Raw genomic sequence first — 121,896 nt, 5'->3', positions numbered from 1 at the left:
GCGGGGGCCACTTTATACGCACAGTCTTATATTTTCTCTCTGAACCATAATCCGAAGTTTCTCAACCGAAGCTTTTTAAGGCATTTTGTTTGATACCGAATACTACAAGGACACTATTTTAACCAACCTTTCTTTGAGCCGATAATTCAGTCTTCCAAGAGATAGCGCTAGTAGCAAAAGTCAAGTTTTTTCATAATTTGTGTGAGGTGGCGTTAATCGTAGAGAATAGTTTCATTTTACTTTATTTTTAGATATTTTAAAAATTATAATAATTATTAAAAACATCTTAATTATTCTTTATATTTTCTAAATTATCTTATCTTCGAATTTTTGTCAATTTTCATGTATGGATTTTGTCTAGCTTTTCTAGTTCTTAAAAATTTCTTTAAAGTGTTGGGATGAAAATAAAATATAAAATTGAGGTAGAATTATAATTTATAATTTGCTTGACTGTAGTTATCGGTGCATTGTAAAACGTTTTAATGTACAATATACATTGCATTTCATTCATGAGTGATTATCAAAGAGGTCTAAGGAGGCAATTATTTATAGAAAGCACCAATATTCATGAAACATATACATTCCAAGGCAAAATAATGTAAAATTTGCGGAGTTTTGAATTAAAATAGTTTTCAGAGCTTTGTATCAGATCTCATCATTATGGCTATATAACAATATACAATACAAAAATATATATAATACTTACTGATTGTAAATTACCTAATCGATTACATTCAAGGTGTGCGTACATTATTCATATAAAATACGTAAAAACATTTAAAAAAATTCAATTATATATAAAAAAAAAAAATACAGTACATACCAAAAAATGCATAAAACTCCTGTTATGGAAGAAAGTTATACAATTAAATTTCCTTATTTTATTGATATGTGACAGTTATACATAAAACGTAACTTAAAATAAGCGCGATTATACATACTGATAATAGTAACTTAATTTCTAATGTGATGTCTTTTGAGACTAGTCCGTATAATTATATTCATTTGTCAAAGCTGCTCAGAAAAGTTAAATAGATTTTTTTATTATTTAACAGACAATAAAAGAGTGTTACTTAACGCTATCCTTAACTTAGATATTTTAGCGTTTAGATAATTATATTTTTTAAGAATCTCCAACAACGATAGAAACTTATGATTTGTCAAATATGAAACATTAATGTTTTTTTAATTAATTCTCGAGTTCAAAGCGATGTCGTCTCGAGTTGAGTAGGTCCTTGTCGAGGATTGGCTTTTTGTCAACGAACCGCCGCGAACTTGTATGTATCTGTAACCAGAAACTACTTATATTGTTACCAGTAATGATGGATGAAACATTAACTCGGTCAAGAGTCAGTTATAAGAGAATTAATCTAAGTAAGTAATAGCAGTTCCTACAAAATTAGTGCTTAGTTGTTAATAAGAACAACGGAAAGTTGAAGATCGAAGAAGCCAATGGAAATCCGCAAAAAGCCGCCGAACCCCAAAAAAAAAAGACAAAGCTTTATCCAACAAAATCATTATCCAACAATTGCTACAAAATCCCAGGGTTAATAAACGTTCTACTTAATGGCAGTTTAGTTTCTTCTTTAAAGCTCCAAATTGAATTTCTGTATACCTTCATATTGTTTTCTTTCAATCATTTTGCTGATATCGAATGTCCTTGAAAACTTCTTTTTGATCACGCTTTAAGATAAAGCTATGTATATGTAATCTGATAGTCTAGACGTGAGTCTATCAGAAATCATAAGCATTTTATAACAACCGTTACTTTTCTGTCGATTCGTTAAAAGGCTTTCATCATATATCTGTGTCAACGGTTTCATATTCAAAGGACACTTTCTTTTATTACTCTATAATTTTTATTAAATAATGAGATCAATTTCATTAAAATTAATATCTTTTGTGAGTTGTTACAGTTTTGTGATTGTATTTTTATACAATTATTTATCTTTTTATATTTCGACGATGTTGTTGTTTTGTTAGAAGTTTGTTGTGTTCATTCCTTTATTGCTGTCAGAGTCAGCGCAATATGTTTTGATGGTTTCCAGACTGTCTCTCTGTTTGCAATTCTGAAGGTTTGTTTGAATTCTTTGCGTGTTCACCATACTGCCCATCGTCCCATTTTTGTGTCGAATCCCGTCTTTTATCCTATATAACATGAAAGTTTATGAATACTAACCCTTATTCTCTATTGTGTTTTGTAATTCAGATAGTAAATAATTATTTAACTAAACATTTACCACCAAATATAATGACATTGACAAACCTCACACTAACCTTTTCTTCATGAGTCTGAAGATTTTTCGTTTACATACAAATATAATGAATATTATGAGACCAATGAGTACGTTATAGGCATCAGTGAACCTCCAAAATTCATCTGCTTTCGGATACAAGGCGCTAATGACCTCCAGTAGCCAGTTCACTCCCATCACAACGAACAGTTTGGCGTATAAGAATAACCTGGAGAAATAGTAAAGGCTGTGGACATTGGTTATACTTGGTAAGATAAAACAAATTTAAGATCACAATACCTAAAAATTATGTTTTATTTAGGTTATTTTGGTACTATGCCCAATAAATAATCAGCGATTCCTGTGGAATGCTATAGAAAATTTTGTAGGTCATACCTCTGTCTCTCAGTATTCTGACGGTCGTGTGTTGCGCTTTCCCTCGACTTGAGAACTGATGTCTGTTTCTTGATTTGTGTTATTTTGACGGCGGTTAGTATGAAGAAAATCAAGTTCGCAAACCATAAGATGACCATGGGACCGTACAGGTAGATGAGTTTGCTGTAGCCTGGAAATATGTCGCAATTGATATTAATTATTGTACACATAATAATATTATTTTAAAGAACTTGATCTGATGAAAATAAACCATATATACTTTTTTTAAGATCTTGACGAAATCCAATAAAAGATGAATCGAATCAATAAAAGAAGCAACAGATTGGTATGAGATTAACTAAGATATTGACAAATAAAAATGTTTCGATAAATTCCAAATAAAGAAAGAAAATAATAAAAAAAAAAAATACAAAGAATACAGATTTCAAAATCCCAATATTAGATTGCTAGAGTTTTAAATGATAAAAAATTATGGCTTACCAAACAAGAAGCACCCTTGTCTCCTAATTAAAGGTAAAAGTATGTGGGGTTGCAAATCAGAGAACTCCAACGCCACCAAGATGACGGTCAATGCGGTAGGAATACCGAACGCGTATATAGAATAGGCACAGAACTTCGCCCTGACTGACAGTTTCTCCATAGTCATGCCTCGTTTGCCACTGGAAGATATTATTTGTTGAATCAAATTACCAGTTTTGGGTTCGAAATGTGTTATTTGAGAATTTGCACGTGTTGTAAGCAAACATTTTTGTTCCTACGATATTTTGGCTAGATCGTCGTTTATTGAGGATATTTACTATTGTTAGATTATATTTACCTGAAGGTCCACCAAATATCGAAGCACATGACGTTAAGCCAAAAAAAGGCAGATTCCAGCGCAAAGTATATGATGATCGCTGAAATATAAAAACAAACCGTTGAAAAATTATGTAATTCGAAATTAAGAAATGTTTTTGGGAGAATTAATTTGACTATTGTTATAAGACTGTTTTATTTCAATACTAAATAGTATGCTTAAGCTTCTTTTTATAAGAGAGAGGGAGTGAAAGAGAGAGAGAGAATTGTCATAAAACTCTTGTCATATAAGTGTGAAGCGAGACGAAATTATGTAAGGAATTGTTGCAATAATTCTGTCGGAGTACAAATAGGGAACGAAAGAGATAAAAGTATAAAAAAATATTTGTGAAACGATTTCAAAAGAGATGTTTCGTCATAAATGCTATGGTTCTGGGAATATGTCTTATTAGCGAGTTAAGAATTAGCGTACTACCATAAATTGTTCCTAATTTTTCTTAGAATACTGCCAAATGTTGTCATAATAAAAAATTTCAAAGTAGTCCGGTTCTTTATTGAATTGACTCAAAACGTGTGCTCTAACTTATGATTAATGATATAATTTCCTTGGAAATCTATTCGATGGCATGGTAAGAACACTACTCAACGTTCTGAGAGCAAAAATATGAGTACCGCTGTTTATTACTTATAATATTTAATACATATAATTAGTGAGAAAAATGCGCTTGTGGGAAATATTAAGGTAAGAAACAATTAGTTTCGAAATAGGTTCAAGTATTTGTATTTGGTATTTATTGTAGATTTATTCACTATGATCAATTATTATTCAACTCTCTACTATAAAAATAAGAAAAAACGTAATAATACGAATTAATATGTATGGCTGAATCTTTATAAAGTTTCTTCTTCACTTAGAAGTAAAAAAAATATTGATTAAGATCAAGAAAATCTTAAGGATTTCATCACTGTTGCGATATGATGGTTATTTATCTATATATTTATTTAGAATGATAACTTTCCTGGCAAGATATAGGGCACGATAGCTTAGTTGGTAACGCAACTGGAAACTGAAATTTCAGAGATAACAAGTTCGAATTCTGCTTGTGACAATAAATTTTTAGTTCTATGTTGTTAATAGAACGAAATATTACTACATCTTATGCGAAGACTATTTATTTGCTTTCTAACTATTCATCCAGTTATAAAATTTACAAATGCAATATCTGTAAGATTAATCGTAAGTTTATTGATTCCGCGATCTGATTCATCAGAAACGAAATAATTGACTGTGTAAATGTATCCATGATTTAAAACAATACCAATAAAAAAAAAAAATCAATTAATAATGTAACCTCACTTTTACAATACTCATGATAGACTTTAGATATTTAAAATAAATTCATGGTGATAATAAAATTACTCAAATATTCAATATTTCCTGTTCCAAAAAATTGTTTTGAGGAAATGTCTTTTGTCAAACGTAATCTAAAAGTGTTTGGTATATTTATTACACGTGGACACGAATAGTGATGGTTTGAATAAGTTGTATGAAGCGTATTTCTTCACTGATTTCGTGTTTTCGTTTTTGTTTAAACCATCTATGATTTTTTCATTAAATTTCTCAGGATTTTTGAAATTATTATCAATCTTAATAAAACAACTAGTTGATATGAAAGGTAGTAGCAATGGGAGGAAATTTGCAGACTTCATCGATGCCTTAAATACACATATTCTGTACTTATAACTGACATCCTTAAAGCGTTTATTATAAACCAGAGATGTCAAAGTGTAATAACAGTTAGTACGTTGAAGCCGTGACAGAGTTTGTATTAGGTATCAACATGTTAAACGTATTAGGAGATAAATAATAGCTTTAAAGTACATAATGGTGTAATTAGTAATCTGCTCTCAGTACTGATTGTTATGTGCTGAGTCATAAGATTTAATGTAGATGGTATGGTCGTCAAGCTAGTCACATTTATACACACATATATATATATATATATATATATATATATATATGTGTGTGTGTGTGTGAAAATGTCATAAGTTTTAAAACTTTTTGAATAAATTTCTTAAACGTATAGAGATTTTTCTTTGATGTGATTGTTTGTTTACATTTTTTATCGTTTTTCGTTGGCACTATTTGAAGTAAATAAATATAACATTTGATTTTTTTATTATTATCTTTTGGTCTTGTCATTCGTTACTTTCTGTTCATAGACTATATAACAAATAAGCGAACAAATATGAACCCAAAGGAGGGGTTATTCGACATGATCATACTAATTTGTTACAGAACATCTAAGGGAAGCGTAAATCACCATTCATTTATTATAAGAAAAATATTCGACTTATAAATTTTATTAAATAAATATTATAACGTTAACCAGTTAATAAATAAAACTATTTTTAAAAGATATAAAGTAGAAGTAAATATAAAGATAGTATAATTATTTTTTTATTTTAATTTTAAATTAAGTTATTATATATTCTTTTTTTAAACGCTAAAAAAACTGTTACTTAGAGATGACTCGTATAAAACAAATAGTTACAGTTATTTAGTAATTACGTCATTATTTTAGGAAAAATATGCTCATTATTTTTGTACGTAGTTTAAATGGGACATTTGATGTAAGCAAATATTTAATCTTAATGGAGATTTATAATACAAATTTTGTTAGAAACTTCTTCATTTTTATATACTTTCATGTTTTCAAAGAGTTTAGAATGGAAATATAAATTTTAATCAATATACGTCTATGTTTTGAATTGATTAACTTAATTACTTTTTATCAAAAACAAATACGTAATAGTATATTTCAGTATCAACTCTTAGCAGCGTATTAAAAAAACGATATTTTTAAAACATATTTATTTATTTGATCATATATAGAGCTGTATGTCATATAATAATAGATTTTATATAATGAGCAAAAATAGTTGTAAAGGAAAATTAAAGAGAGCGTGTGTTCCGTAATATATAACATTAAATATATAATCGATTATGCTGTATTTTATATATTTAGTTTAAGAATAACACGGGATAATACGTTTTATGTTTTGCATAGAAAAACGCAAAGTTTAATATATTTTCAAATATATAATATTGTGGGAGCACGTTTGAGACATTTAATAGAAAGTTGGAGGGATGCATTTTAATTATTTTGAAGGCTTAGAATCTAAAAATATATTCATTATCAAAGACAACCACACGTTGAAGTTACGGACATTTAAAATTGTTACACTAAAACAAACCGAGAAAAACAAGCGGAACCACCGGCGAGAGTATGTAGTGACTTGTAAATACTTTATTAATTTTGCATAGAACTTTCAAATAGATGATATCGTCATGCATTTTTGGTTTTACTGGATATCAATTTAGGCGTTGATAAGGAATCCATTTGCCAACAAGCTCAATGAAGGCCAGAAGGCCACATGTTGACGAAAATAATACAAAAATATTCACATCCTGTTATGTTATGATAATGTTCAAAAACTTGAGACAAAGTATGTTCGTCTCTTGTACAAATATATAAGATTGTTAAATTATTTGTCATACAAATATACCGTTATTGTATTAATCTGCTATTTATACTGTTATTAATGTTCTTGTATGAGGTATCTATATATATATTATTTTAATTATGTTAATATTGGTTTGAAAAATAATTATTGTGAACGAACGAAAGTATAGAGGTTTTGCATGGAAACGTTATTTTTTTTATATTTAAATAAATGTCAAATTTAACTTGTATTAATTTGGTTTTGTGACTTCTTACATAAAAATTATTAATACGCTGTCGATTTATTTATTAAGTTTCGTGTAATCAAATCTTTTAGATTTAGATTTTGGACGGAAATAGATCCTATACACTTCATTTCCAAATTAGTCACTAAATTCTAAAATAATATTTAGCCTGTACGAAAAATAACTATAAATCTTCATATATAAAAGCAAGTCTTGTTAGTTACGCTACTTTTAACTCAAGAACAGCTGTACGGGTTTGGCTAACAATTGGTGGAGAGATAGCTTAGAACAAGGGAAAGGACATAGGATACTTTTCATCCGATTGAAAAAAAAAAATAAGTTGATAAATTCAAAATCTTCCTATCTAGTGTCTTTAACGAGTGTCTTATTCTGAAAGTAATGCTGACGAAGTGGCGGGCAAAAACTAGTAAATAATAGATATACTCACTGAAGGCAATACAGCAGTCCGTGCTGATATTGTCTATGACAAGTAATATCTGCATCGCGGCGAGGAAAGCGAAACCGACGAACAAACATAGCAAGTAAGCCATTAGGACCCTGCCGTGGAGATTGCGGAGTTCCGGCAGCCAGCCGTACACCGCCACGGTGGCGAGAATGAACACGCATGATATAATCATACCTAGAACACAGAAATATAGAACTCTTAATGAAAACTAAACTAAGCTTATCGGATACGCGTTTTCTGTAGCTTTAAATGTGCCTTATCCATTTTCGTCTGCCATGTTCATTGTTACGATTGTCGCACAGGAACCGACACGTCGGGATAACGTAGATATGAAGTCAAAAAGACGCGTAGTATCCGAAAAACTTGGTTCCATTTAAATGTGTATAATCGAAATTCTTAGATAACATTACACTTAATGCAAACTGTTGTAACTTCTGAAGCTATGTAGAATAATTTACTAATATTAATGTTTATGACATATGTTTGTAAGTTCAGTATTGTTTCTGTATTGTGTCTACGATATGAATACTTTTTTTTTAATCCATTCTTTTTTTAAAATATAATTTTCATTGAAAACGTCAATGGTCTATAATCAGATCGTAGAAGTGAAAATCTATATATATCGCAATTTATTTTCATAATTACGTCCAAATAAATGCGCACATATCATTGTGAATTGTATTTAAGTTAAATCGGCTCGAATTCAAGTCTTATTAAGCAATAAATAAACTTACAAGTAGAGCTCAACACGTAATGGTTAGACTCTTTCTCTGTGGCGAAGCAAATTAGGGCGTCGAAGCTTTCCGTGACAGCCCCATCTTCATTCTCACTTATAAATGTATCCACACAGTATTTATCCGGTTCGTATAACATAAATGGAGGTATTGTGCTTGGGACGTTCACGTACAATTTGCCGTCCTGAAGAAGATGTTTTTATGTGATAAAATTAAAAATTACCATATGATTAGGATCGACGAACACAAAAAAGTTTGTATACATATTGATAACCTTAATGAGTTCGTCAAAAAAGAGTTTGTATATTTGGAATTAGTCTAATATACAGATAGAGTAAGTATGACTCCCGCAAAAAGATTTTTAGGTATAAAATTATCGTATTTTAAGAAAAAATATATATCACGATGCTAATACAGACATATGTCACTAATTTATATACCGTCTCTATCTAGCCGTGTTTTTTTATATGTACATTTGCGCGAATGAAGCCGTAGCCTATAAAAAAATATATGTACATTAATCTGTTCGGGTCTATTAACAGGAAATAGCTTTATCATACCTTTGTGTCTATATAATACGCACTTTTATATAATCATCTATACAATTTATATATACTTGACTCATATGGATTTGATAATAAATTTAAAATACTTAACTACTTGAATAAGTTTATGACACATTGTCTTTTTACACGACTTCCCAATATGAACTATTTAATTCGGTTACTTTGTACGGATATAGTCCTGTTCCTGTGTCTTATGTTGCTATTTAGGATACAAAAAATGCATTTTATAAAGCTATTTAAGAACATCATAAAATGCCTTACTTAATATTCTACACGACGTCGCGTTTTAAATAATTTATTTTAGTTTTACAATGAAAACTGATGTCACTGTTACCTCAAATGATTTCTTATAAAATAAAAACAAACGCATTTTTATTGGAAGAAGCGGTTTATCGTGTACTTGTTTGTGTTAAAATTTGTCATAATATTGGATAGAGGACGCTTAGTCACGTAAAATGTTTTGTTTTGAAGTAAATAATTTTTTGCGTTCCCTCTTTTTTATAAACTTACTACATACAACATCACTTGGAACAACGCTTGTTAAACGCAACATTTTAAGTAAGGAACTACTGGTAAAAAAAAATATTTATATCGATTATTTTGATAAAATCATTGATAAAAAGGCTTTCCAATCCATATTATTAGACAAAATTCAATTGATATTTATATAAATAGACATCACCTAACCATTTGTAAAATAAATAATTAAATTACTAACTAATTTCATGCAAGAAGGTTATGTACAAATGCCGTGATTACTAAAACCTCATTTACATAGAAACTTATTCTGGTCTTAGTAGTGAGTTGTTTTTGATTTAGGCAAAAAACTTAATATTTCTCCTTTTAATATTTTTTATGTATAATAAATGGTTTATATATATTTTATTTTATGATAAAATAACAAAGATAAAACTCCATGATTTTCAATCATAGTTTTAATTAGAGAGACTATTGTATTATACTGGGTAATGGGTAACTTTCGATTATTTTTTGGATACGTGATGATTGATTTTTTGACATGTATTGTGCACTGATTTTGTCTACAGTTATTTTCAATTCAGTACACATATTTGATTGGAAAATAAGGCTTTTTTGGTGCTATGATAGCGTTCTCCATAGCTGATGATGATATCAAAGTCAATAGACCTACAGACAAGTGAATGAAAAGATATTCATACTTAAGGCAGCATGATGAATTTTGTTTGAATAAAGTACAATTTTGTCGGTGTCACAATTTGGGAACAAATTTTCTAATATCCGTCATTTAAAGTTATCTACAAAAGATAGGTGAAAATATATTTTTGCATTCTATTATCGCTTTGCTGATAAAGTTAGCGGTAAATAATTACCAATTACACAATTTATCTAGTTCACGGCTACATCGGAAGCATATGAAATAACACTACATCTGGCTTACTAACTGTCTAGTTAAATTTGAACCACTTATCCATATGGTGTCTATACATCTAGTTGTAATGGAAGGGTCTGCTTATATGGTAAGTGAAATTTTGTATTGCATATTAAGGTAAGTAAATTTATTCTTTAGACGAAGTTATTGAAAAAAGTAAAATAATAGTTCATTAGAAACAAAGTAGATTGAAATAGATTAAGGACTTAAATAAATAGAAACCGTATAGCAAATACGTATATATAGGTATATATACTTGTTTGTACACTGCAACCTAGTATTTTTTTTCATTGGTACTGCCTTTTCTTAGAGGCAAAATCACTACGACTTATGATGATTTTTTTTATTTTTTTTCTTTACTTTACATTAAGGTTTCTACAAAGGTTCATTCTTTGGCCGAAACCAATCAAGAACTTCGTTGTCAATACAAACTAAACAGTTAGTTGGACTTGTAAAGTAGCTTGAAGAAAAATAAATATTTTTTATAGAAGAAGCTTCCACTTTGTGTCATACTTTCTAAATATTATAGCGATTTTATTCTAGATTTCTTCATTTGATTCATGTAAGATGTTTCTTCATAGTATTAGAGATATGTTATCTTTAAAGATCTCAAAAAAGCTTCATTAGGACGAATACAAAACAAATCAAAAATATTTCCACTAATTAATAATACCTGTTTTCGAACTACGTGAAGAGGTAAGTGCTATATAAAAAGCAAAACTGAAGGATTTACGATAAAAAGAATTGAATTATACAAGTTAACATAAAACTGCGCAAGTTTTTTTTTAATTTTTTTTATATGCCCCGTCTCGCAAACGGTTTTACCGAGTTAAGACTTTTTTATTCAATTTACTCAATTGTATATTTCAAGTAGACATTTTTTGTGTGCATGTAATTATCGTTTAGAAACATCATTGTTAGTACTTAATATATACGAAAATAAAAATATTGTGGTCATAAAATTATTCGATAACCAAATAATATCACCAACTTACTTTGGTCAGGTGTATGTCTGTGAACACTTGTTTAATTTCAACCCGGATTTCATCAGATGCGCACCTCGGTTTCGAGAAGTTAAAGTGGAAATATTCCGTGATTTTAATATTTTGTAAATTAGCGTAGTTATCGTACACAGGTGGTTCGAAGGCTCTACTCGTCGCGACGCACTCTTTCAATCTCATGTCATATCCGTATCCGAACGGGCAGCACTTTAACAGGCATCTCTTCTTATTGCATATACAACCTCTAATTGAATTTCCTCTTTTGAAGTATTCATTTTTCGTGTATTTAAAATCATTATGAACAATATCACCGTTTCGTAGAAGTGTCCCATTCGTTATATCAATTGATACATCACACACTTCACAAACACTTATTGATACAAATAGAAATAATATTATCAGTTTTAGCATTGTTGTTTTTTTAATCTGTGCCCTCGTATTTAATATTCCAGTTCAAATGCCGAACGCTATACAACTGTGACGGTTTCCAAATGAATTGTTACAGTAAATAAAAACTACAGAGATATTTGTACACATTACTCAAACAGGGAATTCCTTGTTAAGGCTGTTAAGGTATAAAAATATTAATTCAATCTGTTTCGATTCTATATAATCAAATCGTTGTAATGTGTGGTCGTTATGTCGCGATTTGTTGGTAATTAAAATGTGCTTAGCCCTAATAAGTTATTAAGTAATTAGATCGTTCCATTTTGGGAGTTTCGTAGAGACAACAAAGTTAAGTGATTAAGATGTGATATGAAGTCACATTATATTAATTAAAATATAAATAAAAATCTACTGTTAGGTTTGTTTGATGGATCAGTCGAGACGTGTTATTTAAAACTGGTTTGTCGGGGTTTACCGATGCTGAGACATTTGTGTTTACGACAAATTAATAAAATAAACACAAAAAAAAAAACATCCTAAATTCTTATACAAACTTTCAAAGACATTCAAATAACTCTATTCGGGCTGTAGCGAAGTTATCTAAATATAAATCACATTAATAAGGCAGACATAATATTATTAAGAGATGTAGCACTTAAACTTCTTATTGTCTTATTTTAAAATTCACAAGTCATTCAATTTATTATCACTGATCAAACACCATGAAACAGTGGGAAACCGAATGGCACCAGCAATATAATCTATTATCTAGTTATGTTAAACTATGTACTAGACACTATAAGTACGGAGTATTATTTTTTTCATTAAAATGCTGATCTAGCTCACTCCTCGCTTGATTCTAATATACGTCTTTTTATCTTGACATCTGATACACAACTGGCGTGGTGTGGACCGTGGTCCGTGCGTTGAAAGTTGGCAAATTTATTATTTTGGAGTTCCCTAAACGCGGGACCGGTTGAGGCTGATTGTTCTTACGTCAATATATTCATATATTTACGTTTACGGTAATAAAAAAAAATTAAGTACCTTATAGTAAAATGTAATTATAACAACAATAAATATGACTTATCTTCACGAGTTCATCGTTTTATTTGTACAGAACCTTAAGTATATTAACTAGTAGTTATTTTTTGATGGCCATAGTTAATTGATTGCAGTGACATAACGGATCGTCAAAGAGGCTTTTAATGGCTAAGGAGGGTTTATCGCTTGGTTTATTCCTAACTTTATTATTTCTAAGTGGTATCTATGTTAACACTATGATTTTGTGTTAATAAAATTTAGACTTAATTTTTTTACTAAATAATTTATATATCTATATGTAAAGAATATGTTCAAAATTTCAATGAAAACAAATATATATGTATATAAATGTACATACACATATATATGAAGATAAAAAAATCACACTACACAGGCTAGAACAGTCGTTAATCATTGATCGTTCCCAGCTTGGTAGAGAGTGGTAAAGCTTGGCTGTGGTCCCGTTAATGCAGCTCGAACTACAACACTTTCACAGAAGACCGGCGTGAAGCAGTCTTCAATGGCTGCGTTTTGTCCGATGAGTGAGGGCCGGTTGCCCTTTTCCTTTTCCCACAGTTTCCTACCCTCTCCCTTTTCCCTTCCGCGATCAAGGTCGGCGACGCATCCGCTTCATCTGCTCGTTTTTGCTGCCTTTGATATTTAAAAAAACTTAGCGTCTCTGACTGCTTTTCTATGTATCATGTTAGATTATCGTTTCGAAAGTAAATTTTCCTTCTTTTTCCTCCTTAAATAGGTCTTGAAGTTGCATAAGTGATATAAATTTTACTTACCAGTGAGATATAGGGATTAAAGAGATAGCTAAGTTACTCAATTATGTATGTATTCCTGTTGACAGACTAACGTGGAACTTAGCAACAGGTACAAGCAAATATATATGTAGCCTTTATTTTTCTAATGAGGTTTTAATTTTAGGTCTTTTTTAAGTCGAAATTATAAACATGAATAAGGTTTTTCTAATAGAAATTTAAAATGTTCTTACAATAAGTCAGCATTCCGATAAATAATTTAACCGTTTACAATACAAAGTATATAATAAATCAATATTTTTTTCTTAAAAATTATTACTTATACATTTTGTAACATTTGTCCGCTTATTTAAATCTATAACAAAGATTTAATTAAGTATAAACAGTTATTATTAAGTTACTTTAAAATGTATATATTACTTTCATTTCCTATTCTGGTTTGTGGTCAACTTTTACTTCATTACAAGGGTACCTGGTTTATATGACTAAATATATTTTTATGTTATTTCTGTTTTATATACATATAAGATTATAATGAGATCTAAGATTCTCTCGAGTATTCATTCAAATGAATTTGATATTTTTCGTATTTTATTATTTAAAAAAATCACATACTCCCGAGGTTTTGGTTACTTGCGGCCAGACGAGATGTGAATCTCACAGTAGTTTTAAAATAATATAATGAGCGTAGTATAAACCGAAAAATAATAGTTTCGTTTGAATATATGGTTACGTAGTTTTATTCATACAAATGATTTAATTGTCATTAATTTTTATGTATAGAACTAAGCTATAACACGGCAGGGAACATTCAGCGAACTGGTCTTTATATACGTTTTCATTTAGTAATAATATTTCCGTTATAATAGTACGTGTTATGATAAATTAATTTTATTATAAATTAACTTACGCCTTAGGAATGATAGATATTAAAAGAACAATGGCTTGAATTCTTCTACAAAATAATTATAAGGAAAAACGGACAGATATTCTAAATAAAGACATAGTTAAAGATATTTTTACTCGAACTATTTTTAAAACGTTATTAATGAATCTCTGTTCTGTCTGAAATACTTCTTTTTCAAGATAGGATATCGTAATTTTTTGGTAGGGACAGAATTTTTGCAGGTCGTTTTACAACTTACATATACATATATGAAAAATTTGAACTCAGCTTTCATTTACATATTCGTAAATTATTTATAATATTATTTATATTATTAACTTTCCATACAATTCTATATTAAACATAAACTAGTAATTTGACATTTTAATCCAATTCAGATACCGGTTCACCTTGAAAGGTACGTATTTATTCCTTCGATGCAAACATTGATTGACCAATGGGTATTTCCTTGTTCGGACGTGTGTCTGTTTGTCACACAATATTTGAATAGTTCATGAGTTTTTAAATACAGCATTTCGATGCAATTGTCCACAATATTGGCTAAACTTTCATTAGTACTCAGTAGGTATATATATGATAAATTCTGTAAAGAATGTGTTTTTTTTTTTCTCTTAATAGTCAGAATCGTAAGTTATTTTCGATTTTAATGTTATTGAATAAATATTATTTTTTAACTTATTGCATATTGAAATAAATAAATAATTAACTTATCCATACTAATTGTTTTAGAACGAATAACACGTCTATATATCTCTGGTTAATTTATATTAAAAGATAATTTGAATAACAGATACATTATGTTTCCAGGTACCCCGTTTAATCGATTCCAGAAATCGATTTAATTAATTCACTCAATTTATTATATATCTAAATATATTAAGTGTAGAGGAAAAAACATTAAAGTCCAATAAAATATTAATTTGTAAGTTTTTGTTATAGTTACGAAGTCTCTCGAAAACTACATATCGTCTGCCCGTGATCACCCGTGGTTACTGAAAAGTAACCGAAACGTCGGGAGTAAGTCGTTTTAACAAAAAATAAAACACGCGTAGTATATCCGAAAAATATTAGTTTCGTTTAAATTACTACATTTTTCTTTATTATAGAGACATTCCTATCATTTCTCGACTTTATCCTATTTATCTAATCATAGTATCTCTATATAAAATCATTTTATTAATATGTTCCACATATAAATAACAAAATCAAACCTAGAACTCGATTTTGACGTATGTTCTGTGTTTTTTGTTTAAACATCCTTTTCAGTAAATATGGCAATTGAAAAAGGATACGTTTTGTAGACAAGAGTGTCCCAAAATCACCACATAAACACTTATCGGTTAAGGAAACACATAGATTTAGGGTACTCATGAACGGGCGAATCGTAAAAAAAAGTTACCCTGAATTAAGCATAAACTCTAGTGACACCTCCAAGTGTTTCGGATATTACGCATCTTTTTTATTATATTACATCTATATAATCCCAACGTCTTAGTCCCTTTACAGCAACAGTGAGCACGGGCCCGGGTTAGGTATAAAGCAAATTCTCTTATTACATAACATTGGCAAAATAAATAAAAAGTATTCAAAGACGATAAATAAATAGTTTTCCATATTATATGGATGAAGACAGATTGATTGAACGAATGAGTGATACGTGGAATATCATCTCTCATATATATTATTCAAATAAATTGAATTGGGAAATATTTGTTATGCATTAAGCATTGATTTGCCTATATCCTATTTCCATTTTCACCCGTATTTTTTCTAAAACGGCACATATGTTCAAAATAATTACAGATGTTTTATAAAATTTATAGTAGAACTAAATAGAATATCTTTTTTATAACTAAGAATAACAAAGGTGTAAAATTCCCACTAAATTGCTGAGTAATTGGGAACATCCTGTAGTTATGCGTAGAATGGCGTGCTGTTTGTTGTTATATAAATAAAAGTGGCGTTTCATTGAAAAGCACGATTTTAATGGTAATTATAAAACAACTTGAACATACATAAAATATATACAAAAATATATTCTCTCTCTCTCTCTCTCTCTCTCTCTCTCTCTCTCTCTCTCCGTGGCATTTATTATTCCCATCTGATGGTGGGGTCTGCCTTTCTGGTCTTCTCTTCCACTTCGCTCTGTCGGACGCAATATTTTAATATACAAACAATACATGAATTAAATTAAAAGTAAAGTCTATACTTAGAAGGTGAGAAATCGTCACAGTACTTTCTTGATACTCTAGTTCCGATGAAACAGAGATATTCAAGTCGAGTCTGATCATTGAATAAAAACATCACCATTTGATTGTATCATTACGAAGTGTTTGGACATTACGACGTGTCTGTGTGTCCAAACACTGACAATTTGAAATCTCGAGAGGATTTTGTTTAATTTATTACTTTTTGGGGAATTATTTACATCAATATACATACATCGGACGCATTTTATCATTTCCATTACATTGCAAAACTCTTTATGATGACAGAACAAAAGTATAAATTTTTTCAACTTTTTCAGTTGACTCCAGAAACATTATGGAAGCTCCTATTTCTGTGATCTTTATATTTTTACTGTCATCATCTTTCTTGGTTGTGACGTGACACATCCCAACATCTGGTGAAAATTTCCGTGCACTCCACATGTATTGCCACAAATGAGTGTATCTGTTTATTCATGAATATATGAATGAAAAACTAAAAACTGTCTGTTTGACGTTATGAACTCATGATAATGACAGTGAATCCCCGTAGACTTTATGTACGTCAAACGTCAATTAGGAACACTGTATGTAATAACAGCAATTTTGGATGTGTTTTGTAAATTATAATTGTAATTCAGTCCAGTCATTGTTTGCATTAATATCAATTAAATAGAAATTGAAAGTGGGAGTACAGTAATCTAATAAATACTGCTTCGTCAATTAAACATTATAAAAAAAAAATTTGGTATTAAATTCAAAAATATTATATTTATCAGCTGAAAGTAGATATTAATTAAAGTATTTTAAACAACCTCTAATGATAGATTACTCTGTTATACATTATCTGAATCCTTATCACGAATTTTCTTTAAAAGTGTAACTCCTTTCTTCTGCTCTTATTCCATGTTCAGGGTCAGTTAATTTTGTCTATCTTCCATACAGCCCGTTCTGCTCTTTCATTCCATACTGTCATATCTCTTCCTCTCATATTCACTTTGACAAACTTGAAAAATAATTTCAAAGTGGTACAGCCTAGCTGTGGCCAAGTTACTGCATCTCGAACATAGGCTTGTTCGACCGGGGAAGTACCTCTCACAGAAGATCGCCATTAAGTAGGCTTTAATGGCTGCGTTTCACCCGATGAGTGAGAGAGCCGGTTGCCTCTTCCCAGCCTTTCTTTCTCTCTCCCCCTTTCCCAAATAAGGGTGGCAACCCATCCGCAAATTATGTTGCGAATGTCTATGAGTGACGGTATTACCTTCATCAGGGAGGCCGTCTGCTCGTTTGCCCCCTTTGTCATAATAAATTATAATTTACAAACATATGTATTTTCTCGATATTTTAGTTAAACTACATATCTCCACATACATTTTTTCTATGCTATGGCTTCACACTGGAATTGTGATAATTTTACCAATATCATTATTTTTATTTAATGAACGAATTATAATATAATTCTGGGTACTGTGTGAAGAATACACGCAGTTTGTCTAATGGAATAATGTCGATTTTTTAAAGACTCACATTATAAAGAGACACGTTTTGCATCATTGTTGTTGTCAAACCGGTAATATCACTTTATTAGTTAGGTCTTACATGTAAGCTATTTTACTATTTTTAAAAACTACATACTCCCGATGTTTCGGTTAATTTGCAGTAACCGTGATCACGGGCAGACGAGATGAGTATGTCTATCAATTGGTCTTGTTATTTAAAAAAAAAAACAAAGCGCAGTAGTCCTAAGAATATTAGTTTAATTTAAATGAATACTCGTGAAAGTCTTAGATCTCTTATATGTTTTACGGGTTGGTAACTCAAAATTTCTATCTAAATATGTATAATGTTTAGCTCCACTCAAATAAAATTACAGCGTATACCCTGTGGTTATATTTGAGTACCATAACATATTGTTATGTATAAATTATAATGCATATCACATATATTGTATGTCTGCAAGAGGCACTTAGTGGCATCTGTATACAAAGCACAAAACTAATATTAGCTGCTTACACTTACGTAGTTACACACAGTGTAACTAAGAGCTAAAACTTCAACAATTTTGCAAAAGATGGCGTTGTATTTAATAAAGTGTTGGACAAAAACTTTGTACTGTTTGAAAATAGGTACACCGTTCACTATAATAAAAATAAAATTATTGCAAAATAAAACATCTATATCCTTATTTTATTGGTTGAAGTTTTCCCGGAAAGGTGGAAACTTTACCGTTTAATATATATCTACATAAACCCCATATAAGTAACGGTAACTGAACTTTATTCATCTTATTCAAAATGTTCATATTTGCAGTAATAATGCGCATGAGATTTTTTTTTTAACTTTAAACTTTTTATTTTGATTTTGATATTTCTTTTGTAATTTATACGCCAAATATATATCCCTCAAATGCATAACACCTTTGAAACAACTCTGCAAAATAATATTGCATTAACAAAAAACGTGTTATGGGTCAGATGTGATTAATTTTTTTTAAGTGCGGAAATTTTATAGTAGCTACAAAGGTTATTTTTTTTTTAATTTAAATTGTTCCATGTTCATTTATATTGTACCTGTAACAGTAATTCGATTAAAGATTTTCTTGTATTTTAAGAGCTAAAATACTTGCATGGCTATTATTAATGTTCTATTGACTGAATTATATATATAAAAAAATTATTTCAACTAAATATGTAGAATTAAAGACAAGTTTACACAGCAGTTATTGATTTTAGACTAAAATTACTATCTGGAATATGTCATGACAAATATCAAACAACGAATAACTGTTCAACTAAAAGCAAAAAGTACATCAAAATCAACATTGTCAACATAAAACGAGTTGTGTTCGTAAACCTTCATAGTCCGTAATAACACGACATTGAAAGACTCCATAAATACTATAACTATTTCCAGACAGCCTCTATGGTAGTTGTAATTTACTGATGCAAATATTAACACGTTCATGTACGAAACAATTGCTTACTAAATACTTTAATATTGACACTGTTTTCGTTGGTTGAGTGATAAGTAAGCTAAGGATACATCTCCGTGGGACGAGACAGGTTTAGATATATTCAGTTTAGGTAAGGCTGGATTAAATTTGGTAAAATTGAAATCAATTAACTAAAATATTCATAATATTGTGTTTAAAATATGCTGTTTTCCTTGTCTTAACTAAATGCAAAATTATATTTAGCACGAATATCCAGGGTCAATAACCACTAGAAATTTGAACATTGGATAATGAATTGTGTTAGAAACAGTGTAACGCTGGTCAAACTATATTTAAATATGAAGAAAATTAGTGAAAATTATATTATTATAGTAATAAAGAATACAAATAAAGCGATGTCATCGTGGTTATTGAAAAACGGGTAAACGTGATGCTGCGGTGAGTCAGTAAGAATATGGCTTCGACGAAGGTGGAAAATTAGGATAACGAGAGATTCTTATATATATATATATATATATATATATATATATATATATATATATATATATATATATATATGGTTTATTTATTACATGCTCATAATATCCTAACTGCTATGGGTTTTGATTAATAAAAATTAAGGATTTAAAACATTGAGCAGATATGCTTGGATGATAGATTTGTTCTATCAAGGAATAAATTTATATAAATAAGAACATACAACATTATGATAACTATATTATTAACATTTAAAATTAATATTAGTGAATAAAAATTTTAAAATGATAAATTATGTTCAAACGTTAGATATGAAGTGATATCGACTTGACGTAAACCATAAAGTACGTTATATTTATATGATGAAGAAATGTTACAATACTCTCAAAAGAAATATATTCAAAGAAGCTTTATATTGGCAATGTTATTAACTAGAATGCCTAGATTAATATTCGTATATCATCGTAGTTGTAAAGTGCTTCATAGAAACACTGGAATACATTTCACTATTATAATTTTCCTTGATACGATCAAATAATACATACCTTGTATAGTTTTTTAATGTCATACTTTATTGTATTGAGCTTCTAAGTTTTAAGACGGTAAAAATTTATAAATAATAACTAATAATGATCATAGGTACCTTAGCTACAATTCTGATGCGTGTGACGTATTTTTTTAAAACACATTTTTATTATTTTTTAGGTTATATCTATACATTTTTTCTCAAAAATTATGAGAATAGAACTTGTTTGATATAATTTGTAACACGAAGATATATTGTATAAAAAGTTGTTTCAATATTCATATACTTAAGTTTCCATTTAAAAGCATACTATCTTCTAAATAGCTCGCGATACAACAAAATATTTTAAGGTAATTTTCTTTAAAGTAACTCCTTAATACGGCCTGATGCTTTACTGCCTTCATATCTTTATTTTTGCTAGCATTTAATTGTTTATGAGATTATTTGTTTTTTTTTTTTTTTGTTGATAACTACCAAGTATATTTTTGCTATATGACGATTTTATAAAAAATTATATTATTATATGTTAGTATAAAAAATTTTACTAAATGTACTATCGTATTAAACAATAGAAATATTAGTGAGGATATAGATTGATAATTTTTCGTAGTTTAAATAAATATATGAGAATTAAGAAGAGATCGACATTCAAAAAGCTAATGATTGACTTTGACTTTGACTTTGATTGACACTGACAGAGCTATTTTCGCATATAAAAAATTTAAGTGGATTTATAATAAACGCAAAGAAAGAAAAGGTTCATTTAAAAACTTTAGCTATGGCGTCTATTGCAAATTGTAAAATTAAGTTTAAAATTTGCCATGTACAATAAGGTTTCCAGTAGAACATGAAAATTTATTATTTGAAAAATATACAATATGACAAATGTTTGTATATATATCTAGTTTATGTAGATAATGTATTTAATTGTAGGTAAATAAATTAAGATCCAATTGAACCAATTTAAATAATAGCTAAAAGCTTTTATAAAACTATTATATCGCGATGCATTATTCAAATCTGCGTAATTAAATAGATAATACAAGTTTATGATCTCATCTGTGACGTTTGTGTGTCACGAACAACACTGATACATTGTTTTTCCCGTGGTTTGGGAAATCGCAAAGTATTAATAATATTCTAAATGACGTAGATCGATAGATTTTAAAACTGTTTGTTGATATGAATATAAGTGTATGCTTATAAGGGACCAAGGACAGAAACCTGTGGAACACCGCTGGACATTTGTTCTCTTCAAGAACTGTCTCGCACTGGGAATGCGATCCGGCGACCAGCGACGTAGTCCATCACTGACTTCTGCAGATAGAGAGGCATTGCATGGTATCGCAAGGCCTCCCCGATGCTTTTCAATGGCAGGGTAATATGATGCTTGCCAAAGTCCACTTTGGTGGCACCAGCAATCTTTGCAAATGTACAACTCCTCTCCATAGAGCCCACTTCACTGACTGAGCTGAATCCACAATCAAGCCGAGGTCTTGTGAAGCGCCCACAATCGTTGTGGACAACTCCCCTGCGGACAAGTCCGCCACCGCGCCCGAAGACGCCACTATAGCTTTTGGGGTTTTAAGTTTGAAACAATCCATAAAATTCCCACGAATAGTAGGCAACTAAACGACCACCAGGACAGAGGTCATGTATCCTGGCTCCCCTAACTACTCTGTGAGGACGGGAGGTATCACAAGGGCAGCCTGTAAGAAGAGCGTTGAACCATCTCCACACGCAGAGCGTACCGTTAGTCCAGGACTGGAACCGGGATTTCTGGTGTTTTGTTATGTGAGTTTACTCTCCATGCGGCCCATCGGTAAAGGGAAGGCCTCTTGGCGGCGGTGAAGCCTGTCCGGGGTAGTGTTAGTACACACCGAACCAGCCATTTGTCCCATTCATTGCAGCTCTCTTAAAAAAAGAGCGCAAGGAGGAACGTCAACCCCACCCACCGCCTGCGGATATTAGCCGCCGAGGAAAGATTTATTTTTTAAAACGCATCAAGGCTATAATACAAACATATTCACGATCCACAACTAGTATGTTATAAATATTTTATCGAAGTGTACCGAAGAGTTGCGGAAAATGTTCGCTATTAACTAACTATTTATGTGTATTGGATGTAGGTGAAGGGCAATTATATCGAAGACGATGATTATGTTTTTATTTTAAGAAAGCTTGCAAGTGGATTCTGTATGTTTGTATCGTCTCACCCAATACGTGGCGTATAGTGTTTGTCATTCATTAATTTTATCACATAATGTCAGTTATTGAATGGGAAACGGGAAACGTTTCGTATGTAGTGTGTATGCAGACTTATAGTAAGCATACTGATCCAGTGTACAAGAATAATTGCTTTATGATCGGTTTTTTAATTATTTGATGAATTCCGCAACTAATGTTGAATAAATTCGTTAAAGAAGTTTATTATCTGTAATATTTCCTATGGATTTTGTTGTTTTAATTCAATCTATACTATTATCAATGAATGTTTCACAAATTTTCTTAGTAAAAAATATATTTTCGTCAAGGTTAAAGAGCTTTTTATGTATCACTACGGAAAAGCGTTTTATTTTTTCAATACGTAAACACAGCACATTCTAAATTTATATGTATTAGGATATACATTAAAATGTAATAAACGACTCCATAACTCAGATAATAATAATATGATTTTATGGTGCTATAAAAATAGCCCACAATTAATTCCTCTTTCATTGTCCAAGTTCAAATAGTCATATTAGTTCCTAGTTTTTTCGTTTCTAGATATTTTTAAATGTTATAATATTTACGTGGGCTATTGAATGAGAAAAGTTCGTGTGTAGAGTGACTGTGATTAAGACGTGGACTTTGGACTAAGTATTGTGAAGTCACGAGTAATTTATAAATCATAAGGCGGTCATTTTTATACTAAAATTTCTTTAATTCAACTCCTTTACCTTAATAAGTTATAAATTTTATAGAAATACCTTTACAATATTCATTAGCGCACCCATTAATGAATATTTATAATTAGAAATATGGCAAAACGTGGTAAACGACGTAAAAAAAATAGTGTTTTCTGAAATCTGGGTTAAAGTGACCGTTTCACATTAACAGAAATTGAACCGGTGTCTTGAGACGATGTCTTAAAAGAAAATAATTATGAAAATAGCTGATACAGGGGTGATGATAAGGAAAAATTTGGAGTGATAGTATAGAAAAACGTTGGCTCCAAATGAAGTGAGGTCAAAGTTGAAGCGAGTTCAGATAATAGATGGAAGGAGAATAGCAGTTTTTAACAATGATGTAGAATGATGTATGTCTTGAAGTTGTATACTTAAAAGAATATTCCTTAGAAATATAAGTTGGACAAGAGATTGTCAAGTTTACCTTTTACATTTAATAGTGTTATGTGGCTAGGCCCAACGAATTTTTGAAAATGAAAAAACTTTTTAATTTTAAAAATTCATATACAATATTTACAAACATTTGATATAAATGAAATTTTAAATTTTCATGTTGGTAATAACATTTTCTATTCCTTTAAATTTAGTTGCAATGCAAAGATGACCATGTTTAAGTTAAAATCCTATGTATAAATAATTTTTGTAATTTCAGTGTCTTCAACGTTCTCATATTGTTATATATTTTAACTTCATGGGATGTGATTGTTTAAATATCGACTTAGTGGTATTTAATTTGCGCCATATATTTTAAGACCAGAAATATTCTTTGATTTGCAATGATTTTGAGGGCTATCGATAATTTTATTTAAATCGACGTATAAGATATACTTCGTTGCAATTCCTCACTATTGCATGACATATATGTATTACATTTAAATATTCAAAAAAGAATAGAATCCAAGGTTGAACTATTAATAAAATAAATTGTGACGTAAGTAGATACAGAAAGATTTTATCAGTTCTCAGAAAGTGTTTGTAAGAAAAATATTTGTTCTTCGAATAATGAATAAATTTACAATTTATATTCAATCAATACTAGGATATAATTTAAACTATCACTTATATGTCATGTTTTACGAAACACATCGAAATAGGACGCACAAAAATTTAATGTTTCGGAGGAGAAACAAGAATTTCGGCGAACGTAAGCAAATTAAACTGACAGATCAGTAGTGGGAAATAGTACAGGGTATTTGTAGTTGCCGGTGTAAGTATAACTCGGACTATGGAGACGCCATTTGGTACAGTAATAGTGGTAAACATTATAAATGTTAGTTGTCTATGTTGATAGGAAAGAATTGCACCAACTATTAAGTATTCAGGCATTTCATAGGCACTATCAGTTCATTGTAATTTACTGTATTTTTAAATTCTATTAAAAAATTCAAAAAGATACAAAATAATGCTTGATTACAATGTATGCACGAGCTCTGTAACCAGACTACTACTACTGTAATGTGTATGTGGGCTAAAATGTTTGATGTGTAAAAAAAAAAATTTATTTATAACGCTAATGCATGAAAAATATAATGAAGAGAGCGCGGTTTGACTAGTGTCAAGACACTTAAAGGTTTTTAATAGTGTTCAGAATTGGTTTTAAAATAATTATATCCCAATTAAATTATATATATGTACTTCCACTCTCATATATATTCTTTTATACATATTTTTTCTTGTTTTTTATTATTATTAACGTGACAGAGACTACGAACGATGTGGAAAATCAGGAATTTATCAAAAACTTTAATAGTCTGATGGGGCTCCTTATTTGATGTTTATAAGTATTTAACATAAAATCTTAATAATTCTGTGTCTTTGGGATAAAAGTTTTTTTATGTAATTTGCTACAACACGTGCTGACATTGTCCTTATATATATTTTCAATGTCATACAAAGATTGCTCCCACCACCGATTTATCTCATCCTGTTTTGAAATTTTTTTTATCGGTCTCAATGTCATACAGATTCTGAAATGCATATTCTATTAACAAATATATATATTTACTATTAAATATAGCACGTAGAATTACTCAAAGAGTGCAGGTACTAATAATCGGGTATTTTAATTTGGTATCCATTTTCGGTCTCAATTCCTTTTGAATTTGTTAAAGCCTTAAGTAACAAACGGGTTTTGCGTTCGCGTTCGTTCTTATTGTGTAATGTGATACACGAATTACGATAGTATAACTGTTACTATAAGTAGATATGAAAGTTTAGATATTATTTAAAATGTACATTTTTAATGGACATTGAAAATTATTTAACATTCAAGTGATAATGGTCATTAAACTAAAAAAAATTACGTTACTAACCTCTTGAATGAACCATTCTCCGTTGTCTTCAAGATAAACATCTCCATCGCAAGGTATCCCATATAACAGAAATATGCCAGGAGTGTGAACAACGTCTATCGTTTTCTTGTAGTTGTTCATAAAAAATACGTTCAAGCCTTTCGTCTGTACAATATCGTCATGGTCGATACATTTTCTTCCTTCTTGAGAACGGTGGTACACTTTCCCGGGAGGGCAACACTTTCTGAAACATCGTCTTCCCTGACACAAACATCCGTATATCTTCTCTGCACCAGTATCGTTTCTGCTATAAATATATCCAGGAGAAAATTTTTCGCCATCACTTATGATAATACCATCTTCCAAACTTTTTGCTAACGTCAGGTCGATCGTATTTTTTTCGTCACACAGCTGTCCATTCACGCTAAAAACTAATAAAATTTCTATAAATAACAGCCGCATTATAATATCACAAGAAACAAACGTCAAAAGTTTGGCGCCAACGTGTTTTTTTTTTAATTCGCGTTCAACGCGTTCGCCGAAGACGCGAGGTTGTACTGCCGCCGGCCGACTGAGTTAACTAGCGACCGGTCTCTTGTTTATATCTATATACAGCTGACGCGCCATTGATATCAATTCTAAAACCGAAATTAACTACAGCTTTTTATTAAATACCTAGAACAACGATCAAACGATATGATATTTTCCTTTGTTCTTTTAAAAGTAATGATTATTACTGATATCCATTTTTTTTTTGTTAATAGAAAAGTATTTTTTTATTACATCAGTTAATTTTCTGATAAAAATAACAAGCAAAGAAGAAAAACTCCTCGTTCTTTGATTAGCTTGAAATTTTATTCTATACTACAAGCAGGAGAAATAGCTATTTAATGTTCATTCAACAAAATTATTTTAAAAAATACGGTTAATATATGTTCTAGACCTGATTCAGAGATATTTAAGGAGTAATTATTTCAATAATGTTAACCTAAACACAGTTAGTAGAATAATGAAATCAATCATTTTTTTTTGTGTTACAAGCCATCTGTGAGTCATGATTATTTAAGTGACGGAGGCATGCTCTAAGTATTCACTCGCGGGCTCTGACCTTCAGTTTTGTAGACTTTCCTGTGGTTTTATAACATTTATGCACTAAATATTTATGTCCTAAATTTACAATGAGGTAAACAATGTAAAATATTGTCGATCAAGTTGGAATAATAAATTTCTGTTTAAATAAAATTAAGGATAAAATAATATTGATTACTCCTTTTCCAACTTCAATAGTTGCGGAATAATGATTAAAGGATTTTGTTGGCACACATTTTAAAATAAAATCATTATTTTTTTGTGACAATTTATTTGATTAATCAGTTGATATATTTATAAAAAAATATGGATTTATATTAATCGCCTTCTGATTCGTCGGCAATATGCTTGTAAATGATTTATATTATTCTGATAATTTACTGATATATATATACTTATACAAAACTGTAAAATTTTAAGCCACTAGTTTTCGCTCGCGACTTCATTCGACAGACCTTCGGAATTGAGCTCAGTGACAAATGTATAATAGCTAAAAACATAAAAAATAGATATGATGACAAACCAACAGCGACATCTAGTATAGTCTAGATATATATAGTCTAGATATATATAGTCTAGACATATATAGTCTAGATATATATAGTCTAGATATATATAGTCTAGATATTCTGTTTACGTGACTTCTTCATTCAAAATTTAAACTTACGCCGCGATGTCAGGCAACTCTAGCCTCTACCTTATTCTGATGTTAAAGCTACATTACTGTAAAGTTTGATACAAATCCTTTATGTAGATTTTGTGTGAAATAGTACCAAATATCCGTACAGCCATACATCCTCAGAAAATTTAACATTTCTAATATTGTTAAGATAAAACCAATTAGTTTAAAAGGAATACTTTATACATAAAACTTTTGCCTTTTAAAATATTTAAGCCAAGGTCTGATGCCTACTTGTAATTAAAAAAAAAAGCTTCTTTCTGTGTAATCTATATCTTACGACATTTGAAGTGTTAATACACAGTCGACTTATCACTAATGTTTAAGTCCTAAATCGCAATATAATAAATGGGATGTTTAAACCACTTTAGTTAAAAGTCAAAGGCACAAAAACATTCAGGTGTGTACTTTTATAAATGTAATTTGATTAACAAAATGGGTTCAATTAATCTTTCTGTATACACGTATTTTTTTTTTTTTTGGTTAAACGTTAAATATTATCTGAAGAATTCGAACGTAATGTCCTTTGGGAAATTTCGGTATTGGTTTTCATTTCGGTTTAGGGAATACATTCAGCCATTGACGCCCTCTTAAATTAGTTGGTTAAATACAATTAATGGAATTACAACACGCTTACAATTTCATCAGCGAAACTACACATGAATACATATAGCAGGATTTATAGAGATACTTTGATGAAAGAGAAACGCCGAATACGATTTGCTAGTTCATATTAAGAAGGGGAAGTAAAACAAAGTAATTTTTTAAATTATAAATTTAATACTGTTAAAATTCAACAATACAAAACATTAGAAAAAAGACTATACATTCCATAGAACATTAACGGATCGTAAAGCTATTGATAAGAAAGAGTTCGATCACAAATAAATAAGCGCACATCCTCTTTAAGTACGAAATGTGAAATGCAAAAATATACGACATGAAATCTTATTTATATAGGATTAATTACGTCATAAAAGCGTTTCAGTGCCCGGTGTGAAGAATGTCATGAAAGTTGCTCTTAAAATTACCCTAGAAACTAATATTATTTAAAACAATATGGCCATGTTCAATATGATAGAGAAAATGATTACTTAATAAAGACGAACCCCTAATATATATTAAATAGAAGAACTATAGTCTTATTTTTCACACAAGCATAACACTAAGAGATCTTTCACAGTCCGATGTCTAAATTTCTACAGCATCCGGAAAAACATGATCCAAGTAACCTTGGTCGAAACTTTGTACGTTCTTTGGTCTATTCACTTTCACAGTCACAGGTGTTTCTGTATTTTCCGCGCTTCTGTTAAATCTTGATGCTATTTCTTTCACTTTCCCCGGCTTTGGCATCGAGTCGTCTTCAGCATTGACTTGTACTTTATGCTCAACCTGCAAGTCTTCAAATGAAAATTCCTTTTCATTTTCATGAATTCCCTGCTTTTGTACATCTATGTCTTTTATTTTTCTTCTATTCGAAGTTCTTTTAACGTCTATCTTGATCATATCAACATCTTTTTCATAATTTTTTCTTATATTACTCCTTCCGGAACTCCTTTCAAACATTCGTCCCTTATTAATATAACTAATAGGTGTGTTGTTTCTACTTGAACTATATTGTGCGTTGAACACATCTTTGTTTCCATTTCTAATCATTCCAAATTGGGGATCAATAGAATATTTTACATCTTTGTTACTATTGCTTACAAAGCTTCTATCATTGTTACGTTTACTTCTATTTGATTTTCTTATTTTATGATCATTTTTAAATGTGGAAAATCTATTGTCTATGAATTTATTGTAATTAATATCATTAATATTTTGCTGTTCAGAAGCGTGCTTTCTTTGGTGAGTTAGAGGCTTTGATAGCGATAAGTACTTAGGCGGTTCCCCGTGCTTATTTATAGTTAAGTCGTATTGTATATGCGGTTCGAGTATCGCATAAACGTTTTCTTTGGCTTCTCGTTCCAACGACGTCAACGCTGCCTGCGATTTGAAATGAATTAAAAATGAAAATAACGATTTACGGTAACTTTGTTATTAATTTAATTTGATACAATAATTCCGTCTAACCGATGGAATTAATTAATTAAAACTATCGCATTGACATGCAAATTCCAATGAATTGTCAGCACGCATAATAAAAGTGATGGTGTCGTCAAAGTTAATCCTTAAAATGGGAGTCTCGTGTCGCATGCACTTAATATAATTAAAAGTGAATTATGAAAAGCTCACGGTAATGTCATGATGATTTATTTTATACCGTTTATGTAGGTACTGTTATTGTTGTATCGATTAGTAAATGTTAGTTTAGGTAACCATACAATGTAATTTTGTGTAGTAGTCAAACGTTAATCAAAAAATACGTTTGATTGTTTCAATAACTATGTTTTATCGTCACTCCTGTGAGATAAATATTATTGGTTTAAAAATTTAAACTTCAATGTTAATCAAGAGTGTTATTACTTTCTACGACATTTAATTCAACGTTTAAAAACTATAATTCGTGAATGAGACTTTTCTTATTACATAAAATACTGTTTGCTAAAATAAACAAACTGAACATTCATCAAATAACATTCTTATCATCGGTTAATTTTTATCTCTTGATAAATAAATTACATTTTGCTAACCGACACCGACGTCAACGTTTAGCACCTAAGTTCAGATTAGTATTCACACTTGAGTTTTCACTTAGACATTAGTATTAAGGACATTAAACTTGTTTAAATGTTAAATGTATTATTCATTTAAGGATTCACATTCCAAGCCTATCACCATGAAATAATTAGTCATAACCAACTACAGCTAAGAATTAGTAAAAATAATATACGAACAATTATAGAACTAAGTATATATCTATATTAGAGGGTGCAAGCGCAATGATATACCGCGGCCTGGATTGGAGCAGGAGAAGGTACGGGGGGTTTTTGTCATTGGGAGTCAGACACTCCCTCTTGCCCCACCCAGGGCAAGAGGAGTCATTTGATGATTTTCCCCTTTAAATAAATAAAATAGGGTATATATATAAATTCGTCCGTCACCTAACATAACAAAACCTAACCTCTACCAAGTTAGTAGTGCATCACACCTGTGCATTCACACGGTGGTGGGGGGTTGCAGCACCACCGCTGCCCGGCGGACCTGCAACGCGCCAGGGGAGTACCGGCCCCCCGCGCCGGGCGCTCCCGCTGGCACCCGGTCCCGGGGAGGGGGAGCGCGAGGAGGGTCGCGGGGGGAGTACACAGCATCAGCTGGCAGGACGGTCTTCTCGCTAGGGGATATGAAGACGATCATTTGAAAGAGCTAATAGCATAGTATGCTTGTATGTTCACGTATTACATCTCTATCAAAGAGTACGATAAAATATTTCATGTCTGTGTTCGAAAAGAAAAATGCTATAATAAAACATTTTTTATTTTACGTATTAATATTTGGTACGTTCTCATTTTTGTCAATTAAGTCAGTTGGTGATTTTATAAGACTGTTCAACACCAGATTTTTTGTATTTAAAATTCTTAAATTATTTTGGGAATTAGCTTCACCTAATAATGATTCCTCTTTTATTTATATCATAGGATATGAAGAATGTTTTTCATTAAACATTCATACCTGAATAGATAATTTACATAATATTATATTATGTCTAACAGTGAAAAGATTTCTAACGACAAAATTTAACTCACCTATCTAAGTCATCAGTCTTATATTCGACGCTCTCTGAAATAAAAGATCTCTATTAGTATCATAACAAAAAAATCTGTTAATGACGCTTCGGTAGTTCCTCTTCAAGAAACAAAGCTCTCTATATATAATAAAAATTTTTGAATGAATGTGATTATTTTGCATAGTTCATCAAACTTTCTATCATCACAATCATGAGATAATGCCACAAAAATCAACGCTAATCGAATTTCCATCGATTATTGTACCTTATGGGATCAAAAAATGCATTGAGTTATCTTAGTTTCTCTTTTATTTATTTGTTATATTACAGGATGAAAATCCTAGACGACCTTTCATGAGCAAAAACAAGATCACACCTCCAAGGATTATTTGGTAAATAAAAAATTATCACGGCCATAATACAATACATTTGCTGTACCTCTTCTCCGACGGCAGCGAATCAGCAGACACAGCACCAGCACAAGTAGGGCAGCAACGAGCAGCGCTGCCGCGATCAGCGGAGCCACGTGCGCTGTCTCTGTTAGCGAAAAATTATCTGCGTGAAGAGAGGTGGTGTCAGACATGTTGGTTATTTAAATGTAATATTTTTTCTGCTCTCCATTTTCCTGAAGCACTGCTGGATGGCCGATCCTAAGCGATAGGCCGCTTGTTGTAACTCACAATAAACAGCTACTTATTATTATTAATACTTTCAACTTGATGCAATAAGTGATATTATTTAATTAAAATATTGAAGTTACGTAAATATTTCGTTTTAAGTTTATTGGTAAATAATTTTAACCAGAGTGAATGTGCTATATTGTAACGAATACTTACACGGCCTATCAGAAATACACGATATACAAAAGACGCGAGAACCGAGCGTAGGTTAATTTTTAATTCTCCCTTATATTAAGAGTTGATAAAGTTTTATATAATCTAATGAATATCATTTACTGCAATCGTAACAATTTTTTCTCCAGGAATATAGATTTTTATGGTCCATACGGAATTTCTCACCGTGTACAGTAAGCGACACAGAGTGTGAGGAGAATCCTCTTTCGTTTTCAACATGCAGCACGTAAACTCTTGCGTCCGCTGCACCAGTGCCGCTGACCAAGAGAGTGTAGCGATAGCAGCCGTCCACATCACTGGGTTCCAGGGCTTTGTAACGACCTATGGGACATAAAAACTGTTCCAGTAAAACGAGGTATAACAATCTTTGTTAGGATATCAATAAAGAGAGTCACAAAGATCGCATCTGTAATATATATTCTACAAGAGATATTTTAAACTGGTTGAAGGGTGTGAAAAGAACAAGCAGTTTGGTATTGAGAAACGAATATATCCTTTTAGGAAATGTCTCCAGGAATTAAATTTGTTGGAATAATTATAATATGGTATTTTGTACATAGGCACCAGTTACATAATATATAAATGAAACTAATATATATATATATATATATATATTTTTCGGATAGCTACTCGTAGTTTATTATTTTAAAAATTTCATAATCCCGACGTTTCTGTTACTTTGCAGCAAACATGATCACGGGCAGACGAGATGAGATTTTTACTTCTCCATATTCAGTTAGATTTGTGTTACTCACCAACATGAGATGGCACGTCCAGTCTGAGACTCCCCCACAGCCAGGCGGCTCTCCTCGGTGGAGGGTCCGCACACACAGCAGCCTGAACACGAGCTTCGCCCCCCGACCACGCGTGCGATACACCTGTCTCAGCGCCAACTGGCGGTCCAAGCACGTTCAATGTGATCGCCTCCGATTGGTGACTCCTGGAAGTAATGTTTCTATTTATTTTAATTTACGCCAAAAAAATATTCACATTAATAATAACTAATAATTTTTGCAAAATTTCAAGCAAACTTCATCTGTAACAACTAAGATAAAGTGAATTGAGATATGAATTTCAGTCTCAAGGCATGGTAGTTTGACAAAATTTTTGATACCCATCTCTTTAGCTGTCTCAAATAGTAACGTATACAAATATTGTAGGAGAATGTCTGTCAAAATATAATATACCTTTCTTCGAGTCCAATATGGTTGGTCGCTATACACGTGTACCTTCCATGCTGCGTGTAAGACACGTTGTGGAGTAACAGCTGTGGTGTCGATGATATCGGATATCCATCATCAAGATGACCGCTCATGGATGACAGGTTTGGACTGGAATAGCAGAAACCTCTCGAATAATATGTCTTATTATAAAGCCTTGAAATTTCCATAAAGTAATCGACTTAAAGCAGACAGGCTATCATTATATATAGATTTATTTATCTATTCTGTATGACAATAATAATTTAATATATTATTTTTCATGTTTATTTTTAGTAAGTCTTGTATTGTAAAAGTTTCAATACAATTACTTAGAAAAAAATGCGTATATAATTGTAAAGTATGTTGGTTTTTGAAAGGTTATTAATATATGTTCATCTTACTTATGATACCACTGGTAGGAGGGTGGCGGGTTGCCTTCAGCCTTACACTCCAGGGTTACTTCTGAGAACAGGTTGGCTTCCACGACCGTGTCTGGTCCTATCCAGGTGACTCGAGGAGAAACTAAAAAATACAAACAATTTATCCATTGATTGAAACTAAGAACTAAAAATAACTAGTTGGTATTATTTAAAGTGTATTTTTATTTCTATACGGTAACAACTAGGACTATTTGAATTTTAGGTTCTACATATAAATATAATTACTATTCACGGATTTGTGATTATATATCGGTATTTTTATAATTTATAATCCTTCTAGCAATGGTCTAGAATAGTTAATGGCACAAGTAAAGATATTAAGCAAAAAAAAAAAAGGATTTCAAATTTCAATGACAAATTAAAACAAGTTTTGTCTTATTGTTATAATATTAAAAAATTAAATTTATTTACTAACTCACATTTCACATCGATTTCTATTTTGACGGAATCCGAAGTACCCAAAGAGTTTCTCGCTTGACATCCGTAGATACCTAGAAATTTACATCGATAAGATAATTTTTATTCCGATCAAGATAACACACATTTGATGTGAAAAATGTCGAATCACCAGAATCGTTTCTGGATACCGGTGCCCTTATCAACTTGTGGCCGTTCGTTGCTATGACCTGTCCGTCCTTAGTCCACCACACATAAGGGCTAGGATTGCCGTCGGCTCTGCATTCAAGAGTTAGAGCACTTGAACCCTCCTCTAGACTCGTGAGAGAACTCGAGTCAGCTCCAACGATTGATACTTCGGGGACAACTGGGAAAAATAAAATTTGAAAGATTATGATCGTTAAAAACTCACTTAGTGACTTAATATTTGTTAATAGCTTCAAAAATAATTGGATTTTTAGTATTGGTAATATATATGAAGAAAATTTACAAATGACAAATAATACTTTCGCGACGCACTGCCGACGTTTCAGTTACTTTATAGCAACCGTGATCACCGTGATGAAAATATTAGTTTCATGAAAATTTACAAGTTATCGCTAGTTAATGTATATAGAATCTTACAAGTAACGTCCAACATGGTGTAAGAGTCTCTATAATACGGGGAAGGGTATGATGGATGGTGCGCCCGACAAGCCAGCTGTCTGCCGTGAGCTGATCGTGTCGCCCCAAGCTCCAGAACAGATCTTGCAGCCCACACCCTGGGCCTCTCCACCTCCGAGGAGTTGGTTTGACTCCAAGCTGTTAGGCGTTCCTTCTCTAAAGAATTGCAAGAATTTTATTACTTGAATTATTTTTTGACTATTCACATTACATATGTATATACTATAGTCATTAAGGATCCCAATAATAAATACATAGAATTTGTAGAGCATATTAAATAATTAGTTTTATTTAATACAAAATTCCATGAATACTTTTATAAATGTTTGGAACAAAATCCCTGTTATTTAAAAAACTATTTTATTACTGAATGCAACTCAAATATGAAATATTCGATTTTGAAGTCGACGTTAAAACTTTTAAGTTCCATCCCGTCTCTTCCGTGAACACTTGTATAAAACACTTGAATGGTTGATCTTAAAATAAAATGTTACTCAATATTACTGAATTGCACTCGAAAGTTATTTAAATGGACTAATTTAAATATTCACAACTAGTACAATCTTAGAAATTTTTGTGTGTGTTTTATTTTTATTTTCATAATATATACTTTGTATATTTAGCGAGAATCGCTTAAATAACAAACATCCTTTCAGTTTAATAAAGGTTACATTAACGACAGACGCATGATGTATTAATGGTGACATAGTCGCGGTAAAGTAATAAATTATACGAAGCATTCGAAAATACAAATATTTAAGTTGATAAATAAACACAGACGAATTGTATTTAAATATGCTACAGAAATATTGCTTGTTTGTTTAAAAAACAATACGAATATTTTGTCTGCAACGGCGTTTCATGAAAAGTTTTGAATAAAGAATTATAAATTGAATGATGTCGTTATTAAAATATTTTCAACTCACCCAAATACCATTCTATATAAGCGGGTGGGTTGCCGTATCTGGCTTCGCAAACGACAGTTGCCCGACCCCCGGCAGGGACTGTGATGTTCTGTCCAGGCATGATATGAGAGCTATTATACAGGATCCTTGGAGTCTGTGGGGGCACCCTGACTGCAAGCGCCGCTGGTGGACTCGATAAAGCATCCTGGAACGTTATTAATTAATTTCAGACTAATACTTCGTCCTTAATGCATATAGATTTTTGCCTAAGGTTTTATTTACTAGCAAATTATATTCAATAAAATAATGTTTAAACTGAATCTATCTAAAGCAACATTATTTTACGGTCCACTTGAATTGATCGTATATCTCTGCGCTCGTAACAATTGTTTTTAAACTTTATCTACTGTGCACTTTCACTAAATGATTGTGTCACACACTGGTTTTAACTTTTATTTATTATAAAGCCAACAAACCTGCACATCATAGTTGCTGGCTGTAACCTGACACTGCCATTGTCCATCGTCCAGCTGCAAAGTCGCCGCTCTCACCCACAGTGAGCAGTCACCCCCCATAGGACTGTTCTCATTCGCCCATTCATACTTTCCACGATAGATGCCCACAGGCTGAAAGCAGAGTACAATCGTTACTTAAAAGCTCATTGTTTTCATGTTTTTTCATTGTTTCACTTTAATAATTATTATGACTACTTTCATTAATTATTTATTTTAATGTTTGATGCTATAACAAAAACGTTCGCTCGCACTATGTACAAAATATTCCAAGCGAATTTTTCGCCATCCCTCCTAATCGATTACGTTTGTCAGCAGAGGACACTCGATGGGAACGGCAAAGGAAATGTATGTTCTTTAATGCGGAAGAATTTCTTTGAATTGTGAGGTATTCAATAGAAATATTTTGTTATTTCTTTTGTATGGGACACTATCAAATAACTATCTACCCGCGTGAAGACCATCGTCTGACATGAACGATCATTTTAAACATACACCTAACGAGTTCACATATATTTATTTGAACTTATTATAAGTTGTTTCCTATTATTATAATACCTAACATCATATCATAACAACAAATTTCATTTATAATTTTAATCTCGCTTAAACGTAATGGCTTACAGAGCTTGTTAATACTGTAACTATATTTAAATTTGTCATTTATATGGACATTAGCTTATAGTTATAATTTATTGTATTATATCACTAGTATGGAAAAATTATAATGATAGTCACAGTATTCTCGTGCATTGACATATGACTGGAGTGTATTTATCAGTTAGAATAATTAAATACATATGCGGAAAGTAAAAATAAAGTCCTAAGTGTATATCAATGACGTTTGCAATAACACGAGAAGGCTATTATACTTTCGTATACGAGAAATATAAAAGAATTCGAGATATATAAAAAAGCATATTCATGGTTAAATTCCAAAGTGTACAGGAATCCCATTAAAAAGAATAAGTAGCACGGTGTTCTAATAATAGCACATAAAGACATTTGAATGAGGACCACAATGAATGGAATAGAAAATATTGTATAGCAGGAAGCCAGTCTACCCGGGTCACATGTTCGTTCCACAACTCTCAAAAGGTGTTGACAATACAGTACATTATGCAGGGCATAATGGGCTTTAAATAGGATTAGAAATCAATGGTAAGTATTTTAACGGTCCATAATTATAGGGTAAAAAATATAGCTTCCGATTACAGGATATTATTTAAATGAATATCTTTTCTCGCATATTATATTGTAAAAACAGAGACAATTTAGACTGCGTCGTTTTACGTGCTACATCAGCTATTTGTGGCATTGCTGGATTACAGTAATAGTCTGAAGTATGGAATCGACTGAACGCGTGCATGGCGGTAAAATGTTGTGATTTACAAACATAGCCATGGTGTAACGAACTTCAATGTACCAAATTAGCTGAGCCAATCACTGTTTCTGAATACTCCCGATAAATACACTAAGTACCGTTTACGGATGGAAATATAACAAAAATTTTACTCGTATATAGATTCATACGTCCGTTTTATAATAAATATAACTATAGTTATCAATTAATATATTGGTACTAGTGTATGCAGGAGACAATTACTTCTTAGTATGCAACAATGTAATGGATTTAATGCATTTTTTCTTACAAACATTTTTTATAGAGACTTTAATTTTTTTTTTATAATAAAACACTATTTGGAGATGAGGCATTGTCTTGTTGCCGTTGTCTGACAAACAGAATGCTTATCAAACGCGACTCGAATCTTCCTGTTGTTTCCTAATTAGCCGCTATCGCTACATTTTTTTGTTATTTCAAACAACAATGGGGAAATCAAAACAATATTTGAAATTGTAAAGATAATTTATTTAGATTCTAAATTAAATTAAGTCATGTATTGTGGTCGGGAACGTGAAATTAATTTGTTTAATTTTTTCTGTGCCTTTGTTATACGAACTTGATGGTTTTGTAAAACGAAAAAAAAAAAATAACATTTAAAAATAGAAAGAATATACTATATTGTAAAGATTTCCGTTCTGAAATAAGAACATAAATCGTGCGTATATTTTTAACCCATAGTGTATGGTGTATTGTAGTACAAAAAGCAGTTTTAGTTATAACGTATAAAGTCTCGCGGGACACATTTTTATTCAGAATGTAATATCGGTTTGTTTTCGGCATGTAACAGTAGATTAACGGGAGAACAATAGCCACATCCTGTAGGCGAGCCATGTTCTGTGAACCGTTTCACTTGGGTTTCATTGCCCACTTCTTGTTTCCTATAATAATTGCTTTTATGATTTTCATCGGCATGATGTCTTTTAAAAATGCCGTTGAATAAAGGTAAAATAATACGCTGACAAAATGAAAAAAGTTTCTAACACTGAACAACTTTTTGATATTGTTCTGTTGGAACTCTGTTTTTTGGCGACTTTTCATTCGTATACTTTTATTATTGAAGTAATTCTTTGTTTTAATAAATTACCGATGAAAATTTATTCAAGGCATATTTCACTTCATGTTTGAAGAGTGTTGAAAGTTTCACATAAAATTATAATATGGTGGAGTTAACTGAACTTATTTGAAGAGTGACGCGTACTTGGTAATTCTTTGGAAACTTTCATTTCATCGCTCATACCATTCCGAGCCATTACCTACATAGTATTTATGTTGCAAGATGTTTCAAAATACATTATGCTAAACAACTGATGTCATTTGTGAATATCTTTGTTGGATTTAGACCGAGACCACCTTTCCCTCTAAAAGAAATACGAAAAAAAAAGATAATATTTCTTTTTAGTAACTAGAGTACATCCGCAGTTTTGTTAGCCAATTTGCATCTATTAGCCTAAATGATACATATATCACCGGAGAGCTGTTTCACGGATTTTCATGGAACTTAAAGTAATTACCTAACGTATATGTCATGATAATTGCCACTTTAAAAGTCATATAATATACTGCATTTTTTTTACGTAGATGAAGTATTGAAAATCAAGTTTCTTTTAACATTCAAGTGTACAGTGTACTTACTTTCAATGCATATATATATATACCTGTTTTAACGTGTCTATACGGGATTGCTTGTTTTCAACTTCTGTCAATCCCATACGTGTATACATCCTTAGACATTTGTAAACATTATTTTCGTCTGTCCAATCTGGATGATGATCATGTAGAGTGCATTTAAATTTCCATTATTCATACAAATGCAGTCTGACAATCCAATATTCAACATCAGTCCATAACAAAACAGCACTATAATAATTCTGTCTGTTACCTAATTTAGAATTTGAGCGATTCTTTTCTGCACTTCGTAATATTTTTGAGCATTTTGCTAATAATAATAAAAATCCGGCAGTAATATAACGGAAGACGAAGTAAGAGAATAGAAATTAGATATTTTTAATGTGTGTTTTGATAAAACTGAGAGCTTTCCGATGATTTTATTTATATTTAATTTATGTAGAGATGTTTGATAGTCACATATCTTTTACGAAACGATTTAAAAATTGCCTTTTATATATTTTCCTTCAACGTTTTCCTAACAGGTATAATATAATTGTATGTAATCAGCACCTGTTACATATTTACTCTACACATCCGTTTATACTGTGGCTCTATATAAATCATTTTGCATATAAATGATAATCTCTTAAGAGTGACCATGTTGACATTGGGGATGAAGACGATGTTTTATCATATCGTTGAAGACTTACGTATTTTAAATATTCAAACGAATATTATATAAGTATTATAGATCGATTTAGTCTAATCCCAAGCTTAAAACGTTCATTAGACTAGTTTAATAACGGATATTACGTCGTTTATAAAGTTGGAGATTAATAAAAACATGTGGCATAAATCCCGGCTTCCATCTCAAATGGGGTGCAAAAATTTCAATATCGAAATTGAAGACGTGGAAAGATATTTCCATTCCTATCATTTAAAGTATATGTTTTGATAGAATACTATTTACAATAACGTTTGTTGATAGTAACGTGATTGTTGATATATCGATATGATCAATGCTGAGACAAAATTGCATATATATATATATATATATGCAATTTTGTCTCCTGGTTTATGAATAAATATATTAGAAATGAATTGAAAAGTCGGGTTGACATCAAAATATGAATATACGGGGGTTAAATTTGAAATATAGTTTTATTTAAATATTTGCCTGCGTTTAATTCAGTACTTGGCAATTTAGGAGATTTGTATTACGCTTGGAAACACATATATCAGTATGGAGCATGATATCGGTCCATATAGTTATTATGGTGTTCCTACATCTATGGCACACAATAGTGGGATAGGCCGAACGCCTATTCCTCGTGAATTCACAATAACCAGTCAATGGTTTACGGTACAAGGACTTGAAGTTTGAACTCCCAAGTGATCAAATATGCAACTGCATGTTAAAGTTACTCCGCTACTGGACCCGGTAACTGTTTATTATAAATCGTGACGTTAGAATAACCAAGTTAATAATATAGATGTATTGAATCATATACAATTTCGGCATGTCTCATTTTTATTCTGATTTGATTGTCGACAAACACAAATTGCTTTATCGGAAACAGAAACTTTGATTGGTTAAATTTTCTCTCTGTATTGTCTACTCAGCTTCCGCGTTCAATATGATAAAAATGAGACCATACTTGTGTTTTTTTGACGCGAGGGTGAAAGTGGATTGGTAAAGTTTGTTATAGAATTACTTTAGGAACATAATAACATTTCGTTACAATATAACATCGACGTTTGTTGTATTTGGTCTGTTCAGCATTTTCTTAACAGTAAAACAAATAAATATAAAAAATTCCGTTAAAATTAATCAACGAAATTAAATTTCTGTCACGGTTCGTCATATCGAAACTAAATGGCAATGAATGCTCCCGTATAATCCGCTCACCGTGTTCATCAAAAGCACCTTCGAATGCGTGTTTTATCTCTATAGACATTTAGTTCCTTAGCACAATCGATGAAATGCAATCCATTGAAATGATTCCCGTCCTGAACGTCTCGGTATAAAGCGCTCCCTATTCATACATCACAAAGAGCCTTTGAATCGATCATCAAGTTGTATATTAATGTTGTAAAGACGCTATCATATAACATCGATTAACGCTCACGAGTGCTCGATTCATTCGGATGTAAAAGACGTATTTATTTTGTTTAATTACATCAGATGTCTGACATGTGGCTGATGAAAATTAGGATTTAGGAATTAATTACTTCGCTTCTAACAAATTCACCCCTTATGTTATGTCGAAATCAAAGTCAAATCTGTATTTAATCTTTGTTATTCCTGTTTATTTGACTGGAAACTATAAATGGGCTGAGAATTTTAGTGTTCGTACTTATTATATGATATGTTTGTATTATTTTTCGTACTAGTGAGGTGACAAAACACAAAATTTGTAAATGTTGCTTTAGTTTCAACGTCAAACTCTTTTTATACAAGGATTTTTATGAATCTCAACTTAGTGTTTCGAACTTTCGGCAGTGTAAAACCAGCTTTATTGCACTAATACTAAGTAAAAAGATCTTTTATTCTGTTCCGATGAAAGTATACTCAGCTTTGAGGACTTAGGGCGCAAATGCAGCTTTTGTTATGGCACGATTCATATTTCTATGCATTCGGAGCGAGATTATTACATCGATCCATTTATTTTTATTCAATAGCAGTTCTTAGAATGGATGTATGGGGTCGAATAAAACGCGTGTCATGGAATTGTGTTTTTAAATCTCTATATCATACTGACTTCTACTTTAAAACTCACTAACATATTTATGCCGCGCAGATAATATGTTGTATTATATAAAAATAAAGTATTATAATATTATTGTTGATTAAAGCGGTCGCGATTGTCTCAATGACTTTATGAAGATTATTTTTCGAGAGACAAAAGTAATGAGTGAATAAAATTGTGAATCTATTTCAAAGTTTCAAGTATCCTAACCTATTTGACATGAAGACACGTGAGAGCGTCTTAATTAGTTACTTCATGGTTAGTACGGAATCTGATATTACAAGAGACGTCGATGGAGCTATATTGAATTTAGATGTTCTTGGAAAGTGCATGTATTTTCGGCTATAACACGGCCTTTGATTACCTTATAACTAATTATCTATATATATACATGTATATATATATATATACATTTAGACATTGATGTTATTTTATGAGCTTGTCATTGGTTTTATATCTCACATACATATATTTACATAGATTTATTTATTTATTTATTGGGCCACATACAGATTATATTAGAATTTATTTAAAATACTTTTTATTAAGAAAAAAAATATAAATCTACCAAAGATATTGATAGTGATATGAATATCGAAGAGTAACAACATATGTATCAATGAATAAAATGTATGTCGGAATAGAATTAACATTTTTTAAATCATAATAAGCATGAGGAAGTTGCGTTCAGACCTCACAAGTTGTCCTGAGAAGTCACCTTTGTTGCTAGTTACTAATTCGTCATTCGTGACTTAACATATTAATATTCCGGCCTCGCTGACGACGCGTTGCCATAGTCTGATACATCGATACCGTAGTTTTGAACGACAAAAGATTACCTAAATTCATTCTAACAGCCTTTTTCATTTGATTACTCACTGATTTTACTTAACAGCTTTGACTTCACTATAATCTGAGTATATTTTCTACGTTAAATATTTTTAAGTAGTATTGGCCATTACACAAACTAACTAAGATATATGATTTGTAGTAAATAGTAATGTATCTACGTAGTTTTAATGTAGCATAAAATGTAAAAGCAGACAGTATTGTACATTTTCTTACATATTAGCACATAGATTGAGTAAGGCCATAACAAATAATCGGTAAACGTGAAATTAAGACTTTATTTGGCTGAAAATTTTAACTACACTCTCAAGAGTAATAGATGTCTTTATAAACCTGTTTGCTTTGGCTCAGACAAGTCAACTTTGGTCATTATTTATTGCAAATCGTGTTCAATTCGCAACATTCGCATGATTATTATTGCGTCATATTGCGATGCGTTTGCGATGGTCACGACGGGCTCTGGCAAAAGTCACGATCATACATGACGGGAAATGAAAGACATGTATAATTAACGTATATATAGGACGTATGTATAATTTCAGGTACTTTGTTAATCAAATATAAGTCATAGAGTATTCAACATTTATAACTTATTATATTCTGAATTTAAAATAATATTTTTAATTAGATATTCCTTGAAGCGTTAGGCATATTAAGTGATTTCAATCGCTAAAAATTCTGTAAATGAATAAGTAATTACATAAATTTCTTCAACTGTTTTTCCAAATAATGTACGATAGGTACAAAATAACATTAAAAACGACTCAAAAGTTTCAACACAAAGACTTTCTGATTGTTAATATAACTTTTCTTACTAATATCACTTAAATTGTTAATATAAGCGTTTTTCTAAATTCAATAAGAATATTTTTATTAACCTCTATCAAAAAACAAAGTGAGGCAGTTTGTTAAGGGCACTTTTAAGGAGTATTTTTATAAAAGGCTAAGAACAAAATTAATATTTAAAACTGAATATAATCACGAAACACTTTTCCTTCTGAAAAAATTAAATTATTGATGACTCTTCCGTTTGTATATTTAAAGAGAACTTGGAGTAACTTCACGTATTTTATAAAAGGCACAAAAAATATTCGAGCTTTGAGTGTGTTAAATAAAATATTTCGGTTCGAAATAAAATTTCACAGGTCTTAACGTCCTCAAGTCGATTTATTAGAAAGGTGACTTAATTATGTTAATCTACGTAATAGTATTTCACAGATAAAGAATAAAAAGCAATACATGTATTTTGAACTGCTTCTTCACTACACAGATTATAATTTGATGTATTTGTTTAGGTACATAGAAACTTTTTTATATAATTCTTTTATGACTTAGCATTATTTTGTTGTGCCATCGGTCATTTGATCGATATCTCCATTAACCAACGTCATGTAGTGGCTACAAAAAATTAATTTTAAATAATTATACGAAGCCTGTAAGTCACCTTCGAAGATCTATTATAAACGTTCTTTATAAGGCGGGAATTAAAAAAAAAACGAAAATGAATAAAAAATTAAATTTGTTATATTTTTCACATTTAAAAACCAAAAGTAGGTAGACATGGTAGGAATATATAAATTGAAATATCTTGCTTTACATTACTTAGAGTTTATTATAGTTATCGGCTATAGCCTGCTTTCGATAGCAAAATGTTGATTTGGGATTACAGATTTGTATCCACAACGCTATGAATTCCCCGAACTATATAAAACGTTTCTAGTAAAGAAATGAAAAAGAAATTTTATTCACCTATTCAAAGTAGCTTCTATCACGTAGACGTATGTATTGATAAAACAAACATTTCCATTTGAGAAGGCAGGTGATTATGTAGAAATATATCTTATACGTAATCTAAATATATCATAATATGATCAATATAGAACTAGAATTTTAATATAATAGTGACATTTTACTTATAATAGATATACGTAATTCATATGATATTTAGAAATATATCCAAAATAGATTTATTCGGGACCAGAAACGACGATAGAGATATCAAGGACAATTTATAAAAACATCATGTGATTAAGAATCGTTCAATAAAAGGTAGTCGTAAATAAATTATTTATTTATCTACAAATTCCACAGTCACAAATAAGTATTCTCGCCTTCAATGTCATAAAACTTTAATATTGTAACGGAAATGCAATCTAAGTAAATAAAACCTCTTTGTCACATTCTACGCTTCAGACGTCTCCCTAATAATACACGGTCATGCTTTCTTCATACAGTCTAGAAAATAGTGCCCTGATAGCTGATCTTAATACGTTACAGTAAGTGTGAATGTCTTATTTAAACACTTCGTCTTTTAAGTGTTTCAAATTCTTTTTTGTATGTTTCATGCAAATCATAATTTGTAAAATTAATACCTACCCAATATTTAAATGCGTTTGTATTGGTATTTTTCATTACGTTCACGAAAATAAAAGAATGATTCGACTGTAATGTTAATAATTACAAAAAATTTGTGAGCAAAGAAATGTTTAATCAAATCTTAAATCTCGTATTCCAGATTCAAATGTAAACCGAACCTTACCGGTAAGAATGGCGGGTGTAATTTTCTGTCATATCTCGTACAGATAAAAAATTTAAAAGTAAAAGATAAAAGCAAGCTGTAACAGCGTCACGCGGTGTACGACGCGCGAGGCCCGAAATGTCACATTGCAATATAGTGTTATATTTATGGCGAGCACACGACCGAAGTTCAAAAAAATGTGACTGTAAAGAAATCAATAAACGCTATGATATGGGCTTTAATTAATTATCGTAAAGTCGGAATGTTTGTAAATTTATCTGTATATGCATATATGATCGTAATTTAAATTATCAGATCTGTGAATAGACAAATTCCGTGACCAATATCAATATTATTTCATTATTATTATTAAAAATGTTAGATAATTATGTATGTGAATATCTTTTAACGTAAATATGTGACCCGCCAACGCTCATGTCATGGACCTAACGTTCTGCTCACGGAACACGACCGCGAGGCATGACCGAAGCTGAACCGTTGTTTGTCGCTGAACGATATTGGAACCGACACACGGTAATGAGTACAGGCGTAGGCTCGGTTTCATAGAGATTATAGAAAAACATATAAATATCATAAAACCCAAAGCGATTCATATCAAATGTTATACGGAACCTGACGGGCTTGTGGGGGTCGATTAAGTGAAGAAGCTTTTACTCGCTCGTGACTAGATGTTGATGTGCCGCAAAATAAATTACATTTTTCATTCTTATTGGTTAAATAAATAATGTCTTTTATTTGGAATGAAAATAATACTTCTGTTGAATCTTCACACATATCTCTTACAAACTTCCAGTTCCATCCATACCATACACTTAATTTTTCAACTGCTATTTGGAAAGTAAGTGTACATTAGGCCATTAAAAAGTCAGAGAAATATTTAGCAACGATCACGCAATATGAATAAATCTATGGTTGTCTCACGTACATATGTGCTCATACGGAAAGTGAAAGCAGCTCGGATTACTATAACCGATCACGATCTATGAAAATAATTATAAATACGAAACTATATATTTAATGTTTCTTTTGTTGTTACAAACGAATAAGAAGCTTAGAATTAATAATATTCTCCGTCACATATTGTTGACGTTCAACGAAAACACGAATATAACACCATTGTCGTATGACAAAGACAATCCTATTAAAACAGAAAGTATCATAGACAATGTTTGATATTTTAAATGAAAATAGTCAACGTGTTAACAGAGCGACGAACATTATGACAACAGGAAACCTAAAAGAGAATGTTAATGTAAGCGTACATACATTTTTGATTATCATAGATTCATGACATAAAACATACATTTGTAGATTCCGTGTAAATAATTACGGGTTAGTATTAGTACGGGTTTAAAGCTGTCTATGAATATTATCTGTTTTGGTCGGATCCACGCCCATCTGACACTGTCAAAAGCTACACTTACATGTACCTATATACTATTCTTTTTTGTGTTACAGAATACTTTTTAACGAAAAGATTCTTCAAAAATTTTCTATGCGAATTCAATACATAATATTGCAACACTTTATTATTAAAAATTGCTTTAGGTGCGACTTAGGCGGTAAATTGAATATTATATTGTTGAGAAGCTATGTATTTTAATGTTGCTATATAATTTGTTTTTGGGTTTAGAAAACAAACTTTCTATGCATAAAAAATATTCCAAATGCTCCGCCTGAATTAGGATTAGCTTCAGGTCTAAGCGATATACTTAAATATTAATTTCGCTGTTAAATATAAGGAATCCGTTCTTCGTGACAGTCTCAATCAATCAATCGGTTCAATCGATAAACAAGTTCATACATCTCACTAGAGAATTTAGTAAATTTGACCTTAGAAATATACACAGAGAACAATATAATATTGGGCATATAGATAAACTGCTAAGTAAAACCTTTTTTTTTTAATAAACTTGAATTGTACACGATGTATTCATTTAGAACAGACGTTTCTAAAGAACAAAACAATGTTTGATCACAAACAAAAGTTTGTGTGCAGTATTTAAACTTGTCATGCACATGCTCTGTTTGTACTGAATAGTTTAAAAGCTCCATACTTCTCGCTAGCAACTTCAATTACAATGTTTATACTATCTGTTAATTATGACAACTGCAGAAATGTTTATATCTGACAACTTTGCAGTCCGATAAAGGAGTCCGTTGTACGTACACCGATCCCACCTTAATATTACTTTAACAAAACGTTCCGACTTATGTTAGTTGAATTTTGGAATTGTTCGAGCGTCTGTAATTTGGCCCTTTGACCCCCTTCAATATTCCCGTATTATTATATTTGGAAAGGTATGGATTAAGAAATTGGGTGTATGTTAATTTGATAACTTAGATGATGTTTAACATTTACCTTTTCTTATGTAATTTTAAACGTTAAATATATATATATATGTGTATGTATCCGATATTATAAGTAAATGACCAGCCGTAAGGCAACTAACTTTTTAACCAACTTCATCGAAGCCAACGGAAAAGTTATATTGTTATAGTCTTCCTTTTATCGGTACGTTACTAATTTAAATAATTAAAATGGCAGACTTTAACCGTATTAATAAGAGTTAGGAAATTTATAATTCTTCAATTTAACCCGTCGAGCGCGGCAAACGAAAAGAGGTTTTAACGCTATTTGGCGTATGTACAGGTTGTACCCAACAAATTGTCCATTGGTTTGGTGATATCAATCTTGTGTTAAGCCTATCATCGTGTCAGTATGAAGTTTGGTATAAAAAAAATACATGCGAAAGATACATCCATACAAAAAAATCACCCTCAACACTTTTCCTATATATAAATATATATAGAATTATTTTTACTTGCTGGTTATGACAATTGTAACAACTACACAACAAGCTAGACATATTTATTGTTTAACGACCTTTCATTAGACATGATACTACCGTTCAACCTAAGTGGCACCTTGTATTACTTCAGTGAATAGCACTGTTTGTGAATAACTGATGACAGACAGTATGTAACGTGCAATCATCGATCCGAGTGATTTTACAAGATATAATATTTACAAGTCAAGCACAAAAAAGAACTGCTAACACATGGAAATTCAAATCTGATTTGTATCTGTCAGTTGGTATGTTTATTTGTTAGGCCACCTGCACGTTTCTTCAGTTTCCGGATTCGGCGTGTAAATAAATATCATGAATAGTTTGTAATCATTCTTTTTATTACTAATTAGCTTGTTCCTGTTGCTTCTCGCACTATAAGTTTTAATGTAGAGTTTTTTCTCTGTAGCCTTATAGTTAACCTTATACTTACAGTTACATATATGTTCTCAATTACACGCTAACTCCAATTTGAGAGCTCTAATTTCCTTCACCCGAGTTGACGTATGTTAAGTTTAGTTTTTTATTAGTTTCAATTGTTGTTCTAAGTTATGTAAAAATTATAACATTATATCACTATTGATAAAACGAATATTAGACCAGACGCTCCATTTTATTATAAAACTCACTATAATTATTTTCCTTTAATTAAACTACTGTTTTGGAAACAACATAAATATTAATAACACTAACATTTGTTGATTCTTTGTCTTATTTATAAGAGTATATATTTATATATGTATGTATAATCTATATATATATGAAAGAAACAGGGACTGATCTCTAAAGTACTGAAAGTACTGAACAAAAAAAATGTTTTCTTTCTTCTGTTTGATTGTTCTCACTCTTATAGTTGAAATTCTAGTTTGATAGATTTATTGTGAAGTGCTAAGATAGAAGTCGCAGGATATAACTAGTATATAAGTATAACCATAAGTTTAAGGAAAAATAACCTATTTAAATTCATTTTAATATATCAATAAATAATGAGTTGCAAACCTAACCACAATCGATTATTGCGAAGCGTACTTCCTAAAGAAAAAAAATCTATTCAGTGTTCTGTTAAACCTATTTGTTGTGTATATTTTTTTTATAACATATGTTGTAAATAGGAAATTACAAAAAAAATAAAAACTAGTTCTTCAAAATATTGAATTTCCGGGCCTAATTTATTCTATATGGTTATGACATAGTCGTAATATGCAAGTTTGGCAGGTAATAAACCTCGATAAAAGTTTCCTTTAGAGAATTTCAAAGTAACATTCTAAAGACTTTGAAGGTAAGCCGTGACAGTATGCGGTAGACAGGTTCCTGTGCCTCATCGACTGAATCACGAATAGTCGTGACCAGAGTACCGAGAGCTATGACTCCTAGCCTTTGTTTCACCGACACCTTGCAAAATAAATATTACGTCATGGGAAAGTAGATAATAGCGTGAGGGAATTGGTGCAATTTCTTATATTTATAAATAAAATCTCTCGAAGTAACAAAAACAACCGAATCTAGCCAGATGCTTTTGTTTTCAGAACATTCAATTTCATACATCGTTTGCGATGAAAGTTTTATAGTATATTTTTTATATATATATAAAAGTAGCAAAAGCAATTCGTATTTATCTAGAGAGACTATTCCTTAATGTCAAAGTTTTGACAGGTTTCAATCTGTTGTAAATCCAGTAACATAAAAACAACCTACGATACTTCATGCACACAGAATGGGCCTCACTTCAATGATTCTTTAAACGTACTCGCTCGTCTTGGCTTTTAATTGGTTTATTATCTGTATAATATAATTATTTCCCTCCTTCCACATTTTTTATTCCGCATCCCGTCTAGACGGGAGATGAATATAATTTGGAGTCAAAATGTTTATTGGTAACGAGAATGTTCAATGTTGTTTTCAGCTCTTCGCACGTTGCATTATAAATGGATTATAATTTTGCACAATTTCATGCTTTGTTAAATCATATTCTACTTGTTTAAAATTATTCACGCATTCCACCTAATTTATGAATAAGTTAATACTAGTTCGTGTTCTCATTTTGTATTTATTGAAATTATAATATATAGAGTTATTTATAACCGCTGTCCGTTTGAACATTTTTTATATTTTGATTTCGTTTTAATTTTTAAACATATATTTTTTTATGACATCGTTACTGTTTGTAAGTGATTTTATAATTTGAGAACTTCGACGAATCTGAACTACCATAACGAGTGTTATTAAAAATAAATGTCCGTCTGCATCCTGCCCTTGAGAATCTTAACTTGGATACAAAATATTTAGTTTGTTATACGATATTTATTGTATCTGAGCACATTGTTTGGAAATTTCTATGGATTCTCATTTAATAAAATAACGTTATAAATTAATGATAAATTTATTAAGTCTCCTGTACTGTTTTAAACAAAACTCAAGTAGTTGTAAATAACGTACAGATGAATTACAAAATAAACAAAATCCCTGTAAACAATTCCGTGTTGTTATAACAGAATAAATTCACCCTACAAAGCATCTTTCCGCATCTGGTGGGGAGATATTGAATTTATTGTCCGGATATCGTGCAACCGGAATTCAATGGCGGTTGAGATAATATATTAGCTTTTTAATGTATTTATCTTAATATAGTTGTTGTTTTATGCGCATGAAAGGGTAATGGTACGGATATTATATTACCTTTATAAATCTAATCGTTCGTGAGGCACGTTAGACTTATTTTATTGTGAAACATTTGTATGTTCCTCGCTAGGTGTTTCGTTTGTTAACACATTTTCACTATGATATATATAGATTAACGTATTTAATGATTAAAATTTATTTCGCGAGAAAAACGGTATTAATATTATTATTTTGTATGTCGACTGTGTTAGTAATAATTATATTGTAGACATGAATCAGTCCCAACAGAACCAAGTATAAAACGTGACTAAAGTTACTTAAGATTCCGATCTTGCTTTGACTGCGATTGTTCATACTAAATAGAGCCCGGCTCCATGATAACCGACGGTTAAGCGTTTAGTTTTATCTGTATGCTAAATGAGTTCTGTATCACGGAAGAGTTTGGAATTAACTTTCAAATGTTCTATCTAGTGAGTTATACCGTGTTTGTAATGTTTTAAGGTTTTGAAATTTCTATTGTGATGAAACTAAACGCTTGCACCGTTCGTCTTCGACTTAAATGTATCTCTTAAACATGCTTTAGTAAAACAGTTAGATTTTTATTCTTTTCTATATTAAGACAAGGAGTCTTATAATATGTATTTCATTCATTTGTTTTAAATACAGTTATACCTTTAAATTGTGTGTTCATAGAGCGATCAAATATATTATTTTGTTCAAATAATTCGCAATTTCAACGTTATAATAATAAGAAATAAAGGTATAGAGAGGATTTACTGAGGACTTGATAAATGTGATATAACACGCGCTCCCGGGAAATGTTTCATCTCAGAGTCTCTTCACACCTTTTTTGGTATTAGCAGAATTAAGCGTTCTTTGTTAACTTTGTTTTATATAGAATTAACACTTGCTGTCGGTTAAGTACGTCCCGGCACCTTTTAATGGTTACTAATACTCTTTTTATGTAACTTATGTACATTAAAACACAATTAGGTCGCCTATATAATTTGGTTACATGGATTTCCTTTATCGTATATATATTAGAATGGAATTATATGTAAGAAACGTTTTTTGTTTATTCACATACAGCGCTATTCGGTACGTATTTCGGTGCTGCAAAATCATAGACGTGACTAACTTAAGCTTTGCCATTATATAAGATTCAGCTTCAGTGCTATACAGATGTTCTTCTCGGAATGCAAGTGGCTGCAAATAGTTGACTTGATTATATTTGTTACTCAATACACGTGAACCGTATAAAGGTTACTTTACAATGAACATATTAGATTTCGTTGATGGAAAAATTTTATACATTCCTATAAAAATAATGATATATATTTATATAGTTTATTTGTGTTTTTTGAAAGCCGTCACAGTTTTCAAACGAATCGTCTTTGTAGACTTTGTAGACTTGTCATTTAAATTTGTGATTTTATTTGAAGAATACAGAATGTTTGATTGTGCGTTACACAATAATGTTTTAAAATTTACCTGTAGTTGTTCCAATTAATCTCTGGCATTCATTATGCTTGTTTGTTACCTCTCTTTGTAATGGGTGAACACGCAATTTAGTACTGAAATAGTACTAAGTGTTCTATCATTAAATTACACGGACTTTTCCTTTTGCTGTTATTTTAAACGAATGAATTTCTCAGAAAAAATTACTCTTAATGACTTTTATGGTTGAAATTTTATATTAATTGAACTAATTTGCTGAAAACAAAAAATATTTATATTAATTTAAATATTACTTTTTAATATATTATTATTTTATTGTACTGTTTTGTTTTTAATGACGTACAAAGCATGATATATACAAGTATTGGTTACAAGATTTGGAAATAAAGTTACTTTTAAGGAACATAGTTCGATAATTGAGTAAAATTTATAATTTTCTCCTATAATAGTTAACTGGAGAAACTAAGAGGTAGCTGGTCATAATGATATTGCAAGTGTGCGCTGTGAAGTATGGTAAAATATTTAAGGGTTGTCAAAGTACCGAAAATTTTGCACAAATACTTTGTTTTCTCTAGACAAAGACTTGGAGTAATATACCTTAAATGTTATATGTATCTCATTAATTACATACCAATATATTAGAAGTCGCGTTTAAATATTATATAAGTTATTTATTGTAAGCCACTAGTCGTGACAAATTAAAAGGTGTCAGGAAAGCAAAACTCTCAGCGGCCGGATATTATACATATAATGAAAGGAACCATTTATAATGTGGAACAAAAATATCGATTTCTATATAAGTTACACGTGGCAGCCCTACTCGTGGTCTGCCACAAACCACAGCCCTGTGGTCTATTTGTTCTCATGTGTCGCTGTTAAGTCCATATCAGCTGATTTGATTGCTGGTGATTTCTGAATATTAATTCAAATAATAACAATAACAGCCTACCTTTAGATGATTGCTTGATTACCCTATTTAATTGCCTCATTTAGGCAATAGATGATAAAAAAAAAAATCTTAAACATTCGTCGTACTTAAAGTTCTAGGTATCTTAATTGGCGTTGTCTCTATATAGTTCTAGTAGAATCTTATGTTAGGTAGATAACCTGCATATCGCGCTGAAAGTATTCGTTAAATGGTAGACTGAAGGTAGGCTTCCATTTTTGATCAGCGCATTCCGAATCTTACAATCTTTATTTGATGCTCCTCGATTCATACAAACATATGTTAATCGTCAAAGAAAATTTTTCGACATTAACAAAATACACGTAAAAATGTTTTTCTAAAGTTGCTTCATGATGGAACAAGTCAATGAAACAAAACAATAATTAATTATAATAAATTATTTCTCGTTTCTTTCACATGCAAATATCAGTTACACTGACCGCTCATTATAAGTTATTATAATATTTTATTTGCAAGTTTTCCTTTATTGAATTATTAATAATTCCAAGCGTTTCTAGCTGTCTTTTGTCTGTTCGAGATTCTATTTTGGTTCAGTTACCTTTGCTCACAATAAAATCCTTTAGTAATAATCAATGCTAATACAAGAATGCTTTAAATAAAATTCAAATTTAGAATTCCGTTAAATACATCGTTATGATTGGATAACATGAGGATGGAATGGGATATATTGTGTTATTTTTCTTGAACATACACCCAAGTGCTTTAACACGGATAAAACTTTCCTTTAAATACAAGCACTTCGAATGTTAATTAAAATTTAAATGAGGAAACAAATTGAAAAGCAATCCAAGTTCCCTCCGTGTAGGTTTTTTATATTTAATTCCATTCGTATTCAGAGGCGGTTGGTGACATTATGATTTTGTCATCATCGTGTTGTTAAGTGCTAATGGTTGAAACAATAAAGGTCGCTGTTTACTCTCTACAGAAAGTAAGGCGTGTATCTAGTGTATCACGTTATTTCGCTTTGTCATATGTTATTTTAGATATGGTGATTGATTAGAAATAAGGAGTATGTGATAAATGTATGTGTGGAAGTTACACTGAATGTAAAACAGAACAAAATTAGTTTTTTTCATTGCTTTGTTTACAGTGGTCATTAAGAAAAACATCGCGTATTTTTTTAAGCTATTTAATGATTTTTATCTATTTATTTATTTCTAAACCCGATATATATTTAAACTAAATATATCCCTATATAGTTATTTACTGTAGTCTCCTTTAATTTATGGCAAACACAAAATTCTTACGTGTCATTAACTAAAAAAAAATAATTGAATGTCAGAAATTAAAAAAACGGGACCACGTTATAAATATAATTGTTAAAACTCGAATGAAAAACGGCGATCATGCAAAATGCTGTTTAATTAAAGTTTGCTCTCTCGAGTCTTACTCTATTAACTCGGCTGTAACTTAATTATTAGTGAAAAGTAATTAATAAGGTTTTATTGTGACTTAACGCTCGCTGTTTAAATACAGAGTATTGGAATATAGAAAGTATTTGTTGTATTGAGTTCTGATTGAAAATTAATACGTGTTACATTACGGTTTCATGAGATTTGTCTGTGTGTGTGTGTATGTGTGTGTGTGTGTGTTTGTACACACTGACACACGATTCATGGCATATAAAAGTAGCTTAGTCACATGAATTAAAAATTTTAAATCTCGCTTCATAAATAATTTCCGTTAAACCGCCGTCACAAAAGACATTACAATATCTGCGTACGTCAAATATTTTTTAATTTCATACGCAAGGATCACATATAGCCGTATAACGTGAATATGACTTTAATATTCACATATTTTATCTGTCCCCAGCGTGAGGGAGAACGTTAAGCCTCACAGCGATTATCAGTGGAAAATTATGAAAATTTATTAAGCTTTTGTATCAATTGTCGCATAAAACGAACATAATTATCATTTTTCGATAATTAATTTGTTTTAAATGATTTTCATGTTTTTAATTATCCATGTGAATTTGAACATGTGACGTTTGAAAATTCAATTCAACATACGATGTATAATCAGTACGAATAGATATGATTGTTGTGTATAAGTATTACTCTCTCATTTTTTATGCTTCATATTTGGTAGCATTTTACCTTATTATCCTTCTGCCAGGAGCAGACACCCTTCTTGTCTGATATCCGGCATGTAAGCAATGCGTCTTCACCCGGATTCACCTCCGTGTACGTTGGCAATTCGACGAAACGTTGAACGGCGTCTGTAACAATGTATCCATTTAAACTTTCTACCGATTAATTCTTATCGCGATATCTTTAATGTCCTCGAATATGTGTCAATTTGCAATTTCTTTCTTCACGTATTTTACAATACGGTTTCATAATTTTACCGTTATAAAATTAAATCCTCTTAAAATCCTTTTAGCGGTTTTTTTTTATTGTTGATGCAAGAATTTTACCATTATTTTTATGTATTTAATTTTTGGTTTCTTTTTTTTTTTAAAAGAAAAAATCAAATTTTATTTAAACGTATTCAAACATATATTTAGGCATTGTTCGTTTATTAAATATAAATTATTACAAAGTTGATAAATGTATATTGTATCTATTGATATAAATATTAAAATTAATTTCCTTACAGAATTTACACAACCCGAGGAATAAAGTTGAGTCTACATAAATTCATTAAAAAGTTTTAATACAAATAACTTCTATACACTTCTAGACGATCAACAAATATGTACATACAGTGAGAAAAGTGGCTACGTTCAATTAATGTTTTGTACTACAAATATAACATATAAAGAGTAAATGAAACAGACGTTGACAAAAATAGAAAAAACGATTTGTTATAAACGTGTTGCTAAAATAATTTAACTAGAACAAAAAGTCAGTTGACAATGACATTCTGAAACAATGAAAAGTTCTGGAAGCTGCACTTGAAACAGGCTAACAATAAATTCAATATTTGTTCATTCTTCAGGCTTTAACTTGGCAAGATTTAGTCGAGACTTACAGTTCAAAGTTATGGCTACTTAAACTATCTTTGTAACAATTTACCTAAAGAGAAACGAACTCGCAAAACTGATTCCTTTATGTAACTTTTGTGCAGGAACTACAACCAATAAACTTTACATACATACCTATTATGATACCTTATATTTCTGTCAGGTTCAAAATTTTTAAAACTCATTTCATACATCTAACTTACTGATTGAATCTCATCCGTAATATTATCCGTCGCTTATAAATAGCGTTACCGGCGAGAAACCTGAGATGAAGGTGAATAAAAAAATATTCTATAATGAATTATGAAATAAAATATTATAAAATGACATTTTTATTTACGGAATAATAACATATTATAATCTGCAAATAAATCACAGATTATATATAATGGGATATATTTATTCCATTTTTGAATTTAAATCAAAAAGCAACGGATTGCTAGTGAGGCGCCGTGACATCACGACAGCGTAACGTGTCACGCCTTTTAAGCAGCAATCATTGTATGTTTTACCATTCAGATTTTCGATACATTTCGACCCTGGGATAAATCACTTTTTGTCGACAGCCTCTGTAAATATTTGGGTTGCTGTTACAGTTTAAATATTTTATAAATCAATTTTGTAATTATGACTTACTTTGTTGGCTGTGAATATTATTTTTTTTAATTTAAATGTTAAAGTCCGTGACCGTTATTTTGGAATTCACGTATTATTGTTACAATTGAGAAATATTATCTGTATTTCTTGAATATTTGTGCACTATTTGAAAATATTTGTCTGAGTCCTCGCCATATTGCGTTTAGAATACATAAGTTGCACTTTGTGAAGTTATTTCTAGAAATAGTTTTAAAAATTTAATTTCAAAATGTTTCATTATATTGAATCGATAAATAAATTAAGAGTTTCATTTCATTATTATCGGTCTTGTGACTACTTTCATTCAACATCGAGAGAGTAATTAATGAAGTATCGAAAAGATTTTGATTGATATAAATTAATGTGCTACTGTAAATTAACGCATTCAATTAGTGTACAAGGTGAATGTATACAGATTTTGGGAGCTCGTTTGGGGTAGGTCTGGCGCTTAAACACAAAAGCTAGATTGATGTAAGTTTACCGAACCGATACAAGTCTACGATGGATTATTCTAGAAGTTTAACTAGTATAGCTTATGTGGGAAGGGCTAGATTTGGTCCATTGTATTTATCATAAAATATTAACTTCGATGACTTGATCAATACGAACCGACAGTCACTATTAACTATGAATATTCGGTAACTAAACACGATAATAACACAATATTGCACTGCAAGCAGAATTAATTTTGCGTTTATGTAAACATTTAGTGTATTGAATAATGATTTACGAATACATATTATATATACATGTTAAATATAAATATTTCACTTGGTAAAACTGTTTTGACATTAATAATTAGATGCACTAGAATATTTTGTTTTATTTCAAATAGCTTAGTGATATCAGATTTTATATCGGCTAATACAATTTTATAAATAAAGTTGGTCCTTAATATATTTTTTTAAACTCTTAGAAGATGAACTGTTTAAACTGAGTTCAATATAATATTAAAATTTTCGAATTCCAATACCATATTCATGATAAAAATCCGTTTAAAATACACTCATCCAAAGCTATAGTTAATATCAATAAAATAATGTCGACACGATACAATACCAGGATTAAAAAAGAAATTTTTGAACTTGCTATCAGCGAGTTTCAGCTGGTGATACACATTAGACTAATTACAAAAAATATAGCAAAGACTAAGTGTTTATATTCTAGAGAGAACAGCTTGCAACCGTATCTGATTAGCGGGCCGAGACTGAACCGTGGGGCGTAAAGATTTTAATGAGATATGTTAAAACATGAAACACCGGCACGTTTCTAAAAATCATGATAACTTTATATAGTTATACAAAAGAATATTTTATTAGAAAAAAAGTATAAACGACTCGTTCATGTATTATGCTGTATCAAAACGGTTCGTCGTTGAATGAAAATTGCCGTCATTGTGTCATTTTCCTACGCCACACGCGTTTTCTATTGAAGAATTCACACGTAATAAAATATGAAATATAATTCTGCATGATGAATATACGATCAATAACCTAAGACTATATAATGATCGGAAAAGATTTTAGTTATCGTGGGAACTGAAAGGAAACCAATACATCGCTGCATAAAAAAAGACTTTCAAACTCTTAAATAACTTCGACGTAAGTTGCATCGATGCATATTCCTATTTATTTAAATTACATGGTCGGTAGATATAGCTTGGGGAGACCGGTGAAGTGGAACCACATGGAATAGCATAGTTAAGTGTTGTGCTTGTCATTTTGCAACGTTTTAAAATTTCTTCTCTCAACCAAAAAAAAGAAGATAAAACAACACATTTGAGGTTTACAGCATCAAGTTCTCAATCATCTCACGCTATTTTAAACACAGAATGAATACGCATTGCAATTGTTTTTCATGATACTTCTTAAAAACATGACAGTCGCAAACGTAATGCCGTCAATGTTCCTTCAAACAGAATATAATATAAAGCACGGTAATAATGAAATCGAGTTTCCCATACAACTAAATATTCCCATTCGATGTTATTTATTCTGTTTGCAATCACGGCGTCACATGTGGGTCGGTAACTTTACTGTTACTCATATATTGTGTATGCAAATTTCTATTTGTGATTTTCTGTTCGCCAGAGTTACGGCTTAATATGGACCGCGTTTTGTACTTACGAGTATTATCCCATAATTATTATGAATGTACTGATTAAAGCAGTGTTTATTCGGACGGAAGTTATGATCTTAATTCGTTATTTAATTAATACGATATTTAAATCTCATTAAACATGATATTGGAGGACTAAAAAAATTATATGTTTAATAATCACTCATAAAGTCGTTGAAATGATTTGGAGGCTTCTATTACAAGTATTTTTTTAATGCCAAAATAAGTTTTAATCTATTGAAGCAGAATTTTAGGGAGCACGGCAAGTGTCGGAGACATTTCAATCACAGCTTCCTCTTATTTAGCGAGCGCCTGACGTGAATAATGGGATTTAGAGCTGTAATGAAACAGTAGTGGACTGAAGCGAATGTTCACTCTTTGTTGTTTAGGTGTAGCCAACTTTTAGATCATTGTTTTTAACATTTGAACAACAAAAATGTGATGCCACTCTACAAACTACAGGAATGGACCAGCTAAACAGTCGAACATACTTTTTCTGAGTCTATATTCGCTTAAGTCTAGAAAGGTCCGGTTAGTTTGTTTTCACAACCGCAATGAGTGTCTCCAATTGTGGTACAATATCCATTATTCATCAGAAATAACGCTACTATTTATAATTCCTTCTTTGTGTAGTGGCTGGATGATAAACTCTACTCGACGCTTGAATGTTGATGTGCTTCATTCAATACGACACAGATCTCGTGCTTTTCAACCTGTCCAGTATACACATTTCAAGTGAATAAAATTGCTTTGTCATTCACGCAAAAGCAGATCGGTTATCGATGGATACAGGCACAGCATCACCTTTAATTTTTTATTGTCAAATTTCGAGCTCGCAGAGTCGCGTTCTTTGTTGCGGACGTCAAAATCGCTATGACAGGAAACAAAAACGAAATATTTTATACTGAACATTCTCTAAACACATATCGAATGCTTCGAGATACTTCTGTAGGTGTTATAACATATGGAACTTATTCGTATTTGTTAATAAAGGTTTATTTTAAGCTATCCATTTCGTTGTGGATGTCAAAAAATATTAAAAACAAACAAGTGTTAATCGATTCGGTGAACAAATACGAGATCCCAGATTGAAATACATTTGAATTTATCGTTTTAACCAAACGCCACATTACTTCAGGTCAAAGTCGAGTTCGGAACGTCAAAACTCATATTATGTCATGACCTAATATTACAAAATTATGTAAGCCTGGCTATACCTCGTGATATGACTTCCAATAAAATATTTTGTGCTAGGTTTGCCCACGTATTTATTAGGACGGTGTTTTGATTAATAAGTAATAACAAATAATATTTTATTTTAATGGTTTACATGTAGCCTGTATTGTTTTTTACAGTACAAATGAACATTTTTTTTATTTTTTTTTTAAGGGTTAGCTCAATAATAAAAAACAAAAGATATAAATTTGTTTTAGTATCATATTACATACATTTTTTAATATGCGACTAGCGAACGCAACTATGATGTAACTCTATGCTCAGAACTTAGACAGATAGGGGAACATTAGTTACTTTTATAAATTTTAGACGAGCTTATCAAGGAAAGTTGGTTTCACAAAGTTCCTATTCCATTCTAATATATGTTTATTAAAATTTTTACTTTCTAATAATATAAACGAGACTGTTTTTGCGTGTACATTTCATATTATTAAACTGCAAAAAAAATCTCTCCCAATAGTTTCATATACATATAGATTTTTTCCAACATATCAGTATTATGGAGATGTTTGTATTCCAAGAACGTGATGCGATGCAAAGCCGTGGATACAAATAAATCCCTTCTTTATCGAGTATATTAGATGTGAAAATTTCAGTATTTTGAAGGTAAATATAAAATTCTAATAGAACGTATAAACTGAACGGGAAAGTGCATAAGTGGATAATATAACTCCAAAGAGAATTTTCGTTAATTATATTTAATGTAAACAGCGAAAACCTCAGTCATTCCTCTTGTACCTTAATTCATTACGGACACAAAAAGTTAATTACGAACAAAGTTCCCGTTTCGATTAGAAGTTGAATCCCAGCGGATCTCAGTATTACTTATCGGAGGCGACTTAAACAATGAGAAATAGCTAATAGATTGTATAGTCATGATTATATTAAGTAGTTGTTAGTACAAAGGAATCCTGTTTCTGGTCGCTTTACTCGGTTCAAATTTTAATTATACAATCCGGTTTCGGGATATATATTCCTAATAGGATTGTAATAAACCGTCATATAAATTAACTCTCCATGTTTTTTGTAATACATGTATTACGAGAAATAAACATAATTAGTATCGAGGAACGGTTTCTTTGCTTAATTTGTTTTTTTACTTAAAATTTGCCTTCTTAGCCATTTCTTTTGTAGCCTGGTTATTTATTTAAACCGGAGCTGCGCATCTTAATTAAAAATCTCCATGCCACATTGAATATAAACTACTTTTAAATGTTCCCAACTATATTATTATGATAGTTCTAAACTAGGTTCGACATTTCTTGAGTGAAATTCTACTAAAAATCTTTTTTGATTTTCATTTTCATTTTTTGTATGACTGACATATATTGTCCAAACTTCATGATAAGCCAGCTCTCAAGACACTTACTAGTCTAAACACGTCGACAGCACGTCGGCCTTCCCCAGGGTTTCGAGGCTAGCCTGTGTCAGTAACTATAGTGATGAAATAATAAATAAAAATAGCATAGACATATCATACAACAAGGAATAATTAAGTAGAGATTTTTTTACCATTAAACAATTAAATTTTTTTCACCCAATATTTTACTCTCACAAATACATTCGTCCGATACAAATCGACATAAGAAATGAAGTGATTGAGATGTACTCATATAAAGTTAGTAATCTCATGAAATTCAGATATTGATTTATTACAGAAAGTATTTGTAATAGGATTATATTGAAAAATGGTCCGAATAACGTAGATTTTTCAAGAAGCGTACTCAAATCATAGCAACGTTGTTTACCTCATTTCTTATTCAATTACCTCGGGTATAATCTATCTCTAGGGATGCTCCCTTCGAACAAATAAGTAAATTGCAATCCATATTTCCCTTTATGAATATCCTTCTGGGTTTTCTTTGAGAATACTTTAGGGTTTCGATTGTATGATCTTTTGTCTTTCGATAGTGAAACGGAAAGCAATTTTTCTTTATTATATCAATGATACTTTTAATATAATGACTAATTTTTTTCGATGTTCATTATTTTCACCAGACATTAGTAATTGCAGATATTGATTAGTTAATATGTATGATATTTTGTTACAACGCATCAAGTTTCCATCGTATTTCAAGCCGGAAATGAACAAGTATATTGTAACCAGAAATTCGTAATTGATTTGGCATTCATTCAGGTTAAGTTCGCAAACAAAGAGCCACTTTTCATTTAACCTTTATCTTGTTTTCTATGACTACAAGTTGAGAGGAATTATTGGCGCTGGAATTACTTTAAATGCGAACTAAGAAGTAATATCGTTACATTTTTCATTAATGCTATCAACGAATATTTTGAAATTAATATAAGTCCAATTTTTCTTATGAGTTTTCTATTGTAAATTTAATATTAACTAAAATAATAAAAGAGAACAGAATTGCCGACTCTATTATTATTGTGCTATAACTATTTTTCCTGACCTTGTTCAATAAATGTTGAAAGAGAAATCTGTGTAATACGCAGACCTGTTTTTATCCAATAAAACTGTGTTTTGAAAAATAACGATGAAATAGATGCAAGAAAAATGATGCAATCCGTCTTCAAGATCACACTACCGTGCTTTGTTAATAAGTTGATTCCTATTATTCTTAAAATAGTATAATAAATATATTTTTATTAAGAATTTTTATTCTATTTATAACTCGAGTATTTTCTAGATCACTAGCATTAGGCAACGAACTGGCGGGAGAAGTTGATAGAAAAACTGTTACAGCCAACGAACATAATAATGGCTAAAGTTATAAAATGCATTTGTACAGATATAAATTAATTCTGTTGAACAAATTCTTAATAAGCTCTTTGTTTTAAAATTAAACCCGTTTTAGCGGCCATTATTATAAATGTTAATCATTTTTCTCTTAATTAAAATACGAATTATAATCAAAGATAGAAATATAATGTTTTTAATACATTCGGTTTTTATAAATTGGTTACATTATTAAATCTGCATCGCGGTCAATGGAAAACGAGATGAAAATGCAGATTTACAAAATATTTTATTCAAAGCAATGAAATATTTTATATAGCCGTAAATTGATGTGAACTATCTGATGCAACGCTTTTCAAATCTTCGCTATAAACTAAGTTAGCCTCCACGTTTTTCATTTTCTCCGTACAACGATTGTTAAATTTAACTTCTTGTATGATAATATAATTAAATGATTTTCGTCATTATTAAATTAATTGTTATTGCGTTGATTTAAGAAAGAGTATTTTAATGGCCGCAATCAGAGGAACGCTGCATTTCGTACAAAAGCATCCAATAATTTGAACGGACATCAATCATCAGACTGAAAGGCTGGTTTTAATTGTTTGGGAAAAGGTCGTTAAAAAAAATACTCCGTCACATCTTATAAGTTTTATTTTGTTGTCTTAAAAATACTATCTTATAACTGCAAAATACTATAGTTGTTTTATTTATAATATAATTAAAATTGATATTAACATTAACTATTCATTTAATTTAACTGTTATTTATATATAACATGTTACAGAGAGTTTACATTACATTTATATGTAATAAAAACATTCAAATACGTTAGTTTATTGTAGCATTACTTTAAGTAGCATTTTCACAATATATGCCATGAATACTTTATCAGTGGATTTACTAATAATATGTCTGAACGAAAATAGGCGACCTTGAAGCAATAGTAACGACTCAATACGACTTCACATCAAAAAAGTAAAATAAAAGATCGACTTGCTGAGATTCATGTTAAAATTTAAATTGCTAAGAATTATTCTTTACTCTGTTTGTGCTTTGCGAAGTCTTCTTATACAATCTATAGCTGTGGACATTTCTCTCTCTTTAAAAATGCTGAATGGCTTTCAAACACTGTCAGTCAGATAGTCATTACCGTCTCGTGGGAATTGGATGTTAAAACGGTGCTAATTGTTTTCATAATAGCAATCTTTTGTGATCGAGTCATTGAGAATAGTTTGGATTCCGTCTCCATATGGAACGTTTTGCGGAATGAGAGTTTAACTCAAGTGAAGAACATCATTTTAATGGCCATAACATGTTCACTCAGTGCCATATAAAAATGAATGTAAATTAAAATTTTAAATTTTTCAACTCTCAAATAAAAGAAACGCGAGCATGTAGCTGCGCTAATAAAAAATATGAACAAAGTTAATTACTACGACATTTATTATTCATAAATGCTGTTTTACAGGAGGAGAGATTGAGAGTAAAAAAATATATATATATATAAGTGTATTTTAATTAAGTTGTAAAACTCCAGGCATTGCTTCAGTTTCACATAGCACAGCGTTATATTAATATCATTTTCTTTGCATCGGTATAAATATTTTCTTTCATTATGGAAGGAATGTTAAACGCTAACAAAATTGAATATCAACATTACATAACTGAGCACGTCAGGGGCCAGTTGTCAAGGAAATATGTAAAAAATATGCAGCAATGTATTATCACATGAAAGTAAATGTATCTATTATACAAATCCCCTAAATAATATCGATATCTAGAATTATACTTACGCTGTTATTGGTTTCCTTTCGGATAATTTATTAAAATTGTCCTACCGATAAATATATCCTCTGAACGTATTCACAGCAGTAATTTATCGTTTGTTGATTCTGCCATTTCACTTTATTCTATTAATGTACCAATAATAAGGCTTATTTATACCGTCGGACGCAATTAATTAATTGTTTTTTAAACCACACCCGCCTCGATTTTGCTAATTAAGAATGAGGGTCTTATTTGAGATATTAATTTTGCTGTCCTCTTTAAATTTAATTGACAACCCAATGGCTGAGTGTTACAACGAAAAAAAACCATTTCAGTAAAGAACAATAATTGATAGATAAGACACGGCGACACACTACGAAGCCGAAAATATATATTTTTTAACAGAGCAAGCATTGAAGCACACAGGCGTCAAATAGTATAAAAGGAATTACAAAAAACGTGAAAAAAGTAGGACATCGTAAGAGGGTCCCTCCGTAGGTCCAGGCATTTGTTGAAGGACAATTGAATGGCCCTCGACTTACGTACGCGCTATGACAATAAAACGAAACAGCCATTTTCTTTTGGGGTAATATTGTATAGCAATAATCGAAAACCGACTAACACAGTAAAACATTGCACGGAGCGCAGTTTCGAAATCCAAATGTATTTTTAATGGTACCCCGCGGGCAATCAATTTTGGTTCAGAAAGCCTTCGAGTACTCGCCCGTATGCATTGTTCGTGCTTCGCTGTTTCTTATTTTTAATATGTATGCATGCAATTTTAATATCTGATAAATCCCATTAACGACTAACATTTCCCTATTCATGCCTACTGTTTATTGGTATCGTGGAGTTGAACTCGAAGCATTTACATTAAGTTTATTGGCAGCCGAATAATACTTTTTTTTTAATTGTAATTACCTTGATTTCCATCTTACTCTACAAAAAATATATAAAATCCTTTGCTATGTTTGATTCAGATTAAATTCGAAAAGGTTATAAGCTAAAAAAAAAAAATTAAAAAAAAAACAGATTTAACCAAAAATTTTAAACGTAATCTTTATCAAAATAAGCGCGTTTATGTTTTAGTTGAGATATTCATTTCCATCTGAACGCGGTTATGTTTATTCTATACGAACGTTAGGAAACAGATGATATAAGCCGTAATAATATATTCTTAAAACAATATGAAACATGATATTTATGACTGTAGTAACGAAATCCGCTCTTATCGCATGCCGTAAAACAATACCTAATTCGCCGAAGTGATATCCAGGGTTCCTTTGAAGATTGGTGTGAATTTCATATAATAAATTTAGTAAATGTTACTCCTGCGTACATGGAATTAAATTAGAAGCTTCCTTCTAGTATTTCTAATGTTTATATATTTGTGCGTCTTAGTCAATCATGCAATTACAAAGAAAGTCCATTTGCCATTTGGATTCAATTCATATGCAAATATATAAATAATATATATACTTTAGTCCTTACTTTTTTTGTCCTTACCGCATAATCTTATAATAAAATTATATGTTGCACGTTACATTCCAAGAAACGGTCCCATAATAACAATACCCGAATATATAATTGGTGTGAAAGAGTGTTGGACATATTCGTCGTTTGTCGAATACGAACCGTGAAATCTGAACCATAATTATTTTACAACTCCTCGGAATTTTAATTGTTCCACAGACTATAAAGGGTGCGATGTATTACCAGTTAGCTGTCAGTTATTTAATAATGGCACTAACTGTTTCCAGCGGCATGGCTTGTGTTTTGCTATATTTTTTGTAACTTATATATTTTTTTTTATAATGAAACAGAGAAGTCTCTTATAGAGCTAATTGTCTTCCGAAATCTGTTCAGTTGATAAGCAAAAAGACTGACAAATAACCAATAAATGAGAATTAATAAGAATACCAATTCATAATATTTTGCGTTTTCGTTATAAATATATGTAAAATATAAATGTTCTTGACACTGAAATTTCATTTATGCGTATAATCTTATAAAAAAAGTGTTTCGTTCTGTAATATTTTTTTGCTTGACGGTGTAACCTATCTGTAGCTCAAAAAGACGGCATAGACCAGCGCCAGATTAATAGGGATGTAAAGTTTTCACAAACTTAAACTACTTCAAAGTTGGACCAACAGTTTTAGGTCTTGCCATCAGCAGACTTTAAAAATTATGCATCAACATATGTTAAGAAAAAAATTAAAACCGTTGAGTACGAGGAAGTTATATAAAAACGTGGTTCGAAAAAAACAGGAAAGACACATGTCTTGTGTATAACAAAAAAGACGCTTTCAAGTTTTTGTGATAGTTTTGTAGTAATGTTACCTGTCGATGGAAGACTGATGCGAGATAATAAAGCGATTGAATGCATTGATCTCATTGGCGACGACGTGTCAGTTATTGGAACCTACTTATGAAGTTGTAAAATGACGCTAAATTCTATAACGTGCGCTATTTGATATGAAGGGTATACGAGAATAAGACGATTAACATTCCAGGCAAATAAGCCCTTTAGTGTTATCTCCCTTATTGTGTATGTTTTTTTTTTTTTTGAGATTTATATAACACATGTTAGCGGAATTACTTGCACTTACATTTCAGCGTTCGTTTTTTTTTTATAAGTTGGCTTATTAGATCAAAAAATTGGCACGAACTGTAACTTCGTAATTATGTGGAACTTTTTGTGTCAACTCATTGAAAAGGCCTCGTAACATGATGTTATACGAGTATTTCTAAAAATTATCATTGTGGTATGTTAATATAGTTTTATTTTTATTAGGATGTTCGTACACATACGTATAAATTGCTAAACAATTTTTTCAATTTAAAAATATCGTCTACTCAGATGAAATGTGCAAAAAGTTCTTCGTTCGAAAATTTTGTAGTATGTAAATTATCTTAGTAAACCAAATCGAACAAAGACACTACGGTATAAACAGATCTAAAACAAATAACTGCCTTTGCGTATTGTAGTCACACAGAACATGCATTGTCATGGTCATGGAGTGCGGCTATTACTGATCTAAAGAACACTACAAAAAGTCTTCGATGTCACGCCTATGCAGTTCGATGGTTCTCACGGAGTACCGAACAAACAACTCTCACTCTGTAACCCGATACGATAATAACGCCTGCTTTCATATTCCTCTCGTCCATTTCTCGGCATAAGCTGAGACAAAGTTAACTAGGTCGAAGAAAACGCTCAATGGAAACGAGACGCTCGAAGGGGTTGTTTGAGACTTCATAATAAAAGCAATACACATAATGAATGCCGCGATGTTCGACACGTTTGTATGTGAGTTTACAATTTGACCATTCCGTGGGAAAGAGCCGGGGGCGGTGTGATAATTGGCTGGTTTGCGTATCTTAAAACCTTCGACGAAGGTAATTATATTTCTGGAGGTAAAACATGTGAAATGATCAGATGATAGGTCCATTCAAAGATTTATTGAGCTGGAATTTCATTTTCCTATTCATTTTTAAAAATGAATAGGAAATTTTTCATAGCTCCAGCGACGGCTTTATAGCTTGAATTTTCGTATCCGCTTAGGCAATACGTAAGCGAATATTTCTATGTCAGAAATGAAATGGTTTGTTAGCTTTGGATGGAAATAGCATGGTATATTTTAAACTCCTCTGTAACGTCTTAAAAAAAAATTAACTGAAGAGTAAATACAATATCTCTGCTTATTTCATACTTTTTGAAAATATTTCTCAATCCAAACTGACCTTCTTAACGCGAAATCGGAATAATAATAGATTATCGGGGTAAAAAATGAATAGAAAAAGCCCGGCTTCCTGAACAACCCCGCAATCAGTCAAGCGTGAGCTGCGCACGTCGTCACCTCGTTGGGTTGTTCAAATATTGGCTCTACAGCAGCTTAAAAAAAGGTAAGAAAAAGTTAATAAAAGATATTATCAACGTTTCTTAAGCTTAATATCCATCAGATTTTTGTCTTCGTATAAACAAATTTAAAAATATAATTACGTTTATATAATCGTCTTAAGGCTTACACAAAAAAATACCTATTTCTGAAACTTATGCTAGGTAGTATACATTTATGAATATGTAGAGGGCACCACGTGCGTTGACATATTGGCTCTCTTCCATATCTCTTGAAACCGGGCTCAAAATGCAGCCTTAAAGCATATATTTTAAGATTATTCCAGTTCATGTTATGTATAAAGCTATCGATTTCGTAAAAACTGTTTATCTTACCGTAGTTAGCTATAAAATTATTTATTACTCTGTATGTAATAATCAATGGTTTATGAGAAAAATATGGATGGTTATTCCTATCAGCTCCGGCATCACAGTCACGTGTTTAGGAAGTAGTTATTAGTTTTCGTAAATAAAACATTGTTATGAATAAACAGACAAAACATATGCATATTTGATAATAAGAAATTGATCATCTTTCACGTTTTGTTTGTAAATACTTTGGGATAGCAAACAGTCCTTGTTTTCTTGAATTCTTTAGTGTTATATATAAAGGTTCTAAGATTTTTATTATTCATATTGATTTGTCCTTTATTACTATTTAAATTTGTCCAAATTGATAGATAAATATTGTTATATACTTATTCTTTTCAACTGTATATTAATTTCTTATAAGAATTATATATTAACAGATAAAGTCATACAACATCCTTGATTCTTAAAAACCCATTAGATTTAAGTCTTCAATGTAATTTGATTCAAAAATAAAACGAAATTCAATTAGGAATTATGCAGCCGTAAATAAAACTTGAAGGAGAATATCCAAGTTCCGATTTTAATAATGCCTTTATAATGAAAATATTTTAAAATATTTCCCTGTCAGTTATAAAACACCCCCTTAATGTAAACTGCTGTTTTAATCCAGCAGAGGGTTTGCAGACTAAGTGCTTAATTTATAATTGAAACCGCGATTCCGAGAGGAGAAAAAGTTTAGAGGAGAGACAAGTTCGTGACACGTTAGTTTGTTGTACAACCAGTTTTAATTATAGTCCCAGTAAAGAGATTATATATAACCCTCGCTAATTGTTCCAACATGTCGGGTATGGGATTAATTCTGTTTGATTAATTAAGGAATTATCTGTGTTATATGTAAATGCAAAATTATATTATCAAAATATAAAGGTAACAAAAACTTTATACGGTTAAAAAAAAGGAATATATGAAGAAAAACACCTTCTAATAGATCCTTAAAGTTAGTGGTAAGCTTTTTTAGGTTCGTATAAAACAAATATCAAATGTCCGGTCAATATGAAAATAGTGTTGTGAATAAATAGAACCTTTGCCGGAAGCAAACGATCTCTTCTGAACGCTTTGCAACATACACCGAAAATAGAAATTACTTATTTGAATAACAAAACCGAAAATTTTCACTGAGTTACAACTCATATATAAATTTAAACGCACATCCTTAAAATCTAACTGTAATAACAGCTGGGATATCCCAGCTATTATATTATTATAAAAAATATAAACTTATCAGCAAACAGTGCACTTGTCGTAGAGTAACTAAAAACGCTATCAACTTATTTAATTTACAATGCGGTTCAGGTGATGCTTAACGGGAGATTAACGGAACGAGGTCACGTGTACCTAACGTATCATATTACGAAGGGCGTTCGTACTGGAAATTTTCGGAGCGCGACCAACAATACTTTCCACAGCTTTCCTAACAAATCCTCAAACAAGTTGCATGTAATCAAAGATACATACGTACTCCTATTCTGTAACTTCAGAATGATAACTAAGATTTTCACGTTAACTAATTTAAATGAAACTAAGGTTTTCGGATACTATATAAAGTGGTACATTAATCTCGTCGTGATGACGATCGCTTCGAAGGAACCGAAACTTCGGGAGTATGTAGATATAAAATAATAAAATGCGAAAAACTTAGCTTCTTAACAAAAAATATAAAATAGCTTTTTTAATTTTGAGAATTATTATAATTATTTTATGATAACTTTCAAATGGTACGCCCGATTTAAAGGATTTAAAAAGTAATTTAGAGATAGTGATGTAGGCTTGAAAACGAAGTAATTTATTTTGATAATACTTAATATCGCATTTATGTAAGTAGCTTTACAATCAACGCATTAGGAATGCCAATTTTTTAAAGTTGTAAAATGGATATAGTATGTTATCCTTAAGGTATAACCATAATTATGCCACCATATATTACTTTGTTATTTCTCAAAGATTTTAGGTAGCGTTTTCGTCAAAAGCTCTTAGACGGCTCATGTCTTCCCGACATCTTTCACAAATATCGTTAATTGACACACAAGTAATTACAAAAACTTTACAAATTATAAACTAAAACCTTCCTCGAGAATCCCGCTATCGTGTGGTGATGACTGTTTGATAATCGGTGCAGTAGTTTTTCTGTTTATGGCGAACAGACAGACAGACGCGGCGAGGGACTTTGTTCTACAATATGTATTGATTACGTAATTTATAAAATAATTTCATAAAAGAAACATATCTTGTTGCAATTTCACGCCCTAAAGAACATTACCAATAAAATTTCAAACATATCATCAAACTGTGTGAACATCCGTACGTAATTTCAAAATACTGTTAATGTATTTTAGATCTCAATAAAAGATTATAGCGAAAGGAAAATCCATTATGTGTGGATTTTGTACTTTCAGATAATCTTCTATAAAACAATACGTGTAGTAATCGTGTACTTAGGTATAAGCGTGATAAATTAAACAAGGCTTTTATTGAATAAGTGGAAAACAAAAGCGTGTTCTTTATAATTTGCTAGTTATCCTTCACGCGTCGTAAGCTTATTGTGAAATAAACCACACAAATAGTAGGTAATGTACAACGTTAAAATAATTTGTTAACGGAATACTAGGTGTAATTCATTTTTAATGACTTCAAAGATGAATAAACGCGAAGCGGTTTTTTTTTTCGTAATGTCTTAAGATATTCCATTATCTGCCGATCATGATAAAATTTGCATGTACTCAAGGATGTATAACACGGACCTGGATATAAAAAGGAGCGTTTCCGATGAATGAAGAAATGACCCATCACGCAAGCGAAGCCGGATGAAGCCTAGTATTTTACAAGCAGTTGGATAACAGAAGGTTGTATAATGTATTTTTTTTTATAATTATATTTTAATTTTAAATACTCTTGAGTATAAAAATTAATTTCAAATAAATAGTATTAGATAATTATGTCTCGATATAAATGAACTATCTAAAATTTTAAATTTACTATTATAAGATATAATAGCGTAATTTACAAAGCGATTATGAGAAATATTCTAGGCGTCGCAACTTAAAATCCCGCCATTGTCGATTTCTTGTATTTGCTATAGAATTGAATGTTATTTTAGTATATTTTACTTCGTTTCAAACATCCTATATTTAGTAATTTAATTACCTTATTATCAATTAATAAGTAAATAGCAAAGATACTCATATCATGAGGTCATGAGTGTGAGAATTTTTGAGCGTACATCAAGAGGTCGTGCCCAAAAGATGACATATAAATATTTAGAGATTATTGCCGTTATAAAAAGTTTAAATTTTTAAGAAATAAACTAAATTAAGAAATTTTATTCAATAAGCTGAAATAAAATATTTTATTCCAAGTAATTTTTTTTAGAAAAAATTGTATTTTTTTTTTTAACTATTTATTATCAAAACATAAATAGAAAATGTAATTATTCATATTCAGCTTTAAGTGTATGTTCATGTAGTTTTTTAAAATAAACTTAATACATAATAATGTATTTGAATAAAATATATTTCAATCTCAATGTTTCAACGGCTGTCTTTGTATGCGTTATAACATATTTTATAGTTCTACTTAAATAATTGTTATGCAAACGTTATTTTACAGAAATTTTACTCTGATAAGTGGAAGGAAACTTGTATTGACAATGCTTGGAGTGTTCAATTTGTTTAAGATAAAACGAATAAATACGGATAAATCGGTAAATAGATTTAGGATCGATTATATGTTTATGTATCGGTTATTTCCAGCACGAGTCCAGCTAAAAGATAAGATAAGATAAATCAAACCGCCGAGCTCGCGAGCATAAAATATACGTTTTACCTTTAGAAATACGAATACTACTTAGGATGTATTACTTAGCATTATCGAGTTAGCTTTTCAATTTGAGATCAGTTTTCGTGTGTTGCAAATTGGTTCCTGAGGCAATTATGCAGACACGCGGTGATATATTTGGAGGCGGTGACACTCTCGTCATGGGAGTTCTTGGAAATTAATACACGAACATGTTAAATACTTTTTTTTGTTCAGAAAATTTTCTTTAGTAGACAAAAAGATGAGTTACGAACTTTATAATGTAACATTAAAATGTTGTTATTAATTTTTACCTCCGCTAAGTTTCTGGTTATTATTTAAGAGTAATTTAGTATTCTTAACAAATAAATAAATTAAAAATCCTTTAGGTTAATTTGGTCCAAAATTGGAAATAATATTTTTTTTTATATTTGTGAATAAAATATTAATTTTGACTAAACTTGATTTTTTCATCATTAAATTTAATTTACGTTGCCGATTATATACCAAATTTTACCTCCGTGAGTATATTTTAATAATAGGTACAAAGTTTTTATTTAGATGAAACTAAGTTATCTAATAGATTACCTTTACCTACCAAGTATAGACCTTCTAATGAGCCTCAATTAGTACATATTAAGATCAAACTTAGTTAAAAATACGCAACTTGGTTCTTAAAAGATTTACACGTCGCTATTTTTGTTTCGACCCGAGGCTGGGAATGCTTTTTAGCGATTCATCGCGAATTCCGAATGTAATTACCTTGAAGCGATTCAACTCCCTTAACTAGTACGTTCCGAAATAAAATTGTCTACGTAGAAGTTACTTATTTATCAGTTCAAATATTATGTTAAGTTATTGTCTCAAAATTTTAAAATATTTTATATAGAGAACAAATACTTAAAAAAAATTATTATTAAATTAAAAATCCCACCGATATTATTTATCTCAATTGTTACTTGAGCTAAAATTATAGATAATTATGAAGGGATCTCATTGAAAATTATAAGTCAAAATACAACCCTCTGACTCTGTTTTAACGGAACATTTGCAATTCAATTTTGTTAGCAAATAGATCACAATAAGTGGCTGTACTTCTGTGGTTGTATGAGGCCTTCAGAGGCCTCTAGTAGCTACCTGTAATACTACAATTGATGCTCCACGAAGGTTTAATTATCAAAGATAGTAGAGCGTCCAGATGACCTGAAAACGGAAAAATCTAAAACTTTTTTTTCCAACCTGTATAATTTTATGTAAGTGTGTTTAAAGGTCCCGTCTGCTAAGCGGTTTAACAAGCGTTAGGTTCTTTTGTGACTATTGTCATTGGGAACGGAAAACATTCAAGCTCTTGCTTTAGTTTTGGACCAATACTGCTCTTACCGCGTTTTAGAATTTACGTACGACGATACTATCATGTGTTTAGTTTTATCAATGAAAAATACAGTCTGTTTTTGATTTTACTATGAAATCGGGCTATATAGCCGTAGTTAGAAAATTTAATCATAGTTTTCAAAAACCTTTCTTCCTATCAGTAATAATCATGAAATCAAATTTCATCTCTTTCCATAGGTAAAAGGGGACAGAAACCCACTTAAAAACCTAAAATTTGAAATTAAACAAGTTATATCTAATTTTCATAAACATTACATAAAAAGCCTTAACTTTACATAATAAAAATTCTGAAATAATTCACATTAATATACCTATTCTTGGGTCGATGAACATTTGTATAGCGACAAGCGTTTATAGCCCGTGGCTAGTAATCACATACAGAAAACCTTATTTGACATGTGCCATGTATTCATAATATTGACATATATGTATTCATTGCTTAGAAAATGTGTATAATTCGGTTTATAGTGATAGCGATTTATAGTAACAGCAAACATAATATTTACTGTACCATCCACGATAATGAACAACACTTTATCGTGTATTTTTTTGATTTTTAACTCGTGACTTCGGATCTTATTGTTGTTTATAGCTCTCTGAAAATCATTCAAAGATTTCTATAAAGTTAAAACTGTTATAAATATATTAAAATGAAGAAAATTTGGTCAGATGTAGTACAGCGGCTCCATTTTAAGCTTTCCTAATAATAGATGTATCGTTTCGTGTGATGTTAGCACGAGTATCCAAATTTCTTGCTATTTACTTTATGTTTGAGACAAAACAAACAATAATATATTGTAACTTTATATTCCATTTTAAAATTATGATTATATATTACTTTGTTATTGAAGTTTTAATTCAAACATGGCACATAATTAATTTTTCTTTATTATTTTCTGTGGCGTTGTAGAATATACCCACTGTAAGTTATTTTGTAATGATTTCCTACTAAAATATCGTTCTAGGGTGTTGCTATAAAAAAATTTAAATATTTTTATTTTTCAAAAAATCATAGTAGAGTATATGAGTTTTAATGTACTTATTCTATTCCTCTCTGTCTTAATTAATTTATTAGGGAAAAAGAATATTCAATGTTATAATTTAATTTTAATATATATCATGAATATAGTCTATAAAAATAATTCTTACTCCATACTATGTAAATATTAAAAATGTAGAGAATGATATAAAGAATAAAATAATGCAAAACAATTTAAAAATTCTTTATATCTTCAATGAAAAAAAAAATGTAAAGTTTATGCTTAAACTAAAATAATAAAATATTTTTTCACACAATAAAATTACATATGTTGAAAGTTATTTTTTTAACTTACCAGCTAAATTCACGATCACAAACAAAAACTTCCAAGAGCAATTAAAAATCATCTTCCCCATATTCAATTTTTCGTGCACTAATTACTAATATCTAGAAAAAGTTCTATTGTCTACTTAATAACATCCAAATATTGGCGCACTGATGTTAATTTTAATTTCATATTAGTATTACAAAAAAAAAAGTTAAATTTTCAAATTAAGAACACTCTTAGATTATATATGAACTCCTTGATTATTTTATATTTGTGGAATAATAAAAAAATATATAACGTTATTTAATTTACGCGGGCTGTTAACACACGAGTGAACTTCGGTATAATGCAAAGCATATAGAGGCCGGTGATCGACCCTACCGGAACCACAGTCGTTGGGTTCGCGACTGACGACTTCATGTGCACGACACCGAAACGCGCACAGAACCAACTTACCGTTTACTTTGCCTCTACACCTGTAGACGCTTAATTCTTATTAAATAAGGCTCATTATTGAACGACAACCGTTTTAGCGATGAAATTGTTATGATATAACTAAAACCATAGTTTTTGTAGAGCGTACGCGCAGAGAAAAGCACGTTGGCCCATTGTTGGTATTGTTTCGGTCAAAAGTAAAAACAATACGGTAAAAAGGGTGCGATAAAGACAGTTACGCAGGCTATAGGAATGTGGATGTTTATGCAATTAATCATAATAATCTCATAATACAGCATAATTATAAAGCCATCTGCACACGCAGTGCTATGTACGAAAAATTATTAATATTTACATATTTGATTGTATCCAATTGTGAACGGGCGTTATTGTTACACTTTAACTTAATTTCCTTCTGATTGGAGAGGATATTTATTTATTCATTTTTAATACTGCTAAGTGTTACTTGGGTCTTTGTTTTTGCAGTTCCTAGCTTAATGGGATAAGCCGGTGTAGAGCAATCAATTGATCAATTACTAACTTGAGGTTTGGAACAATTAGAAAAAAATATATTAATTGAAACATTGTTTGAACATGTGCGTACGTACATATATTATAACTAGATAGTTTTAAAGCGTTTTTTACATTGAAATTTGATAATAATAGAATAAAAATAATAATACAACCCCAACATTTGTATTTTTCGAATATTTTTTTGTGTGCTTACTTATCTTATTGAAGTTTATTCTCACAAGAAGTTCGTTTGATCAATACCTAATGGCTTTAAGTTATTGTGTTTATTTTGCGAATAATCTTCAAACCCGATTCTATTTTAATCATTAAAGTTACCAAAGAAAAATAATCTAGAATATTCGACGTAATTAGTTTTTGTGATTTTAGAAATATTTGAAAGTGAAATTAGATAAAAGAAAAATAGATTTTTTGCCTTAAATTCAGTATGTTAATGGCGAGGAATTAATATTTGCTTACGTTTCATTCGTTTTCGAAATCCAAAGTGGTCTCATCATTTTACTCAGTCACTGCTGGCTTTATATTTTATTATATTGATAAACTTTTTTATGTTTTAACATACATCGCCACTAATCTATGCGATTCTTAATTTTTTTAATAATTGAATAAATACAGAAAAAACGCCATCTTTGTATAATATTCGTTTATTTCTTCTATATTTTTTTGTTCTAATAAATAAAAATTTCCAACATGTAAAATATCTTTAACCGCGAGTACTTACAATACTTTGACTGTCAAGCTAAAACTATAAAATGGTTTAAATAAAATTAATTTATAATAAATAAAATATATTAATAAGTACAATAGTAATTAAATTAAGGAGAGCCCAGTGATTTCACTCACAGTGACATCATTCAGTCATCATCGTGTCTACGTTAGACATAATTTTTTTAATAATATCTTATTAATAGTATATAAGTATCCAAAATACTACTAATTCTAGAATTTGCAATAGTTTTACCCGCTTTTCGAGCTATTCACCCGAACAAGTGAAGCGAAACGAGCAAACTTTCACAAGAGTCCATAAAGTGTTATTATTTACGAATGTCGAAAATATTGAAAATAAGATAAACGTAACATTGAATGTGAATTTAATTTTAAAAACTTTATACTCTGCATATTATAAAATAACAGTGAAATGTATTAATTGAAATGAACACGTAATATAGCTTTAATAAAGTAAGCCTTTATGTCTTTATACACTTGTTTGGCCATATTAATTATATACTAATAACTAGCTAGCAATGATTTATGTATACATACTCTACTGTTGGGCTCGCATTAGATAGAAATTTCAAAACTGCCCATAAATGGTGATAAATACAATTTAATATAGTAGAAATATTAAATAGTACGAGAAATATTTGAGCTGCCAACTGACTAACTGAAACAAACGTACACAAAAATTTAATTGTACCTTTTATTTCGTTAAATTAAATATTATACACGTAACTATATAGTTTTAAACAAAAGCATTCACTAGATTTAACACGAATGAGTTAAAAAACTACAGTATTTACACTAGCATTTAGAAAACTTTTATGTATTTTTAGTAAATATATTAAAATTTTAGCAATACTAGTGTTGATTACTTAACATTCTACGTGTTTATCGTGTCACATGTAACAAAATTGTGTGTGTTTGTCAGTGCACTACTCAAAAACTAGAGAATGGGATAACAATAATGCTATAATGTGATATGGGTTACTTTTTTATTACAGTTTTGTGAGACCTAAAGTGCGATAACTATATACAAGTTATATATATAATGTGAATATCTCCAACACCTTAAATCACTATCATATCTTTAATATATCATTCATGTGGAGTCAGCTTCAAAGATTTATTTTAATAAAAGTTACTGGGCGCCCCTAATGGCTTCCTGATTTCAGGGCGCACCATGAAAAAAAAAACTTGTCACATCAATCCCAACGAATTGATCAGGTCAGAGGTTTTTATCGGGTCTATTTAAATCGATGACGTCACGTGTTTATGGACCTAGTAAAATATAAAAATCGTAAATGCCTCTAAAAGGGCTTTGAGCATAAATTTGTATCCCTGGAGCTTGTAGTCCATAACTCGTTATATGACGTGTCGCACTAAACTATATTTACTGACAATTTCGGTACACTCGTAAAATACAGAGTAAAAAACGCGTTCTCGTTCAAAAATGATAGATATATTAGCGGCTGTGTGCACAAAATTTCAACACAGTTTCAATTTTTTCGATATGAAAACTTAAAACATAACATCGTTTCTTTCATATTTTTAAAGTTGAAAAATTGAAATTCAACCGTCGAGTGCGAAGCGGGAAGCGGTCGTAACAATTAACACGGGAATTCATGTCAAGGGGTCGGCAGTTTGAAACCGGGCAAGTTATACCGCGCTAAGTACGTAATTAGTACTAATTTTTGTTTTTCAAGAAACCTATTATGGCCCAGACGGTACAGCACTGTTTCTTTAGTGAAAGAAAAGATTTCATTTTGAAATGAGAGTGTTAGGTCTTGAATGCGCTTAGTGCGGAGAGTACATATTTTTTAATAAAAATCAATTACCACCTCTTTGTTATATAGTTAGAACATAGTATTCAAAAGATGTATATGGTATTACCTGACTCTTAGATTACAATACATATTTTTAGGTGTATTTCAAGCGTAACCGCATATACAAAGTGAAGTATCTACTACAGAAAGGTGGATGAATAGCGAACGATCAAGGAGAATTACAAATAAAACTCATACTGTTAACAATAATCAATCAGTCTGACTTCATTAATTATTAAACTTTAATTATTTACCTATTAAAACCATATTAATAATTGTAGTAGATAAATCAACATATATTAAATTTGTATAGAAAAAACGAAAGCGTAGCTGCGCTTGTTTAAACAGCCATAAGTTTTTCTTGTATCTACCAGATCTAATGTACGAGTATCTTTCTTTATATGTACAAAACTACTTTTTTATCTTTTATAGATACTTGTGATTATATACCACCTAAGTAGACCTAAACATGTACATAGTCAGGTGTCCACTAGCGTACGTGTCTGGATGTTCTTGTTGTATTAGTGACATTAGTTATTTATCCTCAGATAATTATTATTGTGCGACAAAAGAATATTTTATAATGTAATAATCTGACCCGGCTACTATATGATTAATATGAGGACCATAACAGTTCAAAAACGTATCCTTTGATATAGGTTTTTATGGTACGGCCTAAGGCCTCGCGAGTGAATCACATTTTCAAAGCATCATCGAGATAGAAAAAGTGTCAGCGAACGGCAATCGTAATTTTCCCTTTTTTGCAAGATCTATTTCATGTATTAAAGAAGCCTTCGGAGTCCCGTTCAAGTGTGTGATTTTATATAAGTGTATTACATGATTATTTTTTTTATATATCAGAGATCTTAAGTTTTTAGTAATACACTTTTGTTTCTTAAAGACGTTCCCTGTAACTTAATCCTTCATTAAATACAAGAAATAACTTAGAATAATTATAATTAATAATAATTATATTATCGAATTTTGTTTCATAATTACTGCTTCTTATTTAAATGTTTATATTTTAATGAGGGATACATCGTCTTTAGCTACATATATAAAGTAAACCGCAATGATTTGTGTCTATTTTAAGATACTTTAATGTCAATTTATCTCTGACTTTCAAAGGAATATCCTCTTCAAAATTTTCCTGACTTCTGAAGTTCACTTGTCAGTTAATTGTTGGAATGCTTTGTCTTTAATACCTTGACATTATCTGTATATTTCATTATAGAAAATTATTATAATTAAAATGCTAATGATTGTTATTAGTTTTTCAGCGTCCCTGACTCATTATCAATTTTTCGAGAGGTTCTTTTAGATCAGTACATGAAAAACTCATAAGCAATTACCCGAGAACCGAACAAATTGATATATATATATATATATATTTTTTTTTTTTGATTATTTTTGTATTGTTTAACTTTTAACTTCTATAGTAAAGGTAAACTATATCCACAATTGAAAAGAGCACCGAGTGGCTAAAAGCAAGTATAAATATGAGTATTGTTTGGTTGCTGCAATCTTTTCAATACAATCTCTTTATTAACTTAACATTTCATTGTTTTAGACAAAGGAAAAACAAATAACGACAAAGGTAAATGGCGGACAAAAAAAAAGTATAACAACCATTTCTATATTCAATAGCCAAAAAAGCCCTGTAGCGTAGAGTAGATAAAGTATTTTTTTTATATAAAAATGACGCAAAAGATTTTCCTTTAATTGAAAACATATATCAACAACAAAAATATAAAAACGAAATAAAAAGATTTTTTAAAAAAAATCCCGTTATATGATTAATCGTAAAAGATATTACGAGACAGTTTTGAATAGAATATAATATACATTTTATAGTAGTTTAATATAATTTCTCTGTTATATAAATAATATTCTGAAGGCTTTACATTAATTAAATTCTACGTGTGTATAAAAAATTCCTTTTGTTCTATTCTGGAAGTCTTAATTTGTCTGAGTAGATACGTGTTAAATCGAAACAAATGAGTAACTTATTTATTCGCTGGGTGCGTGACTCCAGCGCCATCTAACGACACAACTTACGGTGGCTCTTTTGAGAAAATAAACATATATTGGATGTCAAATAGTTATTGAAAAAATAAAATCAACTTGAAAAAAATTTTTTTTCAATGTGAAATGTGATATATTACACAGAGTGAATATTAAATTAAAAAATTTTCCGTGGGTCAGCTAAAAACAGTAAGTAAGATAAATACAACAACTAAAACAAGTCTCAATAAGTGAATTAGGTTGAGACATCTGTCAAGATGTTTATTGTAAATTAATATAGAATAAAAAATCATTATTAATATTAAAAAACAATCTAAAATAATATATAAAATAACAAATAGCTCTATTTAACATAATTATATTTTTACGAATGTATCTTAAATTTTTTTTTTTTTATTTCATTTTGCAGATAAAAAATGGAATTGGTGTTAAGAACGGGTTTTCAATCTATCACACATAATATTATTTTTCAACCACAGACTCTGATAGAGGGTAAAAATTTAGTTTTGGCTGAGCACGAGCTGAGAATACGGTTGTAGGTTATAGTAATACTTACTTTTGCCTTTTAACAGCAGTTATCCATTTTTTTCGCTGATTTAATTTCCACTTGGCAACCGGAATCTTATAAAATTTACAATTACTATTCCTACTAGTATTTTTGCAATCGACTACACAACAACTTTGATGGCCCATTTTATTTTATTTATTTAATTAAACTGACACACGTGTTATTGTTATGGTCATAGATAATAAAGAGCCACCCGTAGTTCTGTATTGTCCGCAGCGAGCGCTGACATCACTTTTGTGTCCCCCACTATACCTTACCCACCCAGCGAATAATACCACTAAAAATATTTGGTAACTAAAATTTACTATAATGTAAAAGATAATGTTAGCAACATTATATTCTTTCTTGTTACTTTATCTTTTACTTTTTATTTATGCTTCCTCCATAATTATACTGAATAAATAACACTTTTTAATACAAGAATCATATCGTATTTCGTCATCTCCAGCCTATAGGAGCCCACTGCTGAGCAAAGTCTTCTTCTCACATGGAGAAGGTCTAAATACACTTAGAAAGTACATATGACTCGGAAAAGATCACATTGGTACTTGCCAGGTTTCGAACCCGCGCCCTATCGTATAATATTTAAGTTATTTATAAATCTAACCACACAAGCTGCTAGCTAGATATGGGAACAATGCATTAAAATTACCTATAAACATATCGCAAACAAAATCTAAATACCAACATCTTAAACAGTAATCTAAATTCATAATTATATTCTATGTTGCTTGAAAATAAATTTATTTCATCTTTATCGTTATACTGAATCTCAGGAAAGAGTTAGGGTTTTGTTCCCACGACGCTTCACCTATAAACATATTAAATACCAACATAACCCGAGTAACATGTACAGTGTACACGCACCCTAAACGTTCCAATATAAATAAGGACCCGTTCCGAATCGCAGGCTCTCCACTGGTAAATTCACGCTTTACTTGGTTTGCAAATTCCCAACGTTTGCAATATCAGTTTAATGTAGATATCTATACAATCGAAGTAGGTAAATGCAGTTTAAAGTTTTACAAAATTATTACCGATATAATATCTAAGATTTTCTTGTTTACAGATTTAAATCAAAACTAAATGTTTCAGATAAGTACGGACACTTTCATCTCGTCTGCCCCTAACAACGCTTGCTGAAAAATTATCGAAAATGTCCGTTTATTAAGGATGTAATACTTTCAATATTTTCAAAACCACTCTGAGATATAGGTTCGATATTTTTTGTATTGAAAATAAGAAGTAGTACATCCTAGTACTTGCTTTATATATGTCCTATTTCAGTGAGTGCGTTATTATATACCTACTAGAAACGGTAAGGGTCAATACAAAAAATGGTAAGGGTATATATTCATAAATCTTCTAAGATATCGCAAACGAAAAGAATTAAATGTTTATAGATTTCTTTCGAAAAGTATCCGAATGGTTCAGAATAGCTCAACGAGGAACTTTCAAAGGCTGTTGAATGTGGGACCATTTGAAATTGCGCCTAAATTAAATTATTCATTTTAGTGTATTTATTGAAAGAATGGCTTGATCCGTATTAGTATTTAACATATTTAAAATCATGCCATTTTCTAAAACAATACACAGTAATCCTTGGAAAAATAACTAGTGTTAAACAAATGTATTTGATTTCTAAAAAAAAAATAGATTATTATGTCTCCGTCTGCGTAAAAAGGCAAAAAAATTATGAAAAAAGTTTTAAGTATAAGTCTAATAGAAATGATAAGACCTACTTATGTAACCGAACTAAATAAAATTTACGATAACTACCTACTACTGAGTGCTTTATGATGGTTAAACACAACGTACCTACTGATCTTTACGTATTCTATAATTAAATAAACCTATAAGTAAATTTTAATTATACAAAAACACTCGAAAACTAACAAAAAAAAAACACAATTGTTACGTTAAATTACCAACATAACTTTAACGACATAAATTAACGCTATTGAAAGCTACATTTACAGCAATATTATCTTTAAAAACCTGTTGAAGTTTTCATTTGGAATAAATAGAGCGTACAATAAACTATTTTAATTAAACACGAACATTTCTCACTGAAAATGACTAGAATATTCCATGGAAGTGTCGTTCCGATAAACTATCAGAGCCCATAAAACATTTTAACTTTTATCTGTCATCCGGAAATTTATCCTGATGCCTCATTTTATGGCGTCACGAGTTGCACAATTCGATCTGCTTTTTGTTTTTCTATACAATAGAAGTTATTTGAATAGATGCGTCATAATACTGAGCATGTAACAATTCGCTTTCCAGATTTTAAGTTTAACACAAACAATTCCATGACTTTCTTAATTCATGTCGCTTCGAAGTTTGCTTCTAATGTAAGTAGTGCATATTTTGAAACGTATTTTTGGTATTAGTGAGATTAAATTATGATGAAAACGAAACTAATATTTTTCGGATATCCTACGCGTGCTTTTTTTTTTTGTTAAAACTACATACTCCCGACGTTTCGGTTACTTTTCGGTTGCTGAAAAGTAACCGAAACGTCGGGATTATGTAGTTTTAAAATTATAAAATCCGCGTAGTTATCCGAAAATATATTAGTTTCATTTAAATGTATAAAACTCGCGAAAGTCTTAGATCTCATTATATAATGAAAACGTTAGATTTATACACGAAGTCTTTGTTCATTATATATTGTGTGTACAGTTTCATATATCAATGCGGAGTTGCTAAAGGTTACCAAAATCCAATAGCCGTCAGTGGAATGTATTCGGCGCTGTCAGTCCGTGCGCTTCGATAGCGTCGAGGCCTTTTAGAATTATTTAAATGATAGTTTTTTGCCGCGACTTCCCTGTATTTAATACTTTTGTTTTTGCGTCTCGTTTTTTTAAGTTTCATTTAAACGATACATTATTATAAAATGTTTTTTTTTTATTATATCATTTCCAGGTCTTCTGATACTTTCACTGATACTAATTATTTGAACTTTTTTGTTTCTTTATATTTTTAACCTTTGTGTAAAACTTTGAAATGGCTGGGCGTGTTCGTAACTACGTGCTGGCAGGTCTTCTGCTGGCAGGTCTTGTGTTGTGTGGTGTAGCAGATCAAACGGATCGACCGATATCGATGATACTTTATAAAATTAATATAGGTAATTAAAACAAAGTGAGAGTTTACTTCAGATAATCATGTTATATAATGTATTGTTTTTATTCTGTATATAAACATACATATTCTTGAATCGTATACAATAAATGTACATCGGAAGAAATTGAAGTGCTACTTAACCGAAATCGATTCGTCAATCATTCTACTCGATTGGGATACGTAATGAGAAATCAATTCATTAAAATAACCGAGGTAATGCACGCCATCGTGATTTATGACTAATGAACCGAACTTTTTGATTAAAAAAAAATACCAAAGATAAAATATCATGACGATTGAAAAGAAAAAAATTGAGTAAGGTTTCGTTGTGGGCTCGATCTGGAATAATACTTATGCTAGCTATCGAACGTGAAATCTTTTAGTATTGTTAATGACATGGAGTAAATATTACTGGAAGTTATAACTTTACAATAAATGATTAAACCGATCTCGCAAGTCGTTTCCAGTTTGAGTGAGTGAGTGGGATTGTCACCTGGTAGCGTTCTATTCCTCAGACGTAATAACTCTGTCAGTAACACCGTCTCGAAAACTTCTATCTGATTCCCTTTGATCACTTCAAGAGATTCCCTAGAGTTCATAGTTTTCGAGCTTAATATCTCAGTGTAAAATGTAATGTAGGACATTCTAGATCTGATAAACACGAAAATAAACAATAACTTTGGTTATTTCACTCGTTGAGAATCCAAAATGCTGCTTCACAGAAACATATACTTAGTCGAATCGAATTAATCGGTTCATGAAGATTGTTTTCATCCACAAAGACACAAAACATATGCAAAGGTCTATATTAAAAATATTTATAAACAACTGGTTACATTATTGAAAGTTCTACTGTCTCTATATCTATCTATCTAACTCTTTCTACTATCTCGTCTGCCCGTGATCACGGTTGCAAAGTAACCAAAACGTCGAGAGCATGTAGTTTTAATAATAAATAAATAAACCACGCGTAGTATATCCGAAAAATATTAGTTTCATTTAAATGAATAAAACTCGCGAAAGTCTTTGATATCATCAAGTTCTACTATACATTATACACTAAATCATCTTGATAGTTACTTTAAATATAAAATATGTTTAACCAACACATAACAGTACTTACCTTAATTATTTCCTCATATACTAATACATCGGACATGGTGAATCTATTTAGTAATCATTTAATTCCGAAAACCATTGACTGGAGGTCGACGCAGCTTAATGCTAATTGCTTTTGGCATTAAAAATCTAATAGCTTCACGGATAAAAATCTTCACGTTTTATAGACTAACATAAACTATATATATCCAGAGAAGATTAATACGTGTTTCTATCAGTTTCATTTAGAGAATTTTATACAATATAATAACATTTTCTATAAAATAAGTCTATTTAAAATAGGGCATATGAATACGCTTGAATATAAGCATGGCATAAGCAAAATACCATAGACAAAAGATAATATATGTACATACGATAATAAAAATATATGTTTCTATTGAATCCCTATAATAAAATCAATCAATAAATTTTTGGTTTATATTTTATTATTACTTTAATAATATATATAGAATACAAAACCTAGTTGAATGTTACGATGGCAGTTTAGATGAAAGAGATAAAAAAGTAATTCTGATTTTATGGATCTTATCTTTTATCATCTTAAATAAAGTTTCAATAGATTTATAGAAAACTTATATGTAATTATTTATTTAATTTAGAAACGTCAACCGTTATCTCGTATGCGTCACAACTGATTATCGTCTCTAAATGTCTCTGACATGACGTATGAGTCACAGTTTTTTAAAATGTCAATCAAGTAAGCATCTAAAACTATTCTTGAGATTAATGTTTAAATATCGAATTTTTGTTGTCGTTCGTGTTCGGTCCATTTAATAAATTTATATGTAAATATATTGAAATGAATAGAATTAATTTGTAATAAATTGTTTTACCTTTATATAAAATTAGTCTTAGCTTTACATTTTTTATACAGTATATATCTCCTGTTTGCATTTAATTGAATTTGTGTTGTTTTAGATCTACCAACTATGTAATTCCTAATTGTGACTTAAGTCGAGACTGTTAAATTTTATTTCATTGAAAAGTCAATCCCGGACCGTGTCTCCTCCATTCTATATGACACTGGCAGAATATACTGTGCACGTCTTTGCACGGAGGAAGACTATATTATATATAAAAAAAAAATTAAATTCTATTCTCTAGGCTGACTTTATTCCGCCAAAGATTTTAGTGAGGATAGAAAATTATAAAGTGGTCCCTACGCTAAAACTTACAAGCGTTAATAAGATGAAAAAAGTAAAATAGTAAGAAGTGTTCTACAGTCTGATGGTGAACAGATCAACAGACCACTAAGCTAACAATAAAGATCCCTCTTTGAAGCTTACGGAATCCTGAAGTAAAAATAAAACATCTTTAAGCACGTAAATAAACCATAAGTAACAAATAAAGTTAGGTACTATGGTGTAAAGAATGTTTATTTTTTCTCTTTCCGGACACATCACATGAGAATATCCCATAAGTCTTGTATTGAATTGAATTTTCCTCATTTCCTACAATTTAGGGGATCAGTGAGAAATGAGATCCTAGCTGTTTAGACGTGTTACCCGAACGAAGCCTTACCGGAACCAACTTCAAATATCCCAACAGAAACTATGCCACACTATTCCATATTAAATTCCTCCATTCAATTCATAACTTTCAACCAATAATATGAATTCCTAACAATCAATGAACAATTAAATCGATTTAGATTGTTATATTATTATCGAAATCGATTTCGTATTTATCAGATGCTCGAAATTTATTTATACAATATTCTCAATAAATTAATTAATAAATAAAATTAATAATAACATTAATGTAAAGAATTGTTGAAATTCCCATAACTATAAACAAAAATAGTTTCGTTACAATAGTAAGGGCAAAAAGGGATATTTATGCGTTGCGAGTATACACTCGTATGTTTGCTAATATTTAGCAAAAGTACGAAATATTAAATATTTGGGATTGAATTTATTATGCATAGTTTATGTTTCTATTCAAGAGGAATGACAAATCACATATGTAAAGAGTATTAAAACCAATTAAACAATATAATAATTTACTACAGCAATAATATCAATATCATCAATATAATATTTTGAATAAGCTATTTACTTATATATATTTTATTCAGAATTTACATATTAAAGGTAAATTTAATTAATTAACGTTAACATAAAAGTTGTGCATTCCAATGAAGTGGTATCGGGGATGCTTCACCGAAATCAATCGCTAGTTCACTCGACCCGAATTTGACTAGTAATGAGAAATGATTTTACTAATATAAACGTCCAATCAGAGCCGTGTATTATTTTCCACTGCTCTATTAAACCACCAGCAAAACGAGTTTAATCACTCAATGACGTCAACAGCCTGGGTAGTTTAAAACAATATTGGATAAGCTTCTGTCGGAAGTTTAATAGTCACCTGAAATCTATGACACATAGTATTATTTGTGTCTAGACTGTTCGTTTATGTCCGAGCCTGCCTCCTAACTTTGTGGATTCAAAAAATAGGTAATAATATGTATTATGTATACACACATAAATTTTTGAAACAAAAGTATTAAGTCTTTATCGGTTTTAAAATTAAATTCATTTCATATATGTGGGTGAATGGTATGGAATTTTCTCCAGCCTTCGCCAGTTTGCCTTCATCATCATCATTATCAGCCTATATTGGTCCACTGCTGAACATAGGCCTCTCCAATTAAACAATATATTTATTCCAGCATTAGGCAGACCCTGGCTAATGCTGGCATAAATTGCCAGGAAGAAGAAGAATAATCTATATATATATATATATCAGTTTGCCTTAACTACTTATTTTCTATAAATAATACTTCAAAACCAAGTGCCATAATTTAGGTTAAAGATATAACTTAATTCTAAATTAATCAATTACTTAAGTGAATGGAATCATTGAAAAGCTGAGCGTCGTCAAGTACAATTCAATCGCCATACAGTTTATCTAACGAAGAGTAAATTACGAAATAACGTATTAAAATAAAATAAAAAAAGTTACATTAATTTTGTACCTAATATTTACAGATTATTAAACCTTACGTGAAATAAAAGATGAAACGACAAAAAATATATAAAGATGTAATAAATCTGACGTAAGTAAAATTTAAGAACAACCTTATTGTAATACGAAATATGACCAGCACTATTTTATACGTACAGTGGTGCTATGAAATATTAACTTGCGTTTTATTAGACCTCTTTTGATACAAACAAATAAATTTATTACACCAAGGTAAATTATAAGAACTACTTTTAAGAGTTCAAAACATTTAAATAAGACTAATGTATTCGGATTAGGTACTACGAGATATTTTTTTATTTCTAAAAACTACATACTACCGACGTTTCGGTTACTTTTCGGCAGCCTTGGTCACGGGCAGACGAGATGTCTGTTCGAATCATGTTTTAATTATTTTAATTTAAAGAAACAAATGTACAATGGATTGCTTCTTCCGTCTCTCTCACTTACCTTTCAACAGCTGCAACAAGTATATATTTGCCGGTCTTCTCTTACAATCTGGTCAAGTAGCAAGCAATCCGTTTCTGTCAAGTCTTTGCAAATTCGGCTGCATTTAAAATCATATTTTACTTACATAAAACGTGTTTCAAGATCTTTATACTGGCATAGAAAAATGATTTAATAATTAACTCACAGGCCAATCTAACTGATTAGGTTTTTCTAATACAATTATGTCCGTAGCCAGTTGTCAGATAAATGTATACTAATTGCGGTGCTGTCAGGGGCTCACCGCTATCACATACTACACAAACGAACCTATTCGATGAAACTAACAAGTCTCGGTAACGTCCAGTTTTGAAGTCGTTTGTGCCATTTGTAGTTTTACAACTAGTACCAATAGTTTTATTTGTTTTTGCTTATTTTTGATGAACGCACGTAGGAGATAGTTTTGAGAGACAAATCTATTTATAAGTATGGTAAAGTTGATGTGAAATAAAACACTTCAACCCTTGTGCCGTCTTTGTGGAAAACGTAAACAATTTTTGTTTCATTTTTGATTACAAATTCATAAAATTATAAATTCTGTATGAATGTTGTCGAGAAGCTTTACGACAATCCCGCGACAGTTCGATTTTGAACAGATTTTGTTTGGTAAGAACACATGATTTCATTTTATTTACACTTGCAACACTTATGTTTACTCTTAAACTTCGAATTATTCATAAGACATATGTTACGTTTAATAAAAGAATACAGTATCGAAGGGTGACCAATTTGAATATAAGATCTATATTAAAACTGTTATTTTTTTATATCTATATAACACGTAACACAAACAGTTGTGTGATTTTGTTACGGCTCCTAAAATCTCAATTTCTTTAGACACATTTCCTAAATATTCCAATAAATAGCAATGCGACCTCATTTGTCGATCTGTCTACGAATTTGTGCCAGTAGCATTTAAACAATCTGGTTCAATATGCGTTCCGTTTGCAATGTCAACGGGGGAATGTGATCTGACGTTGATAAAAAGATTATGAGTTATTTCATATATGTATGTATATATAACTTGTTACACTTAAAACAGATTCACATACTATCATATTGATTTTTTTCCAATAAGTATCCTAAATTACTTTAGAATAAGCCTCATTATGTGACAGTTACGAGTTTTTTTACATTGTAAGTCCTGTTTTATCCACTTCAATAAATAATAAAAAAGTCAAAATTGTTTATGCTGTGACATCTCCTAACAGGTTAGGTCCCTATAATGAAAATTTTGACGCTGCAACACTTATATACGTATAATTAAATTGAAGACTTCACGTTAAAGTACACATAGTGTTATTATAATTTTATTTCTGAGTTCGTAAACGTAAGACCGCTTCCGTTATCTGTATTTTGATATGAACGCTATATTTTCTGTCGGTGGATATTACGCGGACGTGAAATGGAAGTCTCAGCCGAATATGTTTCCATTGCGAATATTACTTTCTTCGGCAGCCCGCGGCGGATAAATGTGGATGTTTCATATTGTGCACCTCAGACGACCGTCGTCTTCCACACGTTAAAATATTTATGTTTCTACAGCAAATCAATATAAAAATTATACGCATAGAATAATTTTCACAATTTATATTCCTGAACCTAGCTCCCGGCAAAATAACCTTATAGATATCGTCTAAGCTTGAGGAAGGTGACGTATTTTTAATTATACGTGGTAGTCCAAAACAGAAACACTTTTAAAATTTCTTTGGAGTAACATTAGACATATACAAGTGGCCGTACCAACCCCAACCCAAGATTTATGGTATTAAATAAGTCATTATAATTTTTAATTATATATTATGTTTTAATTCGCATATACAGTTAACCGGTAGCAAGACGTAGTTTAAGGATGGTACAGCTAACAAACCACTTCTAAATATAGGTGATAATAAATAACTTAATTGGATAAAATGTACAGTTTAACGCCTTACGGTAAGTACAACTTAATCCAAATTAGTTTAGTTCAATCAATATTTGAGCCGATTTTGTGAGTTAATGTTTAAATGTAGTAAAGAAATTATATTCCGGTTTTACACCCAACTTCAGGCTTATGGAGTCTAGCCCAATATGTTGGAAAGACGTGTTAGTACTTAAAAACTTAGAGATTTTTCCCCGATGTGTTTTTGTTTACCAACTAATTATATAGGGTGGCAACTGGAAGTTCCAGGGAAACTACGAAACTTATTATAATAAAAATTACATATTAAAACTTATATCCTATACCTAAGACTACATGATTGCCCCGATGTTAGGATAGCAATCCCAATCCATTGCTTGCGTGGTATCAGGAATCTTCTGGTTCACACGGCTTGGTGTTCGTTCCGCGGAGTCAGTAACGTTACTCGTAATTTGATATTTTATCCATACAACGATGTTGTCCCGGCGATGTTCATTTAATTTTTAATATGCGCGTACGGAACCAACTAGAGGAGCTTAAAAACATTTATCATAACACGCAGGGTTTCACCATACAAACGAACCAAGAACGATCTAGCCACAGCCGTTCGTAGCGGTGTTAGGTACTGTCACCGGCAAATCTAAAATATAAATTAAAATTATCAATCAACAGCTGTTGCTTAATGTTACTGAATTTTTAAATATGTAACTATTTGTTCAGTTTAAAATTACGAGAATATTTTTCAGGATAATTTAATTATTTCAGAATTGGACCTGCACGCATAAACTTATATAGTCAACCCGAATGCTAATATTATGAACGTTTTAATTGAAATATATTTTACAAATATAAACCCTAGTGTAATCTGTAAAAGTACGTAAATAAAAAAAGTATGTATTAGTATTTACACACTAATTAATAACAGCGCCATCTAGCAGAAATATAAGGAGTCACAAAGGTCTCTCAGTGTCCAAAGGTGGTATTACAAGAATAATAAAGTATCTAGTTCTTATAGCCGTCAAACGTAAAATAACATATTTTGTAGGATATTTATTATAATAATAAATGCCCACACGAGTATTAGCACGCAACCATCGTCACCTTCCGATATATTCTGGATATTATTTGGAGGGGTAATTATGTACGGTGCCTTAGCTATTTCTCATTAATAATGAATAAAAATATTTTTACATTCATAACAACTTTATCACTAAAATAAAACCCAATAATCACAAAGAAATTTTATTACTTAAGGCAGTGTCCTTTACATTAAGGCGACCATTAATCTTACACGTACATCATATAATTTATTAAAAAAATATGTACAACCTCTTTTCACTAATACTCTATGTAAAGTGTTGCTGTCATAATGTTTATTGTAAGTAAGTAGCTAAGTAATAATGTTTATTGTACCGTTTTACAGTGATATGTTACTCTAAGATGTATTTCTAAAATTTTAAATGTACTTAATATTTTAAAAACGATATTTTATTAGCAGACGACAATACAAAACCAAGTTGTTTTAAATTGAGCAAAGCAATTTAAGTTTTATTGCTTTTCTTCATAAACATAATATGCACATATTGCCCCGTGGGTTGTTGTGTTATTTTTTATGATCCCTTCTGAGCAAAGATTTTGACATGATAAGTTTCCCCGTTGTCCAAAATATGCACATAAGTGATAATGAAAATTCTTCTTCAGCTTTGCCCTAATATATGTTATTTATATGGCTATCATATTACACATAAAATATAAAATATTTATTTCTCAATAATTTAAACTGTCAGTTTATATAATTATATAAAAAAAATAATTCTGTCAGTTACATCATCATAACAGACAAAAAAAACTTATTTTATTTCAAATTTTTTTGTTCTTCTCTAATGACATTTATTAATTTTTAACCGCGTTGCTTGATATAATATACATGTATATATATAATTTAAGATCCCAATACCCTACAGCATGTCGGCGTTATATACATTGGAAATTCAGTCAAATCTATCGCTAAAAAACTTCTGTTGAACTACATTAAGACATTAGTAAGAACTTATACTATACTTCTATAGTTGAGGCACTTTATGACATGGTAATATGGAAAGTAAGGCAATAAGGCAAAACAATTTGTACTAACATTTCAACATTATACACAGCCCTTGATACTTTTTATACTATTCCTGAATTGGTTACAGTGTAATAAAACTGAATTTTACTATAGATTGATATAGTATTTCAACCAAGAATTTTATTATATCTGCATGATGTCATATATATATATATATTGGCTGATTGAATATAATTATGCGCTTTTATGTAAAGGTCTGAGATTTCTGTGGTTCTGGAGACATTTGATTGAACAGAACTGGTAGCTATCATATTCGAAGGGCTCCCTCGGCAGTTGTGTGCCGCAGAAGAAACAACGAAACTCCACTGCTTTCACCTGAAAATAAATGTATGGTTATGTTATAACACATTAATATGTTACAGAAATTTTGTTAGTTAGCGGATAAAAAATACAGAATTTCCTTGGATACTAAAAAAATATTATACGAAAATGTAGACAGACAGGGGCATTTGCACCAGGTCATTTTCTTTGTATGGACATAGTAATACTTATTGAAGGAATTACTTACAAGTAATTCAAGAACAACTACAAAAAGCTTTCATTATAATTAAATTTACTAAAATTTTAACCCAATTTGTGACCATATAATGTATATATATATATATATATATATATATAGGAGATTTTACACAATATTTGTAAATTTGTATGACCGTGTGTTTGTACACCTCACCTTCTGTGTATCCGACATAGATAAAAACTTGTTGGTTTTATTTTTCTCAGCTTGTTTTTCTTTGTCTCGTTGCCTCTTCGCTTTTTTCTGTTGAGCTTTCCTCTCTCTCTCCTGTTCCAACTGTTCCGGTGTAACTGGTCCGGGGATTTGTGACTGGAACAAGGATGACAGTAACGATAACATTTTTGGAGTCATGCCATCTTATGGAAGGGTAAAACGCTTCGTAACGTAACGCGTAACCGTAACTCTGATTTCCGATTTTTCATATATATGGCATCAGTATGTACAAATTGTTCCGAGTAATATAAATTTGTTCATAAAGAGACTATCAACTCAATGTATATGACGTCAAAGTAATAGCCTACACTTTATAAGACACGATTTTTATATTAAATAGTTCATTTTAACCCTGCCAACTTTCCTGGAGTGCACGAATTTGGAATTCTAAGTATATTTTCAATCTAAAATTCGTATTCAACTGTAAGTAATGTTAGTTGATATGATAATTAGCAACAGATGATTTAATAAAAGCGTATATGTTTGATATGTCATAATCTCCTATAGAACTTCTAATAAAACTTTTTTTAATTCTGATTTCTCATTGAATAATTGAAAATGTTCGATTAAATTTATTAATTATAATATAATAAAAGTCGTGGTGGCTGGAGGTTAAAGGCCTGCCTCTCATACGTGAGGGCGCGGGTTCGAAACCTGGCAAGTACCAATGTGATCTTTTCCGAGTCATATGTACTTTCTAAGAGTATTTAGACACCATTGACGGACGGTGAAGGGAAACATCGTGAGGAAACCTGGTCTAATAGTTTCAAATTATAAGATTGAAATTGCCAACCCGTCTTGAGCAAGCGTGGTGATTAATGCTCTAACCTTCTCCATGTGAGAAGAGGCCTTTGCTCAGCAGTGGGCTCCGATAGGCTGAGGATGATGGTGGTGATGGTGAATATAATACCTTATTATAGTTATATTTGTCTGGATATTGAGCTTGAAACATTCTGAAGGCTAGTCTGGTTGCGGGCGGGGCGGCCGCGTATGGTGTCTGCAACTGGTGATTCTTGAGACACGGATCACCGCCCGCAGATAACAGCTGACTAATGGACAAACACTGGATATTATAGCATAGTACGTGCGTGAGTTTAGTTTGTGTATTTCGTTAGACTTATTAATAATATTAACTTCAATTATTAAAATACGTCTTAATACTGTAACGTAGTTGTTTTTCGCATGACGTAATATTATGTTTGATATACAATACACGTATAAACAATAGTTTGATAACTAAGTTAATAACATCTTTAACAGCACACAGCATACGAACATTCATTAAGGCACCAATAATTATAACCGTCAATTAAAGTGAACCGCTGTATATGAAATATAATTGAAATGTGAACACCCTGTATAACTCACGTGACCATGTCCGGTTTATCAGCGATGGCGGCCTTGTGTAGTGCAGTGTTTCCGTCCTTGGGGTCGGCCATATTGCAAGCTACCACCAACTGATCATTCTCCAACTCCTCTAAAATCGGCTCCAAGGTGGTGTCCGATGATGATATTATTTTCCATATCTAAATACGAAAATAGAGGATACTTTTTATCTGTTTGTTATATTTTTTTTAGAACTTTTTAACTTTTCACAGCCTATAACATTTCTCCCCCGCTTCGCTTGGGTAGGTCAGCAATTTATTTATTTATAATCTACAATACATTTTTCTTTACAATTATTCTGTATCTCTTCTGCTACGTACGGCCATAAGGAGTACTCTTCTTCATAAGGGTTAGTTGCTTAATGGTTATTTATTATCATTGAGCCTTATAAGTAAATTTTTGTCTACAAAGTTAACGAATACAATATCAACACATTTCATTTGATGTATAATAGGGAGAGATATTTAAATTTAAATTCCACTAACACCTGGGTCTATACACCGAATCATTTATAGGGTCACCTTTTTTACATTATCCGGTATCCTGACAGCGATTTTCTTGGCGGGTTTATCTTCCTTCTTTTTCTTTTTCTTCCTCAGGCCTTTAACTTCTGGAACTTCTGGTTCGCTCTGGTCGGAGTGGTCGCTTTTCAGGACATGGTCATTCAGCAGGTCTTTCCTCGAGTTCGTTATGACTCCATTGCTGCTCTGTTCCGACAACGTTTTGATCCAGCCGATGGGAGTTTCCGAGTCTATGAAGCTCGGCCCCTCGTCTTCGCTCGACATCACCTGTGTTGGCAGTTCTCTTGGGGCACGTTCTCTGTTATTGTTAATAAGATAAGTTTAAAGACGTAATATTCTATATAGCTGTGAAGTGTCCAGTGTTTGTGAGTGCTGAATTGAGAGGAATAACTTGGTAAGCGACGACAGACGCACAGAATCATACTTTTAGGTGTCATAGGCATGATTCGGGAGGGTGGGAACGAGACGTCGCAATTGATTTCCCAGTACACTTTCGAGCACTTAAATTGGACCCATGGTTTTTGTTACTGTTACCAGTTTATGTTATTTATTAGCATCAAAAGTGGCCACTTTTTGTTGCACTTGGTGTACATGAGGAAAATTTTTATCAATACGCCAAAAATTTCACCAATTTCCTTCAACCATTTCAATGTTTAGAATTTTCTATTCAGGCTGTTTTTACTATCATTAAAACCATAAAAATCCCAAAGCTAAGTTTCTCCTATAACATATAGTATGTTTGTTTGTATGTTTATCCCTTAAGTCCCCCAAATATAGCAGTTGTAGTAGAATTCCAAGCATATGTTTTGTTTAACAAACCTGGACTTCGCTCTGTCGATAGGTTTATGTGGACTTCTGTGCTTCTTGCTCCGTTCCACGTTTGCTTCCTGACTGACCTTCGCAGGACCCTTACTAGTTGACGCGATCAACGCCTTTTGGAATAATTCCATTGTATCTAATATATAGATGGATTATTAAAGATAATTTTAGGGTCCTAAATTAAAATGTAGTGTAATTTAGATTATAACAAAACTATAATAATGAAATAATGTTGTGTTTAAGATAAAAAGAAAAAAACGTGTAGGAAACCAAAATATATATATATATATATAGGCACACTTTTTTTTAATAAACGACCACAATCGATTTTAACGTTTTCACGATTGATATCCATTTATATAAAGATTTTCTGTTTATTCCATAGAGATATACCGATTTCTTTTCAGTAACTGAATCAAATTATAACTATGAATATTGGTATATAGCTAGCAATAAAATCATTAAGGACTATACATACACACACACACACACACACACACACACATATATATATAGTTTAAAGGTCTTAATAACTCACCATAAACTTCCAAGCTAGCAACCGTCTCATGAACTCTCTGGACCTCTTTGTATGTTGGTTTTCTTGTAGGGAAAGGTAGAGCCCTAACTCTCACGTCGTCTCTGTTCAAGGGAGAGTTCTTCCCAAATAATGCTCCCTGGTTCAATGACCCGACAGCTCGATAAAGTATCAAGGAACACCCAACCAGGTCCTCTGTCCAACCCGATATTATGTCTTGAACATGCTGAAATAATTTTTACCGTTATAGAAATCCTTTAAGTTTTAACTTGCGGTAACTGGGACTTTTGTTAGGTGTTTCTTACTAGGTGTGATCGAAAATTAATCGGACGTTTGAAGGGATTAGGAATATTTAAACGATGCTTTCTCATATATACAAGCGCTCAGCATGGAAACAACGAGACAACGCCGCGAAAATATTGGAAGGTGACGCGGACGCCACAAGTCAGACTATCTTATGATTCAACTGAAGAAAATTTAAGGAAAATATAGCCACAGGGAAACAAACGCTATGAATAGTTGTTTGTTAAACTCGATCGAGAACATTGACATGCATGCTTGTATTAAAATTCGGAGCTCGCATATTTACTATTTGTTGTATTTAAACTTAGAAATAAATAAATATTAAAAAATATTCCAAATTAAATTCTTATTCATCATACACATTAAAAAAAAATTATACTGTCATATAGTTGATGAGTTACCGCTGTTTTTGCGTAATTCACTACTATTTTCATCTTTATATATATAATGATTTTATATATAAAATACAATGATGTAACCATCGGATATTTACCGACCTCCAAAAACTGGGCCTGGTTATATCTCCTGAGACTGGCGCCAGCTGATCGTGGCGCGTTCCCGTGTTGGTCTCTGTTTAATTGGCCTTGACCTTGACCCCTGCGGGTCACATAAGAGTGCATCGTCTTATGTAAAACTACCGCACTACCAGCGAAAATGGCCCCCGCGAAATGACCTCCGGACACCATGAGTACGGCCCACCGCTGAAAACCAGGTAATGCTAACCTTTGACAGCGCTCCACCCACGCTACACCCTCACCGTCTGTTGACAGTTGTTCCTAGAATAGAATATTATATTTTTCATCATCAATTACAGTATAATAGAAGAGCATAAGTAAATAATGTTGGTGTAACTCAAAAAAGGTTTTAACACATCTGTTTTTCAATTAAAATTTCACAAAGAACTAAATTTTAAAAACAGTTTCTGAACATCATGTATCATAACAAAAACATTTACAACCTTTTATATGGTTATTGTATATGATGTTTGCACTTTTTTTTACTCCACGGGTTATTTGACAAAATTAACACAAATATTACAACAGGAATTGAAAAACAAAATTAAACATCAGTTCAGAAATTTTCAAAAGATAAAATCTCTTTCTTTTAAGACATGTTAGTTCATGTTGGTGACAGTGTATAAAATGTATTAATACCTTCTTATGATGTAATATGCATCGGTATATACAAAAAACTTGTCCCTTGTGGTTTGTAAAGAATGCTTTGCAATGTCTCGTGGCGGCTGCAAACAAATCGCTCTCTGGATTCTTACTTTTCTCATCCGTTTCAGAATCACTGCCGGATACGCTGGAATCATCTGGAAGTTAACCAAGGAGAAATATAACCATCACATATGATAAATAACAAGACCAACTGACAGACATCCGCATCTTGTCTGTCCGTGACAACAGTGGCAGAGTAACCGAAACATCAGTAGTATGTAGTTTTTAAAAATAATACAAACGCGTATTAATCTGAAAATATTAGTTTCATTCAAATGAATCATTTCAAGTTCAGTTTTAGATCTCATTACATCAATTATGAGGAAAAAATGTGTCTTAAACTTTTAAATTAATAAAATATTAGTTTCCTCTGATACATAACTTTATATCACACTTATAATATTACTCACATTTTTAGCTAATATAATTCAAAACCATGGGGATTATTCATGGTTTATAAGGAAATAAGTGGCTTTACAGTCAATGTGCTGCCAAGTACCTCTGTTTCAACATTATACTCATTATTGTGCAATATAAATATAAAATTAATTGTTATATACTTATTTAATTATTTTAAATATTTCTTTTATACATCATCTGATGATGATGATTCATCAGCCTATCGGAGCCCACTGCTGAGCAAAGGCCTCTTCTCACATGGAAAAGGTTAGAGAATCAATCACCACGCTTGCTCAAGACGTGTTGGCGATTTCAATCTTATAATTTGAAATTATAAGACCTGGTTTCCTCACGATGTTTCCCAACACCGTCCGTCAGTGGTGTCTAAATACTCTTAGAAAGTACATATGATTCGGAAAAGATCACATTGGTACTTGCCAGGTTTCGAACCCGCGCCCTCATGTATGAGAGGCGGACCTTTTACCCCCAGGCCACCACGACGTTATAATATTCTTTCATACATATTACGAAAACTGAACATGATAATAAATAAAATGAAACTATACTAACTTAAAACTCATCTGGCAATTATCATGGTTACCTTAAGTAATTAAATTACAAGTAAGATGTAATATATATATATATATATATATATATATATATAACAAGGTATATACAAAAACTATAGTTTCAATTGAAACTGTACTGACAAATATCTAAGTTATTATTTATTCTAATTACTTTCATCTTCACACCGCCTAGAATTAAACTGTCCGAGAGATAGCGGTGATTTCCCAAATAGTTTCCTCTTTAAATTATATGTATGCCAATGGTTTTTATAATGCGCCGTCTGCTGTGCACGAGAGGCAAAGGGGCCGACGCCGCAACACGAGCAAGCATTACCATCTGACGCACCATTGAGGGTTAATGCTCTTAATCTTTTGAGTACACTAGCTTCATCCACTGGAAGGAAAAATATCAAATTACTAAAATTATTGCTATGTCCACTAACTGCGATAACATTTCTTATATTTCGATAAAAATAACATCATCATTGTTTGTCTTATATATTACTTCTATTTTCAAATGTTTTGATATAACATTATTATTAACGATATAAAGAATTTTATGTTATATATTATAAGATAACATATGTATTATATGTTATATATATATACAACATATATAATACATATGTTAACTTTTTTCAACATACGATTGTATTTTTTAACGAAAATAATTTGAAAATGATAGTTTGACGTACCAACTTGATGGGACTCCGTAATCATGCATGCTGCTACCTTTATTCCTTTAAGCAATTTCTCAAACTGATCTAATTCGTAAATTCTCACTGTTTTAGGTTTTACTTCAACTTTAGAAGACATAGTAATTATTTAATAACTTTCATGTATATATTTAAGGTACAAATTATTAAGGCACAGCCTACGGTATAAGGTATTTAAATTATTGACTAGGACAGGCACGGTTAGTGTATAAATATTGTGCAATTATATCATAAAATTAATCCCAGATGCAAAAATTGCAAACCTAACCTACATTTTTGACTTTGACTTTGATATTTTGGCCGTGAATGACATTTTTTTATTAGGCTGAGTACAAGAAACAAAGGATTTACTATCTGTTATCATAAGTAATATAAATAAAATTAAGTTTAATAATTTTGATTATTTTAAAGAAATTAAAAAAGTATAAAATATCTAATTGTCTAAGGATACTTCAATCGAAAATTTTAAAAGGTTTTATTATCTGTGCTTATAAAACTATAATCATACTAGATGGCACTAATAAAATGGTTGCTCATGAGCTCAACAGATGTCACTGTAAGTTTCATTGCAGCCAAAAATTACGAAATCGCAAAATTTTAATAATAATTAAAATGTAGATGATGATTAAATATTTTTTTTTATAATTCAGGTGACTTCTGGGCTATCACGAATAGGCTGCTAATGAAGTAGTGAGTTAATAACCACCAATGTTTAATTTTCTCCTGGTACACCAACGGGTGTAATGATAGTAAAGACCAATCATTATTAAAAACATAAATATTTGTATACCCTGGAATGGTCTATTGTTATTTTATATTTCTAACAACAATGAAATACATGTTAATTTTCAAAATTTGAAATTACATTAGCAAATGTCTTAATTGTAAAGTTAAAAGAGCAAGCATTTTCTCTGTCATGCAGGTTTATAATATTATAACGTTTTTTTATGAATGTTTTAACTCAAACAAGTCCGGTTTTTCGAGTGTATGTATGCATTTGTGTTTCTCTAGCAAAGGCTTTATAGCCTAATCGGGTTGTCGTCTTTTTATGTCAGTGGTGTCAAGGGGTATGAAATTGATTTTAGCCGTGTAGGCGACACTAGGTACCTACATAAAAAAACACATATTTAAGGATTTCTATCTTGTACTTTATAAAACTAATCTCAAAATATAATGTGTGGAGTCCTACCGCGTTGAAGGAGCGAAGTTTCATAATGTGGAAATGAAAATAAGAAAGGGTAGAAATCCGTTTTTAGGGAACTAATATTGTTTCTCTAAGACAAACTTTACAAACATTGCATACACTTCACAAATGACCCACCTATTTACTCTCACTCCGTCTTTTTCTATTTCCCTCCCCTCGTGCTTTGAAAGTTTAACGCAACCTTGTTGGAAGTCATATTAGAAGTACCATTTCCAAAATGTATGTATCAAAAATATCTAATGTGGTATTAAAATAAAAAATTTCAACAGTGTTACATTATTAAAACGAGATGTTTTAGTTTGATTTCACCAAAAGCAAATTTGTAGATGGTAGAGCCTAACTGTGGCCAAGCCACTACAGATAAAACATGCCCTGGGTCAACCGGGGAAGTACAGCCCCCTTACAGAAGATCGGCGTGAAGTAGCCTTTAATGGCTGCGTTTCGTCCGATAAGTGAGAGAGCCGGTTACCTTTTCCCTTCTCCCATCCAGCCTTTCCTGCCTTTTCCATTTTTCCACTTTTTCCTCTTCGTATCGACAATCAAAGTCGGAAACGTATCCGCAACATCTCTTATGTTGCAGATGTCCATGGGTTACGGTGACTAACTTCCATCAAGTAGGCTGTCTGCTCGTTTGCTACCTTTGACATAAAAGAATGCAAATAAATCACATCATACCTGCATTAATAATACTAATATAAAGTTTGTTTTTTTTTTTCATTTTATCAACAATTTATTAAAGGCGTTGTCGCAGGCGGGATTTTTTTTTCTTTACATCGTATATGTCAAAGTCGTTTGGTGCGACATAAAGTTTTTTTAAATTAATTTTGTAAAAACGTTGCCATTGGCAAAATATTCCACAATAACAGTGTGAATGAAGCCATGGCATAAATAAAAAGAAATTACATATAATTCTATCGCTTCAATTACGAAATAATAAAAAAAAAATTTACGAATAAAACTCGCGAAAGTCTTACATCTCATTAATAAGTAAAGTTGCATCCTTATAATAATTTTATTATGTATATAATAAAAAAAAATTATGTGAGGTAGCTTGAATTAACCCACGATTATATATTAAAGGTGAGACAAAATTGAGTACACATATTTTTTATTTTTAATATGAAATTTAGCATAAAGTGTTATTAAAATTTACATTTATATATACTGTGTTTAATGAACAATTTCCTATATTGTTTTATATTTAAACTTCACTATATTTCAAAGTTTGCGACAAACAAAATGATATCAAAATGGTGGATTATGTTTCCGGATGCTAGTTTTAGGAATATTCTAATTGCAGCACCTTAAGTAAACTGTCAACGTCAATAAATATCAAGGAGTTTTAATAAATTTCAATTTCTACCAAATTAATAGACTACTAAAAACACAAAGATCTCATTTAACATTACCTAGAAATAATCATTCATACTTTATTTAAAGAGAGGACGTCGGGTTTTTCTAGTGAAAATGTTAAATCCGCTTCCAACTACGTTCAAAATACATTTTCAGAATACGAGAGCAAAAAATACTGTTAGGAATTATAAAATAAAGAGTTTCATTTGTTATTTCAGGATGCACAAAATGTAGACTTAATTTAGAAATAAATGATATAAAAAACTTTTACGTCCACTGTCGTTCCATTTTATTAAAAATGTGCAGGCTATGAATTCACCAAAATATCACAGATAATAAATATTACACGTGCGTTCTAAAATCCAATATCTATAAAGCGTTAGGCGGCTTTAGTGAACAGTATCTATGTCGGTTTCATATCGAAATTGAATTACAAATTCCAATTAAAATGCACGACATAAACCTACAGTTGGGTTTATTACTCAGACAGACTTCAGATCGATCGATGTTACATTTCGTTATGTTGTTTATTCTCCATGAAATCGTTTCAAAGGTTATAGACGTGGAGAAAATTGAATTTTGTAGAAACCTTGAATGTGGGAGAGGAAATGCAGCTGTTTGTGGGCTACGCGCCGAAGATTATGGCTTCCGTTTAAGACTATTTGAAAACGAATGCCAGTTATTGGAATACGGTTGTAAAGTTGACGAGGAATATGGTATTGAGATTGGTTGAATATTAGTTTGTTTTTAATAAAATTATTATCGATAGAATTATTTAAATTAATTTTTTTATGTCATCGGAACGCAACAAAGGAGGTTTTAATTAAATCATATCGTATAATAACCATATTACGAGACCGTATTGCAATTGCAAAATTAATCTGCTGTACATTACCAAAGGACCGAAACATGTAATAATTCATTTCATGTTACAGCTTACGGATTAATTAACAGAGAGTACTGTAGATTCAATAAATTGAATGAGATGTTCGTCAAAGACATAAATGATATTGAAAAATTTAATTTAAAATATGACGGAGTCGTAAATTGCAATGAAATATGCAGGATTGATGATAAAGAAGAAGTCTGCGGTATAAGAGACGATGGTGACGGTTATAAAATACGTCTGTTTGAAAACAAATGTGAAATGAACAAATATAATTGCGAAAATCACATACAATTTACTTTAACTGATAACTTCATATGCAATGCCAGCCTGTCATTGTCTTATGATGATAATAGAAACGAAACAATTGACGTTAAGTTTACGGAAAAAAACGTGACGAATCTAGTAGTTGTGAATACTAACATGTTTGGTGACTACGACGATCTAAACGATACTATTGATACGTTTTTCGCTGCTTCTCACGTATTCGATCTGCCTGTCAAAGAATTCAGACCTCTAGATACGAGACGCAAATGGTTGAAATACGCTGGTCCAGTCAATGTATTTGTACCTGTCATCAAGAAACCACAGAACGTCAGTAATGAGACGTTTTACATACCCACATTATCGTCCTGCTATCATAAGTGCCCTACAGTAAGTTGAAATTTCATTTCTATGAAATTAACTTTCTCACTATCTAGAAATTTCAAAGGTTTTTTCTACAGATCATTTGAAATTAATGTATTTTTTTTTTATAATATTGAAGATTCATTTGAAATCTAAATTAAAATATTCTAAAGGTTTCTGTTACAGAGCAATAAGTATCTATCTAATTGATTCAGAATTCTTTGAGCTCATTTTTCTCAGTAAAGCAATATAATATTTTCATATACAAATAAATGAAATTTTACTTCCTTCTTATTCATTTCGCGGTTTGTCTGTCTGTCTATTTATTGTAGTTAATGTCTAAAACGTCATCACCGGTTTTGATGGGACATTTACAGCCAGATAGTATGTTATAAGAAGTAGGTAACTATTTCTAATAAAGATTTTCTATTTATTTATTTATAAATAAAAAAAAATAACCATTACCCACAGATATATTCGCGGGCGAAGCTAGTTTCTTTTAAATTCTCTAGTCGCATAATAATTTTATCTCAAGCAAGAAAAAGGTCTTAACAGTTCTTTATAAATGAAAAAGTATTTATTGCAATGAGTAATAAAATTTTCAAGTGGCAGTTCATTCCAAGTATTTGTTGTTTGTAGAAATGCCCGGACACGTATGCACCGGTATGCGGTGTACCCGGCATAGTGGCCAGGGAACCCTCTCTGATATTCCAAAACCATTGCTTCATGGATGTGGCGCAGTGTAAGATGTTTTGGGAGGGTAAAAGCAGCACCTCCCATAGCTCATGTTAGTAAAATAATCGTGACACACATTAAAAATTTTAAAACGACTTTATTCCTTTCATGTCGAAAGTTATAAGTTGATTTTTTAGACTTTATAACCAACATGTCGTCGAGACTCGAATTTTAAGATATACGTGACTGGCTGAGACAAAAAAAGTACCATAGTTATACATTCATCTTCTTATCAGTGATCAGGAACAGCTGATTGATATTAATATAATCGTCGGCCTATTAAGCAATACTACTAATTTTATTTTGCAAAAGTAGAAGATTTAACATAGTGAGATATAATTTCTCACTTCATCTTCTAACAAACCAGCTTTGCACCGTACCATATAAAAAGTATAACAATAAATAAGACGATATTTTCTCAAGAATGTCTCTCAGGTATATTCAGTCTGCAGCCAGCCATGTAACACTTAAAAGTTATGAAGTTTTCCTTAAATCAACTAAATGAAAAGCTGCCTCGAAAGATATTTTTATTAAAATCTCTACTAAGTGACGTCGCCGTTCTGTTCAATTTTATTTTTATTAAGTGAATTCTTTGAGTTCCTTACATCAAACCGTCGCGTCGGGATATCACAGATGATGAAATTCGTATAAAAATTAATTAATATCAAATGTACCGATGGTGTTTATTTAAAATCTATATTTAATACAGTATGCAATTACAGTTGTAATTGATTGGGCAGTAACAATATGAGCCGATAATGGTGCTTAGATACAAGAGGAACATAATAATTGAACACAAATTGATTGCACTAAACGTTCCATCGTCCATCAATTATGTTGTGGAAGCTGTTCAACCAAAGATCTTTATAATATCATATACCATCCCATATAATATATGTGTATATACACACACATACTTATATATATGTGTGTGTATTTTAGAAATTTGTACGTGGTTGAAATTGTCAATGTATTTTTTAGATGATATTATAGCATTTACAAATGACACAACTTATTATATGTGTATATGAAATGCAATTTCGACTTTACCTAATGCCTTAGTAATTTCCCTTTTTTCAAAAATTCATTTTCTATTTATGTCGTTTAAGATAAAATTATGAAAATATTTTATTATCTGGATATGTGATAAAATTTTGCAAATCATGAATTTTATTTTTCTAAATACTGTAAAATAATTTACTACAAGTCAATAAACATCTTGTTAAAGTCGAATTGTTTGTATACGAAATACATCTGTTTAAAATGATCATTAACGTGCCTACAGCGAGATTGAAGGGTTAGTAACAACACTGTACATTAAATACCACATCGCTGGAGCCTGGAGGCATGCATCATTGCCTCTGACATTGAAATCAGAGTATCCTAGGGTTGATGAACGCTGGGGTCCGTGTTCGTTTACAGTATAATTGAGTCGAATCCTTGATAACTTAATGACAGGGTATTTGAAACCATATTGAACGGGGACATTAAATGTAGATATTAATTCCCACAGCCTATATGGAAACTTCCTTCCTTTTTTGCATGGGAGACGAGATGAATGCTGTGTACAGATTTCTACCGGCCATAAGGACCTTGCAACACATGGGACGGTTGAAGAAGAAAGGAAAATTTCGTGCAAAATTAAGAAATTTCAGATATCTCAGAGAATTTAAAGATGGCCGACCTAATTTCATGGGTTGATTGTCAAAATATAGAACTATGTTATAAATTGCGAGAGATGTGACAGTTTATTACAAATAAATATGTAACTAACATATTAAGCTTTTGTTATTTGATTTGTAAAAAAACGTAAACATTTTCCGACAATAAAAAAAATGTCGGTAATATCTATGCACTTCATAACGTTTAGCGAACCGTAATAATTTAATCAGACGAAGTTATTTGCTACGTTAACATTTCGTTCGATACGCCGCTATTAGACTAGATAGCTTTAATTTACTGTTGAAATCAATTTACTTTCTTTATTAATATGAAAATTAAATTGTTGCATCGCTATATTAAAACCATACTTTATTCACATGAACCGCTGGTTACCAATTTAAGTTCCACCGTAATTGTTTTGTGACTAGAAGAAAATTACATTTAAATTGTAGTCTTATGTCATGGTATCTACATTAAAGGTTACTTTGTTAATTACAAGTTGAGTCCTCAATGTTGATTCGTGAGGAAATACTTTATTAACATAATTTAATTCATATTTTATAACTAGTGAGTATCAGAATATGTCGCTAAACTCAAATAGATGCTAATTTCACCTTTTCTGAAGAGATTACATTTTTTACTCTTGGCAGAAGTTCTAATCGTCTCACTGCATACAAATCGTTCTGGTTCACATAACGAGATCTAAGGTTAACGAGTTTTATTCATTTAAATGAAACTAATATTTTTCGGATAAACTACGCGTGATTTATTTTTGTAAAAAACTACATACTCCCGACGTTTCGGTTACTTTTCAGCAACCGTGATCACGGGCAGACGAGATGTCTGACGTTATAAATCACGCGTAGTTTATCTGAAAAATATTAGTACAAAATACAAATCTTTTCCTGTATCCGATTTACTATCCTTTTTTTGCACGAAATACAATGATTTAATAATAGTAGTGAAATATATATATTATTCGGGGAAAACATTGATACGCTTTTTAACCTTAGTTATATGCTGTGGTTTATAAAAAGAATTAACGCATCGTATCTAGGATAACATGTAATGCAAACTTACGCTGAGTACACTAAACTCTTCTACAGTAATAACAATGAATGGAATAGTATTGACAAATGAAAATAAAAAAAATCTAAGTAAAACAAAATAATTATGCGATTAAAAATATTTTAAATAATATAAATAAAATATAAATACGTAGAATAATATGAATAAAATATAAATACGTAGCAGATGAAAATAAGAAACATTTTCTTATTTTGTATTTCTAAAGAACGGTAAATACAATTTAAAATGTGAAAGTTAATATAATACTAGTAGTCTTGCTCTTTTAAATTGCAGTTTAATGTTAAAAGCGACATAGCGGAAGGTTTTTTTTCAAATATGCTCGACGAACTTTACTCATTTAATTATTACTCGGTGAGAAAATGAAGTTACGGTCGCAGGTAAGTTCGCGCATCACCGACCACGGCTGAAACTGAGCCAGGGGAAAAATTACTAGAAAAATAACTTGTTTTTCAGCTATAAAATTTATCTAAAAAATACTATCAATGATAATGTCTAATATAAGTTCGTTAATCATTAATATAACCTGCATTTAAAACACCCTTTGAATATTGTATTGAAGTCATTGCCTGCGTACATTTCTTAGTGTGTTTAAATTTTTTTAATACTATATGTCTACTGTACATTGTCAATACTGTGTATTTCAATATTGGAACTCTATACCCCACAGGTAACAGGTTCAAATCCTGCACGTGTCAATGAATTATTCTAGTCCTTCAATTTAATCTTTTCGAATACAGCTCCTATTCCCAATTAATTATGAATTTACTATTTGTTTGGTGTACCATTCTACATTTATGAATATAAAGAATTTTTACTATTAATACATTCTTTATATTAACTAGATATTAATCAATATATTTCTTATATTAATTTACTAGCTTTTATATATATAGTAGTTAGATCATTGGTGTCTGGCCTTTGTCCTAGTATCCGACAACTTGTATTTTATATCAGCTGTTAGTAACTTATACCGTGGCATTAAGGGGTCGTTGAATGACTCGGTTCCTTTTTGAATTATTATTTGCGCTAATATTAATAACTATGTAGAAAATTCTTCAATCAATAGATTTGCTATCACTACGGAAATAGTCGATAAATACTGGTTCGTTAAAGTTTTCTTTTAAAAATGCTAAATTAAAAGCCTGTGTTATTTCATAACGACAAAGGAAAGATAAAATAAAGAAACACGCAAGCGACGGCAAATATTGGCCTACATGTAACAGGTGAATTGTGTTCCAGAGAGCACTCAGATTTTAAAACCCCCTCTATTTATGGGCGGAATCTGTTGCGTTGGTACGTGCCCAGCCACCCTAGCTTTCCTCTCACCGACCTGGCTGCAGTCGCTCCTCTTAACTCAATGAGTCAGCACGTACAGCGAACACATCTGACATAAAATACAAATGTTACACTTGTTCTGTCACATGTATATTGAATATTATATAATGTACCGCTTTGAGTTTACTCGGCGCTGAAAGAATTGTCCTACTGAATTCTATTTCAAATCAATTCTAAAGTTTGTAACATTTTTCCCGCTACAAAGTTGCTGAACAACGGCTGAGATTGGTATGACTTAATATATATAATTACACTATGTCATATGATTTGCTTTATGCTGTTATCATTTAATTTCTCGTTGTTAGCTTCGCTATACTATGAGCTTTGTATATTTTTTGTTCATACAAATTTATACGAACGGTTTCTGTTTTGTTTCAGAACTATATATATATTTATATAATGATATAAAAGCTGGTTGACGGCTTGTTTAAAATATAACGAAAAATAGCAAGACGAATATATCAAATGTCGGTTATGAAAATTATGTGGGAGTTTGGAAATGACAAAATAACCACATTCAACAGTCATCAGAAACAGACCGCTTATTATATAATAAATTTTGCTTTATAAATAGAAGGCAGTGGTTTTACTATTTTTAATACAAAAAATAAACTGCTGTCTATATATTAATTATGGCATATGATTGTATGATGTAAAATTTTATCGAATAAAATCGTAACTAAGTATTGCAAATAACTTTAAATTAATGTAGAATTGGATATGGCTTATGACGTTGTAGTTCTAGTTTTAATTTGTTTAATGAAATGTATAGCCAACTTTCATGATCGCATTGTTATCGGCTAAGCTATTATGCTTAGCCGATACAAAATGGAACAATCGTTTAACAGAGAGGCTGGCTTTTGAATGAGACGTTAAACTGTTACCGTTACAAAGTCCATGTACGTTACTTTCAACAAAGAAGTCGATTAATGCGTAGTTAAAATATTATAATGATTCAATTGAATTTGTAACATATTTGAGAACAAAGTTCTTGTACTAAAATAATATAATGTTAAAAAAATATCCATAGATAGGTAGACGACATTAAAAAAATTAATGTTAAAAATAGATATATATTTTTTTACCAGTATGTATATATAAATTGTTCTTTATTGAGCTATTGTGTTAAATATTTATTTATATGTATTTTCGCTTCGACTTAAATAATATTATTTACTTAATTATAAAGTATGTTTAAAAAACAAATCGAAGATGCTTCTGTGGGCCGCTATCACAAAGTGTCGCCATTCGCTAAATATGAAAGTATTTTGAAAACTGTTCGGGGTTTCTTTAAACTTATGGGATATTTACTTAGATTTATATAAATAATAGTCAGAGCGACACTAGACAAATGCGACACTTTTTCAATTTCGCAATATCAAAATTAATTTTAATTAACAAGAGACACACCAGTGCTATTGCAACATAACTCAGATTTTTTTGATAATAATAGTAAAGGAATATTAAAATTTTAATATTTATTACTTTTTTGTAAAAAAAAAATTGATATTCATAAAAATGTACATTTAATATTAGTGCCAAATAAAGATATATATTTGGCAATTTTATTATTTATTAATTTTCTTGATATTTATTGATTTTTTTTATATTGCTAAATAAAGATATACATATATATATATATATATATATATATATAGATATAATAATGTCAGTAGGTATTATATTGCTACAGTTGAAAAAGCGTCGTATATGCTTTCATTAAACAAAAAAAAAAACAAAAAAAGTAGTGCCTAGTTCTAGACTAGTCTGAAATATTTATATTCAACAATTTAGAATACATCTGACACTTAAAATACTTAACAAGCGCGTAACAAATTTTGACAGTTCAATTACGATTACATTCCGTTCTCACTTACAAACATTTGATATTATTGTAACACTGCTTCACTGTGTTGCGAAAAGTTGTTAACAATGGAAATATGTAGTAAGCTCGAATCCCAAACAAAACCACATAATATAGGAGTGTTATTTCACCCAATTATATAAGCAATTTAGAAATTTTGTATTAAATAATTATAATGAAGGTATTTTTGGAATATCAGTACTGAAGAGTACTAATTATTTTATATTTTTTTAGCCTTATATTATGTAAAACCGAGCGTTGTTAGCGTTTGAAATAAATAAATGAAACGAAAATTATTTTTAAGTTATACATTTTTACAATAATAGGTCTGTTGTTAATCAATGCTGTCTGAAACTGGAGCGATGCAATATGTCCCAAGTAGTCAATCACCATCTGGTGTTAAAATTTGGGACATATTAAATTATCTTACACATTTTTTCTAACATAGAATTCGAAGTATCACTACGCTTAAATTGTATTTATATAAAATATAGTAGATATTAGTTATAGCTGTGAAGATTTCAAATGAAAATTTTCAAATAACTTCGATAAGATTGTATAAAGGATTTAGATGTTATCTGTTTTAGTGAAACTATGTAAGATTTTAAGAAAATTATTAAAATGTATAATATATACGAGACACTGAGTACAGTCAATTATAATATAAGGAAAAGGTTTGGCACAGCGTGTACATATAGAGCTAGGGCTGCGCCTGATAGAATAATATACTTAAAATAAAAATAAAATAATTACATCTTTATGATTAATCCCATAACTATAATATTGCTTCTGTAATTGTTATTTATTTAAACGCATATATATATATATATATATATATATATATATGTCTATGTTTTTCGCAGACAGATGGAATTGGCATCTTAATAGTGTATATTGAAACCATATTCAAAGAAATTGTAATCGTTTGATTGGTTTCATAAAATGCCAGAATAGACTTAATTAAATAACATCCTTACAACTTCTGTGTGATTTATGAGCTCATTTACTACGTTTTCTTCGTAAAAATATTTATTTAACTAGTATTTGTGGATTCAAGCAAAAAGCACCCAAAAATATTGACGAATATAATTTTGAACTTAAAGTTTTTAAAAAGTTTACATTTTGTTTTGTTTCTTGTTTCTTAACAAAAAATAAGTTCTATTGTTATTTCTGTTCTACGAATTCTTAAAATATGTTTCCAACTTGAACATTTCTATATCCTCTTGTAAATGACATGATAACTTCCATAACACCTAAACAGATTGTTATTAAGAATATCTTCACTAATTACCTTTAACTATTTTCAAGGCAGTATGAGAAAATAAATAAAAATATTTCATCTATAATGCTTGCTTAGTTTAATAAATAATATAATATAATAAAATTAAATTTTCCTATTAACTTGACAAATTAGATCTAGTTTAAACAATACATAGACACATTAATAACATTAAGTCTTATTATGTGTAAAATATAAAAATAACCCGGGAATTCCGAGCTTCGACGTAGTAAGTAGAAATAATAAAAAAAAAAATGACAAATACAGATAATATACAAATAAAATTACACTTAGAGAATTCAGTTGTAATAAAAATATTATAGCAATGACAATTTTTCGAAATTCGAAAAGTAACAGACGATTAATAATTCCTCGATAGCAAGTCGTATAAATTTATTTGCATGTATTATTCTTTGAAATATATCTTTATATTTCCTTAACAAAATAATGAAAAGAAAGGCTTTGATTGGGTAATAATTTGACAACAAAAAAATTATCTTAATAATTTAAACATAAAAATAATGTAGAAAGTAGACTTGTGAAAATGAAATTGCTGCTATCTTTATTATGTAGCTGTATTTATATAAAATTATAACCAATAATATTTTTCAAACGACTTCCAATTTTATTATAACGTTCCTTATTAAATAAATCTGCAAATAACCGATATTATTTCTCTCTTAAAATGTCTGAAGCAACAAAATTCTTAATACACATCGATCTTTACGCTTCTCACTGTATTCAACGTGAGGGTTGGATGATTGCAACTGAATATTTGTTTCCGTTAGAAATAAACCATAATTTCCTTTGAAAACTGTATTTATGATATATAACTTAAGAATTATTAAATAACAATTGTAATGTAAATATATAAAAAAACGTGCAGTAACTAAATGTGATATTTAAATGTTAGCTGTATGTATAATCTATAGCACTGCAATACCCCTTTATTAGCTTGAATTTATTATAGCAATTTTTTAATTGCTAGTATATTTAACTGTGTTAGTTGTAGGTATGTGATTGTTATTATTGTAAGGTGTCTGTAACGGAAATATACCGGCAAGGCCCTAAAAAATAACAAGATACGAAACATCTAAAATAAATATTTAATTCATAGGATTAGAATCATTTCGCTTAGGAAGTTTTCCTCTAAATTAAAAAGTAGGGAAACTCTTAAAAGTATAATAGACTTACTGAGATTTAGATAATCCGTTTACAGAGCTTTATAAAATATGCAAAATAGATAGTAACAACCTATTCTTCAAGTTACGAGAAGTTTTTTAACGGCTAGATCTTTCTGAGCCTTCTATGTTCTATGTTGCATTTGACGGATTTGTGTACATTTAAGCTTAACTATAAGTTTGTTTTCATATTATAACACATAATAAATGTCAGCAAATATCCTGATATATTTTTAGTATTTAAAAACATAGTGTTAATTAAATCGTGTATACTGCATGTACAGACTATACGTAACTATATTTTCTTTTAACTCTTACCAAAATTGTTTCTTGAAATAATGATTTCCATTTAGCCCTATTTAATATCTGAGAGTAAAAAAAAAATATTGATAATACAACATTTACATTTAATGTTTAATAAAATGTACGAATCTAGTTATAGTGTGAATAATAATTAAAACAAAATTTGTAAAAAAAATAAATGTAATTTTATGTAAAGTTCTGTTCATAGAGATTCTGAGTGTTTGAAAAAAAAATCTCTGATTTTTTTGAAAACTAAAAACTTTATGGTAAAATAAAACATCGGATTGCTTTAGCCTTCTTTATGAGCAGAACCTGACTGAATTTGTTTGATAATAGTCTTGTTTCATCAGCAGCTTGTAATATTTCCACGTAGTGTATTCTGTAATAAAATAAGGTAAACCAGAAGGCATCACTTACGACTGCGGACGTATCATACAGTGTTACCTACTGAGTTACCTTAATTTTAAGGCAGCAATGACACCGTCCTCAACAACAGCGACGTCCATTTCAAGACCGCAGTGACACCGTCCTCAGCAACAGCAAAAACCAAAATCATTTGCCACAGCAGCAACCATTTTGTTGAGCAGAATGCACTATATGTTTAATAATCATTTAAAAGTATTCCGACGGCTGTGTTGTATATCAAGGCCTGAGAATCTTTTAAATGATAATTGGATAAAAAAACCCAGAATGAAGAAATTGGTTATGGATACAATTGGTTTGGATTATCCCGAGGGCTAAGGAATTGGTATATGTTTAAAAAATATACATCTACAGAGACGAAACCTCTCTGCATTCAATGGATTCACCGTGCGGGTGCCGGGTCCATCGCGTTGCAGCGAGAGAAGCTTCAACAATGCCTTAATTGTTATATTTATTAAGCCGTATTTTATTTCATGCTTTTTACAGAGTTTTAAATATATTACACTAGTAAGTATATGTATTTAGCAAGAACTCAGTATCAGAGAAAGGCATCCTCCAAATATGCCGAAGAATCTCTATTTTGTGCTGTATCTCTCCAGTTTGGGCCAGCTGTCCGTGTGAGATCATCTATGTACACTAAAATCGTTTAAACTTTAAGTTAAAAAATTAATGTTTTAGTCTATCTATTCGCGTGTGTAAAATTTTTGAATATTCCAAAAGCACTTTTAAGATTGTATAAAAATATAGGAATCTGTTAGTTACGGAGTAAGTTTCATTTAATTAATCACTGTCTATTGTTTGAGGGTTGATTTTTAATGTTCAGCGTTACTTCCAGTTACGACTTACAAAATGGCTGAAGTATTTATAGTTTTCAAATGCAAGTTGATACTTAAATGTTGCCATTACAAAATTACAACCGTTCAGTATTATATTAAATTATAATCAACCATAAAAAAATTCTAACGATTATAGTATATTATATTACTACGACACGGAGGGCACCATTTGTACTACCTTATATGTTTAGTGGTAGCAGTTTCAGTAATTATATCCGAATGGTAACATTATCGCTTCGCCGAAATATCTTTGGAGGGAGGTAACCGCTCTCTAGCCTCCAACCCTCCAGTCTATCTAGACTATCCAGACTGCAGTAGCGAACTGCATATCGGTCAGACAAGTCTAGCCACTCAGTTTTTGTTTGTAACAGTGTGATTGAATTCTAGCTTATACAAGTATCACTTGCATATACTTGTAGAGTAATTCGTTTATGTTTCGTTAGTTTACAATTTTAATAAACATCTGTTGTGGAAATTATTTTAAAAGAAAATTAATTTTCTATAGGTTTTGAAGGTACTTCTGGATTTTGGTAAGAATCATTTTGAATTTACGAGCATTAGAATCATATATTTATACAAAATTACTTAAGAATGATATTATTTCATGTGTACCACTTTTTAACAGCTAACTTAACTTTTTATTTTTTATCTGAATTTAGAAATATCAAGAGATTCTTAATTCTTTTATTGTTCAACAATCACATTTTATTATGTTTTCTCATTAAGTAGGTTTTTTAAACGAATCGGTTTTAATATACCTATTTATCATATCATTTAGTTCATTTATAGTCCGAGATACCAGGGCCGCTAGAACTTAATTATTTTCTGATTGACAAAACAAATATAATAGGTTTGTATTAGGGTCTACAGTAAACGTATACGTATCTGCTAGCTTATGCCAACGGCCAATTCTTAGGTACGAAACGATTGCAGAATAATGCTAAAATCATAAGAATTTTTAGATTTTTTTCTGACGACATTTAAAGCACCTGGTAAAAATTCTGATAACAGAAGGTATTTAGTAATATTCATTTTAAATTGTTTACAATATTTCCTACAACATCCGTAAAAATCAGACCATCAGTATCAACACTGAGACTATCAGACTATCAGTATCAGTACTAAGACTATCAGTAACGTGAGTACAATTTTTACATATCTGTAGCACCTGTTAACTGAAAATTGATCGTTGGTATAAGCTAGCAGAAGTATTACCTTTACCATACACACTAATACTAACCTATTTGTCAATCAGAATATAAGTAAGGTCTGCGGCCCTGGTATCTTGCTCTACTACGAGACATCAAACTATATTATGACATATAGTGCTTTTTGAATAATCCTGGTAATGAAATTTAAATATCTTTACTTCGAAGCCAATAGACTTTTATATCTATATTCGTTGTAAATTTTATTGCGGTAAAAGCTTCATAACATTATTTTCTAATTTTAATTTGTTAAATTTTTTATGTCGAATAAAAATTCACTAATCCTCTTTGTTTTTTTTGGTTTCAGAATTTTAAACAATAAAAGCAAATATAAACACAGAAGTCTGACATATTTATCTGAAGGGAGGTATGAAAAGAATGTTTAACAGAATTTTAACAACAAATCAATAACATTTTTAATTGTTATTATAATGTTTGCAGTGCCTTGGAGACAATTCGCCATGGTTGATTTTAGCCAATGGACGCTTGCGGATAAGTGGCTAATTATGGAAGACATAATTTACATCGTAGTACTGGCTCTGGCCCACAAAATCTCCTACTATCCACTTCTAACTTATTTCATGTATATTCTGATCAGAATGGTCAAACCAAATTATTCAAAACCATCGTTCCTTAAGTTGCTAACTCTTTACGTCTGGACTCGAATTATTTTCTGTCCTAAGGATATTGGACCACTGATTCCACTTCTGAAAATATTCTGGGAAATCTGTTGTGAATTTGCTGTCAAAGCAATATTTACAACAACCGTAACAATCCTGCTTTATAATATTATCAGACGGAATAATGGAAGAAATCTCAACATACTACTTAATTGAATCATTAACTTTCATACTTACTAACATTTTCATAAAAACTCTTCGTATTTATATATTTGTAGCTGATACTTCAATTAAAATATGAATAAATTTTTTATTGCTTTCATTATTTTTATTGAATAAAACTTCAATAATCTTTTGTTTATTTCTATATATTTTAAATGATTATAATAACCTTATACCTATAATAAAGACCATAGTGTTTATAAACGATAAAATGATTGTTCATTAAAACATAAAAATATTTTTATTAGATAAGTTTTCATTATAGAAATGTATAAAGTTATAGAAATTAAAAAATCATTTCCATATTATAAGGACTACTGAGGTATAACAGCCAAATCTCTCCACAACCTGCAAAAAGACTTGTCAAGAACTAACATCAGTTCATTCTTGGAACGTACGTCGAAGGCAGTCCTAGCAGGCTCGTTTCAAATTTGGTTAGGCAGAGAGAAGAGCTTGGGCAGTGGAGGTGAGCGTTTAACGCGCGTTAGATATAGGCCCCTTAAAACTACACCTGGGTCGCAAGTCCCAGGCACTGTTGAAGCTCCTCTCCCTGCAACAATGGACCCGTCACCCGCACGGTAAATCCATTGAATGCTGAGAGGTTTTGTGATAATAGTCATTAATAAGGAAGCAAAAATGTAAAAAAATTGAAGCCAGTCCCACTGTTGGTGAGGACGAAAGATGAATATATTAATGGTAGAATTTTAACCAATATATTGTATTATTCATATATTCTACTTCGTTCCACCAAAAATACTGATGCCATTACAAGCCTGCAGAATGAAGTCAGAAGATACTACGTAGTTATATATATAAAATAATTATTAAATGTTTGTGTATGGTAACACTTAATTACTAAGATTATGGTAATATTATTTATATCCTTTTTGTGTAGTTTAACTAGTTTAGTTTAAAAAATAAATCCATATAAAGATAATATATAAAAAAATATTCAAAAGTGCATTTTGGTTTTCTGAACCGCAAATATTCATGTACTGTGTGAAATATTTGACAATTTACATATATTTATCACCGACCATGAAGAACAATTCATCGTTGACGAGAAAAAAGAAGACAGACGAAAAAGAAGACAAGAAGAAAATAGCTAGATGAGTATAAATTATGGCAACAAAACGGGTAACAAGTTCATGGACAACAGAACAACTACAGCTAGCTAGAATTTTAACAGAGTTTAGCTACCCACAGCCAGAAGGCCTGTAAAAAACAAAAACTACTCTAATCTAATTATTTAATTTTAATCCTACAAATTAAATCTAACGTTTCTGAATAATGTACGATATACTCTTTATTTTTTTAAACTATTTTTTTATATACAATCCTATTAGGTCAGAAAATTATTATACTGACTGTATATAGTTCCTTAATTTAAATGTTACGCCCGTGATAAAAGTATTTTATTGTTTGTTAATAAGGTGAGCTATCAGCTATTTTATTGGAGTATGTGTGTCACTACATTGCCAATAACAATAATTAATTTTTATTGCATAAATTGCATCATAATTCTGACTCCAGTCGCATACAACAAAAATTTTACATAAAAATGACTGTATTCATCTATCGCCAAGAAGAAAGTTCATTGGTCAATTAGTCTGCGAAAAGCATTAAATATTAGAAATACTCATACGTTTTTATATAAAATATAAAGACGCCAAGATAATTTGAGAATTATTTTAAAACGAGTGACAAGATTCAACAATAATAAAAGTGGTAATCAACTGAGTTTTTGTGTAGACGAAAATGAATTACAAAGTTATTTGAATTATTTTTTAATGACATATTCTTAAAAGAGATTTATATAGAATCTGACAACTAAAATATTATAGAAATCAGTTTCACATGCAAAATATGCAATTTTAGTTGGACTTAGCTATATAATTAAACAAAGCATTTGAAAAAACATCTGAGAACCATTTTACACGCGGCACCGTGTCAAGCCAAGCCCAAACAAAGCAACTGGCTAGCCAACACCGAATATAATATATATTATACCGAATAGAATATCATTACACGAACCACTTGTTGCCACTTTTGACCCTTCTATAACTAAAAACCTCTTTAACGTAAACACAACAAACTAAGTCCGTTTATTTATCTAGATAAGGACACGTAGAAGCCAAAATTTCATTAAGCCAGGTCAATTATAAAGATATGAAGTTCGAAGGTCGGCTGACTGAAATATAGAATCTACCTAAATCTAACTACTTCCAGGTCACCTAGAAGGGTGAAATTTGGTTATGTATCGACTAATTTCGGAATGCTAGTTGAAGTTGTACGCACGAGCTAGGTACAAGTAGTGGCACGAGCGCACGATGCCCTCACGGCTCATTCGCGCCAGCGTATTCGTTAAAGCCGGTTGTCGAGCGGAAATCCAGCTATTAGATTGCGTGTTATGCTGAGTATTAATACGAAATTTATTTGAGTTTAGAGTGATATAGTAAATATATAAAATGGTCCTTTTTATTATCGCACTTCCACTGCATTTGTGAGTTATTTAATATAACTTAGGTTAAGTGTTTCGTTCAAAATATAGAACCACATTTGTTAGTCTTTAACGATAGCTTGTCATTTATTTATCAGCTTTAACATTCAAGAGAATTTTTATCTTTTATTAAAAAGGTTAGGTTCATTATAATTATTAAATAGATACAATCGCCTATACAGTAATTGTAATGTTTAATATATTAAATGAATGGGATCTTTATTTCGGAATCTGAAAAAGATTAATCTCTAAGAATGTTTTTATGAGAATATCAGAACTTAAGTTTATGAATATGCCCCGACTCGTTAGAAACAGATTCAACCAAGTAAGAGAGTTCACGATACTCGTAATATTCCAATACTTCTTTATTAATGATTACTGAAGTAATTACGTATAATTATTTTATATTTATTTTTTCATTACGATTGACGTGAAGTAGCACCTAGATAAAATAATTATGTCTGAAATAAATTACTTAAAAAAAACAATGAAAAAATATAGTTTTCAATAAATTGAAAATACTTATCTTCCTGACTGTATATTATTATTTTTAAACTAATTAACATCGACAGATAATGAAGAGTTTTTTAATCTGTTGTAGACCAAATCAATATTAACATTCACGTGAATAGAGTGAATTCACATGAATAGAGAAATCAATATTATTACATATGGTTTGACTACGTACAATGTTTTTAATACAGTAAAACAATCTGTACGCCTCTGAGGCTGAAGATCTGTTGCTTTACATTGAGGGACGTTTCTACTCTCAGCCTCCCAGCCACCCCAAGATACAGGCTGCAGTCGCGGGCTGCAAATCGATCGGACACCACGTCAGCCCGCGCTTGTGAAACTGTTATTAAGCTCAACTGATAATTGAGCAAAAATATTTAGCTAGTTTTACTTTATTAATATAATTGAGTTTTGCTTTTCCTGATAATATATTTGTATTGAAGAAATAAGCCCTTGTTTCGAGCCGAGGCTGAAATCTGGTAAGAATTGTCTGATGAAATATGTTATTTTTTTATTATATTTTTAATATTAAAAAATCTTATTTCATTTTATTTCTGTTTCTATAAATTTTACTGCCTTCGTATGTTATGAACGATTATTTTTTGTTTCATCCACATTTCCTTTGTACTCAATCATATTCATTAAAATTTCTTTTAACAAAGCGTTCTGTGCGTTTGTTTTTTATTTACAATAATTTCTAAAAATTTTAAACACATGTACATCTTTAGTTTATATATTAGAGGAATTTTTTTCTTAATCTCAAACTATATTTATTACATTATAATTATTTATTAAATGATATTAATAAAAGCTTCCAATTTATGTTTTAGGTCTTCGAGAAGGCGGGTCTGGTTATTGACTGCCACAATGATCACTTTACGTCGTTGGTCGTCAGCGGAAGCTATCACTGTCATAGAAGATTTAATATTCGTCTTGTTTCTCGCTTTTACTCACAAAATATCATACTATCTGTTCCAAACTTATATCATGTACATGTTGACAAAATTTGCAAGACCCGGTACGTCAAAACCGTCGTTATGGAAAATGGTAATTCTTTATGTTTGCACGCGAATGTTTATTAATCTCAAAAATATATGCGTGCTTCTCACAATATTCAAGGTACTATGGGATATAACTTGTATAGTTTTAATAAGAGCATTATTGACTGCAAATATAACTTTTCTGCTGTATTATATGATAAATAGAAATAACACAAGGAATCTTAACATCCTTATCGGTTAGTTACAATGTATGTTTATCATACACGAGTAGTATTTCAGATATAAATATTTGGTTCCACGTTATGTCATTTTAAAGGTTTCTTAAATTCTATAGCGTTTATTAACTACTTTTATGAATTGCTGTCAAATGAATTGAATACTTCTTAAAATGAATTTCGACAGAGGAAACCTTTTTTCATTTATTATATTGTAAGTACTTTTAACTTTAATTATAAAAAAAAATATAATAACCTTAGAATTTATAATAAATGAAATATAAATAA

At 30.6% G+C, this 121,896-nt stretch overlaps 4 protein-coding genes across 14 annotated transcripts; 1 reads left to right on the top strand and 3 right to left on the bottom strand.

Annotated features, from left to right (window-relative positions):
* Window positions 1-417: 417 nt before the first annotated feature.
* LOC116770289 (G-protein coupled receptor Mth2-like) lies at window positions 418-26,422 on the bottom strand. 10 transcript variants are annotated; one of them, XM_061527733.1, is made up of 10 exons: window positions 12,293-12,646; window positions 11,346-11,916; window positions 8,377-8,560; window positions 7,625-7,816; window positions 3,448-3,526; window positions 3,111-3,289; window positions 2,631-2,799; window positions 2,278-2,481; window positions 1,616-2,148; window positions 418-1,285 (listed from the first exon to the last, which is right to left on the bottom strand). In XM_061527733.1, the coding sequence occupies exons 2-9, from the start codon at window positions 11,760-11,762 to the stop codon at window positions 1,980-1,982; spliced, it is 1,593 nt and encodes a 530-aa protein (XP_061383717.1). In that variant the 5' UTR covers window positions 11,763-11,916; window positions 12,293-12,646; the 3' UTR covers window positions 418-1,285; window positions 1,616-1,979. The 10 variants fall into 10 exon arrangements, with proteins under 10 accessions (XP_061383717.1, XP_061383716.1, XP_061383720.1 ...); XM_061527732.1 differs by having other exon boundaries at window positions 11,346-11,826; XM_061527736.1 differs by having other exon boundaries at window positions 2,278-2,463; window positions 11,346-11,826.
* A 3,013-nt stretch (window positions 26,423-29,435) lies between these two features.
* Window positions 29,436-75,896, bottom strand: LOC116770251 (hemicentin-1). Of its 2 annotated transcripts, none has more exons than XM_032661648.2 (15): window positions 75,530-75,896; window positions 55,412-55,533; window positions 36,233-36,382; window positions 35,778-35,961; window positions 34,813-35,007; window positions 34,361-34,555; window positions 34,212-34,283; window positions 33,754-33,874; window positions 33,338-33,481; window positions 32,906-33,090; window positions 32,316-32,471; window positions 31,735-31,851; window positions 31,316-31,349; window positions 30,721-30,903; window positions 29,436-29,615 (listed from the first exon to the last, which is right to left on the bottom strand). In XM_032661648.2, exons 1-14 carry the CDS (start codon window positions 75,588-75,590, stop codon window positions 30,729-30,731), a joined length of 1,911 nt encoding a protein of 636 aa, XP_032517539.2. In that variant the 5' UTR covers window positions 75,591-75,896; the 3' UTR covers window positions 29,436-29,615; window positions 30,721-30,728. The 2 variants fall into 2 exon arrangements, with proteins under 2 accessions (XP_032517539.2, XP_032517541.2); XM_032661650.2 differs by having other exon boundaries at window positions 31,735-31,833.
* Window positions 75,897-92,458: 16,562 nt separating this feature from the next.
* LOC116770215 (tRNA endonuclease ANKZF1-like) lies at window positions 92,459-100,838 on the bottom strand. The gene is made up of 11 exons (XM_032661592.2): window positions 100,532-100,838; window positions 100,009-100,230; window positions 98,803-98,963; window positions 98,146-98,424; window positions 97,349-97,571; window positions 96,811-96,946; window positions 95,992-96,289; window positions 95,453-95,610; window positions 94,995-95,133; window positions 94,028-94,180; window positions 92,459-93,669 (listed from the first exon to the last, which is right to left on the bottom strand). Exons 1-11 carry the CDS (start codon window positions 100,650-100,652, stop codon window positions 93,529-93,531), a joined length of 2,031 nt encoding a protein of 676 aa, XP_032517483.2. The 5' UTR covers window positions 100,653-100,838; the 3' UTR covers window positions 92,459-93,528.
* A 2,337-nt stretch (window positions 100,839-103,175) lies between these two features.
* On the top strand, window positions 103,176-107,154 carry LOC116770469 (uncharacterized). The gene is made up of 4 exons (XM_032661954.2): window positions 103,176-103,825; window positions 104,045-104,649; window positions 105,262-105,409; window positions 106,871-107,154. The coding sequence occupies exons 1-4, from the start codon at window positions 103,558-103,560 to the stop codon at window positions 107,056-107,058; spliced, it is 1,209 nt and encodes a 402-aa protein (XP_032517845.2). The 5' UTR covers window positions 103,176-103,557; the 3' UTR covers window positions 107,059-107,154.
* The last annotated feature ends 14,742 nt before the right edge of the window (window positions 107,155-121,896 follow it).

The sequence above is a fragment of the Danaus plexippus genome (genome assembly GCF_018135715.1).
Source record: "Danaus plexippus chromosome 13 unlocalized genomic scaffold, MEX_DaPlex mxdp_15, whole genome shotgun sequence".
Taxonomy (NCBI): domain Eukaryota; kingdom Metazoa; phylum Arthropoda; class Insecta; order Lepidoptera; family Nymphalidae; genus Danaus; species Danaus plexippus.
Note: the sequence above shows the minus strand (reverse complement) of the source record. Positions and strands in the feature narration are given on the sequence as shown.

Bases quoted from the DNA above. Each gene is read 5' to 3' on its own strand.
- LOC116770469 (XM_032661954.2), top strand. From the start codon at position 103,558: ATGCACGACATAAACCTACAGTTGGGTTTATTACTCAGACAGACTTCA. The intron at 103,826-104,044 runs GTATTGAGATTG...TTCATGTTACAG, and splicing joins TAAAGTTGACGAGGAATATG to CTTACGGATTAATTAACAGA. The intron at 105,410-106,870 runs GTTAGTAAAATA...TAATTCCCACAG, and splicing joins CAGCACCTCCCATAGCTCAT to CCTATATGGAAACTTCCTTC.
- LOC116770289 (XM_061527730.1), bottom strand. From the start codon at position 26,323: ATGCGGCTGTTATTTATAGAAATTTTATTAGTTTTTAGCGTGAATGGA. The intron at 2,482-2,630 runs GTATGACCTACA...CAATGTCCACAG, and splicing joins CAGAATACTGAGAGACAGAG to CCTTTACTATTTCTCCAGGT. The intron at 2,149-2,277 runs GTTAGTGTGAGG...CATGTTATATAG, and splicing joins TTCAGACTCATGAAGAAAAG to GATAAAAGACGGGATTCGAC.
- LOC116770251 (XM_032661648.2), bottom strand. From the start codon at position 75,590: ATGGGGAAGATGATTTTTAATTGCTCTTGGAAGTTTTTGTTTGTGATC. The intron at 33,875-34,211 runs GTGAGTTAGTAA...TGTATTTTTTAG, and splicing joins AATAGAAATCGATGTGAAAT to TTTCTCCTCGAGTCACCTGG. The intron at 32,472-32,905 runs GTGAGTAACACA...TATGTCCCATAG, and splicing joins GGACGTGCCATCTCATGTTG to GTCGTTACAAAGCCCTGGAA.
- LOC116770215 (XM_032661592.2), bottom strand. From the start codon at position 100,652: ATGTCTTCTAAAGTTGAAGTAAAACCTAAAACAGTGAGAATTTACGAA. The intron at 98,425-98,802 runs GTATTAATACAT...ATTCTATTCTAG, and splicing joins GCATATTACATCATAAGAAG to GAACAACTGTCAACAGACGG. The intron at 95,134-95,452 runs GTGAGTTATACA...TTTGTCCATTAG, and splicing joins GATAAACCGGACATGGTCAC to TCAGCTGTTATCTGCGGGCG.